The sequence below is a fragment of the Python bivittatus genome, unplaced genomic scaffold (assembly GCF_059951505.1).
Source record: "Python bivittatus isolate LINGU-HERP-01145 unplaced genomic scaffold, Pbiv_v1 ctg000960_np1212, whole genome shotgun sequence".
In the NCBI taxonomy this organism is placed as follows: Eukaryota; Metazoa; Chordata; class Lepidosauria; order Squamata; family Pythonidae; genus Python; species Python bivittatus.
Genome location: NW_028277124.1, coordinates 5,117,185 through 5,234,698, shown reverse-complemented (window position 1 = coordinate 5,234,698; position 117,514 = coordinate 5,117,185). Strand labels below are relative to the sequence as shown.

Sequence of the window (117,514 nt, the reverse complement as noted above, 5' to 3'; positions counted from 1 at the left end):
ACAGCTCGGTTGCAACAAAGGAGCGAAAGACAACTTACTGCAACCTTTTTCAATCTGACGACCTCAGATTTGTCAGAATACGAGACCCCAAATTCCTAGCCTGATTCCAACACATCTGGAAGGCCGCAGTTTGGGGAAGGCTAGTTTGCTGCAATTATTCCCCACAGACTCTCGCAGCCCAATTCCAGTGGTCCTCTAAATTGCACACAGCTGTTTGACCGAGAAATGGCCTTCTTTGCTTGCAAGGTTATCGTCCCTTTTCTGCAGCTGCGTCGGATTTCTTAGAATTTTTTTTTTTTTTTTAAATCTGCGCTCAGTCGTTACCGACTCTGCAGTGACTGCTTGGACGAGTCCTTGCAGTTTTCAAGGCCATTGTTTCGGAAGTGGTTTGCCAGAGCCTCCTTCCTAGGGCAGAGCCCAGCTGGCGAGCGCAGGAGGCAGGGTTTCCATTGCTTCGCGCCCTTCCGGGCGCGAGCGGTTTTTCGCGCTTACCGGCAACTGCTCCCAACTCCATTTCTTAGAATACGAACCAAAAAAAAAAAAAAGCTTGACTTAGGCAGGGGGCTTCTGCTAACCAGATAGTGATATTATTGTATTTACCATAAAGGGCATTAACCCTGAATGTAAGGCATCCACCTCCCACAAAAGGAGACACATATATACATGTAGACAAAAAATCCTGTGCAATACCCAGCTTCCCCAACTCCAGCTGAAACCAATCCTCAGAATTCTTCCCCCTCTATAAAATGTGTGCATGCAACATATTTATCCGTGTGTGCATCTAGTATTAAGTGAATAAGTATGGATTTCAATTAATCATCTGCAAATATTTATAAAACGAATTGATCCCGCATCTGAGTATACCAGTCACTCTTTCATATATACATAAAAACAAGTATGCATTTCCTATCCGTCCAGCCCAATAGATAAAAGTATAAATCCTTTCAAACTGAGCTCAACCCCTGATGATTTCGTGGAATGTTCACATGGTCTTCTTGGCAACAATACAGAACTGGATTTCCATTCCTTCTTCCAGGGCTGAGCTTTGTTCTTTATTTCCCTGTCATACAGCAGCAGCATTTCTGGATAGACGCCCATCTAAGTACCAAGCAGATCCAACCCTTCTTAGCTTTTCAAGATCAGCCAAGACCAGCTAAGTGCATATCATCAGCTCAACTGGAAAGAAGCTCTACTGCTCCCAAGAAAAGACAGCAAAAACAAAGCAAAACAAACAAACAAGAAAACAAGGGGGGAAAAAAGGACTATGGTAATACTGTAGGGAAGAAATCCCAGCTGCTGTACTTCAAAGCAGCCAATCCGAAGGGATGGGTTATTGTTTAAAGGCATTCCATTTTTCAGCTGTTACACCCATTCTGAGTTGGCTATGATTTCGTCTGTTATGGGTGAACATAAGAACCTCCCCCTCAAGTAGCAGATTTATTTGTGGAGGGAAAATTCTCTCTTTGGGGTTAATACATTAGTGAATAATTTGATGCCCGGGCCAAAGGCAGGCATTTTGCCTCAAGAAGCAAAGTACTACATGGCACGTTTTACTCCTACTCTACATACTTTTATTTCAACACTGCAGCAAGGCAGTGCTTAGACCCCACCACGTGATCTGATAGCAGGAGCTTGGCTTAGTCAGGGCTGGTTCTAGGCAAATTTAATCGGATGCCAATATTGAAAAGACTTCCAAAATACACAATATGAGTATGACATCTGATCATCTTTGTTCACGGTTTTAGAATTTTTTCTTTCTATGCTTTTTGAAAACACCCACAGAGTTGGTCAAGTGGTAGGGAATAGCAAACTAACCAGATGTTGCAAGTCACGAAAAAGAAATTATTATTATAGCTATGGACCTCAGGAAGCTGATAATATTACTGAAGCAAGACAAAGGTCTGACAGGAAGGTACTGAGTGAGTGAGTTGCATGACTATCAGCTTATTGAAGTTATAAGCGGTACTGGTGCACTCTGGGTGCTAGCACTCCCACTTGAGGGTTAAATATAATTTTGCAGAATTGTTGCCATATGACAACAATAGGTGCTGATGTAATTAAATGATTTACTGTGATTCACAGTAAATAGGATGAAATTAAAATGATTTACTGTGATTCACAGTAAATAGGATGAAAATGTCAGAGAAAAGAAGAAAAACGCCCAGGGCTGAAAATTATAAGTATAAAGCTCAGAAACTCAAACAAACAAAAAAAGAAACAAGAGGGTGCCTTTTTGAAACTCCTAACAGAATTGGAAGATGAGCTAAACCATAGGGGCTCCCAGAATATGACTTTGCCTAAGGCGTCAAAATGTCTAGAGCCAGCCCTGGTTTAGCATATACAAGTGTTTGAAGCTGTACAAAGATTTTAATGTCCAGGACTGTGCTGTGTCTTATAAGTTGGAGAGGTGAAGATTTGGGAAATATTAAAATTCAGGGGAAAAAAGGGGACTTTAGGGGTCTTTCACTCTGGCAGGCAGGATCAGAGTATTTTTGCTGCAGATGGCAGTAGAAAGTAATTCTAAACCACTCCTTCAGTCCCGTCTCTTGTAGTCAGCAAGTTCCTTTTTCTGTCCCCTCCCCCCTCCTTCTTTTTTTAACAGGACAGTCATGGTCTCTGAAGGCTCTGCATTTTGCCTAGACGCCTCAGGAGATTTTCAGAAGTTGGACCCCATTCTTAGGGCTTAGCCCTTTGAGCAGCAGCCTCACCAAGAGGCTAGGCAGCTTGACTGGGGAATTGCCTCCCATTTGCCCAAAGGACTATCATCACCTGCTGAGACCACCTGGGTTCTTCCTTTGGTCTTCTTTTGGTCTTCCATCCAAAGGATTCCTTAATGCATTGGCAAATAACAAACTCCTCTTCCCCGCTTATTGACAGGATCACTGCTCACCCAATCTTCCTTTGTCAGATCGGGCAGGCAGCCATCTCTGAGTTACACAAATCCAGATGACTGCTAGATGGCTGTCAAGAGTTTGAGTTCATAGTATTTGCTGCCATCTTCTGGTCTACTAGATTTTTGCAGCCCAAGTATGGCTAAGATTAGGCAAATGATCCTTGCTTTCTCTCTCTTATCCTAGCACTACTTTAATTCTCAGGGACTAGAAAGTCAACTCATCTTAGAAACTAGCTGTGTGGCTGCACAGATGGTGGCTGTTACTTTGGAAAGGCATAAGATAAGAAAGTACCACCTTGCCCAGCCCTGCAGAGCCACCTAGGGAGAGCCTAAGGAGAAGACCCCAGTACTCTCATTTGAGTTCTCATTCTGTTCTTTATTTCCAAGAACCCCCATCCCAAAAAGAAGGAAGCATCTGACACATGTGAGAAGGCATGTGTGTATCTTCTCAAGGTCATGGGTATAGTTTCTCACAGCTACACTACAGAATTTACAAACATATCTAGGAGCCATTGTATATTTTCCCTCAGTTTATGGCAGAAGAATTACTTTTACATGTTTCAAACATCTACCATCTTCTTGTTATGAAGGTCACAGAGCCAGTCCACAAGCTGAAAGATTCTCAGTGTGCTATATGGTCCCACTGCACAAAAATAACAGGGATTGGAGAGCCAACAGAGGTCAACAGAGTATAGTTTAGTTGTTCATTTCTTTGCAAAATATTTATAGCTTGTCCCAATCCAAATGGACTGTGTTTATAGTAAAACATGGTCAGAGACAAAAATATCCATAAAACTCAAGTCCAGATAATAAAAAAAAATAATCAATGAAAATTGAACACATCATGGGCACTGTTCAGTTAATCTAATCAAAGAGCCAAGTGCCCACTGGAACAACCAAGCTTTGGCTTGTTTGCAAAATGCCAGTAGAGCAGGGGCCATCTACAGTGGAACCTCGGGTTACGAACTTAATTCGTTCCGTGACTCTGGTCGCACCCCGAATTGGTCGCAACCCGAAGGAAATTTCCCCATAAGGTTCAATGTAATTACCGTTAATCCGTTCTGGCGTGGAGGACAGGGAGGTGGCTATTGCTTGGAGGGAGAGTCCCCCCCCTCCCTACGACCATGTGTCAGGGGCAGAAAATGGCCGTGGACCACGTGTCAGGGGTGTAAAAATGACCGCGGACCACGTGTCAGGGGCGGAAAAATGGCCGCAGACCACGTGTCAGGGGCGGAAAAATGGCCGCGGACCACGTGTCAGGGGAGGAAAATGGCCGCGGACCATGTGTCAGGGGCGGGAAAATGGCCGCGGACCGTGTCACGGGAGGGAAAATGGCTGTGCATCCTGCTCGTACCCCGAGGCGGAGTTCGCAAACCGAGGTAAATTTTTGCGGCTGGAGCTGGTCGTAACCCGAAAAGTTTGTTAACAGAGGCGTTCGTAACCCGAGGTACCACTGTATAACCTCTTAGGGAAGAGAATTCCATAAAATGGGGACCTGTTGCCAAGCCTATCCCCCATGTACCCAGCAAGGAGGGGAAACCTGCAACAGCCCCTCTTTTGATGAACAGACCAGATAGGCATATTCAATTTTGGCAAGGTGTTGCTTGATGTATCTTGGTGCTGCACCATCAGGGACTTAAAGGTAATAACCACTATTCTGAATTTGGCCCAGAAGCCTTCTAGCAATGGGTGCAGTGATTCCAAAATAGGCATTGTTTTAGCCAAATGGGTTTGTCATTTCCAAAGGCAGCCCCATATAGAGTGTGTTGCAGTATTGGTTAAGTGGTGATCAAAGCATGAGTTACTGCTCCTGGAGCAACTTGGCCCTAGTAGGGTAATAACTGATGCACCAGCCAAGTGGGTAAGGCTATCTTAGCCATGACTTCTACCTTCTGTTTAAACAGGAGCTGAGAATCCAGAAGAACCCTAGGTCACAAGCCAATTGCTCTGGGGAGGGTATAACCCTATCCAGAGCAACTATCAGAGCCAATGTTACTAGATTGCCCTAGTATCTATTGATGACAGGCAATCCATCTTGATAGAATTTGAGCTTGTTTCATCCCATCCAGATCCTTATGGCTTCCAGACACCAGTTCAGGACTTCAACAGTATCTCTGGCTTAGCCTATGGTAACAATGTATAGGACTGGGGAGACACAAGTTCCAGCCTACCCTCAGCCATGAAAATTCGCTGGGTAACTTTGGGCCAGTCACTCTCCCTCAACCTAGCCTGCCTCATAGCCTACCCTACCTCAACCCCACCTATTGTGAAAGAAAAAGAAGAGAATTGCCTATGCAATCTATCCTTGACTCCTGGCAGAAAGATGGGCTTTATTTAACAAATAAATTATCTAGATACATATGGCAAATATTGTACAATATCACAAGTTTTGGATAAGACCATACAGTTTGTTCTAGATTGCCTTCACTCTGGGGACTGGTTAGTATCTCTGAATCTACAAGAATCTTATTTGCATGTACTTGTTCATCACTTCCACTATGGGCTCCTGTCATCGAAAGATCTGGGCTGCCATTTTCAGTATACTTTCTATCCTTTGGACTAGTATCAGCATCCAATGATCTTGGTAGTTCCCATGGCAGTCTTTCACAAAGGGGTTCACATTTACACCTATTAAGATAATCCAATCCATTCTTCCTCTTTTCAACATGGTGAGCATAACGTTTAGTCGGGAACTAGATGCATGTCACATCTATACTTCTACATCATGTGGGAAAAGAACCAGCTTGTTCTCTCCCAACCCCTCCCCAAAATGCCAAATATTTCACCTGTGAGAACTAGTGCAATGAAATGTCATGACATCACAACATTTTTAATGGAAATAGCAACATGTTTTGATATTTGACGATCTTGTGAGATACCTGCCATCTATTAAACAAGAGATTTTTTTTTAAATTACATATCTGCAGACCTAATCAAGGAATATTGTGGATGTCTGTAGGTTCCATGTTTCTGAACTCTGGGTTCCGATTTATACTGAACTGTTTTTATTGATTGCTTTGAATAATTTATAATTAATTGCTTACAAATAGGGCTATAATTGTATTGTTAATAACACCATCTATTTATCAGAGTGGAAAAGACAGGTATTATTTCATGAATGAGTGGTAAGTCAAAAAAAGTTGTAATAAAAGAAGCAATATTCCTTTGATGGCAAGAAACCACCATATTGTCATCTATGAAATTTACTACATGAAGACTTACATTTAAAATGTTTCTCTTGGTAGGTACAATTTTCCTATTAACCTTCAAACTGTAAAGTGAAATTTTAATGTTGAATTGAGTGGAAGGTGGGATTGATCTGAAATATAGAAAGATAATGCTTAATTAATGGCAATGGATTTTGTTGAAGAGGATGAAAATTACTTAAAGTATATTAAGTAATAAAAGTACATTAGAAAAAATAAAAATAATAGGTAAATTTCCTCCAGATAGGCATTTGCTACTTTTAATCTTGAAAGGCTACCTGCAATTCTGATAAAATTATTCTAAAAACTTTATCCTATTCCACATCTAGGGAAAATCAATGGCAATGGCAATTGATTTTAGAACTAGGATAAATTTCCATAATGTCAAATTAAATGAGACTTGGAGTTACATGAGAACAATAGAATCAGGAAAAGAACAAGAACAGGAAGTTTTCTGAAGTTAGCAAGGCCATTTCTAATAAGTTTTGTAAATTATATATACTGTACTGCAAATAATTTGTAATATACTACATATCCTATTATCATAGCTTGAGTTTGGATTCATAATCCAAATTAGATGGGAAGGGTTTTTTTTAATCTTCCAAATTTTAGAAAGTCCTGCAATAGGCTTAGTGGTATTTTTTCTGCTTATTAAAAAACTGGAATGTGATCATTTTTTTAGCTTTGCATTTTTAAATGCTTTCTATTCAGTTTAAACTGTAATTATGCAATAATTAGATTCAAAGAGGGTGTTAACCATGCTCATTGAAAGCTAGCTAACATTTCCGACTGGGATTAAGTTAGTACGCTAAATCTTACCACAAAATGACTTAGTCCTTTCCACACAAATGTTTTCAAGCACTATCCAGCCCTTGATGTAGCAGAATAAAAAGCACATGCTTTAGGGAATATTGTTCTGTACAGCTGTAAAGTTCCTAAGCTGTGTCCCGCTGTATTTTGTCTAGACCGGTGGGCACATTCCAGCAAAGCTTAGGTCTTGATTGGTCCAAAACTGACCAATTCATGAAAACATTTGTCCTCTGCCCCAAGTGAAGCTTGCTATCTCAGCCAAGTGATTAGTGTATATTTGCATAGCTAGTTCATTGCAAAAAGAAAAAGAAAAAAACTTGAGAAGCATGGAAAAAGTATGTAACTACACAGCCACCCCAACCGCAGAAAGGAAATACAAACTAGTGGTTTTCCCTCCACCCCACTCCAAAGTTCCAGGCTACTATAATTGCAATCTGTTATAATTACAGCAACCAGAGGAGAGAACGCACAGCAGACTTTGACATTTTGCTCAGTTAAACTTTGAAAGGGGTTGAAAGGGGAAGGAGAGTGAGTGTGTGTGGGGGTGGGGAGAAGTTAAAATAAATTAAAGGGGTTTCTGGGAGAGCACTTACCATTGTACATGCCTGTGCATTAATGCCAGGTGGAAAGGAAAGGAAGGAATTATAATGCACTCTAAAAAATGAGCTTATTGGATCTGACCCAAGAAATACTGCCTTCTAAGAAAGGAGAAGCATTTTTAAATCACTGGGCCTTTGAACGATGCTATAGATGTGTGATTTTCTAGGAAAATCAAATTTTTCAACTTCGGGAAAAGCAGATGGAAAAGCCAGTTTAGGAACAGATGAAGCCCTGCATCATGTGAATGGCATGCAAATAGGGTGGAGCGCAGGGTAGGCAAGGAAGCCCTGAAGGGCTGCTACATATCATTCATGCAGAAAGCCTATTAATATAATGTGCAAACCAGGTCAGAAAGTGGGGCTAGGAGCATTTTTTGAATTAATTAGAGAAAGGAAGTGTTTACTGAAGAGGTTCGGGTAGCAAAAAAGAGCAATCCTTGTGTTTCTTCCACTGCCTTAACAGCTGGGAACCATATCCCAAAGCAGTAAAACAGAAACTATCTGTTTCATATGAATATGGTATTGTGCACCACAACTACACCTCCCTCCCTCCCTCCCTCCCTCCCTTTTTCTATTTAAGAAAAAAGAAAATAGTGTTAGGTTAGGTAAGTAGATAACCCCCTCCCTAAATCTGCTTTCCCAGGGAAAATAAACTCTCAGCCAGCTGTAGAAGATAATGATTTATTAAACTTGTATGCTGCCCAACTCCAAGGACTCTGGGAGACTCACAACAATCAAACAAGCAATTACAATAAAACCAATAAAAAATGGCAAGAACAACAAACCAGATGGAATGAAGCAAGTGGTCTCACTTTCCCTCACCAAAGGCCTGGGAGAAGAGCCAGGTCTTCATAGCTCTTCTAAACAACAGCAGAGTGGGGGCCATCTGGACCTCAGGGGGGACTTCATTCCAGAGGGCAGGTACTGCTACAGAGAAAGCATGCTTGCGAGGTCCTGATAGATGACATTGTTTAATTGAAGGAAGCAAGGGTGCACCAACCCTGCAGGATTGAATTGGCTGGTGAGACACTATGGTAGACAAGCAGTCCCTCAAGTAACCAGGCCCTATGTCATGTAGGGGCTTTATAGGTAATGGCCAGCACCTTAGATCGTACCTGGAAACAAACTGGCAACCAGCACAGCTCACGAAGCAGAGGTCTTACATGGGCATAATGAGGCATGCCCATTACTGCTTGCACTGTTGCATTCTGGACCAGTTGAAGCTTCTGGGTGGTCTTCAAGGGCAGCACCATGTAGAGAGCATTGTAGGAGTCAAACTGTGAGGTCATTAGAGCATGAGTGACTGTCTGAAGGGCCCCCTGATCTAGGAAAGGGCACAATTGGCACACCACATGGAGTTGTGCAAAGGCCCTCCTAGCCACAGCTGACACCTGTTTTTTAAGCAGGAGCTGCAAATCCAGGAAGACCCCCAGATTGTGTACCCACCTTGAAGGGGGAAGTGCTACCCTATCCAAGGTCAGATATGGAATATCCCACAAATCTGGGCAGTGTAAACACCCACAGCCACTCAGTCTTGGTAGGATTGAGTCAGAGATGTCTTCTTTAAGATGGTGTTGCAAAATCGCAGAAGTCTGGATTTACTGATGGTGGTCCAAGAAACAGTATGTTTCGTATTAGAAGAGCAGTTGTTTTTTATGTAGAGAAAACTGGAAGCATAAAACAGAATGCACTAATTTTAAACAGTGCTATTAAATTTTTCCAGGAAGCAGCTACCACCATTTTTAATGGATTATGGGATTGGGACTGTCTCACATCCCTGTTTCCTAATTTAGGTGCCTGGGGAAAAAGAATTCTACAGGAGGTTGTAGCAATAATCTTTGAATTATTCTGTATCTTCTTGGGTGTTCCATGTGGGAGATACATACAGAAAACCTGCTGCAAGGAAATATACCCAAACTATACAGTAGTATTCCAAGAGAGGAGTTTTGGGTATTATGTAATCAAATGGGGGGACAAGTGATAGAGTCATAACTATTCCAATAAAATATATAAATTCCACAATAGTGGAACTTACAAAGATCCTAACTCACTTCATAGCTCCAAAGGGGAGAATTTGAAGAGGAAACATGTTAGGTAAATCAAGTAGATTATCCCCTCTCTAAACCTGCTTTCCCAGACAAAATAAATAGTTCAGCCATAGAAACATTTAGAGACAAGCATGTTGATCAGGAATGGAAATAGCACTGGGCCACTAGAAGATACCACCTAGAAAAAGTATCACACTGATAGTAACTTTTATTCAAAGAACATGGCTTTTGTCTAATTCAGTGTTTCTCAACCTTGGGAAATTTATGATGTGTGGACTTCAACTTGCAGAATTCTCCAGCCAGCCATGCTGGGTGGGGAATTCTGGGAGTTGAAGTCCACACATCTCGAAGTTCCCAAGGTTGAGAAACACTGGTCTAATTCAATGTGTTTGCAGTACAAACCTCATTAACCCACTAACCTTACCTCAGCATTTTGCATACGCACCTATACCCAATGAATTATTCTGCTGCACTGATTATATGGATATTCTAATTTGCATAACTCGAGAGGTTTTGTCTCTGCCCCTTTAAGGATTTGTTTGGCTGCCTCCAATGCTGCAATAAAGAATCCATGCTTTGTGTGCTGGTCTCCGATTTAAATGAACCTTGGGGAAGTTTTGAAATTTCTCCTACAATATATACCAAAAAAAAAAAAAAACTCGTACAATACCAAAAAAAAAAAAAGAAAAAGAAACCCTTAGAAACAAAATGTGAGTTCCTAAATAAAAGACTAACACATTTATCATGGCATAAGTATTTATGGGCTGGTCTGTTCCATAAAAGCTTGTGCCACAATAAACATTAGTCTTTAACTTACCAGAAGAATCTTGTTTAGTCTTGTTGATGTTTTTACTGCAATAGACTAACATGGACTCTGTCTGGAAAATATGAGTTTAAAAATATTGTATCTGTGTGAAAACTTCTCATCTACACTTACATTCAGAAATAATTTGACACTCTTTCTATAATTTGTTCCATGCCTTTGAGTCAGTTTTTGACTCCTGGTGACTGCCTGGATTAGTCCCTGCTGTTTTCTTGGCAACATTTTTGGAAGTGGTTTGCTATGACCTTCTTCCTAGTGCTGAGACAGATCGACTGGCCCAAGACCACCCAGATGGCTTTGTGCCTAAGGCGGGACTACAACTCAGTCTTCTGATTCCTAGCCTGGTGCCTTAGCCACTACACCAAACTAGCTCTCAAAGTTCTTTTATGCACCAGCTGGCAGCAAGTCCAGGTTTACTTTTTATATGTGTGCGTGTGTGCATGTACGTGTGTGCACCTTTTGACTCCTGGTGACTGCCTGGACACATCCCTGCAGTTTTCTTGGCAAAACTTCAGAAGTGGTTTGCCATTGCCTCCTTCCTAGGGCTGAGAGTGTATTTCTGGCCCATGGTTACCCAGCTGGTATTGTGCCTAAGGCAGGACTAGAATGCAGAGTCTCTTGGTTTCTAGCCCGGTGCCTTAACCACTATACCAGCTGGCTCTCCCCTATAATAATTTATTGTAAATCATACGGGATTTAGATTTGGGGTAAATACCACTGCACATAGTGGCTTCTTCTCTTGAACTTTTCCTGCTGATCCCTATTTTTCTCTTAAATAACTGGGAAGTGCTTCAAATCCTTCAGCTATTGCTGACTTTATTCCCAGAATTACTTTGGGCTTTATGTGAATTTCAAACCTTGTTAGGAAATAAAGATGTTGGGCCAGTACAAGTCAGCATTCCACCTACAACTCTGAAAAGAACAAAGTGACTGATTCCAGTGCTCTGCCTGCAAGGGAATACTAGCAGGAAAAGGGTTGCAAATACACCAGAAAATAACTGAAGCCAGTCCAATGTTACAAGGGAAAAAAAATAAGGAATCCAAGTCGGACAAGCACAACATAATATGGTGAAACGCAGCAGCTGAAAAAACTGGGGATACAGAGGATTGAACTTGAGAGCAATGGGAGAGGTTAAGAAGGTTACAAGGGGACATGGGGGGGTGAGATAAAAGTGTGTTCTGTGAGCATTTGAATAAGGGAAAAGTGTTTGTGTATACACATGGTTACACGTGCTCTTGGAGAGAAGGGAAAAAGCTGAAAGAAAAAGTTGTGGGTTTGTATTTTGAGGCTTAAACCTCTATCTTATATGCAGGTTCTTAGACAGTTCGTTTGCCTTTTAGTCTTAGTTTGCCTTTCTGAAAAACAGGCATTTCGTAATTGGCCGCACCCCACGGCAGCCACTTTGTGATGGTTTACATGAAATATCTAAACTCCAAATGTACGTGCTATTCCTAGACTGTGATCATTTAAATGAATGTAGCAAAATCATCCATATTATATTTCAATATTCCATTCATAGTTGAACAATAATGTTCTTAACACTTCTGTTGAGTCTCACAGTATGCTAAATTACCTTTATAATTTCAATATCAAATTATTATCCATTGTGCTTTAAATAGCATTGCTTCCATACTTCTACAGATTCTTTTAAAAAATATTCTAAAACAGAAGATATTTGTGCTATAATAGAAAAGTAGCAACAAACACAAGACACTTAAAGCAGCATAAAAAACATCTGTCATTCATGTCCATGAAAATATGCTGGTTTTAGAATATCATTTAACTTTTCAATACATTTGTCAAGCTTTCCTCAGGTGTCAATGCAAAAGCGCCCTCCAGGAATAGATTTCAAAGCACACAGACATTTAGATAACTAGGTATATTGTGAAAAGTTATAGCGCCATTATAAAAGAACTCCAGTGATTGTTTTGTATCAAATATGAGCCCTATTTATAGTGAAATCAAGATTTAATTCTTGTGCCTCTTTTCCCCTACCAAGTGATGCACTTGGCTAGATACTCTTTTCGCTGGGAGGCATCTGTCTCCTATTTTAGTAAACCTGGTATCAGGTTGTTTAGTTCTGACTGTGTGAAACAAGCACCACATATCTCTCTGGGTTAATCAGAAGTAAAGTTTTACTGGAAGCGTTTGCAAAGGCTGGTGGACTTCGTTGCAAATAAGAAGCCACCCTTCTTACAGATTTCAGCACTTTTTATACAACCCTAGGCCGACGCTCAAACTTCATTTCCCCCATTGGCCAAGGTACTCTGAGGTCACAATCTTTCCGGCCACTCTAGGATTTCTTCCTGGTCCCTCCCACCTCATCTATAGTAATTGTTCAAGGTTTCAGCTAATTGCATTATACTGATAAAGGTTGCTCCAAATTAATTTGTATTTACATTGTCCCACACAAGGAGACAACTTCCTCTCCATCTGCCACTATTTGATAACCATAACACTTAACACTACTTCCTTATCTCTCACACACCTGCACTCTTAGCATGCTCAAGTTACTATTTCTTTGTCAATAATAAGAGATATTTTATCTATCTCTCACATGACCCAGGAGGACAAGTTTTTGTAACAGTGATCATAAACATACAGTAAATACTGCAGAATATATTGTCTTGGCTGGACAAGAACTATTATCAAATTAAGATGCTATGATCAATACACAATCAAACAGTTTGCCTGATACTTATACCATAAGCGTTTATAGAAATGCTGCTCTTACATCCTCATAATCAGAATTGCAGCTTTACCTGATTTCAACAACTTGGCCTTAAACATCATGGTATAATTTCTGAAATAGACTGGTACCTTTTGTGATACTTGGCTTGGCGGCATTTTGCCAACGGAATATTAAAAGTGATTAGCAATATTGATTCACTTAAGAGTGAAGACACACTGGGGTTTTTTTAGTACTTCTGAGATGCTGCTCTGTTACGGCAAGCTAGAAGTGATATTATAAGTTTGGTTCCATACGACACAGCATTCCCGACAAAAAAAATCTGTAAGACTTAATTGTCTACATTGGCAAGATTCTAAACATGTTCACTGAAAAATAAAATTATTTGGTTTTAGAAATCAGAAATTTCTTATTTTAAATCACTCTTATAATCCATTATTTCCCTCCCGGGGAAGCTGACAAATAAGAAATATCTGTCATCCTATATATTTCAGGTTTATGGATGAACTTTTTATAAACTTAATTCTTCAGAAATTAATTCATTCACTTTTTATTATTGTACTTTTTCTCTTTTTCCAATGTTCCACTTGATGACAAAATTGTTGTATAAATGTATATATAGGTATATATCTTTCAGGGAAACCTCAAATAAAAATAGGATTGTGCAGTCATGACAAAAGCATATATGTAAATGCACTATCCTTTTGGCTACAGTTTCATGCTTATCTTCCAGATCTCTGATCGATAAATGACAATATTTTATTTCATGTGTTTTATTAAAAAAATAATCTCTCACATAAAGGGTGGGGCTTGCTCCCTCGTTTACATTTTTTCCTGGCACCCTTTTTGAATGCAACCTTCATCACACTGTATAAAAGTGACTCTTGGCCTGAAGGAAGAATATTTATTAATGATACGCAAAACATTCAAAATTTACCAATATGCTCTTTAGCTTTGACCTGAACTCAGGACAAACAAGGTACCGGAGTTTTGTTTTATATTCATTGTTATTTTGAGAGTTTTGATGTCCCATAATTGGCTTTTTAAAAAACAAAACCCCAAGCCATGGAGACTTGGAGAATGCATTCGTTAATAAAACAACACTTGTGTTTCAGCTGAAGTTAATTAAGAGAAGGAGAGCAGAAAGATACCATTTAGTATACATTACTTACCTTCCCTTATAGGAAAATTGATTCTTTCCTTATAGGAAATTTAAAGTTTATGGGTTGTATGGAATGCTGTTATCCATATGCGTTTGGTGTGCTCTCAACTGGTTAGACTGCTAAATGCAAAAATATGTATTGTAGAGATCATTACAGATAATATTGTGCTATGATCTTTTGCTTACAGGTTGTTCAATGTAAAAACTGGGTTGCGTTGCTGAATTTTCCAGGCAGGTTACCAAATTCAAGAAGCATGGTACAGTATGCATTCATTATTAGCTATATGCAAAACATTATTATTATTGTTGGTCGCACAGTCAGTCAGATGTTTAGAGTGGATTTGGCATTGTTATCCACCTATCGAGTCCTTCCCAAGGACCTGGGATAGGCAGATGTTATTGTTTCATGGTGTTAAAGGTATCATTGCAGGATGTAAGCTGTTCCAAGTAAAGCTGCCTTTTGCAATTGACTAATGGTGATTTTGTCAATGCTGATGGTCTTCAAGTGGTGCTCCAGATGTTTTGGGATTGCACCCAAGGTGCCTATTAGTATTGGTGCTATCTTTGCTTTCTTTTGCCACAGTTGTTCTATTTCTATTTGCAGGTCTTTGTTTTGTGATTTTCTCCAGCTCTTTTTCTTCTATTCTGCTGTCTCCAGGTATTGCAATGTCTATTATCCAGACTTTTTTGTCTTTCTTATCAACAATAGTTAAGTCTGGGGTGTTATGTGGCAGGTGCTTGTCTGTTTGAATTCTAAAGTCCCAGAGCACTTAACTTCTTCATTTTCAATTACTTTATCTGTTTTGTGGTCTCACCAGTTCTTCCTTGCAGGCAAATAGTATTTCTTGCAGATATTCCAATGCACGATTGTTGCTACTTTGTCACACCATTGTTTTTAGTCAGTCTGTGTGTTCTTCTGTACTAGCTTCAGCGCATCTTCTTCAGTATCCTTCAGATATTCTTCCAATGCCCTCTTTTCTTCTTCAACTGTCTGATGAACTTGCAACATTCCACACCCACCTGTGCTCCTTGGTAAGTAGAGTCTGTCAACATCATTGCATGGATGAAGGGCATGATTCATTGTCATTATTTTTCTGGTCTTCCTGTCCAGAGCTTCTAGTTCTGCTTGAGTCCAGTCCACTATTCCAGCTGTGTATCTAATGACTGGAATTGCCCATGTGTTAATTGCCTTGATGGTATTTCCTCCACTGAGTTTGGACTTTAAGATCTTCTTCACTGTCTTAATGTATTCACTACTAACCTTCTTCTTGACTTCAGTGTGCTTAATGTTGTCAGCTTGAAGGATGTCCAGGTATTTGTAGTGACCTTCTTCATCCAGATTCTTGATATTATTTCCATAGGGGATCTTGATTCCTCAGTTTTCACTATTTTCCCCCTGTTGATGGTAAGGGTGGCACATTTGTCCAGTCCAAGCTCCATTGCAATGGACTTCCGGTGGAGGAATTATGGCGGAAGGTTCTTCCGGCTGAAGTTCCGCTGAAGCTGGACTGTTAAACATGGTAAATTCGGTGTCTCGGGAATTTTTTCCGAGACATGAAGCATTCTCTGGGCAAGGAGAAGCCATCAAACTGTGCCTTGCATCTTCCGGACAGCTATAGCTTATCAATCGAACACGGATCGCGAATGAATGGTGAGCAGTCGGCTGGGAAGCAGGCGGATCAGCTTGTCGCTGCCACGTTTAAAGCCTCTTCAAAGAGACATTACTTCCGGCCATCCCACCTCTAAAATCACTTTTGCTGTATGTTACTTAAAGAATTTAAAGAGGCTATCCCCACTACAGAAATATTTCTTCTCTTGGTTGGATTTTCATTATTTTTGAGGACTTTTAAAGTGCATTGTACTGGATTTGAAGGATTGAAATAAGAACATGCAATCTGGAAGTTTTAATGTTTTGTAGGAAGTTTTCTACACTTTTAGGAGACTATTTTTATCTACATTTTACTTTTGCTTTTAAAAAGGAAGATTTTTATATAAGTGTTTTCTCGTGGAATTGAAAGTGATCTATTTGTAGATGCTGTGGGAAAGTTTTGGTTTGGCGATTTTCTCAAGTTATGATTGGTTGCAGATTTGACCTTCCCTTGCTTTGTTGCTAGCTGTGAGAAAGTTTTGGTCTGCTCGTTTTTCTAAGCTGTGATTGGTTGCTGATTTGGCCCCCCCTCATCTTGCTGTTTGTTGTGGCTATCCAGTTACGTTTGCATTTGAGAAATATTATTTTTGGCCACAAGTGTCAGGTTTAGCCAGCACGGCACTGCTAGGAACTTGCCCAGCCGCACTGAGTCAGCTCTACCACCCGCTCGCAAGCTGGGGGAAAAAAGAGGAAGTGAAAGGCGCGGCTGATTACAAGCCACCTGCGCCCACTTAACAGGAAAACCGCAGAGCGGAAGTTTTGTATCCACTCTGATTAACTGTGAGCGCCGAGACAAAGGACTAAGCCACGGCCCGCGGGAAGAAAGGACCCAGAGGAAACACGATGACGCCAGCAGGGCAGAGTGATTAAGGGACAATGGGAACTGGCTGAACCTGCTATTGGAGTAGCAGGGGGGGATTACCGGGGCAGTTGGTAATCTGCAATCTGCAATATGTAACTTAGCAACGGGGCAAAGTGCGGGAAGGGGAGAACTATAAACTGTATCATGAGATGTGCCAAGCCAGTCCTGGCTTTGTTTATAACTGCTGCGTTACACTTGAGTAAGCTTCTTTGTTGAACACGTGTCACAAGAGTTTCTCTAGACAAACGGGGTAAACCTTACAACAAGAGGGAGCAAAAGTATTAAATCAGAAATTATCGAAAGGAAGAAACATTTTTTCTCCTTTTTTAAATTTTTAAGTAAGGGGAAAAAGAAAAAGAAATAAATAGCCACCAGAAAGCATATAAGTGGTGGGTCTGGTGAACTTAACTGGATGAAAGGCATGTTTGAAGAATATACTCTTAAAATCACACAAACCATTATCCAAAGTGTTAACCAAATATTTGACTTCAGATTTGCTGATCTTGACAAAAGGCTTGACCAAAAATTCGACAAAATTGAAAAGGAACTGGAAGAAGGAAACAAAAAAGTTAATGATTCGTTAGAAAGTAAAAGGGACAGAGAGTTGGATAAAGCTGCATTACTGGAACTGAGACATATAGAATTTTGTTTAAGATCCAGGGAAATTCCTGAGATTAAAGAAGAAAACTTAATAAATATGATGGATAAAATAGAGAACATTCTTTGTATAAATTCTAAGCATGAAATTGTATATGGTAAGCCAAGAGATGTGTTGGTCTTCCAAGTACACTTTGATTCTAAACTTAACACCGAAAATATGGATATAACTGTGCCTAAAGAAATACTAGTAAGGATTTTAAGGAAGGGAAAGAATTATGCTGTTTTGACAGATGTTTTGAAAAAGAATAAAATTCTCTTTCGTTGGGAAAAATTAGAAGGGATAGGGTGAACTAAATTTTAAAATAAAAGAATAGTTAGAGTTAGAAGGCTTTATATGTTATTGGTTTACTTATATGCAACTGTTTGAACGTTTTAAGTTGGATAAAAAGAATTATAGATTTGCTAATGAAATAATTTACTTTGAGATGCAACTTTGTATAAATGATGAATATATTATTGTTAAAATGTATAAGATGTCGTTATAGAATCTGGAAGATGAACAAGTCAAGAAAGATGGAAGGATCCACAAATACCTACAGCGGAAGAATGGACTATTAAACTAATGGACTTGGCTCAAATGACAAAATTAACAGCATTAATAAGAGATAATATCATTTCTAAATTTGTCTCCTCATGGGAACCCTTCTTAGATTACATGCTTGTATGGGAAAAAAATGAAAGTTTTTTGATTGTGGGTTTTAATATTTAGGTGGTTTGTGTTGATAGAAATAATGTGAATTTGGATTAATTAGTGGTAAGAGATTTAACTTTTTCTTAATTTGTATTTATATCTGTATGGGAGATAATTGGAAGTCACTTTCCATTTTATCTTTCTATCTATCTTCACTATTTTAGTTTTCGTCATTAGGAGTTGATCTTTTGTTCCTCTGCTGTTTAGGTGGTTTCCTTTCTGCTTAGATGGAAAAAGCTTGTTTTCACCTAGATGCTCTTGGACTGTATCAGCTACCACGCCAATTAGCAATTTGAAAGTTTTTGGTAAGTGGGTATCTGGCCTGTAGTTGCCTGGTACTGCCCCTTTTTTTGGATCCTTCATTATCAGGTAGGTTTTGCCAGATGTTAACCAATCTTCAATTTCACCTCCTTGCAGTATGTTTTTAAACTGCTTGACAATGAGTGGGTGCAGACCAGTCAGATGTTTCAACCAAAAACCATACAGTTCATCTTCACCTGGTGCTGACCAATTCTTGATCTTCCTTGGCCTTTTCTCCATAATTTCTGTTCTGTTTCAAGGTAGCAAACACAGTTGCCAGAAGCAGATAACAGAAGATGAGTTGTAAACCAAGACTTAACAAAGTACCGTTTACAGTCCAAGAAGTTAAAGAGTAGTCTAGTTACATTGCCAAAAGTCAGAAAGCCAAATTGGGTAGTCAGCCAGTCCAGAAGTCAGGAATTCAAGAACAAGTCGCCCTCAAGAACTCACAAGACATGAGCTAGGTTTTCAAATGGTTGTTTCCAACAAAGAGTGAAGGCAAAGCAAGCTACAATTGCTCTGGCTGCAATTATTCAGGCCTCACCCTTTGCCTTGCAAGGATTCTCCTTGATTGACACTGCTCTGCTCGCCTCTGCATGGATCTGGATCTGGGGCTTGGGGGTCGTGCCTCATCATATGATTGCTGATTTTTTATTCTTGTCCACCTCCTTTATCCAAGCTGCATTATTGTTGTATTTTTTGGGTTGTGCCATAGCTATGCCCAGAACTGCACTATTTCTTCTTTGTCAGGTGATAATTGGTTCATTGCAGTCTCTCCAGTGATGGTTTGGTAGAAACGTTTTTGATTCAACTGAAATTGGAGATTCTGCCTACAGTGTGCAATTCAAGCTTTGTATCTGCTGATCTTTTTGGCTACAGCTGTTATAGGCTGTTTTATTATTTCCAGTGCTTCTTTGATCTTCCTTGTTTCTAGGTGATATTTCTTGATCAGGTATTCTTTGGTCTTCTTGTTCTTCAGCTTATTTTCTTTCATCTGTTCTAGCTTGCTTGCATCTGATCTTAGCCTGCTGATCTTATTTTCCAACCTGATCTTCCATTTTGGTGGTGCACTGTTTGGCTTTTTTTCTTGTTTTTTGATTTTGCATCCAGTGTATTTAGTTATAACTGCAGCCATGCTGTACATTAGTTGGTTTGTTTCTTGCAGTGAGCTGGTGCTTGTATTTGATATTACAGTATTGCCATCTTTTAACACTTGTACTAGCTGTTTCTTTGTAACAAGCTTCAATGCAGGCAACCTTAATCTGTTGTTTTTGTGCTGTTCTAGATGCTCAGTTATTCTTTCTTTCAATTCTTCTTGTTTTTTAGTTAGAGGGCTTTGTTCTTTATGAAGAGAAGGAAAAGGAGAGGGTGCCTGGTTTGGGAATGAAAATGATTCAGTAGCTATGCTGGCTTCCTCTACTGTCAACTCCCCCTGGTTTGCTTCTACAGTCTGAGCTACTTCTGGCAAGGCTTCAGTTTCTTTGCCCTGGGCAGACCTTTGTAGTTCTTCCAATTCTATTTCTGTGAACACTTTATTTCATATTATAAATCAACTTTGATCTGGTAGCCTCTGTTCTGTTCTATTTGATTCTGGATGTTGTTCTTTCCAGAAGTGGTGCATTCTTTTCAGATATCCTCTTACTGTTGGACTTGATTTGTAATAGCAGATCATTATTTCTTTGTTTTCAGTCTTTGTATATTTGCGACAGGTAAACAACTTTTCTTCCAGTAGTCCTGTAGCTGCTAGTCCTGGTTGCTCAGCCAACAGTCCTGAGTCCTGTAGCCCACTTGTCACCAGATGCCCAGGAACTAGAACACCTAACACGGTCCTTGCTGACCTGGGTATAGGTTTCGATAAATTACATCTCACCATATTGTTTATGGGAGAGACACTCTTCGTCTGGCTCCTCTGATGAGACCTGCCCAGTATGGTTGAACCTCTGGCATAGCTCTCATCCTCCTTGTAGCACGCAAGTTCCACAACCACATCAAGGTAGATGATGATGATTATTTAAATTTAATATAGCCACCCACTCCAGTGGACAATCTATCTTCAGATCTATGTTCTGGGATCAGATATGCCTTTCTAAATCATGTTTATAATAGCATGAGCCCTCTCTGCTTATGCTATCAAAATTCAGTAACTAATTACTAATAATCAACACCAGAGTTTTCTGTTGCTTTTAGATTTATTTCAATACGAAAAAAACAGAATTAATCATTGTCTCATCATTCGATCATATTAGCACTGAGATAAATTTCCCTAGAAGTACCTATAAAAGCCCTTTTAGCTAACCTTTTCCCCCCAAATTGTAGTACATTATTCAAAATTCAGAGTTTGACAGAGAGTTCAGAACACAAATGGAATTACAATTTTCCTGGAACGTGGATAGTCTTCAAACTTGTTGAGATACCATCTGAAGAAGAAAAAAAAGTAAGTGAACACATGGTTTGACCCAGACATATCAAAATGTTAAGAAATGTAAATAAGTGTATTTTTTTCACATTATGTGTGTGACTTTATGACAGAATGTTTCTTACCAGTAACTAACATCAGCATCAAAAACTTAGCACATAGTTCTTTAAAAGCAAATTAAATGGTACCAACTTATTTAAGAACCTGAAATTATGATGATTTTCAATTTACGTTGTTCCTTTCTACCTACAGTATATGACATTCAAAAGGGCTAACAGTCAAACAAAATACAAGCAAGCAAAAACCAGTATAAACCACTAAAATCATCCTTTTAAAAAGACCTGACTGACAAGAAAGGTTACTTCTGAAGGTAGGAAAAGTTGGGTCTTACAGATCTAGCATGATACACTATGGACTAACTAAGCAGGCAGAGCCAGGAGTGACTAATCTCAATCAGGTCTTTGTGATACACACCAGGTCATCATTTTCAATCGAGATAACAGGTACTTTGCAAGTAGCGGCCTTAGCATTATAACCTACAATCTTGAGGCTGAAAAAGCTACATTCAGTCTTATTATGACAACCTTGTTTAGGGTGGAACCTGAAAAGAGGGACGCAATCTATGCCCTCCTTTGTCTGCAGTTACAAGACTGAATTTCCCTGCTGTAGCTACTCTAGTCACTCATGCAAAATACATCCAAACGTTGTAAAGAAATCAGTTTATAAGCATCTTGAAAACACATGTTGGGCTGAGAGAATTTGCATTAAATGTGTAAATGACAAAAAATGGAAAGAATGCCAAATGTCTCCAAAGACAGGAATACAAGCTAAAGTGGCTTTCATAAAATGGAATATTAAGCCCAAACTAAAGAAATGAAATCTAAGAAATTTCAAATATTTCGATTAAGCTTGCCAAAATATAAGATATGTAACATAAGGATACTTGACCTGACAATAAAGTATGTGAAAAGAATATATTTACCTAACAGAAAGCTGAAGTGTTTCTCCCAAATAATTACATAAGTGGGGAGGGATTATACCTAATTTGCTGAGATGAGAAGATTCTGTTAACTGTTGAAAACAGTAGTTTGAGTATGTATGAGAAAATGAGTAATATAGGTAGATGCAGGATCAATTAATTTTGTAAATGGGGGTATCTCATTTTACAGACAAGTTTATTTTAATAAAAAGATTAATTCAATTAATTATTTTAATTTGTCCTGGTCTATCCTTCGGGAGTGTGGCTTCTGCACATCTATGAGGAGGGGAGAATTTCCAGGTTTCCTTTTCTTTAGCGTTGGCATTCCTTATTTGACAATATGCAGGGAAGGGAGGTTAGATTGACTTAAAGTCAGATCTGAGGGAATGCAGTAGGACTATAATTAAGTTATAAGACAGCAATGTGATGACTTGTATTAATTTGCCATATATTTTTCAATTCTCAATTGGAGTGTTGTAAAAGTTCTAGGTGTTATGGTTATGAAAAATGGTTTCAGAATTTGTTAACCAAGTGAACTTATGTGTAAAGACTGAAGGAACTGGATATATTTAACTCAAAGTAGAGAAAGCAAGGGATAGACATAACAAAACCTCAGAGGGAAAAATTCGATCCGGTGGGCCTAACCCACAGTTTTTGCTAAACATAAGGAAAAATATATTTGAGAAATTTTACAACAGAACATCCAGAAGCTTTAGAAAAGCTGGTATAAAATGTGGCAGCTAGGGTACTATGAGAGCCAGTTTGGTATAGCGATTAAAGGAGCTGGGTTTGACACCAGAAGATTGAGAGTTTTAATCCTACCTTAGGCACAAAGCTAGCTAGATGTCTTTGGGGCAGGCACACTCACACAGCCTTAGGAACAAGGCAATGGCAAACTACTTCTGAAAATGTTGCCCAGAAAACTGTAGGGACTTGTCCAGGCAGTCGCTGGGAGTCAATATTGACTTGAAGACACAAAGAAAAAAAAAGCTACTGATCAATACACAATATCAGAGAGCTGGAGAACAGTCTCTTTGAGGTATGGACATATCCAGTTATTAAAACTGGCAGCGGAGATTCTCTTAATAACGCCAATGTTTTCCAAGACCCCTCTATTGGGCCTATGGAAGATGGCCTTCTCCATATTGCTCCCAAACTATGGAATGCACTGTTTGGACATTCCGTTTAGCTCCTCAAGTGTTTCCACTTTGAAGAAAGAAATTGACATTCAGGAGTTAAGAAGCGGTACTAATAATAATTTTAGCTGCTTTATTTGGCTTTAATTGTTTACCCTTTGAGTGTTTGCTACTTTCAGTGTCCTTTAAATAGAAAGATTATAGATAAACCAGAATAAATAAGAAAAACTAAACAATGAAGTTGAGTGCCTAATTGGACATCAGTTCGCTTTAGCTCTAAATTTCCTACATTTCAAGCAGGGAATTTGATTAGAAGATTTAAAAGCCACCTTCAAACTCTGCAACCTAATTCACAAATTGCACTAAGCCAAATTGGGGGAGAGGGGGGTATTGTTGGGTTTTTTTACTTTGGTTTAGCATGTTATGTACTGTATACTGTATCTATGATTGTAATTCATAAACCCCAGTTTCCAGTATAACATATTATAGGAATTTAATCAATTGTGATTTATTCAATAAACTATAGTTAAATAAACTGTGGATCAGTGATACCTATGAAGTTATGACAGAAAGCATCCTGTGTTAAGATGGTACCTTATAAATAAAATATAAATACATTGTAATTTTACATAAAACTTGTTTTTAATAAACCTATGCCAGAAAATTTATTTAGTTAACAGATATTGTTCTAGAGTTATAGACTGTACTCTCTCAGCAGCTGTATATAGCTTTCACTTTTTCCATCTTCACAAAGGAATCAAGATCAGTCAAGCTTTTCAAACTGAATTAATACATTAATTGCTTTTATTGGATTTTGACCCTTTCTATTGTATTCTTTACTGCTAGTTGCCTTGAGTACTATATTGGTAGAAAACATATATGAATTAAATTATTATTATTATTATTATTATTATTATTATTATTATTATTAAATTTTTATCCCACTTTTTTTGGAAAAATAATTAAATGGAGTTGTACAAGCTTAGAAAATATTTCAGAAAAAGTGCTTCAGAACTTGTATGAGTATGTACCCCCGCTATTTATTAAAATATCCCTGCACCCTTGAAAAAAAGATGTGACTTCTTTAATGAGTTGAAACATGAAAGCAGCCCAACATCAATGGAACTCTGAAAAGCAGAAGCATCTTTTTTCCAGCTCTTGTGAAAGCCTGAAAAGAAGAATAACTGCTTTAAAGAATAGCAGAAAGGTACTAGTCTAGCATGAGATCCAAAGTGCTTCTTCCAAATCATTTTGAAGCTTATACAGCCCTGATAAACTGGAAGTGTCATTTAAAAACCTGCTTATTTTGTAGCAGGAAAAACATTATAAGAAGCCTCAAAAGCTCAGATATTAAAAAAGTAAATAAACCTGGGGTGAATGGATGAATCTTTATTACCGCCAAAGGCCAGAGATAGAAGGTATAACTGAAAACAACTAAAAAAAATAATTAAATAAAAGTAGAATAATACAATAATAGTGGATATAAAAATATGTTACAACTGGTGTATTATATGATACTTGCAAAGATGTGTATTTTTGGTGTTAGCCAGGAGATGATTGCTCAGTTCTCAAACATCTAAAATTATAGAATATACTCCAATAGAGAGAGCTGGAAAATCGATTTAAATTAGATCCTTCTGAAATTTTAGAAGATGGATGGCAAATCATTCTAAATCTGGTTCACATTTCTTTCATATGTTTCTGAAGAAATCCATTTTTCCCACATTAAATGCACAGATGAAAAAAAAAAAACTAACAAATTTCACAAGGTAATTTAATGCCTGTCTTTTGATTATTTTAAAAATATCTACAGGGAAAACTTAAAGTCTGGTTGCTTGGCAAGCTTGTTTCTATACGTTGAAAATGGGGCCACATACGTATATCTGACAATCAGTGAAACATGATTTACGCTCCTACTCCTTGAAGGGACTTTTTATGGATAAAAGATTACTTATTTTCCATACAATATCCATGGAAGGGGCAGCACATCATCCCTGTCTCACCGTTTCTAGGGACATGTTGTGAGCCTATTTACAATCTATCTCAAAGATTCATTCAAGTGTATGGATTCTGAAAGAGAATTACATTCCTACTGGTATATATGGACGAATCAGGCAAGTTCACCTTGAAATGTTAGGAGAGAACTTCCTTGCAGATGAACTAAATTACATGGTATTTTTAAGATAATTAATGTTCTTTATTAAGAAATACTTTTAATAAAAAATGTAATTTTCAAAACTAAGCAACATACTTATATGAATCAATGTTTAAAATTGGACAGTAAATATAATGTCTACAAGAAAAACAACTTCAGGATATATATGCACCAAATATTTATGACAACCATCATATAAACTCAAATGAACATTCAAGAGAAATTAAGATTTTGGAAAACTCACTGATGATGCGTATATGCTCGGCTTCCTAATACTAATAATGTGTTGATGGCAAAAGCTTTACTTTCTAGCGTCCTGCAGGCAAGAGCAAATCCACACCACTCAACAATCTCCCCAAAGTAGTTAGCTCCAGTTATGTATTCAAACATTCCTCCTACAGAAAAAAGAAAAAGTAGAATGATTGACTTAACAAGTAAAGTTCAATATGTTTCAACAAATATAAACTTGGAAGTGTCTTGAATATTTTCCAACCACATCTGTAATAATGAATGTGCTATATTGATATCAAATAAATCAAGGAAATTATTCAACACCACCCTTTTCAAGCATTAGATCCTTGAAAGAAGGGAACCATTCCTTCAAAACAAAAGAAATAATCATAAGATTATTGTTTTGATGTTAGAAGTTCAAGACAAAATCTCAATTCCTAGTTTTGGGGTACTGCCCTTTTAAAATGGAATAGATTAATTCTGTTGGCAGCTAGTTTTGCCAGTTGGAACTGTATTTTAGTGTTGGGAAGAGGATTTTTCCCCCTTTTTTGGCTTTATCCTCTGTCTTAGGAAACATAACCCTTCACTGTTTTAACGGGTTACCAACCAAACCCTCAGACAAAAGAGCAACTATTAGATGTAGTTAGGAGATGTATTTCAACATTTTGCGTTTGTTGTCTCTGCTTTTTTCCCATCTGCTGCATCATTCTTCACCAATCCCGCTCCAATAAAACCCTGAACTCCAGAATGGTATAAATGAGTGGAAAACTAGGCAGTTTGTCACTAGTTCCTAGGTAATAAAATCCTCCTTGTGCCTACCATTTAACCTTCTACCTGCAAAGCGATGAAGGAAAAACCTAACTAAAATCATCTTGGTCAAACCAGGAGTGAGCTGTTGTTTTTTCACAGCTAAACCAGGGAAACACAAGGCCTCATTATATTCTAGACTAGTCTTTCAAGGAGCCAATAGCAGGCAGGGCCACTGAAGCCTTGAATTTGTCAGATACGTTCCAGGTTTTCTTCACTGACTGCCATGAAAAATACCATGAAATATACTGGCCAAAAACTTTTCTGATAGAACAAATAAAGCAGGACACAAACATTGAGATTTTCAGGGGAAAATATGGCAACGAGAAAAAATTCTCACTAAATTGTGGGATTCAACATCTGAATAGCCTCTTCTCTACTAACAGATAAAGGCTATCTTGTTTAGAAGGTTGATGAATATCCCTCACGGTTTGTTGGGGGAAGTATTTTAATATATCCCTATTTTACCTGCATTTTTTGCAACTCCATCTTTAGTTTATGTGGATTGTCGCTTTTATTGTACTACAGCAATATATATTGTTTTGAGAGCATTTTCTGATAAAAATTGCATTTTAATATGGATAAAACAAACAAGTTTTCTCTTAGTTAACAGTACCTTTAAGAAATGACGTATTAGTTCACGCATCTTATAATGCAGATTGATTTTGGCTTGCCACCTAAGCCAATCCAATTACTGTGATTTGTATGCCTTAGTTTATAACAAATTACGTGGATCTAGTCAATTATTGCTTATTCAGCAAACCATGGTGTAGTGTTATGTGTGAATCCAGCCATACTGAACATACTCTGAATACACCCATCTCTTTAATAACATCCAAATAAGTTTGCATCATACATTTTGGAAGGAACTGGAGTTACAGGACAAGGATTATCCAATATTCCACCTATTTGTGTTATGGGTAATTCTTGGAAAATGTGTAGCCTCATCTATTAAACCTGCATTATATTGAAAATATTGGTGTGAATATAATGAGCTCAAGAGAGATTTCAACTCTTTTTTCAGCGCCAGACTGTGAATTTGCTATCTTATGTGACAAGGTAGCCAGGAACAAGGAAACTGTATTTTGCCTGTACCTCTCTATAGCCATTAACTGGAGTTGAAAAAACATTCCAGAAGATGGCAATGGAAAACAAGTTCTGTACTGTTTCCAAGAAAATTTACATGGAAGTTCAATAAGTTTATGGTGATCTCAGTCAGCATGTTCTAAAAAAGGGTTGGTTGCACTCAGCTGACCATAGCTGATCTAGAAAGCTAAGCAGAGTTCTGGTTAGCACTTGGATCAAGGATCATCTGGGAAATCCAAGTCTGTATGATAGATTGGGACACTGAAATATCATGCCAGAAGGCGGCAATGGCAAACCATTTTCATATCATGCCAGGAAAACAACACAGATGTATCTATCTAGGTCACAAAGAATTAAGATTAAATCAAAGGTGATTCTACTTAGCAAACATAATAACATTTTCCATTTATTTAATCAACTCCTGTAATAATCACAGTTAAAAAGAAAACTCTGGTTCAAGGTTTGAGGCTCTGGCAAGCAATAATTAGAATATTTCAAAGCAAATTTTAAATTTAACATTTGCAGCACTTACCTCTTGGGATTTTATATCCAGTCTCCCCTGGTTTTCTTAGGTTTCTCAAAATATGATCAGAATGCACGTTAATCAGGAGACCACCTAACCAGCCTGCAATCCCTGGAATAATCATATTAAAACACTGGCTTGAAAATTAAAGCTTTAAAAAAAAACATAGGTAGTCAATAAGTAACACGTGCATATGCTGAAGAAAGTGGTTCATTGCTCTGTATTGGCTTTATTCAATCTGGAGAGATTTCTCTGTACAGAGCTACTATGCAGTTACGAAATTAACTCTGTTCTGATTAATAATCAAAACTGATTATGGGTAACTCAGAATGGATGACATGCCTGCAAACTTCATCCAATAGTACCAGATATTGATGAGATTAGAGCCATTTGCTTGTTTTCCCATGCCAGTTTGGCAGAGATATAAAAAACCAGAGATTTCTGTAGTGAGGTTTTTTCAGAACCAGCACTCCAGGCACACAGAAATCAATACAGATTGCCATCTAAGTAGCATGAAAAATGGTAGTTACTCTGAGAATATGGATGAGAATTCATGGAGAATTTTTTTTAATGAAATAAGATGAGCAAATAGTTTGTAAGCAAATTTGTTATGACTTAGGCTTTGCAGACTAAGGCCATTTCATAAGAAGCATAAAATTGCAGGATACAGGACAAATCCACACAGCTTCCTTGCCCCAAAGCAAGAATAGACCACTAACTATTTTCCAAGCAAGCTTCCACCTGTATCTCAGAATCCCCCTGCAGCTGAGACAGCCTTAAGGTACTACAAGCTGGAAATGGGAACACTATGTGACTGAGATTTGGGCACTTTGCAACCCGCAGGTGTTTATGACTGCTGCAGCATCCTGTGGTCACACAATCACCATTTGTGCACTTCACAGCCGGCTTCCAACAAGCAAATTCAAAGGAGAAGCTTCCGTAAAATTGCGAATTGCAGTTGTGTGATCTTTCGCTTAATTATCAAGTCACTTAGCGACAGAGTTGTCAGTCCCAGCTGTGGTCATTAAGCAAGGACTACCCATAGTTTAGAGTTCCCACATTGTTCCCCACAATTAAACCCCTTTTTCAAACTCCAGCATTTCAGCAGGACTTATTTACTGGCTACATCTTTTTTTTTTTTTTATCCTGCCTTTATTATTTTTATAAATAACTCAAAGTGGCGAACATACCTAATACTCCTTCCTCCTCCTATTTTCCCCATAACAATCCTGTGAAATGGGCTGGGCTGAGAGAGAGTGATTGGCCCAAAGTCACCCAGCTGGCTTTCATGCCTAAGGCAGGCCTAGAACTCAGTCTCCTAGTTTCTAGGCCAGCACCTTCACCACTAAACCAAACTGGCTCTCTTAAAATAAAATTTAATTTTACAATAAAATCTTGGCTAAACAATGCTGACTACCATTAGATGGTAGCTAAGAGATACAACCCCCCTGCCCCCCACAACTCTTTGCTCACTGGGTGACTTAGACTGCTTATTCTCTTTCAACAAAGCCAACTTCAGAGGGTTGTTGTAGGGCCAAAATTAGGGTAGACTGCCATGTAAGCCATCTTGAGTGGGTCAGAAATATAAAAATGAAGAAATAACGTTGGGAAAAAGTATGTTTTTGCTACATGTTCTGACCATTCAAATAGCTAACAAAAATATGAATCGCTTCTTTCTCTAGGACTTCTTTTTCACTAGTAAGTGGGATGCAGCACTCAAGAAGGTACCATTTCAGCTTGAACAAAAGAAAAAACACAGCTTAACACAGAGAGAGAATTTAAACTCTTCAGGGTAAGAAACAAAGATCAATTGTTAACAATCTGACATATACGTGCTATTTAAACTGACTCACCAAGAATGAAATGTGGTTCTGTTAACCAGTTGGAAGAGAATTCTGCATAATTACTTAAACTCCGGCCTTGTAAATACCCATTATATAAACAGAATACAAATGCTAACACAAATGTAGGAAATGGTGTTGGCTTTCCTCCACGAATTAAGAAAGGAAAGATGAATGATCTGGAATATGAAAAATAAAATTTTGATTTAATTTTGAACACTACAGAAATATACAATAATTCACAGACATTTGCACATGTATATTTTCAATAGCAAAACTCTATCCTTAGATCGTTTTTCCATTACAAAAAGCTCAAGAGGGAATACTAATAGTAAATACACATGCATGCACGCACACACATATCTTGTACTAATATTTAAGTGTTTAAAGTTTGTAGGGCATATTGCTCACAATAGCAAGGATTAGGCATTATAAATCATTCTGTTTCAGTTGTTTAATGAGTACTGTGTTAAAAAGATAAACACAGCAAAAAGTTATTGCAGGATCAAAGTGAGAAAGGGAAAAGTTACTTGTCATTTGCAGGCTCATGACTAAATATATTCTTTTTGGATGAAAAAAATCCCTCATCTCAGCCCCCCAGGCGCGTTTAATAACTTGTCAGCAGTAGCTACAGTAGTAGTAATACTGTCGAAGTGTTGATACACCTAGCCAAATTTGAATGGAAGAAAATGAGGACAGGAGGGAACACAAGGCTGTTAGTATCACATTGCCTACAAGGATCAAGCAATGCACATTGATGCTAGGGATTTTGAACAAACGATGCAATATCCTTAGGGTTACCGCTTCATATACTCAACTGCTGTTTCTCAGCAACAGTGAGTTCAGAACTAAGGACTCTATGATATAAATTATTTAGGGGCATTGAAAAACAAATTTGCAGTTTGTCTAGGTTAACTTTGGATGGCCTATACTATTTCACAAGTAAATTAATATATCCCTTTATAGTTCCTGAAAGTACTGGTGCTATACAATGGGTGGGCAATATGTTGGTACTCAGAAGCAGCACTTAGCTTTTTTTTTTTTTTTTTTAGGAGGGCTAAGTTATAGTAGCTGGTGTAATGATGTAAAATGGGCAGTCCTGCTCTAGGAAGGAGGCAATGGCAAACCACTTCCGAAACACCTTGCCTTGAAAACTGCAGGGACTCGTCCAGGCAGTCGCCGCAGAATCGGTCACGATTGAGTGCGGATAAAAAAAAAACGTTTAGAACAAGGAACAATACAAAAAACACAATCAATGCAAAACAAAGGAACAAAGATGGCAGAGAAAACAAACCCAGATGGGAACAAGGAAAAGGAAGAAAAGGGGAGTCAATCATCCTCACCCTATGTCTTCAGGGCCCTTCAAAATGCCAGTAGGGCGGGGGCCATTCAAATCTCAGGGGAACCTCATTCCAGAGGGCAGATGCTGCTACAAAGAAGGTGCACTTCCGGGAGATGGCATTGTTCAATCAATGAAACCCAGAACACACCAACCTTGCCAGATTGAACTGGCCAGGCAGATACTATGCGGAGACAGGCAACATCCACGTAAATAGAGGCGAGACTTCCTATCTTTTCCTAGACTTGTGGGGTATTTAAAACTACGTTAAATCAATTTTAAGACTTACCTTAGAGTTTTTGTGTGTCCTGCCTCAAGATGGTGGGCAATTAGCATTGAGGGAAGAGACTTAGGGACTGCCAAAAAGAGCTCTGAGAGCCAAAAGGCCTCAGAATATTCACCGTTAAGTATACTTACAAATAGATTTATTGGAATTCATTGCAAAGTACTTTCTCTGGTCTTCTGATTGGTAATCAAATATATAAAAAACTGATGATGTTCTGCTGGACTGCATATATAGCACAGTCAAGCAGAACAAAAATGTGATTTTGTTACTGATTGTTAGCCTGCTAAAATTGTTCCATGCATTTTAGAGATATATTAAAATATAAGAATCCAACTCTGGCAGTAAGATATATCATGAAAATTATCTTTCTTCCCAGTGATTGTTTTTCTTTACATTGGGTACTTTACCCTATTTATTTACTATATACTTATTATATTTTTATAATAAAATATATAAAAGTATATTTACTATATACTTATTATTTTTCCCTTTCATTTTTTAAAAACCTGCTAACTGGAAACAATGCAGTAGTCAGCAACCTCTTTCAAATCTATCAGACACATTTAAGTTGAATTCACAAAACATTCCAAGTCAAAGGGTGATTTGCTTTTTCACAGCTTAGCTTGTATTGAACCCTGCTCCTGTCATTTATAAACGACTTAAGACACAAAATATTGTGTGGATCCAGCTAATTGCAACTTATTCAATAAAATATGGTTAAAACATGGCTTAAAATTTGGCATTAGTGTAATTTATTTCTCTTTAGTATCTCTCTTTTCTTTTTAGTAAATAAAGTTTGTTAGCTATTTCAGACTTCTAGTCCAAAATTATAGCCCAGTTTTAGGTCAAATATTTTTACATTATCTCCAAATATTGATCCTCAAAATGTCACGGACACAGGTCAGTTTGTTGTTCCCTGCTATGTTCTTGTTTTCACAGAACATTCTTTCAGGAAATTAAAGGTTCCAGGCACACAGTGCTAGTAGAGATTTCATTCACTTTGTAATAACATCACTAGTGGTTTATAAATATTAATAATTATCATGCTTACTATACAAACACTCCATTAGGCACTTGTGTTATTTCTTTAGGGAGACAGCAAACATCTTAAGACAATTACAAGAAGTCAAACTCCCCTCTCTATGTAGCTATGTTTTGCCTTATAGGATAGATCATATTTTATTTCCTTTATAAATAACTAATTTATAATCAATTTAACAATAATACAGAGTATTAGACACCACCTAATAGCTACAGTATCTTCAAAACATTATTATCTAATATTCAATTAAGTAAAACAATGAACCATTAATTTAGAGATGCATAAATTTGTACATTGCCTACTCAGGAGTAAATCTAATTAAATTCAGTCGTTTACATTCTCCGAAAACTTTTTATACGATTGCAATCAGTCCCAAAACTGATTTCAGATTTTTCTACCATTTCTACCTGTGGGACTGGGTGTGGATGATAGAGATTGCAATCTAAAAGAGATGGAGGATATTAAGTTTGGAAGGTTGCCTTAATATTTGGATGTTTCATATATTTCATAAATACAACTTTCCTTATTTATTGTAAGCTTTCTAAAATAAAATACAACTGATTAAGAATTTTAGTTTCCTTTTCTTTCTTTGTATTTGTATGATTTTTTTAGCTGAAAATATTGGACAAAAGTGAAAGGAATGATACAAAGGTTCCAAGACAGTAAAATGGATTGTGACCTACAAGAATTAGGCGATATTTATTAAGTTTGGGGTACCACAAGTTCTTTTACTACTGGTACAAAAGATTAACATAGCTACCTCTCCTGAAAATGAGTTACCATATTTTTCCGACTATAAGACGATACTTTTTTCTAAAATCCTTACGCTAAAAATTGAAGGGTGTCTTATTCAAGGAAGTAAGCCGAGGAGAGAACCACGCAGTTGCAAAACTGCCCATACTTTGTCTCTGCAAACAGGCTTCTTCCTATTGCTAGCCTCCAATCATGAGTGAAATAGCTTGACTCTGCAAAGAGACTTCCTCCAGTCACAAGCTTTATGTAACTGACATCAGCTGATGCTGAACAAATCAATTGGAGGAAGTCTGTTTGCAGAGACAAGCTATCAGCAGTTTCACTCGTGATTGAACGTAATCAGTTATGCAAAAGAGCATGGAAATAGAGCTGCAGAGAGATGGTTTGGATCTCCTCCCACTGAGTGTATCAGGTAAATGTTTTTTTTGTTTTTGTTTTTTATCTGCACTCAGTCGTTACCGACTCTGCAGTGACTGCTTTTGGACAAGTCCTTTGCAGTTTTCAAGGCAAGGTGTTTCGGAAGTGGTTTGCCAGTGCCTCCTTCCTGGAGCAGAGCCCAGCTGGCGAGCGCAGGAGGCAGGGTTTCCGTTGCTTCGTGCCTTTTTTGGGCGAGCGCGGCTTCCGCGCTACCAGCAACTGCTCATGATTCCTTTTGCAAGGCGCCGCCAGCATTTTTCCTCCCACCGGAGTGAGAGTACCCATTTATCTACTCACGTAAGTTTTCGAACTGTTGGGATGACAGGAACTGGGGGAGGAAGCAGGAGCTCACTCTGCTACGCGAAGGCTGGGCTTGAACCACTGAAGTGACCATTTCTGGCCAGCAACTTTCAGCGTCATAAAGCCGCTGCGCCACTGCATCCCCTCAGGTAAATGTTATCTAATTACTAAATAAAAATGTGTTCTGCACTATCTTTAAAATATTGATTTCTTAATTTTGGGTTGGAAAAGTGGGGGTCAGCTTGTACATGGGGGCATCTTATTGATGGAAAAATATGGTACTTTCACACTGTGGTATCAACAACAAATAATGCAAGAAATACAAATCAGAATGAGAGCAAGGAAGAAGGAATGGAAATGTTTACTTATTCAAGCTAAATTAATCCAGAATACATAATTCTTTGTTCCATATCACCACCGTGGATATGGATTATTCTCAAGTTTCAACAAGTTTTCTTGTTATCCAACTTCATTTTGAGTTGGGAGAGCAAATCACCTCCCTAATAGATACAGTATTAGGATTTGTGCAACTGGTTTATTCTAACTTCTGTAATCATAGATACCACTGATCATTAATATTGTGCCTTTATACAATTATAGATCAATCTATTGATAATTTCTAGTTCCATCTAAATTCAATATAAACATTTTAGAGCATTAACAGAGGAGAAATGGGAAAATTTATAAGAGGCAGAAGAATGTTGTCATAAAATTACAAATAGAGGAACTGTGTACAGAAATGGATCAAAGCAAAACAAACAAGAAAATTCTTGGCTGCCAAAAAGGAGATGATGGGGTCACTGAGGTTTCTAAGGGTATGACTTGTTCTCTATAATCCAGAGAATTTACATTACAAAAAAGACAATGTAAGAGAGAACTGGACAAACCTGGGAAAACTAAGCTTAGCAACATTAGGAAAGATGTTTGTGATTGTGGATATACTACCCAAGTCCTGACAACTGAGAAATCCACCATACCTTGAAGAAAGGCCTTCTCTTATATATGAGCAATCGGATATGAGCATCAATAGTGAAAATTATTAATTATATATTTAGTTTAGTTGCACAAAACTTAGGTATTGGTCTTATGCCTGGGTTGTTCCATATCCCTCTCTACTGTACTCACTATGCAGCACAATCAGGGAAGCCTCTATAGGAGGATAAATTCAGACAAACTCTGTGCATAACAATTTTGATTACAATGGTATGCGTTCTTAACACTGTAATTATTCAGAAGTAAAATTACTTCCTGGAATGTTTTTCTATATCACTGTGTCAAGAATACCGTTTTCTGCTCTTGAATAACTCTGAAGAATGCAGGAGAATTGGCATGGTATTTTTTTTTTTTTTTTTTACTATGTGCCATCTTTAAAGGGTCTTGTAGGGAAATAAATGATCTTGTAGGCAGCTATTGTAGAATTTCATTCAATTGTGCTGATGGAAAACATTACAGTTGGCATTCCTTTCTGTAACTGCTTTACCCTAGTTCAAAAGCTGAACCTCATAAATTGTGTGCTCAGAACCATAAATGACAGGGAGAGCTTTATCATAGGTATGAAAAAGGAATTAGGAGATCCTGGTTCAGACACAGCAAACTATGATGGTGATAACGGAAAGGTTTTTCCAAATGCATGATTAATAGGATGAGCAGATTTTAAAAAGGGGGGGGGCTTTTCTAATTAAGAACATTTTGATGCTTGAGACAAGAAATACAAAAATATCATTCTTCATATGTGCAATACTGAGAATGAACTGAAATGTAAAATTTTATCAGAGAGCCAGCTATATGGTTGCCATAACTCTTATAAACTGCACCTGGTGCTTAGAGTACTATGGTTTCAAATTATGCCACTGCATTGAGGATATCATTCCTTTTAGTACAGAGCCGTATCAATTCCTGTGGTACAAAACTGTTTATGGTCAATTACAGATAAAAGCTATGTCTCTGTTGATGATTAAGTTCATCTCTGGACTTTACGTTTTTTTAGTTTTGAAGAATAAACTGACAATGACAAAGAAAAAGTACATGGACAGTAAATTTAATCAAGAGGAAAGGCATGATCCTATTCCACTCAACTAAGAGTGATTTAGCTCCTGGTGTTTAGCCTGACACTTTCAGCCCTGCCCAAACCTACCTCTGAAAAATATGCTGTCAAAACTACTGTTTTGAAATTTTGTCTAATTGGCCAGAGCCCTACTGGTAGCTCCTCAGAAGTGAGACCCACTGACTTCAACAAATCAATGCATAATATGCTGCTATAGCCATACTATCTGGTCCTTTTATGTGAAAGTGATCTCTACAAACTTAATTAACCAGTCCTGTTCCGGGTTAAACCTCATTCAAAGGTAACCTCTAAAAAAAGCAGGAATTCCTTTGAAAAATAGGTTTCTTCAGGTTGTATGCCCCAGAACTCAAGCGTTCAAGGAGAGGCTAAGAGAAAAAAATAAAGTTCACTCCAACACAGCCAATTTTCTCAAGTAAACTCTGACTCTTGATCATTTTTTTAAAAAAATTAACAGGTTTTGCAGCCTAAAAATTTTTGGAAACCTCTCCCTTAAAGAATATCCCAATCATAGCAATGGCACAATTCTTTTTGGGAGAAGTAACTGAAAGTTATAAAGAGCAATCTCTTGCCTTTTTGCAGACGATTGGCAAAAGGGGGAGAAAACAAAAAGAAAACATGCTGCTGATATTACTACAGCTGCAACTATATTCAAGTATTAGTGAGGATTAAAAGAAAGGAAAAGCAAGTTAGTTTCTAATGAATAAAAATCTGTAAGCATGAATACTTGCAAGACCTGAAGGGGGAAGGGGGAAGGGGGAACATCTCTTTCTCCCCGTTTTGTTCCTGAACAGAACAGAGCCTGAGGACAGACTCGGTAAAACTCAAAAGCTAACCCCGCTGTAGATGGGCCGCCCCAATCAGCCCAGATCGCGTCTGAATGTGTTAAGAGATGCCACCTGCGAAGACACCAGGGCTCTTTCCCTTTGCACCTGCTCAGCCAGTCACCCGCCTCTTCGAGTGCAAGGCAGGAGGCTGGCGTCCCCCGCTCCCCAGTCCCGCCAACCTGTAAAAGTAGTGGACGAGGAAGAGTCCCAGCAGAATCCGGTTGGGCCAGAAGCTGAGGCGGGCACCGCCGCTACAGAGCACGAGCAGCAAAGGGAAGAGAAAGGAAGGCGCTTCTTGCACCATCCAGGCCAAGGTGGCAGGAACCGGGCGGCCGCGAGAGGCTGAATAGTAGCGGCCATACGGTGCCGCGGCTCGGTGGAGGACAAGCGCCACAGCCACAATTAGGAAGACCACAATCCCGTAGCTCATAAGCTTCAGCAGCCGCTCCTCCTGCGGGCCGGAGACGCGCTGCCAGAAAGCTCTCGAGCACAGCAAGTTGCTCGCGAGCACCGCCGCCGACTCCATCGCCCCGAAGAGAAACCGCGTTGAAGAAAGCGCTGTCGCCGTCCGGCTTTTTACTCGGCACACCGGCCGCGCTGGAAGATAAGGACCAGCCGTCTCCGCCTCGACCTGTCCACGCAGGTCTAGCAAAGGCGTTCCGGGCGTGACTTAAGGACCGGCGGCGATCAGGAAGAGAGAGCCGGGGCGGGAGGGGGCGACCAGTAGCAGCGTCATAAAGGGAGCAAGACGTCGGGAAAACCCGGCTCACGGGGCGGAACGTATCTTCGGAACGTGACAAAGATAACGATCCAATCGGGGTCGGCCCAGGCCGTAAGAGTTTGATGCCCGCTTTCTTCCCGTTCCACTGGCAGAATCCCGCCGATGAATTGCTCGTGCCTCTTCCTCTGAGTTCTGCCGCATCTACAGAAAAGCAAGACCTCAACACCTCGCATTACCTTCTTGCTGTTGCTCAGGCTCTGTAAGAAGGGAAGATTTAGCCCACGGTGCTACCTAGAGGCAAACCTTGAGCAGCTGTCTCTTTCTGCTTGCTAATATTCTACATTATGAATACTGAATATTATCTAATATTCAGTAGTGCAGCCACTCACTGAAATCGCACCCACCTCACTCCCACTTTTCTTCGTCTGATAGGAAAGTAGTGCGGATTGCGTCCATCGATTGTCCCTACTACACAGCGGGAAAAGGGTCCCCTTTTATCCGGATGACCCTGCTAAATCCAGTCCTCCGGGCTTGTGTTGTCCAAAGGAAGAGGATGAGTGAGCAGGTAGCGTTTTGCAGAAGCAAAGAAAATGTTAGAACCTGAAGCCATTTGCACCTATCACTTGCTTAGTACTGCCTGGAGAGCAAAACAGGATAGGTGAGTGTGCAACATTAGCTTGCGGTTGCTTACTTGCTCACCATTTCTCTTTAAGATAGGAGATAGGTCTATACTTTCTACTTGGCTCATCACCTATGGTAAACCACACACTGCTTCCTTCCCACACTGCTTGTTTTCCTCACCCACCCATGTTTTTCAGCTTTGATTCAAAACTGTTGCTTTCCAACCTGAGCTGTCTTAAGCCTTCAATGGAGGTGGTCTCCACTGCTTCATTGTGATGTAGTGCAGCCACAGCTCTGATGGCTGCGGTGCCTGACGTGCCCCTCCTTGCCAATGGCCGGGTCACTGCCCTGTGTATCTTTCTTGGCTTCAGGGCTGCTATGTTTGCCACATTTATTTTATAATCTTGTAGTAATGATGGCACATTAAGTCAATGAGCTATCCTGACCCCAGGAGTTCGTGCTCCACTCCACCTTTACATGTCCTGGTGGGTACCCTTTTGGTTTCTGCCAAGGTGGGTGAAGCATTATTCCCAGCTCACAGTACTGCAAAGCTTCTCCTTCCCTCTGTAGTGCGAGATCCACAAGATAATGTCCCACAAAAATCAGCTAATGATCAGGGTGGTGTAATTTATGATTAAAGGTTCGCCTAAAAGTCAATCTCGATCCCATCATTGGAGGGGGAAATGACTAATTCCAGGATGATTGGAAGCAAACTATTTACATCTCCAGCACAAACAATGCATGACTATCACAGAATCTACATGTGTTAACCAATTATGTCTTGTAAATAGAGATAGTAAGCAAGTAGCACAATTCTGGGTCATGTCCTTTTTTTTTTTTTTTAATGCGTTCAAGTCAGTTTTTGACTCTGAGTGACTGCCTGCACAAGTCCCTGCAGCTTTCTTGGCACTGTTTTCGGAAGTGCTTTGCCATTGCCTCCTTCCTAGGGTTGAGAGAGGGTAACTGGCTCAAGGTCACCCAGCTGGCTTTGTGCAAGGCAGAACTAGAGCCCATGGTCTCCTTGTTTCTAGGCTGATGCCTTAACCACTACACCAAATTTGGTCTACATTTAATAACACTTTTTATTATTAACCTATAAAATCCTACTTCAATGAGCACAACGTTGGGACTCATCCAAGGGCACCGTAATGGATTATAAACTCTAATCATGAATTAAATTCTGCTGTTGAATGAATAATGGAGGAAAGGACTGCGGTCTCTCGATAAGAACAGGGAGAAGCTTAACAATACAGTTAAAAGTTTCTCATGAGAAAAGAATAAATCATCTTGAAAATTATGATATTGAATGCACCAAACATTCAGAGGTCTGCTGAAAAGGAATAACAATACCTACAGGGTTCTTCATAAAGGAACAATCTATGTTTTCTGAATATTCCGTACTATGCAGAGCTGGATCAATGTTTGAGGCAATATCGGAAAACATTTCTGTTAGATTTTCACATCAGCCAGAATATAAGTTAGAGATAGAAACTGCATATAATGTTGAATTCTAATTCCATTCACCACACAGACCCATCCCAGTAGTGACTCTATTCCTTAAAATCACTACTTATGATAATAAGTATGGTACACATGTATTATACCTTTAAGGAGAATTGTTAGTCAGCAGAGTCCTGTTAGAAAACTACCCTTTAATAAGTGTAATTCATTATACACTAATGGCATCCCTTTCAAGGATGGCCCTCACGGTTGTTATATTATGGGCCACAGTGGTAGGTTCATGTTACACCACTACAATGTGAGTTGCACTGGTTACCAGTGGGCTTCCAGGTGCTGATGCCAGGTCATCCATAAATCCCCATATGGCACAGGAATTGGACATTTGTGGGACCATGTGAGATACGTTATGGGCCACAATGGTATGCCCGTGTGGCATCATTATGATATGAACTGCACTGGTTACCAGTGGACTTCCAGGTGCAGTTGAAGATGCTAGTGCCAGGTCATCTATAAAGACTTAGCTGGCACAGGGCTTGGATATTTTTGGAACTGTCTGCTATCTAGGTCAATCCTACAAGTTCCAACAGGGTTGGCATGCTCTGGGTACCATCAAGTAATCAATGTCATTTGATGTGACTCTGGAGGCTATAGGGCAACCTATCAGGGAAATAGCACCCATAGATTGGAAAGGTGTTCAGACCCTTTTAGGAATGCTACAGGATCTAGCAAAAGAAATATCCAATAGGTGAATGCTGACAGGACCTCTTAGAAGTCTGCTTAAAAAAGATGCAGCTTGGTATTGGGAATCCCCACAGTAAAAGGCATTAGATATCTTAAAATTTAGCATAACTGCCATCCCAGTGCTGCATTATTTTGATAACATTGTACAGTTAGAAATATAAGATAATGCTTCCAAAGAGGGATAGTCCAATTTGACCATAAACCACTAGAACCCATTGATATAAAGCCAAGAGTGTTGGCTTTGTCAAGAATGTTGCTATGTTGATATGAAAGAGTAAGAGATTATTGTAGCAGGTATACTATCTAGAACAGCACCAAAGTCATATTTAGGAAAAGGAATGTACCATCAGATGAAGAGGTTATTCATAGTTATAACTACTGATTCAATACCAGAACATCAATTAAAGTGCCAGCAGTAATGTATTAGAGATGACCCAGTTTTGCAAGATTAAAACCTGTATCATCCTATAGGCTGGCCTAGATGCTGTAAGTTAATTAAATGTCTAAGCTTCAGCCATATTGGTGATTTGAAAATTAGTTGTGTATGGATAATGGGCTAGTATTTATGAGTTCTAAAATAATAGTCTCTTTAGATGCAAGGAAGGAAATGTTACAATTTCACCTGGTACTTCCAGGTATTCATCACTCAAAGGTATGTGCCAGATGTACTGGGCAGAAACGAACAAGCAGATTGAGCAATTTATAGTAAGTTCTCCACAGTGACAGTTGTTTCAGGATAGCAACGTGAGATATGTTCCTTCCTGAGATTCCTGGGATACCTTGGATGAAATAACTGCAGTTATTTTTGAGATAAAATGAGAGTGCTCATTTCTTCTTTTGATTAGTTATTATTCTAAGTATCAAGAAGTCCTGGACTGAGGGATAAATCTGTTGCCACAATTTGTTGTTATTCAGTCGTTAAGTCATGTCCGACTCTTCGTGACCCCATGAACCATATTGCGCCAGGCCTTCCTGTCCTTCACTGCCTCCCTGAGTTTGCTCAGTTTCATGCTCATTGCTTCAGTGATGCTATCTAACCATCTCATCCTCTGCCGTCCTCTTCTCCTTTTGCCTTCAATCTTTCCCAGCATCAGGGTCTTTTCCAAAGAGTCCTCTCTTCGCATTAGATGACCAAAGTATCTGAGCTTGAGCTTCATTATCAATCCTTCCAATGAGCAATCAGGGTTGATTTCCTTTAAGATTGACTGGTTTGACCTCCTAGCAGTCCAGTGGACTCTCAAGAGTCTTCTCCAGCACCATAGTTCAAAGGCATCAATTCTTTGGCGCTCAGCCTTCTTTATGGTCCAGCTCTCACAGCCATACATTACTACTGGAAAAACCATAGCTTTGACTATGCGGATCTTTGTCGGCAAGGTGATGTCTCTGCTTTTTAATATGCTATCTAGGTTTGCCATAGCTTTCCTCCCAAGGAGCAAGCGTCTTTTAATTTTATGGCTGCAGTCTCCATCTGCAGTGATCTTGGAGCCCAAATAAATGAAGTCTGTTACTGCTTTCATTTCTACCCCTTCTATTTGCCAGGAATTGATGGGTCCAGATGCCATGATCTTAGTTTTTTTAATGTTGAGTTTCAAGCCAGCTTTCGCACTCTCCTCTTTCACCCTCATCAAGAGGCTCTTCAGTAGTTCTTCACTTTCTGGCATTAGGGTGGTATCATTTGCATATCTGAGGTTGTTGATGTTTCTCCCTGCAATCTTAATTCTGGCTTGTGATTCTTCCAGCCTGGCATTTCTCATGATGTACTCTGCATATAGGTTAAATAAGCAGGGTGACAGTATACAGCCTTGTCATACTCCTTTCCCTATTTTGAACCAATCGGTCACAATTGGGCACAATTACTGCCAAGTTAAAATCTTTATTTGCATAAAATGGGAGTTCAGTTGTTTGTGTGCATGTCCTTTTGCAAGCTGAGCAATGCAGGAATTTACTTACAAGTGGGGCATAAAGATAATACATTCTAGCATCCACCAAGGTGGTGAAAAAAAAGTCAAGATGGCAGCTGGAACCATGCAATCAAATGTAGCAAATGTAAAAAAGGGGTGGCACTATGATCATGCAGTCACAGGTGCCATCTTAATTTTTTTTTACTTCCCATCTGGGTATCCCTGATTCTAGCCCTATATATTCATAGTCCAATGGTCAAGTAGATGGATGGTTCAGATAGTGAAATTGATACTGAAAAAGCTCTTCTAGAAGCCACGTTACTTTACTTGAGGAATACACCAATGAAAGTTCTCCCTTTTGCTGCTCCACAGCTGTTAATGGGAAGATTATTGAGAACTACTCTTCCCACAGTGACATTGTTACTGAAAATATGATCGTAGCCGCATTTGCAGTTCAAGAGCATGAACAGGTTCTGAGATAGGAGCAGGAAAGACTCATGAGAAGCGAGTTAACAGTAATGAAGTCCAGTTTTTGATGTTAGTGTAAGACAATATGGGGCATATTATCTCTAAACATAGAGTTCAGAAGTTGCTATAGGACAACCTATCAAGGAAATGTCAGCACCCATGGACTGGAAAAGTATTCAGACCGTTTTGGGAATGCTACAAGATCTAGCAAAGTACATAACCATTAGCTCAGTGCTAACAGGACCTCTTAGAAGTTTGTTTTAAAAGGATGCAGCTTGGTACTGTGATTCCTCACAGCAAGAGGCATTAGATATCTTACCCCCCTTCTTTACCATCGTCCCAGTCTTGCATTATTTTGATCACATTTGTTTTCTTACATTCTTGTATTACCAGCTAATTTAGAATTTGCAGGACAGATACCAAAGCAGGAGGACATTAAAAGGGGTACCAGGACCAAACAGCATCATGTTTATTTAAATTGTCTCCATTAATTATTTACAACACCAGAGCCTCTTCCACCATCCATCATGGTGAGCCCAAAGGGTGAGGACAATCTCCAGAATTTGGCTCACAAAGAAGTTGCTTTCGTTGGGCAGGTTTTATAGTCCTGCAGCCTCTCTTTCCCCCTCCACCCCCAGAGGTGCTTAGTTTAGACATCAGGAAGGAAAGGTTGCATATTAATAAGGATTAAGTGTCTAGCAAGCCCTTGTTATGAAAAAGAGGGAAATAATTATCTGATTGGGGTTAGAGCAAAAGTTTATCTCAAACTTGCAAGAGTAAATAGGAAGAGCTAGCTTGTCTAAGCAGCCTGTCTTCCAGGTGAAAATTGAAAAATGCAGGTCAATCACAGGACAACATTATACAATTAGAAATATAAGAAATATAAGAGAGGGACTGGGTCCATGTTTATTTCAGACCAAAAGACCTATTGCTTATGCCTCTAGAGCATTGCCAGTAACAGGACAGAACTATGCTTAGACTATGAAGGAGCTTTTAGCCATTTTTTTGCTTTTAATAAACTTCATCAATATGTCTTTGGCAGGAATGGTAACAGTCCATTTTGACCAGAAGCCATCAGAAGCCATTGGTATAAAGCCAATGGAGCAAGCATCTTCTCCCTTGCCAAGAATGTTGCTACAACTTCAGAAATATGACTTTAAGGTAGTTGGTATAAAAAGGTGAGATATTTGTAGCAAGTACACTATATAGAGCAGCACCAAAGTCATCTTTAGGAAAGGGGATGTACCATCAGATGAAAAGTTTGTTCATCGTTTATATCTACAGAACATCAATTAAAGTACCAGCAGTAATGTATTAGAGATTATCCAGTTTTGCAAGATTTGAACCTGTATCATCTTATAGGCTGGGCTAGATGCTGTAAGTTAGTTAAATGTCTGAGCTTCAGCCATATTGGTGATTTGAAAATTAGTTGTGTATGGATAATGGGCTAGTATTTATGAATTCTAAAATAAGTCTCTTTAGGTGTGAGGAAGGAATTGTTGCAATTTCACCTGGTACTTCCAGGTATTCATCGCTCAAAGACATATACTTGATGTACTGGCTAGGAATGCATAAACAAACTGAGCAATTTATAGCAATTTCCTCAAAGTGGCAATTGCTTCAACGTAGCAATGTGAAAGGACATATTTTCATTCTTGAGATTCTTGATATACCTTGGCTAAAAAGCTGCAGACTTGGAGGATAAATCTTCTGCCATGATTTTTGCTAAGGTAAAATATTTAAGCAATCAGATTTGTTGGTGAGAGGTCTGTATCACACTTTTGGCATGCCTTTTCTGGGATGATGGTTTGTGTCTTTGTTTTCAAAATGCTTACATTATACTCTCTTTTTTGTGAAATTTTAGTACATCTCATACGTTATTTCCTCTTTCTTCTTTTTTCTTTTGGTCTAAGGAAGAAGCAGTCCCCTTATCCTTTTATTTGCTCATCTTAATTCTTCTGAAAGAGAACACAGTACAAATACAAATACAAAATACTTTAATGACCAAGTATAAAATATATACAAGGAATTTGTCTTTGGTGACAAACAGCAAGATCAATGGTGTGTTTGGATAACAACAGAAAATTAATAAACAGTAACAATAACACTGCCCAGTAAAATAACTTTTCCAAAAGAAGAAGCCACTGTCCAATACATAGTCAAACTTCTGAGCAGTGAACTAAGGGCAATTCCAAATTGTCTCCCATCCTGCTTCCAGCTGTTGGTCAAGCCAACTTCTAAAATTCCAGTCTGGCTTGTAGTGGATTAGCAACGAATTGGACTGATGCTCAGCCTGGACTATGGTCATTCCCCTGCTTCTCACCCTTTCCCATAGCGGGGAAGCAAGCTTTGCTGGCTGGCCCTTGGCTAGACTGGTCTATCAGTGCCTGCCCTTATCTTTCAGGGATTGTTCCGTTTTCTCTAGTCCTTCTAACTTTCCCTTGCTTTCCCAGATTTTTACACAGAGGGATGCCTTCAAATAACCTTCCTACCTTGTGATGGAAAATGCCTTGGAATCATGATTTCTAGGAAAACCTGTTTGTCAATTTAAACATTGCAAACTTTTCTAACTCAGGTTCATTTTCATAGATAGTTGAAAATTCTGAACAGCTTATGGAGAAATATGAAGGTAGTTAAGATAAATATAGCATCTAGACCGATATACTGTATACTGTATATGAAAATGAATCTGTATTTTAATTCCTCCTAGGTATTGCAAACAAACTGGGAAGATGCTAGGAAGGGAAAAAAATCACTGTAATTAACTTTATATGGGGCTATCCTTGAAGACCACCCAGAAATGTCAGCTGTTCCAGAACACAGCAGTACATGTGTTCAGCGGCCAGTCACAGTACTGCTGTGTCACATCTCTGCTGTGCGAGCTTCACTGGTTACCAGGAGGTGTCTGAGTGCAATTCATGGTGCTGGTCACTACCTACAAAGCCTTATATAACTTGGGATATATAACTCTGGATATTTTAGAGACCATCTTTGTCCAACAGTTTCTGCCCATCCTACCTGAACAATTAGGGAGCTCCTGCTAAGAGTCTCACCTGCCAAGTAGTATGGGAAGAGGGGGATGATTTATAGGAGTGGCACCATATTCAATACATTCAACTATTACTTTCAACATCAAAACTTAATTGGATTACTCATCTAATGTTGCCTTGTATTCTGTTTATATGTAAATTCTGTTTCAGATGGTAGAAAAATCTGAATAAATAAGTAAGAAGTGCTCCGGACCTCATGCAAGCTTAGCACCTCTTTGCTACTACTTTAAAAAGTGGTGACTTTTTTCAAGCTTCCATACTAGTCTGGAAAAAAAAGTGGCTGCTTGAAGGAGTTGATTCACAAAACAGCTTTTAAAGTAGCTGCTTTGTTGTTATTTGAGAGGTGAAAACTGGGAGGTAGCAGAAAGGCGTTTACTCATGTGAAGTCCAAAGCCCTTTCTCTGGATCTTTTTTGAAGTTAACATTGCTCTGGTAACTCTTGCTGCTTCTTGAAGGTCCTGTTTTTCCTCTGAAGTAGAGTGAGAAATGAAAGTGTAAAAACAGTAGTTCAAAAGGACTAGGAGATCTACATTTTCCAGGTATTGCATGTACTTAGGTTTCTATCGTCCTTTCCATGGATAATGTGTATATATAATAAGTAGAATAAAATATAACCCTTTTATGCCTAGGTGATCTTTGAAAGGATGAGCATTTGTCCAGAGAGAATACCATTCATGTTTCACTTGTCACATAATTCTCAATGCTACAGTCAGGTCCAGAAATATTGGGACATCGACACAATTCTAACATCTTTGGCTCTATACACCACCACAATGGATTTGGAATGAAACAAACACAATGTGCTTTAACTGCAGACTGTCAGCTTTAATTTGAGGGTATGTACATCCAACTCAGGTGAACGGTGTAGGAATTACAACAGTTTGCATATGTGCCTCCCACTTGTTAAGGGACCAAAAGTAATGGGACAGAATAATAATCATAAATCAAACTTTCCCTTTTTAATACGTACTTGGTTGCAAATCCGTTGCAGTCAATCACAGCCTGAAGCCTGGAATGCATAGACATCACCAGACGCTGGGTTTCATCCCTGGTGATGCTCTGCCAGGCCTCTACTGCAACTGTCTTCAGTTCCTGCTTGTTCTTGGGGCATTTTCCCTTCAGTTTTGTCTTCAGCAAGTGAAATGCATGCTCAATGGGATTCAGGTCAGGTGATTGACTTGGCCATTGCATAACATTCCACTTCTGTCCCTTCAAAAACTCTTTGGTTGCTTTTGCGGTATGCTTTGGGTCATTGTCCATCTGTACTGTGAAGCGCCATCCAATGAGTTCTGCAACATTTGGCTGAATGTGAGCAGATAATATTGCCCGAAGTACTGCAGAATTCATCCTGCTGCTTTTGTCAGCAGTCACATCATCAATAAATACAAGAGAACCAGTTCCAATGGCAGCCATACATGCCCACGCCATGACACTACCACCACCATGCTTCACTGATGAGGTGGTATGCTTAGGATCATGAGCAGTTCCTTTCCTTCTCCATACTCTTCTCTTCCCATCACTCTGGTACAAGTTGATCTTGGTCTCATCTGTCCATAGGATGTTGTTCCAGAACTGTGAAGGCTTTTTTAGATGTCGTTTGGCAAACTCTAATCTGGCCTTCCTGTTTTTGAGGCTCACCAATGGTTTACATCTTGTGGTGAACCCTCTGTATTCACTCTGGTGAAGTCTTCTTTTGATTGTTGACTTTGACACACATATACCTACCTCCTGGAGAGTGTTCTTGATCTGGCCAACTGTTGTGAAGAGTGTTTTCTTCACCAGGGAAAGGATTCTTCGGTCATCCACCACAGTTGTTTTCCATTGTCTCCCGGGTCTTTTGGTGTTGCTGAGCTCACCGGTGCGTTCCTTCTTTTTGAGAAAGTTCCAAACAGTTGTTTTGGCCACGCCTAATGTTCTTGCTATCTCTCTGATGGGTTTGTTTTGTTTCTTCAGCCTAATGATGGCTTGCTTCACTGATAGTGACAGCTCTTTGGATCTCATCTTGAGAGTTGACAGCAACAGATTCCAAATGGAAATAGCACACTTGAAATGAACTCTGGGCCTTTTATCTGCACATTGTAATTGGGGTACTGAGGGAATATCACACACCTGGCCATGGAACAGCTGAGAAGCCAATTGTCCCATTACTTTTGGTCCCTTAACAAGTGGGAGGCACATAATGTTGTAATTCCTACACAGTTCACCTGAGTTGGATGTACATACCTTCAAATTAAAGCTGACAGTCTGCAGTTAAGGCACATTGTATTTGTTTCATTCCAAATCCATTGTGGTGGTGTATAGAGCCAAAGATGTTAGAATTGTGTCGATGTCCCAATATTTCTGGACCTGACTGTACAACAGGCACTAGCATATTTACCTCTTAAAACTTCAGAATTGTCAGAAAGTGGTAATTTGTTATGCACCTTCAATTCATGCTTTTAATAAGTAAAATTAGGCACTGAAAAAATGATTAACATTATCAAGTCCTTAAAATTTTTATACTGATTTCATAATATTTTATAACCTACTCTGTGAAAACTGTTTTGAAGGAAGTTATCACTTAAAAAAAAAAGTTATAATAAATAATTGTAAATTATTTGACATACATCCTCCCTCTCTTCTCCGGTGAGTATTCAAAGAAATTTTAAAAAATAAACAAATTTGGCATTAATAGAAGAAAAATGATGCATATGTTGTTTTTTTAATTTCTAAATTCATCTGGCAAGGGAAGAAACCATGAATTAGATACAAACTACTGGAGAACGCTAAGGAAAGAGGAGGGTTGGGACTACCGGACTTAAAATTATATTATGAAGCATACTCCCTTATCTGGATGAGGGACTGGATAACATTAGAAAATCAAAAATTGTTATATTTAGAAGGCCACGAATTGAGATATGGGTGGCATGCATATATATGGTATGATAAAGTTAAAATAAATAAAGAATTTAAGAATCATTCAATTAGAAGAGCTATATTAAAGACTTGGGAAAGATATACAGTAAAGTAAAATTGGCACCCAACCTTCCTCTAGGGATTGTACCACAAGAGGCATTTGCAAGAAAGCAGACTGTAGGAAGAGTAAAATGGGCAAGATACAGGGACTTATTAGAGTTTGAAGAAGATAAATTTGTAATGAAATCAAGAGAGAAATTAGAAGCAGAAGGGTTCACATGTCATTGGTTTACGTACATACAATTAAAGGAACGATTTAAATTAGACCAAAAGAATTATAAGATTGTAAATGAAGCAACATGTTTCGAAAACCAGTTATGTATGAACAATGATTATCTTATTACGAAAATATGTAAAATGCTACTACAAATAAAACAGGAAGACAAACAAAGACTGCATGACTATGTGGGCAAAGAATATTGGATATAATATACTGATAGAGCAATGGGAAAAGATGTGGTCAAAGGGTCTAAAATTTACATTGAGTTATAAATTGAAAGAAAACTTTTACAAAATGATGTACCGATGGTATCTAACCCCGGATAAATTGTCAAAAATGTTTAAAAATGTGACAAATGCTGGAAATGTCTGCAAGAGGTAGGAACGTTTTACCATATTAGGTGGACCTGCAAAAAAGCCAAGACTTTTTGGAACCAGATACATAAGACTTTACAAAATATCTTAAAAATGACTATAACAAAAAAGCCAGAATTATTCTTATTGGGAATGATAGATGAAGAGTTAGAGAAGAGACATGGACAATTATTACTATATATGGTCACGGCAGCAAGATTACTGTATGCAAAATATTGGAAGGAGGAAAGGATACCAACGATAGAAGAATGGACAGTTAAAATAATGGATTTAGCACAAATGGCCAAATTAACATTTGTTTGATGTTAATGAAAGATTTGATGAAAGATAAAAATATGGCGGACTTTAAGAAGATATGGCAACCATTTCTTGATTATCTGATGTTAGTGGGAAAAAATGACGTATTGATTACTGGTTTTATATATTAAAGAATTGTTTTAATAGAAATAATAGTAAAATAGATAAAACAAAGATAAGAAGTTAAAAGTAATATAATTACTGGTATATTTACAATGTTTGGTAGTCAGAAACCACATTTTAAATGGTTTTTTTCCCCTTCTTTTTTGTTTTTTCTTCTTCTCTTTTTTTCCTCTTCTTCCTTCTTTCTTTTTTCTTTCTTTCTTTCTTATATATGTCCTTGTCATATGAAAGAAATCAGTTGAAATTGTATGGTGATATTAAGATTAGCCATGGCACTAAAAGATTTAATTAATTTCAGTAGGATTAAAACATAACTTTGATGCATATGCCAGGGAATACACCTTCATACTATAAGATCAGGAATTAGTTCTCAGAACTGAGCCAAGCAGCCTAGCTGAGTCATTACTAAATTAGACAGAAGGTAGAAGAGTTGAACTACATTATACAGTTCCCAGGAACCAGGCTGAAACCTAAGAGTTTATGATGTTTAACATCACCTGGGATATGGTACAGGGCAGGGGAGTTCCTGATACAAGTTTGGGAATTTGCCAAACAGGAGCAGAGAAGAAATCCCATGGGCGACCCTGACACCTAAACAAAAGGATGATGCCTGGCAGGTATGCTAGAAATATGCTCAGCTATTCACAGCACAACCTGGAGTTACAAATCTCACCACCCACACTCTAAACATGGGACTGAGTAAGCCTGTATGTCAAAGGTGTCACTCAACAGTCCCCGGCAATGTAATGCCATTGAAAAGGAGATTGAGGAAGTGCAGGCAATGTGTATATTGGACCTTTCCAGTAATCCTGATTCCCATGGTTGGGGGAAAATATGTTTTCTGCATGGACTTTAGAGAACATCATAAAAAATAAAAACAGACTCATTTCCTATGCCTTGCATTAATGACCTAGGAGAATCAGGAATGTTTTCATATTGGACTTGACTAAAGGATATTGAGAGATGCCTTCAGTAGACAGTGATAAGGAGAAGTCAGCTTTCATCACACACTTTAATTTGTTTGAAGTTAACATGTTCCCATTGGGTCTTTGGAATGCTCTCATGAGCTTCCAAAGGCTGGCCAATGAATTCCTCAGGGCTTTAAATAATTTTGTCACGGTATATCTAAGTGGACAGCACTTGGGTATAATGTTTAAAGCACCAGGCTAGAGACTGTGAGTTCTGATCCTATCTTAGACATAAAGCCAATTGGGTGACTTGGGGTCAGTAACACTCTCTCATTCCTAGAAAGAATGCAATGGCAAACCACTTCTGAAGATATTGCCAAAAATTTGCATGGAATGTCCAAGTAGTTGTCAGGAATCAAGACTGACTTGAAGGTACAATGTTGTTGTTGTTGTTATTATTGTAATATATGGATAGCTTGTATTATTATGCTCACGTGACACCACTGTTCCACAAGCTGCACTGGTTTGCAGGTAAGCTTCCAGGTGCAATTCAAGGTGCTGGTTATTATAAAGCCTTTCATGGTATACGCCAGGTTATCTGAGGGACTGCCTACCTCCATGCTTTCTGCATGACTGGTAAGATCAGGGAGAGTTGGTGTGCTTCAGGTCTCCTTGATTAAACAATGCCATCTATCAGGACCCAAGAGACATGCCTTCTCTGTCACAGTGCCTACCCTCTGGAATGATATTCTCCCTCCAACCTACAGATCCATTTAGTCCCACCCTACTGATATTCTGAAAATCTTTAAAAAGTTGGCTTTTAAAAGTTTTCCCATGCTTTGGGGTAGGGTGTTTGTGGAGCCCTGGGTGGTTGTTTGATGTGTGGTTTGTCCTTTTTTTATTGTTTTTTTACTATTTTAAGTGTAAGCTGCCCAGGATCATTCTGAAGTTGAGTGGCTTCTAAACTGAATGAATGAATGGATGGATGGATGGATGGATGAATGACATGGCCTTTTTTTTTGTCAGGCACAGTGTACACTCTACATAGTGGTGCTCTTTGAGTGAGACAAAATAAACAGTCCACAGTCCAATGTAGAAAACTTGCACACAGGCGTTTACTGTACAATATATACAGAATGTACACCACCAACCTGCAAATCCCTAATTACTTCCCAGAACTCCAACACCAGCCACAACTCCTAGCACCAGCCGCACTATAACCCATGGTGCACTTTGCTATATACAGTGGTTTGTGCTGTGTCATGCTCCCACACCCTACGGGTGTGTGCTCTGGGCGGGTTGCGGGGATTGCAAACATAGTCAAGCTGTGCTCTGTCAAGTCCATATTCTCATTGAGAAATTCTTTACTCCAGGGTAATACCCTGACACCTGAGAGCAGCACCTGGAATATCTGGAATTGGGTTTCAATACATCTGGGATGCTGGACTCACTATCAGGACCAAAAAATCCTAAATTGGCCTGAATCAGGTAGTTTATCTGCAACATTAGGTGGGCCACACAACTATTACCTTTAGAAGGCAAGCTACATCCTTGTCCAAGTATGGCCAAACTGCAGCATCTTTGTCAGATCTAATTTGGATGAACAAATCCATTGTGGTGGTGTGAACGGAGTAGCGCCACAGTGCATTTGAGCAACTGAAAGCAGCCCTTAACAGTTGTCTACTGTTACAAGCTCTTTGAAGAAGTATATTTGTTCAGGTTACTGATGTCTCAGAGAGGGGCACTGGGGCAGATTTAACAGAAGTGGCATCAACCAAGGTGGTGGTCCTGATCAAGCGTGTGTGTGCCGTTGAGTCAGTTTTGACCTGACCAAGAAGCTATATTATTATCTGTGGGGTTACCAATATAAACTCAGAATTGACTATGCAGTGTTGAAGTGACTACAGGAAGCCCAATACAAATTTGTGTGCTGGAGTCTTGCCCTCCAGGAATATAACATTGAATACATTCAAGGCAGGATGACTACAGTGGCAGATACATTCTCCAAAGGTCATTTGATCACTGAGAACCATGGGAGGGGAAGATCCAATAAGGGAAGGATATGATATCCATAGCATTTTTTCCATTGCATGTTCTATTTCCAAACTGATTATTTGCTCATGGATGATGAGATTCATTCCAGAACAAAGTTCCTAAAAGAACTATATCGCAATGTAACTAGTTGCAATTATATATTTAATGCATCTAGGTTGACGCGTATCAGACATACTGATTAATAGTGCCTTTAATTATGATTTAATATAATCGCAATACATAGATCCACATCATATTTTGGCAAATAATGAAGGAAAAAGTTTTATAATCATCATCAATAATCTCATTCATTCATTTTATCTTATGCTTTACATTTTCCAGATAACTTGAAGGATGTCACGCTAAATAAAGTTTTGTAACATCCCAGAGTTCAGGAGACAGAATTCTGTTTTTAAGTTACAAGAAGGAAAGTACTACTAAAATGATAGCAAAAACCCTTCCAACAGAAAGCTGGCAATGGAATGTACTACTCAAAAGATGATGCATTCATTTGTATTCCTTCACAAAGACCACAGTTCGCTTGGCCTATAATGGCAAGACATTATAATATACAATGTAATATTATATAAGATATAATATTATATACGATATTTAATCACCGTTTGCTTGGACAAGCCATATTGACATCGTATATACGTAAAACACACTGACATTAACATAACGTAAACCTCACTGTTTAGAAGAAATATCAGGCTAGTTAACGAATTTCATTACAGCCATTCTAATTTCTAATTTCTATTTAGAAATTAATTTCATTAGAGCCCCTCTATTTCTAATTTCTAATCTCATTAGAGCCATCTCAAAATCTCAGTTCCGTGACCACGATCTTTACTCTGTACGCTTACATAGAAACAGGCGGGGGGGGGGTACAGTGTTGAACGAGGAAAAGTAACCCACCCGTACACGCAAATCCGGACTGGATTGCCTTCCTTCCTTCCTTGGTCTCAGGATCACAAGAAGATTAACTAGAAAAGGAACTCGGAATCGAGAGGTGGTGCGTATGTAAAATTAACTTCTAAAAGGAACTCGGAACCTAGAGGTTGTGTATATGTTTGCACTAGTCTGAGGAACGGCAGCCCGCTAAGCGCCTGCGCGGAGATCCACACGCGCGACCTATCATTAAGTGGAGAGTTTGCCGTTTGAGCACGTTTGGCGTGTGGTGAAAATTTCCGGCTTGGGCCTGTTTCGGCTCCAAGCCTTGTGGCGCCAGGGTCCGTTGTGTGTGATGGGCCGCAGGCAACGCCGGAGGCAGCAGCAGAGCCGTGAGGGAGGATCCCAGGTGAGTGGGGCCTAATCGCGGTGGGCTCCTTTTGGCCGCGCCTGGCGGGGGAGAGGGCTATCCTGATGGGAAGGTTTTTCACGGAGCGGCTATTCCGATGTTCTCGCCAAGAGAGGCTGACTGAGCATCCGGCGTACTTGTTTTCTCCGTTACCGCGGAGCGGGGCTGATGCCTGTTTCTGTGGGCGTGTAACTGCTGTGTGCCGGGGTAGAATCCGGAGGCGCTTTGATCGTGAGACGGAGAATTGGATTCGAGTGAGGCTTTCCCTCCTTGGCTCGCTTCTCCCTAGGGCTGGCCCGAGAGTGGGTATCCGGACATCGTGAAGGAGAATGCGTCATTCGAGCACTACTATGGGAAACTTGGCATTGTGCCTCAGGAGGAGTGGGAGAGCTTCTTGGCGACTCTGCGGGAGCCTCTGCCAGCCACCCTGCGGATCACAGGCTATAAGAGGTGAGCAGCGCTTCTTTGTTCTCTCTTACTGGTAAGGATTCGCCAGTAAGTTCACTTTGGTTGAACTTGTAAAGCTAAGCTGGGTGGGACCTGGTTAGTGTCTGGGTGGGGCACCGTTAGAAAATATTAGGGCTGTAAGCTAGAGTAGGGAGTTGAAACCCCACTGGAGAAGCCAATGGCAAACTCCTTCCATATTGATTGATTGATTGATTAAGAGATGGGTGGCTATATCAGTCAAGTACATACATACATACATACTTCATTTCAACTTGAATTAGACTGTATCTTACCTTACAGATTTTAGGGGATGTGTCTGTGTGTGTGTGTATACATACATTTGCCTATAATTTTAAATATTTTGTTTAGGACATTTAAAGGGACTCAGACTGTAATTTTATACACGCTTACATGGTGGTAAGCCTTGCTGAATTTAAAATACTTTGTTCCAAGTTTAAAAAAAAAAAATATAAAAATAAAAAATGTATGTGTGTATATATAAGATCTCATTTATATTACACTGTACCCAGTATATCAACTTTATATGATAGCTTACTTCACTGAACATTAGGTGGGGAAATGAGGCTATATGGAAGTAGCTCATGCAAAGCATTCTATTCTGTTATGTTTGAAATGAGATTTGGCTTTTCATTTAAAAGCATAGTGTGTTAGTTTGTACCTCTATATACAGTATGCGGACTCAGAGGCAGAAGGAACTTCCAATCATATATGTACAGATATTTTTTTTTAAATTACATTTGAGTGTTTTGAAATTGAAAAGTAAATAAAAATATGGCTTTAAAAATAAATAAGATCTGTTTGTGTTTTTTGGCAGTGTAGGTACACAATTGTTTTGAATGATAAAAAATAAAGGGAATATATTATTTAAGGGCTTAAGCTTAACTGAAGTAAACTGCACATGACAATTTTGCTGGATCATGATCATCACAGGAAAGAGAACGTAGCTTAGTCTGAAAGAGCATATTCTTTGCGGGGAGTGGATCTCAAGTTCACTTCTTGCTACAGTATTCCCAAGTGGAGCTGGAAAGTATGACGGGATGATGGGGGAGGTTTTCTTTTGCACTATTGACTTGTGCAAAGAGCTTTTTTTTCAATTTCAGAAACCTGCAGAACTTTTTTTTTAATTGGAAATGTGCATTTAAAACTTACAGTATGTTATTGCTTTGTTATACTATTTGCAGCTCTTAGATTCAGTGCTGTCCAGTTGTGAACTGGCAATTTGTATTTTGTGAGGCTTATTTTTGCCCAGATAGTTCTGGACCAAACAAATACAAGGAAAGGCAATTACAGTGTTTCATTTCTGGGTATCTCTTGTGACTTGCTGCTATTGCTTGCATAAGAATTGGAGAAGTAAATATGTAGAATATAATACATTTTAATTTCTTTAAGCAAGCGTCTGCAAAATCACTCATATGCTGCCAGTGGTATTTTAAAATGTTAAGAAAATAGGATACTGCTGCTTTTTAAAAATCAAACTTGTTTCAGATGGTACATCTCTCACTTTAGTGCAGTTTATGCATATTCTCATAAACGTGGTTTTTATGCTGAAAATATCAGCTGTCAAAATATATAATGTTACTCCGAATTATTGGAATTTAGAGGCATAGTGGTCAAATATTGAAAAGAGAAGAGGTACCTTGATGTCAAAAGGTTTAGCTAAAATTTTCATTTTATAGCAAAATTTAGTTGTCAGGTTTGCTTCACATGCACAAATTACACTTTCACAATTTGATCTGCATGGTGGTTGATTACACATGCAATGAACACTTTTTATAGTGTTCAAAGGGTAAATGTATCTGCCATCCATGTCAATCACTAAGTAATTTTTTCTACAGCACTACAAAACTTGCCTAGCAGAGAAGCATGACAAATTTAAGAAATGTGGTGATTCATAAATGTTATGGTAAGTTAGAGGTCTAGTTCAATTTTGGGCAGTCACTGAAATGTATGATGATGTTTTCATACTTATTGTGGCTTAAACTAGATGAAATGTAGAATTTTGGGAACTTGAAAAGTAATTTGATTGGACAGTTAGATTGTGTTTCACCTTGCTCTGGTTTGGTTTCTTTTCATTCTCTAGCCACGCCAAAGAAATTCTCCATTGTTTAAAGGAGAAGTATTTTAAGGAGATAGAGAATCTGGTGGTAGATGGTCAGAAAATTGAAATGCCACAACCATTAAGCTGGTAAGTTTGTACATGTAGTTATCGACTGGTGTAATAATTGTTAGCAATATAGTTTGAATGTTAGCTTTGTATAGATTGTACACATTTGGAAGTAGTGATACATTAAAAATGCTGACAGTTCTGGCCAGTTCATGGGTAGAATGTTGGTTTATGCTTACTGATTTCTCTGGTAATGAACAATGAAAAGCTTTCCGTTATGTCCAAATTTCTGCTTTATTGTTTCCTAACAGAGAGAGACAGTCTTTTTGAGTTTATGGATAGATTTACAATTCTATAGGAGAAGGAAGGAAGAAAGGAAGAAAGAAAGAAAGAGTCTGATGATTATTCACAAGATAAAGAGTGTCCCAAATTTAGTCAGTTATTATTACAACCAAAAACAAATTACACAGAAAACCAGTCACTAACCAAAACATGTGCAATGTCAATTCCCATCCAAACAATATGCTAGAAAAATTGGGCTTTAATATACATACATGCAGACTCCTCATGCTATTCACTTCAGGTTAAACAACATTGTATAAAGTCTGAAAAAGAAATAGAAAGAATTAAAGGCAAGAATCAAGAAAAAAATGGACAGGGAATCTAACTAGATCTAGTTTTTATTATTTACTATATCTCTTGATACCTTTAATAGCCTTACAAACCATCCTTGCTCTCATCACATTTATAAACCCACTCATATGTTACCTTTTGTTCTTTAAACTTATCTCTCTTTGAAGATCTTATCAACTCCATCCTACCATTAATTTCTCAATCTTATCATCTTGACCCATTCACTTTTCCTTCATTTTTTTTTCTTTTCTGATTCAATTCTCATTCATTCTCTATACATTTGAATGTACTTCTTATCTACAAGTCACACATTTTGAATTCAGTCCACATTCATCCATCATCTATGTATTCTTGACCCTATTATTGTTTTACCATTGATCGATTATGTGCCATCAAGTTGGTGTGGACTCTTAGCAACCAGATAGATAGATTTTTCTCCATGATGATGTGTCCCTAATCTGATCTTTCAGGTGTTTCAACTGTGTACTCATCATGACTGTAACCGTGTCCATCCACTTTGTTACTGGTCATCCCCTTTTCTTTCCTTCCACCTTTCCCAGCATTAGAGCCTTCTCCAGAGAACTAGGTCTTTGTATAATGTGTCCAAAGTAGGATAATTTGAGCCTGGTCATTTGTGCCTCAAGCAAGAACTCTGGGTTGATTTTTTCAATGATCCATTTATTTGTTTTCTTGGCTGTCCACTGTATTCTCAGGAGTCTTCTCCAACACCAAAGTTCAAAGATGTCAATACTCTTTCTGTACTGCTCCTTCAAATTCCAACTTTTACTTCCATAGATTGTCACAGGGAATATTATTGCTCGCACTATTCTGATCTTTGTAGATATAGACACATCACAGCATCACAGTCTTTTTCAAGGATTTCATGCCTGCCTACCACGTGGTATTCTGTGGAGTATTTCTTGATTGCTTGTTCCTTTACTGTTGATGGTTGATCCTAAAAGGCAGAAGCTATCCATCACTTTGATATCTTCATTGTCAATTCTAAGGCTGGTTGTTCTACCTGTTGTCATTAGCTTGGTCTTCTTTATATTTAATTTTAGTCACATTTTTCACTGTGCTCCTTAACTTTTATTACTAGAGCTTTCAGATTCTGTGCATTTTTGGCTATCAGAGTAGTGTCATCAGTGTAGCGCAGGTTACTGATGTTTCTTCTTCAATTTTAAAGCCACATTCATCTTCCAATCTAGCTTCCTTTAATATATATTCAGCATGTAAGTTGAATAAATAAGGAGAGAGTATACAACTTGTCTCATTCCTTTCCCAACCTAGAGCCAGTCTGTTTTGCCATGTTCTGTCTGTACTATGGCTTTCTGACCTGTATATAAGTTTTGCATGAGGACAATGAAATGTTCTGGTATTCCCATTTTTCTAAGCACATTCCACAGCTTAATATGATTGACAGAATCAAAGACCTTTCTATATTCAATGAAGCACATAGTGACTTCTTTGTGGTATTCTTTGGTTTCTCACTTATCCAGCAGGCATCATCAATAATGTCTCATGTTCCTCGGCCTTTTCTAAAGCCAGCTTGAACATCTGGCATGTCTTTTTCCATGTAGGGCTCTGATCTGTGTTGGATGATCCTAAACATTATTTTGCTAGCATGTGAAATTAAGGATATTGTACAACAGTTTGCACACTCTTCATTTTGATATTGGAATGTGTATCCAGTCAATATCCAGATATTGACTTCTTTCTACTGTTGGCCACTGTGTTGTTCTCCAGATTTGCTGGCATAAAACCTTTACTGATTCTGCTTCTGTTGCTTGCCATGTTTCAACGGGTATTCCATCAGTTCCTGTAGCCTTCTAATTTGGTAATGACTGGAGTGCTGATCTAACTTTGTCTTTTAGTACTAGAGATTCCTATAAATAGGGAATATCTTCTATGGTGTTGGAATCTTGGATGTACTGTATGGTATTTCAGTATACTCTTTCCATCTTTATTTGATCTCCTTTGATTCAGTTATTATCTGTCCATTAGTACCCTTTAGCATACCAATTTGAGGTTGGAACCTCCTCCTAAGTTTAGAAATCTTTGAAAGTCTTCTGTGTCTGTTTCCATCTTCAGTGCGTTTACAGATATTGTAATACTGCTTCTTGTCTCTTCTAATAGCTCTCTGAAATGTTTTGTTAAGTTCCTTCTTGAGATTTCTGTCTTTCTTGACTTTGGCTTCTCTTGTCTTCTTGTCAATATTTGTTCTGACATCTAGTTTGCTTTATTCTGTTTCTTCATCTTTGGCAGTCTCTTTTCACAGTCTTACTTAACATCTTGTTTAAGTTCACTGCAAAGTTCCTTTGGTTCTCTATCAGTGAGGTTCAGGACTTCAAAGTGATTCCTGATGTTCTCCTTGAACATAGTGGATATATGTTCAAGATCATATTGTGGAAACTGACTGGCTTTCTTTTTCTTCTTTAGCTTAACTTGGAACTTGCACATGAGTAGTTAATGCTCTGTTCCACAGTTAACACCTGGCCATGTCTTTGATGCTATAATTAAGCTCCACCACCTCCTTTTGGCATTGTTTTGGTTGTTTGAAGACAGTGTTAGCTATGAAGAAGTCATTGGAGTATAGTCACTGATTGTGTTGTAAGCAACCATGGTTCTTGCTATACCCTTCCTAACTATAAAAGGAGTGCCATTCCTTCTTAGTTTTTCATGTCCTGAGTAATAAACAGTGAGATCTTCTGACTGAAAGTGTCCAATCTCTGCCTATCTCAATTTGCTGATGCCTAATATGTTAATCTGTAGTTGTTTCATTTCATCTTTCACTGTGTTAAGCTTTTCCATGTTCATGCTTCATATGTTCCATGTTTCCACTATAATTCTGTCTTTGCAGCTTTGGATTTTATTTTTCTACAACATCAGCAACTAGATGTTCCGAAAGGTTTAATCTAGCCACATCAGAAACACCATTAGTACTCTGAAAGGTCCTCAGCTTTTCCTCAGTAGTATGTCGAGTGCCATCCAATCTGAGCACTATATTGTTAATCATTTTATATTATATTATAAACATGTGGTTTTCTTGGTAAAAATACACCATTGTAATTTCTTTGTTTGATTGTTGTAAGCGACCCAAAATTGTTGGGAGACAGGTGGCCTACAAGTTTAATAAATTATTATTATTATTTATTGTCTTCTCCTGTGCAGTATGAACTGTTGCCTTTGGCATTGTCATTAAAGTGATTATCTGCCTCCACCAACTTCCTGTATCACTTGCTGCCCAATATAGATGCCTGCTTGCTTTAGCTGGGCAGCTGGAATGACCTTCAACCCATGGGTGACATTGCTGGGAATGTATACTCTTGGCATATACTCCTTCACTCATCCCTCCCATGAACGCATCCTCCTGCCGTGATTAGGCAGCACAGCAGGACTTGGGGGGGGGGGGGATGGGGTGGTGTACCATACACATTGTTTAAGTAACTTCTTCCACTGCATTCATCTTACTTTTATGCTTCTCCTGATATCACCCTCTCAGCCATATAATTAAGTGGATAGAATTATCATGTTAGCTTTTTTCAACAAATGTTTATCCTTGCAGCAATCTATGTGCTACCTTCTACCTTGCTACAAGCATTTGTATGCCTTAATTTTTTTTTCATCCATTTCCCCATCTTTAGTAAATATTCCACCAAAGTAAAATCCATCTACTTACGCTACATTTTTGCCATGTGTGTTATTGCAATTATTAACTTCATGTTCTATATCTAAAATAATTACGTAGGTCTTTGATACATTAGTTTTCAGATCCATATTCAGTGTTGCATTATGTAATTTAATAGTTTGTCCAAAACACTTGGATTGTCAACCGATAATAAAGTATTGTCTGCATACAAAAGTACAGATACATTCTTAACAGTAACCAAAGCAATCTATTGTCACTCTAAGTATTTCTTATACATTCTGCAGATAATCAGACAAAGAAGGGGGACAATCATCTTTCTTGTGTACCATTTGCTAAGCATTTCATTTACTCTTATACTGTATATGATATACTTCCATTGTGTACCTCATTTAATACACAATTTTCATATTTTTGTAAATGCTGCATGATTCAGTCTTACTGAATAAACATACAGTAAACATTCTTCCTTATATTTATACCATTTCTCAATTACTTAGTTAAGAGAAAAATGTGGTCTATACACCCTTTCTCAATATAAAGCTGTATTGCTCCATCAAAGTCCTTTCCATAAACAGAAAGAACCTTTACATGGATGGAAGGGCAACTTGGGATCCAAGCCCACTTTAAGCATTTACAGTTTTTTTTCCCTGCAACATATTTCTTTTAGCACATTATTCAACAGCATTATTCATAGGTACAGTGGTACCTCGGTTCACGAACTTAATTTGTTCTGCGACTCTGGTCGCGAACCGAATTGGTCATGAACCGAATCAAATTTTCCCATAAGGTTCAATGTAAATACGGTTAATCTGTTCTGACCCCTCCGAATTTGGTCGCCAACCGATTTTTGATCGCGTCCTGAATCAAATTTCCCCATAAGGTTCAATGTAATTACGGTTAATCCGTTCTGAACCATATTTTTTTTTTTTTAAACCGCAAAAATATGACACAAAGTACAGTACGAAGAGAGAGAAAGCTAACCTTGCTTGATGCGACTTCTGGCGTGGAGGGCAGGAAGGCGGGTGGGGAGGCGGATATTGCTTGGAGGGAGAGTCCCCCTCCCTACAGGAAGCCGCGACCACGTGTCACGGGAGGGAAAATGGCCGCAGATCCTGTACATAACCCGATCCGGCGTTCGCGAACGGAGGCAAAATTTTGCGAACGGAGCTGTTCGTGAACCGAATTGTTCGTGAACAGAAGCATCCATGAACCAAGGTACCACTATACATTGAAATGAATTCATGTGCATTCAGTTTAAAATGCAGTTGCATGTTCTCTTATGCCAGTTCAGAGATTCTATGGATATTATATTCAAAGGTGCTTTATTTTATTAGGTATCCAGAGGAGTTGGCATGGCATACAAATCTAAACCGAAAAGTCTTGCGGAAATCTCCACAGCTAGAAAAATTTCATCACTTTCTTGTTAGTGAAACTGAATGTGTAAGTATTAACTTGTTCATTGCTGTTTTTATTTTTCATTGTGGGCTTCATACGATCTCTTGCATTCAAGAAATTGTTTATTCAGAGTTTGAGGGCAAGTTACCTTCTTTCATGTTTCTGATCAGTTTGGGATAGGAACAGTGCTGAAGTATCTTTTCTTTAGAACCAGTGAAAAAGCATGCTGCATGTTATTTTTTGAATCTCAGCCCTGTGAACTGTAACTCTTAAAAAAAAGAGATTTTGTTGATATTAGTACTTAAACGTCTTAGATTTCTGGCTATCAGAATATGGCCTGTTCATAGTAGGAGATAGCCTTTTTGAGAATAACGCTTCATTAAATCTCTATTTTTGAGATGTCATGAAGTTTTGTTCTGGACAGATGTAATTATAAACAATAATTTGACTTTGAGAGAGGATTTCATATTGAGAACATCCATATTCTTTTGAACTACTATCTGTTACATGTAAATTGATGGCTGGGCAATGGAAATGAATTTTCCACATCCTTTCTATGTCCTTCAGCATTGGAAAAATAAATTTATGGCCCCGGTTACTCAGTGGATTGAAGACCTGATACTTGTGATTTATGAGTTGTTTACAGGGGTTTATTATATGTGGATATGACAATGAAATATGGTCATTTTGTATTGAAAATGTTGCATAAAACTTTATTTCTGCTCACTTTTATTTTGACATCTCTACAAGTTGAGCTCATCTCTTAGTCATTTCATGGATACATCTGTGTAGTTTTCTTGGCAGCAATATGGAAGTAGCTTGCTGTTAACTTAGAAGTACAGTAGCTTAGAGATTTCTTTTTAACTGATCAGTCTACTCTATAACTTTGGAATTTTCTGGAAGTGTCTCATTCAGGGGGATTATCTTAAATTTAAGTATATCGTTTGAGCAGATATGTTTTATGTTTTCTTTAATGTACATAAATATAAAATGAAGTTGGAATTGTTTACTGTATTTATTTTGTTTTAGGGGAATATTAGCCGTCAGGAAGCTGTCAGTATGATCCCTCCATTGCTTCTTAATATTCAGCCTCATCATAAGGTATTCTTATATTATGATATCTGAAATTATTTTGGAGGAAAAGCGTAAAGGAACATATATATTGATACTTAATACTGTACATTTGTATTGAATATTCTTTTTTTAATTTGGTTAATAAACATTCAGTGTAGAAGAATAGAATGTAATGTAGACATCTCTGTGGTTTAAATATCTAAACCTAAGAGTTTCCACTTGTCTTATCTTTTCCATGATTTAACCATTTACACATTAATATATTTCATTTTTATATTTGTATTATCCATGTGTTGAAACACATACCGTCTGTCTTTCCCCCTACCCTTAATATAAAGTACAATTTCATATTCAGATTCTTTAAAAAATGTAGTGCTCTAGGGGGCTGGAATTTTCCAGTATACCTGTTGCCACCTTCCTATCTTGTTTTATCCCCCTAAAAGACAGAAAAAAATGTACCCCAAACTTTTCCTTTTTTCCACTTCTTGCCTCCTTTCTCAATGTTGTCTTTTTCTGTGTTATGAGACGGTAGAGAGAAAGGCAGTTTTCCATACAATTTCTAAACCAGGAGACAACCTTTTCAGGTGTCAGACACTTATATAATAATATATTTGCTGAAATTTCACAGAATATTGGGTGATCTCACAATATTTTGGTCATTTTAAGCTTAAAAAAATAATATGTGGATTCTGCAAACATCATCTGAACAGGTGCCTTTCAAAACTTACTTGAATCCCTGTGATTCTCTTTCTTGGAGATACTTGTTTTCAGCTGTAATGGCTAAATCAGAATTAGAATGCGTGTACTTTAACTGAAAAATGTGTAATGTCTTTGAGAACTTAATACTATCCTGCTAGATGCAACATCCTTAATTCTGTTGATTTCATTCCCAAATCTCTCTACAAATAATAATATATTTAAGCAGATATGCTTTGAGTACATTAAATAATATTAATAACCCTCTCTTTCTGTTAAACAACTTAATCTTGGTAGATTCTAGATATGTGTGCTGCACCTGGGTCCAAGACCGCCCAGCTTATTGAGATGCTGCATGCAGACATGAGTGTTCCTTTTCCAGGTGAGTGAGAGAAAATATTAATTGAGTTATCCAGATTGAACAGCATAAAAGAATGTAATAAATGAATTTTAATTATGGTTTGTGCTGAGAAATACAATCAGATTTATTAAATTTAATGTTGACTTCCTCTCAGAATCCTTTCACATTTCAGCACTGATCTTGCACTAGAGCTTTTGGTCCCCAGTTTACTCCCCAACAGAGTATTACTAAAGCCAAGGGCATAAGTCATGCTTTTAAGGGGTTGTGTTAGGGAGATATAAAGGGAGCCTTAAAAACCACATGATACTAGATGATAAATGCTGTGGCTATCTTTTTTGCAATTAAAGACTTGCTTTTGATACCACCACCTGGTTGCTGTTTGTTTATGGAATTCACCTGCTATTCACACCTATCATATGGGGCATCCTGCCATATACATTTTAATAATAAAATGTGTGTGTGTGTGTGTGTGTTCATTATTTTCATCATTTTTGGTCATACTGGATCCAAATTGTCATTTGAGGGAATGTCTTCTCTTACAAGTGTTTTGTCCACATGAAAGGACGAGATTTAGAATTTTTGATTAATTTTTGGTTTCCTCCAGTTTTCTCTGTCACCATTTTCTCTGCATACTCATTTTTCTACAAATTGGATGTTAGCCTCTTCTTGTGATTTCCTGGTCCTATCCAGTTTTTTCTGTCCATATTACTATATTAATATTCTCATTTTATACCATTTGTGTATTGTCTGTTACACTTGGACTGAAGGCAATTTACAGAACAATAGAGAAAAATGGAAATATACTGTATACATATGCTAGAATCCAATTTGCTAACAAACAAAACAAAACAAAACCCCAATAACCAGAATTTAAAACCCTAACTGAATTGCAGCCCTATCACCACTAGCACTCATATGCCCTGTGGAATAAAATGATCCTAAGTGTTTGGATATGGACCGGAAGACAGTCTTTATTCTATGGCTACATTGCTCTTTTAGGTGTGCTTGGCCTCAACATGGCTGGCTTTCAGGAAAGCATTAGAAACCATACTTTTAAAATTAGCATTTGACACCCAGTTATGAATATTGGGTGACTATCAGTTGTGCTTTAAATTAATTTTATATAAGAAGTTGCCAGGTTTTGTTCTATACTAATTGTTTTGTACAATACCCTGAGTCCTGTGAGAAGGTAGCATAAAAATGTTATAAATAAAAGGTAACTCTATAAAATATTTTTTGAATTATATTTTCTTGACTACATTTAGTTAATATTTTGATCTTATCTGGACTAATTATTATTGAAAAAATAATCCTTCCAACCTCCCAAGTGATTTTTTGTTAACCGGAAGATTTTCTATTTTTTTTCCTAGAGGGATTTGTAATTGCAAATGATGTTGATAACAAACGTTGCTATCTGCTAGTTCATCAGGCAAAGCGGTTGAACAGTCCTTGCATCATGGTTATAAATCATGATGCCTCAAGTATCCCTAATATACAGATTAGTACAAATGGGAAAAAAGAGATCCTCTTCTATGACAGAATATTATGTGATGTTCCTTGCAGGTAGGTTAAACTATGTTAAGTTTTAAGCCAGTATTGCTATTTGTGGCATACTTTTCTAATGCTAGTTGTTACCAGCATTAAGACAGCAAATATGAACTGTATGATAAAATGGATGCAAAATTATAAAAAAAAACATTTGCGACACAACAATGGGAAGAATTATGGAGTAAATATAAGAACATTACACCAAGTTATAATTTAAAGGAAAATTGGTATAAAATGTTCTGCAGATGGTACAGGTGGTTCTCGTTTAGCAACCAGAATTGGAACCAGCAACTCGGTCACTACAAGTAGTGCTCACTTAATAACGGTAATTGGGTCCAAAATTTCCATTGCTAAGCGATGTCGTAAAGTGCGATGTCACATGACTGGATTGCTTAGCAACGGCAATCCTGGCAGTCCCCAGCTGCCATTGTTAAGCGAATCTCCATGGGTCATTAAGTGAGGACCACACTTAATGGGATCATGACTTCTGACTTCCCTATGATTTTGCTTGTGGGAAGCTGTCAGGGAAGGTCGGAAATCATGTGACATGAGGACACTATGGTGGTCGTAAATCCAGACCAGCTGCCAAGCGCCCAGTTTGTGATCATGAGACCATGGGGGTGCTGTGATAGTCATAAGTTCGAGGACTGATTGAAACTACCAGTTGTTCAGAACTGTCATAAGTTTGAACAGTTGCTGAATGGGTGGTCATTAAGCAAGGACTACCTGTAAGTGATGTGGTCGCTAAGTGGAAAATCATGTGACTGTAACTCTGCTTACGATTTTGCTTCAACTGTCCTTTTTTCCTGACTGCCCCACCGTTTGGAATGCTCACCCTGGTGCTCGGGTAATTAGCAAGAAGGGAATTAATGTTTATATTTACATTCATTAGAGAGGAAGGGTTTATAAGAGTGTAAGCAGGCAAACAGCTGATGCTAGCACATTCCTTTTGATGTGTATTCCCCATTGTATGTGTTTTATAATAACACAATAAAACAATATTAACTTTAAAAAAATACACTTATGATGAATTTAAAAATGCATTACTTTCAACCTGCTCAAATAAAAATGTAATATTGCAGCTAGCATAGAACATAACTTTCCATACTTCCTTGGAATTAATGCAGAAATGTCTCTTTCAGTGGAGATGGAACGCTGAGAAAAAACATTGATATATGGAAAAAGTGGACTACACATAACAGTTTGCAGCTACATGGGTAGGAAAACATTTTACTACATATTTGAACTTGTGGGATAAATTTAAGAATTTGACTAATATCTTGCCTTTTTTTTCTATATGCAGAAATAAAAACTTGGCTTTTTGATATTACCATTCTGTTCTCTTTGGAAAACTCCAACATGCAGATTGCATGTATTACACCCAATTCTCTCCATGTGTACGAATATTTAATGTTATGGACTCCATAACTAAACTGATATAAAAATACGCCTCATTCATATTAGTCGGTGATTCACATTCATATTCACAGGTCAGCCCCCTTTTAAAAAAATTTCCCAAGGTGGATACTTTGCATAGATTTCAGTTTGTTCTCATTTTCTGATTCCCCATCCCACCCGAAAAGCCAGACAGCTCATTCTGACACTTTTAAAGTGGGAAGTGGCCATTTAGGCAATTTAATCCAATCTGCTGCTCAGTGTAGCAGTCCAAATTAAAGCATCTTTGGCAGATCGCTGTCCAGCCTTTGCTTGAACGTCTCCAACAAAGGGAAGGCTGCCACCTCTTTGGTTAATTGCTTCCCCTCTCAAACTTCTCTTGCTGCTAGCAAGTTTTTTTTTTTAAATTTAAATCCAATGTTCAGCGTCCCATACTCTGGGTGATATAAAATGAGTCTTGACCATTTTCTGTATGACATGCTTTTAGGTACTTCAAGAGTGCTATCATTCCTTGGTCTTTTCTCAAGGCTAAACATGCCCACCTCCTTCAGTCTCTCTTTATAGGACTGTTTCTCACCCTTCGTACTCTTATTTCTTCCAGTTTGGCTGAACTCTTCTTAGCATGGTGCCAGGAACTGGACAGATTACTCTAGGTGGAGACTGACAAACATAGACTAAAGTGGAACATTTTACTTCTGATTATTTGTAAACCCTACTTCTGTTGATACAGTCTAAAACTGCATTTGTCTTGTTTTGCAGCCATATTACAATGCTGACTTAGATTCAGTTTGTAAAGAGCTGTTCCAAGATTTTTTTACATGTTTTACAGGTATTACCCATTTTTACTGTGCGTTTGATTTCTGTTTCCTAAGTGCATAATTTTATGTACAGTGGTACCTCGGGTTACGAACGCCTCTGCTTACGAACTTTTCGGGTTGCGACCAGCTCTGGCCGCAAAAATTTACCTCGGTTTGCGAACTCCGCCTCGGGGTATGAACCGGATCCGCGGCCATTTTCCGCCCGTGCCACATGGTCCGCGGCCATTTTTCCACCCATGCCACGTGGTCCGCGGCCATTTTTCCGCCCTGCCGCACGGTCCACGGCCGTTTTTCTGCCCTGCCGTGTGGTCCGCGGCCGTTTTTCCGCCCATGCCACGTGGTCTGCGGCCGTTTTTCCGCCCTGCCGCGCGGTCCGCGGCCGTTTTTCTGCCCTGCCGCGTGGTCCGTGGCCGTTTTTCCGCCCTTGACACGTGGTCCGCGGACACCGGAACGGATTAACGGTAATTACATTGAACCTTATGGGAAAATTTGCTTCGGGTTGCGAACAAATCGGGTTGCGACCAGTCACGGAATGGATTAAATTCATAACCCGAGGTACCACTGTATCTGTTATATTTCATATATTTCATTTTGATATTCTAACCCCATTGTCTAAGTGAGGGGTGGATATCCTTAATGGTTGTATGCGGCCCCTGAACTTCCTCATATTACACTGCAGAAAAGTGGTTTAATTTCAGCAGCAGTTTAACAAACTGGTTTAATTTTTAGTAGAGTGATTTGGAGTCACTGGTGGAATGAATTTTTAATTAAAATTTTTAAAAATACAAAGATAAAAAACTAATACAAACTAAGAAAAATAAAAAAAGTAAAAATAAAAAAAAGTGCAGAGAAAAAGAAAAGAAAAAAGATATAAAGAAAAAAGATATATAAAGAAATGACTTCCCCCTTCATCAACACAAGTACAAACAATTTCAGTAACTTATCACCTTCTCTAACCTTTCAACAAAAGATCTCTTCTTCCCATAACTCATCTCTTATCTATAAACAAATTATAAAGCCTCATCATTCAGTCCTAATCGGCAAAGGCCATTAAGAGTTACCAGAAATAATAACATATATTTTAATCTTAATCAAATAAATCAATTTCATATTCCTTTCATTTCCAATCCATCTGGCTCCTTAGTCCATTTATAATTTTCCAAAATCAACATTCTAATCACCTTTTGCTGTTTATTTTAGAATAATTTTTTTTGTTTAAGTTCTTAAACTTGCATGAAACTTCTTTCGCTGAGGACTGAAGGAGAATCATCCGGTGTAATAAAACTTGTCATTCTGAAGTTTCTTAATATCCAAAAAGCAGTTAACAAGCAATTTCTGGAAGTGATTAAGAAAGGAAGTGGGTGAACCCCTTGTTTGTTTGAAGGCTCCGAACCATGGCTTGGGCAAAGCTGACTTTCCCTCGGCTCCCAGAGCCTAAAACCCACCAGAGACCACTGTTTTATGGTCTCGTCGCAGGGAGCCTCTGTATGGAGCGCTTGTGGACAATCCCAGGTCCTCCCCTTTATCTGAAGAGGAATTTCAACATGCTGAATCTATGGCATTCCTACAATATATTAAGGAAGTCACCTAAATTTAAAAAATGAGATCACTTTAGCAAGAGTTGTTCTTGGTAACTCTGTTGTTTTCCGGTGCTTAGGACATTGTGTTCAGTGTACTTGCAGCCTGACTGCTCTTTGATCTGCTCTAAAATTTTCCAGGTATTGATTTCAGAGTAAATAACTTGGTTCAGTTCTTATCTGCCTTAGAAAATTAACAGGTCATCTGTTGCTCCAGGGATACAAACAATATTGTTAATTTCTTTTTTTTTGGTAATAGTTTATTAAAGTTTATATATATAAAAATGAATGCAAAACTAAAAGACCTACAGACAAAAAGAAAAAGAAAGAGAAAAAGAAATATAAAAGATGACTTCCCCCTCCCTCCAAACAAATACATTAACAGTAACTTAACACCTTCTCTAATATTACTGAAAAAAAGCCCTCTTCATCCCCTTCCCCTTCCCTAAACAATAACCAAATTATAAAAAATATTCAACAATCAATCTAATCAGCAAAAGCATTAAGAGTGCCAGTAATAATAAACTATATATTTTAAGCTTAAACAAATAGCTCTATTTTGCATTTTAACCTCTAATTTTTTTCTAAAAAGTAAAACCTAAAAGATCTCTCCCCTTAAGCATACAAAAGACCAATAATAATAACATACGTATTTTAAACTAAACTAAATAAATTGCTTTTACAGGTATAAATCATTGTCTTACAGTCCTGGTCAGAAAAAGAAAATTAAATACTAACAATCCAAGATCAAAACCCTGATCTGATAGATCTGCTTTGAATTTCTTTCTCTTCTTTTTGAAAGGCTCAATCTTCAGTCTCTTCTCCAAATAAAACCCCAGATAGTAATCTCTTATCATTCTCTCCCTGTCTATTTTCAGAAAAGGTTTCAGAGAGTTGGTGTTTCCCAGTTGTGAGTCCAAAATTGAATAGCTCTCAGAGATACTCTTCTGATCCATTACAGCTTCTTCCTCCATATCATTCTCATAATCAAGCTACATTGAGTCCATCTTCAGATCCACAGTATCTTTTTCCATATCTTCCATGTCTCTCTTATAATCTGGCATTTCTTTAAAGTCTTTATTCAAGTTGTCCTCAACTTCTGTTTTATCCAATGAAATCTTTTCTTCTTCTACAACCTCTGTTAATCCCAATTTTAGAAATAGTTCCTGGACACATTGATTCCAAACAGCTAATAGTTCTTCTTTGAAAGGATACTTCCCTATTGTGTTAAAAGATATCTTTTCCTTTAATTGCTCTGTGGTTCCCTCTAGTTAACCTTCAAAGCTCAGTCTTATCTGGTGTTTATTTTCAGAACCAAAACTTTTCCAGGACAGTTTTTCTTGAAGTTAAATCCAAAATCATTTACTGTATTTTCTTAGACATTTAAAACAATCCTTTAAAAAGCTGTTTCAAATCCATCTAGCCTCTTAACTGTTCCCAATCAGCATTCTTAATTCCCTTTCGCTGTTTCCAAACGTTAAAATATTTATTTTTGATTTTTAAACTTACTTTAGTCTTCTTTCTCCCAGGATAGTTGGAAATTCTCCCAGTGTACAGCAACTTGCATTTCAGGAGGTTTTTAATTGCCAAATAAATAGGCAGGTTCTAATATTAATTAAAAGAGGAAGTGAAAGCAAATCTAGTGTCCTTTTGAAGGCTCTGCACCATGGTTTGGGCTTGATGTTTTTCCCTTGACTCCCAGAGTGCTCCATCTGCCGGAGATTGCTAGATTGCGGTCTCTTCACAGGAGTGCCTGTGAGTGATCCTGTCATCTCCTTCATCTGGAGGTGATTCTGAAGAGCTGACGCAATTGCTAGCTCCTCTAATTACTGCAGGCATCAGCTCCACAAAAACGGAGCCATATTCAATCTGCCATTTCTCCCCCAGAAGTCCACAATATTGTTAATTTCTAATTTCAGATTTCATGCTCTGAAATTTTTGAACAATATTTCCTATGTAGACTACAACTAAGGATTGCAACTCGTGGAGTTGAGCAGCTGGCAGAAGGAGGTAGAATGGTGTACTCTACCTGTTCATTGAATCCTATTGAAAATGAAGCTGTCATTGGCTCTCTGCTGGAAAAAAGTGAAGGTGTGTATAGTGTAAAGGAAAAAAAAAAGAACTGGTATTTTTACTTTCAAAAAGAAAGTAAAGCTTACTCTTTTGCCTAAATTTGCAGGATAGTGTATTGATTGAAAATCTGGGTTTATTTGGTATCTGTTTAGTTGGAATCCTAATTTTAATCTGGCTGCTGCTATCTCATCCTTTCTAGAGATTACAGCTGAGTAAATCCAGGCAGCATTGTGCTTCTTTCCTGATTCTAGCCACAAATGAACCATACTGCCTCTGCAGGAACTGACTTGCTTGATGTTTTCATCCCAGATGTTTTTAAATGTCAGAATATAACATACCATTGTTAGTAGTGTCAGGTTCGGTCAGCACGGGGCTTCGGGGAAGCTCACAGCCAGACCACGCGAACTCCACCAGCGGCAGCTAGCAAGGGAAAGAGGAACTGAAAGCGCCGCTAATTAATGGGCCACCTGCGCCCAGCCAAACAGGAAAACCGCAGCGGAAGTTTTAACTATACACTGATAACGGCGCGAGCCAACAATGAACGGGGCCGCAGGCAGCGAAACAAGATCACCGCACAACACAGAACCCTCGGGCTTGCACGTAACCGGGGGGGACCAACCCAAGCCGGAGGGGGACTGCCAATCAAGGACAATGGACCCTGACCGAACCTGCCATCATGGACAATCAAGAGGGATTATTGGGGGGCCGATAATCCGCAGCGGTAACGCGATCGCGGGACGGAAAAAAGCGCGGGAAGGGGGGAATATAACGAGTGATGCAATTGTACCAAGCCAGTCCTGGCTTTGCTTGTGACTGCTACGTTACGCATGAGTAAACCTCTTTTGTGAACCACACGTGTCACGGGAGTTTCTCTGTTGAACGAGGCAAACCTTACAAGTAGCTGGTTTCACTGTTTGTATGCTATTCAAATGTGTTGTTAAAGAAGCCTCATAGATTTAGTGTGAAGATCTTATTTTATATCATGTTTACTTTCTGTCTCACCCCATTCTTGATGAGATATATACATACCAAGTACAGTTGCCAGTCCTCAGTATTTGTGTGTTTCATGGGTATGTTTAAGGAACCTTAATAATTTCAATATATATGTCCTGTTTCTTGACAATTTGGGTCAAAGCTTTAAACATTGCTCAGAACTGTTTAACTTTTCAAGACCTATTAAAGATTTGAACTGAATGTATGAACAGTCAAAAAGAAACAGGAAAAAGGGACAAAATAATAAAATACAAATGAATAAGCAAGGGATTTACAAATGCCATGGAGGTTTTAATTTTCCAATGTATCATTAATTAACTATGAGTAACTGAATGTATTATATTATTTTAAAAGACTAAAAATCACTGTAAAACTCTAAACAAAGCATGCATTTGAGTGACTAGGTTCAAAACAGTATGAATCGCTGAATGAGATAAGCTACAGTAAATTCTATCCATATTACTAAAGGTAGATTCTGATTTTAAAATTCTGTAAAATCGAATTATAGAATCTAAGCATAAAGAAATGCAAATTTTGTATGTGGTACAAATCTATGGGTATTTATTTGTGATCAAAGACCAATCATAAAAGCAAAGTACAGCAAATATGGTGAATTAAAAAACAAAAAAAAACATTAAAAACTCTGAAACAATAAAGTGAAGGAAGCACCAGGTGGTTTCTGAAAGCCATGGCTATCGATAGGAATTTTGCAGCATCAATTTCTGAGAATTAATCACATAAAAGAAGAGCAATAATCTCATATTCACAAGAGCAATTAAAATTACTGACAATTGGAGCTATGAAATTTGATCACCGTTGCATATATAATGGGCATTTTAACAGCATATGTGTTGCAGATTCATCCTCCGTATCTTTGCACAGGGAAGTGTGGCTTTCATACAGAGCGTTAGTGCCTCTGCTAATTGCCATCCTAATAGATAGTGCCCCAGTTTGTGTCAGAGTAAAGAGCCTCCTATGAGGAGCATGTCGGATATTAAAAGAATATTTACCAACAGTCGGGGTGGGGGGCACAATTACGCTGTAGAAAAGATGGGAAACCTTGACTCTGTCAGTTTGAATATTTAAGTCCCAAATTCTCTCCTTCAGTTCAGCCAGAGTTTTATCTAGCTAAGAGAGAAAGTGCCATTGAGGAAAGGCCGCAGTATGCTAAGTCATTGTTAACTTATCTCTTTAGGGTAGAAACAAACGTGTTTAGCAAGATGAAATGGACCAGGGAAGTTCCCCCAAAGACTTGCATCAGCCAGAAATTTGAGTCAGCAGAATCTTAATTGAGCCCCAAAGGAGATGTAGCCTAATTCCAGCTGTATTAAAGCATTCAGAAGTTGAGTGAGGGATATGTGTTATAATTTTTTAAAATTTTGATTGAATAACTTCTAAGCTTGGGATCTCTTTAAAGATGTGCAACATCGTAATCATAATCAGAACTTTAGCTTAAATAATATAATGGCTGCTGGGGCATAGTTATTTCTAAAATGACTTGCAAATTTAGCAATGACAAGAGTTGCTTTTTGGACTCTTATAAGCACCTCTCTACTTGAATTGACCAACCAGTAGGGTTAAGGCTAACCCTAAGTTCAATCCATGTATTAAATTGTAATCTAGGAATGATTTTCAATGCAAATTAAATTTGTATCAAATTTACTTTTGATATATGAAGTTATTGTAGACATTGAAACATACTCTCACAGCCTGGTTAATAATATGCATATAATGTTGATTGATCTGTTTTTTGAAGGTGCCTTAGAACTTGCTGATGTCTCTTCTGAGTTGCCAGGTTTGAAAAGATTGCCAGGCATTACACAATGGAAGGTAATTTTATAGAAATGTGTGCTGTAATTAGAGAGTTATATAAGATGTAAACAAACTAATTTTCCAAGCCTAAGTAGGTTCAATTTTATTTATCCAAAATGAAATCATTAGTCTGAACCTACCCTTTTCAAGTCTCAGCATGGTTTCTCTGGAATTCAAGCATGCTGCAAACAGTGATACATTTGTGAACTGTACCAAAAAAGGAGGTGGGGCAGGGAAGAACTTTGGTCATTTATATAAATGCTGTGGTAGGAGAGGGGAATGGTGAATTCAGTGACTGACAAGTTTGCTTTAAATCAGAGTGTCCTTAGTGTTTGTGTCATAGTTAAATCATTATTGCTCATCCTAATCACAGGATTTGGGTCGGATGGATTGGATAGATAGGAGGCAGAGATATTCACTATATGTCACTGCTGTCCAATCTCTCATCCTTAATCTTTTCTGAGCTCCATTAACTGGCTGAACTGGTTTTGTAGCAACTGATTTCTTTTACGGAGAAGATCAGTGAGTTCCTTCATTGTATTTCCCATGTATCCTCTGACCGTCAGCTCTTCTACATAAGAAAGAAAGAAAGATGTAGTGTTTATTAGAGGCATAATTTCCTTTTGCCCAAACTCCTCAGTGTACCTATCTGAAATTTGGGAAGGTTATGTCCCTCAGAAGAATCCTTGCTCCAATGTTTATAAAATCAGCACACTTTGTTCCCTCATAATGCTGTAACTTTCTTGAAAATCCCATCTTGTTTTGTATTATATATAATGTTTAGCAGATGAGGCTGTTTACGTCTTTGGTATTAACAGGGACTTTCTTTTTCCATTGATTCTGGGTAGGTAATTCATATTTTTGGGAAGCATCTCCTGGTTGGCAGAGAGATCTTTTAGCAATAACACCACAAAGAAGATATCTTTTCCCAAGATATTTTTTTCCCAAGCCAGGTTAACCATACTACAAAGCAACCAATTTCAGTATCATTTGAATTGATGAGCTTCAGGGTAGTCAGTTGTCCCTTGTTACATTTCAGCATTATGTCTCATGAGAGAAAGGGAACGTGCACTGCTTTGTTGAACAGATTAATTGTAGAATTTGAAATACATTTGTATTTTCCCACCTAGGTAATGACCAAAGATGGTCATTGGTTTGAAGACTGGAAAGAAGTACCTTCTAGCAGGCACACACAGATCCGCCCCACAATGTTCCCTTTAAAAGATGAACAAAAACTTAAAGCATTACATTTGGAACGCTGGTATGTAAAGTTTTCTCTTCAACATATTTGTAACCATGTGTTGAGTTCAAGTTCATTTAAACATTGCCAAGTATGTGCCCAACTGGGAGAGGTATATAGTTAAAAAATTAAGATCTAGAGATGTATTTTAAGGGTTTAATAAAGTCCAACAGCATTAAGAACATCTACTTCCCATCCTCCCTCAGAGATATGCATTGAGATGTTGCCCCAAAAAGGGTGCATAAAACTAGAGAATGGTTTTTACAAGTTGGGTGGGGTGGGCTGCAATATTTTATATGCTATCTTTCTCCAGCAAGTTCCAAATTCTTTAACAGTATTACAAACGATCCACATAAAACCATCTAAAAATATGATAGTCAAAGATACAATATTTGATGACTCATTTTAGCCATGGCAATACAGAACTTAGCTATAGTATTAGTAATGTTGAAACTGGAAAGTAGGAGCTTTGTATAATAATGAATACTGTCACAGAAGAGGCAAAATAAGGGAATGCTATATGTTCCAAGAGAAATTATAGTTGTACATATCAGTTGTTTCTATCTCCTTTGAACCACAAGGGCAAACTCATTCAGATCAGGGAATTTTGAGGTATTTTCTCAGTAGGAGAACTAATGGTAACCCATTATGCCATGCCCAGTAGTCCTCTCTCAGTTTGGGGAAGGTGAGAGAGGTTAAATATTTGGCCAGCACTCAGAGTGCCCTTGAAATCCAGGTTATGGTGTTCCAAGTTGTTGGCTAATAATGATAAGGAAATATAGATGCCATGCCTACTGAATGAGGCTGTTTTGGGAAGGGAGATGTCACAAAACAGCTGTAATAGCTAAGCTTCAGACTCTGAGTCCTCCTTAATAAGATACCTGACTAAGCAAGCAACTTTGTTGTAAAAAATCATGCAAAAATTAGATAATTTTTAATTTGACTAAAGTTTTTTTTAAAGAAATCAGATTTTCTGATCAGACTTAACTAGAGTTTAAGAATATGCATATTGATACAAAATACTTGCTGCTTATCTAGTTTTAGAATTTTACCACATCATCAGAATACTGGAGGTTTCTTCATTGCTGTATTAATTAAAAAATCTCCTATGCCATGGAACAAGCGTCAACCTAAGGTAATGTTTGGTATTATTGAAAACATTTTCCAGTATGTTTTAAAAGGGTAAGATTTTAGAAATACCATAAAATAATTGTGAATGTTTAACAGCATATTTCACAGGAAACTGCTTTTGAAACTAGATGGCAGCTGGATACTGAAGTTTGTGAACGAGAGGGATGGAGAAAGCATTTGCTGAAAATTCAACTAACTAAATGAAATCCACTGGGCATTCTGAGTCCTTGGATCTATTTTTAAGCAGAAATAGAAGACCAGATTTAATCCAGAACCATATATGATTCCGTTACCTAATCAGGCTAGATTATACAAGGAACAAGGCTTAAAAATGGGGGTTCTATTTCCAGAAAAGTAACCATTGCTTCCCACTGTCTTGTTTCTTCATGCAGAAGGAGAGCCATTGCCCCATATAGAGTACAGTGGAACCTTGGTTTACGAACTTAATTCATTCCGTGACTCTGGTCGCAGCCCGAATTGGTCGCACCCCAAGGAAATTTCCCCATAAGGTTCAATGTAATTACCATTAATCCATTCTGGCATGGAGGACAGGGAGGCGACTATTGCTTGGAGGGAGAGTCCCCCTCCCTAGGACCACATGTTAGGGGCGGAAAATGGCCGTGGACCACATGTCAGGGCGGAAAAATGGCTGCAGACCACAGGTCAGGGGTGGAAAAATGGCCGCAGGCCACGTGTCAGGGGCGGAAAATGGCTGCGGACCATGTGTCGGGTGGAAAAATGGCCGCGGGTCCGGTTTGTAACCCGAGGTGGAGTTCGCAAAGCGAGGTAAATTTTTGCGGCTGGAGCTGGTCGTAACCCGAAAAGTTTGTTAGCAGAGGCGTTCGTAACCCGAGGTACCACTGTATTTTTCTTCCTGCAGGGCATCCCTGCCTTATACTTTTCCTTTGTTGTAATTTATGTTTCGTGTTTTTTCTGGAATTGCTATTCCATAATTATTGTTTACCAAAACAATTTATCAAGGAGTTTCTTTTTTGGTTTGTGTTGCAGCCTACTGATTTTACATACATTCAACCATAATTAAATCATTGTTTACTGGGAAGACTTTGCTGTATATCAAAAGTGAAACCTACCCATGTTAGGGGGAGAAATGGTCTGGTCCTTGCAAATATGCTAAGTACTTTTTTGTTCTAGGTCAGAGTTGAGCTGATCTTAATAAACATAGTCAGGTCATCTCTTCTGGTGTTGGCTCCCCATAAATGAACAACACTTTGTGTTAGAAGTGAAGTTGAATTTCCATGCAGCCGTGATGGTGTGTTGGAGACCCAGATTTGGTCCAACAAAATAAAACTCTTCTGCTAGTTTATTAAAAGAAGAATATCTGAGTATTACTGCACAATCAAACCACAAATCAATTATAGTAATACTGAGCTACCATTAGAGAATAGTGCCCTCCTTGGTGTTAGCTGAGTGGTGACAGCTGCAGGGAGAGAAAGGCTGCTTTGAAACTTTCAACAGAACAGAAGCATACTGGCAATGTGGAAGGCCAAGGGCTATGCTTTCAACAAAGCATTTCTTTTGTGCTTGAGAGCAACTGGATACCATAAAAAGGGTAACGAACAGAAAAAGAAAAAAGAAAAAAAAAAGAACGCTCTTCCTGACAGCGGCTGGAGTAGGTGCCCTTGATGTGTATAATACATTTCTGTTTGTGGAAGGAAAAGAAAATAAATTTAAAACCCTATTGCAGAAATTTGTGGCCTATTGTGTGTTGTGAAAAACTATGAATAATTTGTCTTCAGATCACACATACAAAAAGAAACTTAGTTGAAAAATTTGTAACAGGTCTGAAACTAAAGAGTCAGTTCTTGTGACTTTGGTATGTTGACTGAATCTTTGCTCAAAAATCAAATTGCTTTGGGCATAAGAAACAAAAGAATGCAAGAATGCTTGTTCAGAGAATTGAACCTGTCCAGCAGAAGTCATCCAGAGTCTATGGGAGTGGGTGGTTATAGATAATAATAATAATAATAATAATAATAATAATAATAATAGAAAGTCACAAATACAAAGATCTGCAAATAGAAATAGAACAACTGTGGCAAAAGAAAGCAAAAATAGTACTAATAGTAATAGGTGACTTGGGTGCAATCCCAAAACATCTGGAGCAACACTTAAAGACTATCAGCATTGGCAAAATCACCATCAGTCAATTGCAAAAGGCAGCTTTACTTGGAACAGCTTACATGCTGTGATAATACCTTTAGCACCATCAAACAACAACATCTGCCTATCCCAGGTCCTTGGGAAGGACTCGATAGGTGGATAAAAAATCCAAATCCAATCTAAACATCTGGCTGACTGTGCAACCAGCAATATAATTGAATAATTGTTTTGGAACACAACAATGATAATACTCTGGTATTGGCCCATCGCCTGTGAGATCAACAGATTCTAGTCAGAATCATGGCTTTGGTTCTAACAAAGAATCAGTAGCAGGCAAAGAAGCTTGTAAATAGGGCAAACTGCGGCTGATGCAATATGAAGCAATGTCCAGCATAGGAGCAGCAATGTCCTAAATTTAACCACTGGCTAAAATGTGTAAAACTGAAAACAATTCAAGTAATATGCATGGAAAAGTGCCAAAGGAGTATGAATCTGAAGATTTTCTATTTTTTTTCTATTTGAATATTTGCCTGTTAGTTGCTTTCAAAGTGATGTAGCAGCAACCCCAACCAAATCAATTCTTCTGTCTCTTTTTAAAACATATATTTCATGGAATTGTGTAGCTGCTGAAACAACAAGGCTTCTTTGTGTCCTTCTAGTTCTAGCAGAACTTAGATATAAGAAGGAACAAAAGAATAGTTCATTTTGGTATGCCTCAGCAATGCTGACTGTGGAAAGCTAAGTGTGTCTTGGGAAATACAATTCCAACAAGAGAAATGAATGTTCCAGCTAGCTTGCCATGGCTGGCTGGCTGGCGGGCGGGCGGGCCGGCGGGCCAGCGGGCCGGCAGATTAGGTTTCTTAAGCTCAGCAAGAGCCTTATAGGTACTGTAAGAGTAGTTTCAGTTGCACCTTTTTATGCTATGTTGCAAATAAAAGCCGTAATGCGTTGGGTGAAGTGGAATGTAATCAGTGAAAGCTATTCCTATAATAATTCTTAAAGTCACCGTGAAATTTTTAACAGACTGTATACTAGGATTTACTGAGTTGCCATCAGCAATGTTGGAGAATAGACTATTTCACTAAGGATAGATGATTGAATAGGCTAGCAAACAAGACCCTGGAATATAGCACTAGTATAATAATTTTCAAGTTGTTCTTGTTATTCCTGCTTGAATGATCTTACCATTGAGGCAACAAGCGTTATTAAAATTATTTCATTCTTAGATGGGCAGAAGTTGATATCAATTTTCAAATGGATTTTGTTTTGTTTATAATTTTTATTAATGAAGTTTTCAACAGAATAAAAACAATGCATATTTTGAATTGAAGATAAGAAGAATAGGGAAAAGTAATAAGAAATTGAAAAAGGGAAAAAACAGGAAAAAAAGAAAAAGAAAAAAAAAGTCATAAAGAAGTGGCTTCCAGTCTTCTTAACAGCAGTTATAAGTGCACTTATATTTTACCCTCTCTCTTTAAAGGTTACATCAATTTTCAAATAGATTTTGGAGAAAAAATATTTGAGAATTTTTGCTGTACTCCATAACAAATAGAAATGATTTCTGGAATTGAGACACTGTTCTCTTTTGGAATAGGTTCAGAATAAGCTGCCTCAAAAGTCTGGAGATTTAATACCTGTAGATGCAAAACAAGATTCTTCAGAAAGTGAAGGCCATATAGTCCAAGATGCAAAAGATGGAGAGACCTCAGTAACCGAGAGTGTGGAGAACAAGAAGGATGGTGTTTGTGGGTAAGAAATTGGAAACGAAAGCTGTTGTTATTAACAGAAGTGCTCTGATTTGTATTAGTCCTCCATCCCTTGAGGAGTGGAAAATTGTTGGACATTTGAGACTTCTAAGGAAAAGCTCTGAGATCACAACAGACTTCATAGAATTATTAAGTTGATATGTTCTTAGTGTATAGCTTTTTGAAAAGAATTTGGTCTTCTGATAAAAAGATGAAGCATATTAAATTCCCTTGATGATGCAATGCATGCAATAGGCCTGACATAATGGCATTGAAATGGCAAGACCTGTGCACAACATACGTAATAACTGGAATGATTTGGGCAAACCAGGCAATGAATGTACTTTACTTATCACATTGAACCAGGATTTGTTTTATTTGGATGTCTGAACCCAGAATCTGATTGATTACTTATTTGTTAGTCTCTTGCCCAATCCAAAATAACGCAGAACAAGAGAAGTTAAGAAAGGCACTATTCTTCACGCTAAAATACCTTCTTCTCTTCAGTGGCCCTGGCAATCATCCTCTTTTCAACACCAGCTACTCCATAGCATAAGGCAAAGGTGGGGCTCTCTGAATCTCTAAGCATCAAACCTCATACCAAACAAGTCAACAGTTTGTCCAAGGAAACTAATTAATTTATAATATTCAAGAATAATTTTTATTATTATATAAATTTATAGTATCAGTATTATACATGCTGGCAAACATATAACCTGTGTTACAACCATATACATAAAATTCTGTTGCAAGAAACACAAACCCCTAACAAAAGCAGGCAAAACGTTTGGAAGACACAAGGCAAAACTCACACCCCATAAGCATAAAGAGATACTTCCCAAACAGATTAAACTCTCTCCATGAAATATACCCTGACATTCACCATCATCACCACCAACTAGAGACAGAGAGACATACATCACAAATACAGGTCAACCCTCAAAGCTGCCATAGATGCACACAGAGCTCCACCCTACAAAATCTGTGTTAATACACAGACAAAAATCATGTCATATGATAAATGGAAATGACTCCACAAACACATGCCAGAACTATCCTTCATCTATATCAGACTGCTTTGGACACTACTAGGTATTGTGAAAGAAATTGCGAGAACCAACCAAGAATTGGTCAATCAAGCCATGGTTCCAGCTTGTTCAAAAACCACAATTAATAATTCTGGCTTAGTGTTATACACTAAGTCCTCGTTTAGCAATTGCAATTGGGACTGGCAAGTTGGTCATTAAGTGAGGTGGTTGCTAAGTGAAAAAATCGTGACCACAGCTGTGCTTACAATTCTATTTCAGCTTTCCTTTCCTTTACAGCATCAGAAAGGTATGATCCCAAACAGTCAGGTGAGCCCAAACAGTGGGGAAGGTTTCCGGAACTTGACTTAAGAGGAAGCCGGGTAAAAAGGCAAATCTTAGACAGTAGCCCTTTTTCCCCACTCCCCTGCCCTTTGGCATGCTCACCCCGGTGCTGGAATAATTAACAAGAAGAAAATGTTTGTATTTACATTCATTGGAGAGGAAGGGATTACAAGAGAGTAAGCAGGCACACAGGGGGGACTACATATTGAAAGGAATGCACTAGCGTGGGCTGGTTGTCTAACACACTGGCTGCAAGCTACAAGCCGCTTAGGAGGCAAACAAAAGTCTTTAGTGTGAAACTGATTGGGGTCTTGTCAATTTCAGGCAGCTACTGTTAACTTGCTCTTAGCTCTTTATAGGGGGCACTGCTAAAAAAAGCAGCTCAGACCCCAGGTTAAGAACACCCCGTTTAAGGATGACCCATAGTTAACAAAAGAGCCTATTGGAGCAAATTCAAGTTTAATACACAATGGTTCAAGTTCATTACACAATACTACTTATACAGTATTATACAATAATACTGTTCCAGCTTACATACAAATTTGACTTAAGGACAGCCTTGAGAACGGAACTCGTTCTTAAACTGGGGTCTACCTGTACACTCAGGCTTTTATATGTATGTTTACCATGGAGAATATGGGCCATCTTCTATTGATTGAAATGAGTGACTAATGTTTTGAAATTGCAGAAGTGGGGAAAGGGAAGGAATTTAACAATACCAGAAAAAGTAGTAAGCTATGGAAATTTCTGTTTTTCTTGTAGACCTCCACCATCTAAAAAAATGAAGCTTTTTGGATATAAAGAAGATCCGTTTGTTTTTCTTCCTGAAGAAGAGCCTTTGTTTCCTCCTATTCAGTAAGATGTATTTTTTTATTTTCCATTTAATGGTTTCCTTGCTAAATTCGAGTATTTATCAATAAGATTTAACACCTTAAAGAAAATAAAATGGAACGGCACATGTAGTATTTTTATATGCAGTGTGTTAACTGGGTGATGTTGGGCCAGTCCAACTTACTTTCCAGGATGGTTGTTGCAAAAAGTAGGAAGGAGTATGTATATGCCTCCTTGAGCTCCTTGAAAGGCAGGATAAAAATCTAATAAATGAGTAAATAGGTAGTCTGGTGGAAACTGAAAGTAAATTCTGGAGATATATGCTGTGTGGATATGGTTGACATCTAAAGATGGCTTGTTTGTCTTTTAATATTTATTAAATCAAAATCTCCCCATAGTCCTACTATTTTTATTTATTTCATATAAAATGTTAACTGGGTGATTCCTAGGGGAATTTTTAAAAAAATAAACAGACCATCAACAAACATTGAAAGTAAAAAACATAATAAAGGGCAAATACGCAAACAAAACTACATAAACCAGTATTTTTAAAATGGATAAGTACATATTTGTGCATTTGAAATCCTAAGGAGTGATATGAAATTTTAAATATCTTGTCAGTATTTGTGGAAGGATATATTTTTTGGATCACAGCTTTGTATCCAAAGGTGCCTTTCTGCTAATAACAAAGTGTCATTTGTTCTGAGAAATAACATTTCTGATATAGCAGAATATGTGTCAGATAAGACCTTCTGTTTGGACAAACCTATTGTTAGATTTTTCTAGCCAGCAAAAGCACCCTTTCTCAACCTAGTGCCTTCCAGGTATGTTAGACTGCAACTTCTGTTATGCAGCTTTTATGATGATTTGGTCACCATATCTTTACGCTGCATTGTAACCTCACTTCTCCAATTTTTTGTAGTACTGCACTGTTAGTTTCACATAATAATATACTATACTTTCTCTTTGTGTTCATTGAATCCAAGTCATGTGATTTTGAGAAGAAAAAAAATGACTCCCAATAAAGTAAAATGTATATTGGAGCTTAACTTAAATATACTGTGTTTACTCATTCAATTACAGTTGGATAAGTTCCATTAAAATCAATAATTGTACAGCTTTTTAAAAAAAGAATATACAGAGCTGTTTATATTATGTAAAGTTGCAATAGGATGATTGTACTTAATACATGTAACTATTTTCAGGAGCTTTTATGCACTGGATCCTTCATTCCCTAAGATGAATTTGTTAACGCGTACTCAAGAAGGAAAGAAAAGGCAGGTGTATATGGTTTCCAAGGAGATACGGGATGTACTGTTAAACAACAGTGAAAAGCTAAAGGTTTGATTTGTACTTCTGTGTTCAGTAAGAATGCTTATTCAGAATGCTGTTAAGAGGAGTTGAGAATCTTCTCTTGAAAATTGTTGTCTTTTGTTATGATTTTCATTTGATTCAAAAGGTGCACTTCTACTTATCAATTTTAGCGCAGTTGTGAGATAACAGAAAAGCTTATCTTAATCAATCCATCAATTTTATTTTGGTCATAGACCAGCATATAACCAATGACATAGCTCTTACGCTACAGTAAGTATAAAAACAAAAATCATGTTAATAGCATAAAGTAGGATGAAGATAGAATTATTGAGGTAAAATTGCAGTGTGAAGATATTATAAACAATCCTTTGTAGTTACAGTTAATTTTACAACAAATAATCTAAATACTGTAATTAACTAAGGCAAATAACTATAAAATGTTATAAATAATAATAATTTGGAAAAGACTACAAGAGTAATACATTTTTATACTAACTTGTCATATCAAATCAATTATTATTTGGTTACGGGGTAGGAAGTTAGACATAAGATTCACACCTGATTAGGGATGTTACAGCATATTGTACAGATTGTAAAACAGAATTTAGCTGAGGACAGTGAAATAAAATCAGATTGGTCTGATAGGAGCAACCTGAGATAGAAGGAGTCCGAACAACCTGGGTGTTTATCAAAAAACCGAGATAATAGTTCCTGGCGAGAGGGCAATATAACATGACGTGTTCCATCGTTTCACTTATTCCCCTGCCACATGGGCATAGTCTTTGACTGAGGGGAATATTTCGATATCTGCCTTCAGTGATAGCTGTTGGAAGGGCGTTGAATCTGGCCAGGAATAAGGCCCTTCTAAATTGTGGAATCGTTATGGAGGTAAGATATCTAGCTGGTTGGAGAAGGTGTGCAGAATGACCCAAGAAAATGTTCTTAGGTAGAAGTGATAGATCTGATTGTAGCTCTAGATCAATGACCCATTGTTTAAGATTCTCTAGTGCTCATTCGTAGCCCAGCAGGATAATGGCTGCCCCTGAAAAGCCATATAGTTGCAGTTTAGCATGTATTGCCTGGCACCAAGAAGATCGAAAATTATCGGTCATAATCAGGGGGGCTAGGTCGTCTGGGAAGAAGGAGAGCTTAAGCCAGTAGGAGAAAATGTAAATCCAAGCAGAAGTTTCTATTTTTAGTAGGCCAGCTTCATGGCATAGCACCACGTTGGAGACACAGCAAGGAACTTGGAAAATAGATCTTAAAAACTTGGATTGGACTCTCTCAAGAGAAAGGAATGACCTATAAGGGCCCACCTGAGCTCCAAAAAGGAGCTGAGCTCGAATCTTAGCTGAAAAAACTTTTATCGCTGCTGGTATATATTGAGACCCTTTGAAGAAGTAGAAAGATTGTAGAGCTGCTGCTGTTTTTGTGCATTCAGACTGACATAATTGGTATGAAATTTGTGGTTACCTGAGGCATGAAAAACAATCCGCAGGTTTTTAAAAATCTTGACTTGCTCTATTGGATGATTGTTTAACTGCCAAATATGCATCTTAGGGTGCTTGGCAAAAACCACAGTCTTGGTTTTCAAGTAATTAATTTCTAGCCAGTCTTCTCAGCAGCGCTCATCAAGCATACGGAGTGCCCTCTTCAGGCCGCTTATCTTAAAACTAGGCATACCACTGACATATTTTTTCTTGTGTTCTCTGTACATTACTCATACGTTTTGTGTGTGTATGTCTGCAGGCATCCTCTAAATACTTTACAGCTAAGTTGCTTATTAATGGGCCCGGAGAATGCCCTTTCTGTTCTGCATGCCCAACAGAAGGCAGATCTTCTCAGTTAGTTCCTCCACCTTATAGAGAAGTATATGTAATATGTAATTAATAAGTTAATGAAGTGTATGTAAAATACCTTGCTGCAATTCCATAATCAGGTTAAAGCTGTTTTATCCCAACTTGTTTTCAGTCTCAGCTGACTGAATGTGGGCATTTATCTCCGCCTTTCTTTTATGGATAGTTTTTTTATTTTTTTTTTAATTTTTTATTTTTTACAACAAACACAAACAAACAATAACATAAAAAGCATAAAAAAAACCATCTTCCATTTTAAACCGTGTGTCAGCCAGTTACCAATCATTTGTGCCATCCTTTCATAATCTTCACTCATCATTTATATAGAATCTCATGTCATCTATCCAACACATATTTATATATTTATCAATTATCAATTATTATTCATTTGTTACTAGTCTATAACACCAGCTTTCATAATAGGATTTATATCATTTTTATCCATTGATTATATATATATATAAATATATATATATATATATAAATATAATAATTTATATCAGTTTGTCAAGTTTCTATTATATAATTTGCTGATCTATTACATTACTATATCTTTTCATCCAACCATTGATAAAACAAATCCCATATCATATAGAATTGTTTATCTTCTTGCTCTCTAATTTCAAATGTTAATTTACTCATCTCTGCACATTCCATAATTTTCTTAATGACTTCCTCCTGCATAGGTACTTTTTCATTTTTCCAATTTTTAGCAAATACAATTCTAGCCGCTGTCAGAACATTTACAATCAAATATTTCAGTTCTTTACTATATGTTTCAGGTATAATTCCTAACAGGAATGTCTCTGGTTTAAAGTCTATATGTTGTTTTATCATTTTTTCCAACCATGTGTGGATTTTAATCCAATATCTTTTAGCTTCTGGGCATGTCCACCACATATGGTAGTATGTACCGGGCTTCTGATGACACTTCCAACATTTATCAGACTTGTTCTTGTACATTCTCGCAATCCTTGCTGGAGGTAAATGCCACCTGTAAAACATCTTATACAAGTTTTCTTTATATGCAGTTGACATTGTCATTTTATAGTTTTGAGACCATAATTTTTGCCACTTCTCTAAATCAATTCCGTATCCAAAATTTTTCCCCCATGCGATCATTGTATCTTTAACCTGTTCTTCCTCCATCTTAAATTCTAGTAAATGTCCATAAAGTTTTTTAATCACCTTTTCATCAGTACCCATCAAAATTTTGTCTAAAACAGTCAGCTCATCATAAATACCTTCTGCTTTAAAATCTTTATCGAATCTAGATTGTATTTGCAAATATGAGAACCAGTTCATTTTTATACCTTGTTCTTCCAACGCTTGCATAGTTTTAAGTTCACCCTTTTCATTCAATATCTCAGTTTATCTAACTGTTTGTTCCTTTTTATATGTTATTGAATAAGAAAAGGCTTCAATAGTGGATATCCATCGTGGAACTTTTAAATAATATTGTCTTCTTGTCTTCTCCCAGTTTAAAAACAATGCCTCTCGAATATAGTGCCTTCTAAAGTAGCCCTGTGTTTTCGTTCCCTTATACCATAAGAAAGCATGCCAGCCCAACAACAGGTCATGTCCCTCTAAGGTCAATAGTCTATTATTTCTTAAAGTTATCCAGTCCTTTACCCACATCAGATTTGTCGCCTGGTAGTATAATTCCCAGTTAGGCAAGGCAAACCCACCTCTTACTCTTGCATCTTGTAGTAATTTAAGCTTTATTCTTGCCTTTTTACCCTGCCAGATGTATTTCAATACAATTTTATTTAAATCATCAAAAAACTCTTTCCCTAAACGAATTGGAATTGTCTGGAATAGATATAACATCCTAGGCAATATATTCATCTTAATAGTGGATATTCTCCCAATCATTGATAATTGTAAATTCTCCCATTTTGTCAGATCTATTGCAATCTGTCGTTTAAGTTTAACATAATTATCCTCCTTCAATGTACTACATCTTGGTGTAATATATATCCCTAGGTATTTAACCCTGTTTGTGACCTGTATTTCCAAGACTTCTTCCAATTCTTTCTTTTGCCTTGCTAGCATATTCTTTGTTAATATCTTTGTTTTATCTTTGTTTATTTTTAATCCTGCTACTTTTCCATATTCTTCTATCTTTTCAATTAATTTAGGTGCTGTTTCCAATGGGTCCTCTAGTATAAATACTAGGTCATCTGCGAAGGCTTGCAATTTGTACTCTTCCTTTTGATCTTCATTCCTTTTATTTCTTTCTCTTCTCTTATATTCCTGTTCAACACTTCTAATGTTAAGACAAACAACAAGGGCGATAGTGGACAACCTTGTCTCGTCCCTTTTGTTATATCTATCTGTTCTGTTAAATCTCCATTTATCATGATTTTTGCAGTCTGCTTATGATATATTGTTTCAATGGCTTGGGTAAATTTTCTACCAAAGCCCATTTGTTCCAATTGCAGTAGCATAAATCGCCAATTCACGTTGTCAAAGGCTTTTTGTGCGTCTAAGAATATCAAGGCCATTTGCTTTTCAGGGTGTGCCTCATAGTATTCCAATGTGTCGAGAATTACTCTCATGTTGTCTTTAATTTGTCTCTTTGGCAAAAATCCGTTTTGATCAGCATGGATAAAGTTATTCAAATATCTTTTTAGTCTTTCTGCCAATATTGAAGCAAAAATTTTATAATCTGAATTTAATAAGGATATAGGTCTATAATTTTTAACCTGTTGTGGGTCAGTGTCCTCCTTTGGTATAAGTGTAATATATGCTTCAGTCCATGTTTGGGGTATCCTCTTCTTTGTCATAACCTCATTCATAACTTCCAATAGTTGAAGGCTCAATATGTCCTGGAAGGTTTTGTAAAATTCCACTGGCAGTCCATCTGGACCCGGGGCTTTCCCGACATTCTGCTTTTTAGAGCTTCTGTTAATTCCATCATAGTTATATTCCCCTCTAACATTATTTCAATGTCTTTAGGTATCTGAGGCAATTTCGCTTTCTGTAAATATTGTCTTACTTCTTCTTCTTGTACATTCTCTTGATAATACAATTTTCCATAGTAGTCTTGTATAATTTTTTTCTTGTCCTCATTACCAAAGCAGATCTGTCCTTCTTCATTTATCAATTGATTAATCCTTTTTGATTCTCTCTCTTTTCTCAGTTTATAGGCTAGCCATCTACCTGGTTTATTTGCATCTTCAAAGTAATTCTGTTTAGCACTTCTAATTTTTTGTGCCAGTTCCTCCTTTTCCATTAATCCCATTTTATGTTTAATTAGATCCATTTTAGCTTTAATATCTTTTTTTGCGGGGATTTCTGTAACTCTTCTTCCAATTTTTTATGATCATCCTCCAGTAGTTTAAAAGTCTTTTTCTGCGTTATGTTTCTTTTCCTTGTATAATCTATTATTAAACCTCTTGTATAAGCCTTCATTGTATCCCAAAGATTCTGTAATGATGTATCCTCTTTTTTATTTTCATTAAAAAAGAAGGTAAGTTCTTTCTCTATTTTTTGTTTGAAATCTTTTTCTTTTAGTATCCTGTTATTTAAAGTCCATCTAAATCTCTTCCGTTGTCCTTTCCAAATAACTACCATTGGGTTGTGGTCGGCCCAAGTACTTGTTTGTATTTCAATTTCTCGAATGTTAGCAAATAAGTCCGCTGACATCCATATCATGTCAATTCTAGACCAAGATGTATGTCTGTCTGAATAAAAAGTATATTGTTTATTTGCCGGATTTCTTTCTCTCCATGCATCTTTCAAGTCTATTTCTTCTATCATTCGAAGGAAGGATTTTGGCAATGTCTTCCTAGTTCTCTTTGTCAATTTCTGTGTTTTATAGTCCAGTTGATCATTCATTATTCCATTAAAATCTCCCATCATACAGATGTTAACATAGTCCAATTCAGCTATTTTCATATGTAATTTCCTATAAAATTCTTCTTGATTGTCATTGGGAGCATAAATTGCAATTAAAAGAATTTTAACATTATTATCTATTATTTCAACCATCAAGATCCTTCCATCATCATCCGCATAGATTTGTTCTGCTGGCATTGTATCTCTAATATATAGGACCACTCCTCTTTTTTTACATTGTGTCAAGGAAGTAAATAATTTACCCAGGTTTTTTTGCTGCAACAAATATTCGTGTTGTTTTTTGATATGTACTTCTTGCAGACAAATTATATCAAACTTTAACTTCTCTAATTTATGAAATACTTTCCTTCTTTTAATAGCCAGATTAAGTCCATTTATATTGATCGTAATCAATTTTCTTTCCTCCATGTTAGGCTTTATACGAGGGTTTAATTGCTCTAGTAGATCTTACTTCTCGTTGTTCTCTGGGAACGCCATCTCCCCCACTTTCTTCTTTTTCTTTTCCAGTTGCTGCTGCACCTTCTTCTTGAAACTCAATTAACGATTCTTCCTTTTGTGTGTCTTCTTCTTTTCCTTTAAAGAATTCTGAATAGAATAGCTCTGCTTTTGGACTGTATCAACTCTTTGTCTTTGTTCCTGCCAAGTGAACTGAAGACCTTCTGGGATCAACCATCTGTAGTTTACTCCTCTTCTAAGTAGCTCTTTAGTCAGGAATGAATATTGCCTTCTTATATCTCTTACTTTTCTTGGCACCTGCTTCAGGACTACGATTTCTTTATCTTTGTACTTTAGTGTTTTCTCTCTTGCCACCTGGAGTATCTGTGCCTTAATAGTTTTTTTAGTAAATCTTATGTGTACTTCTCTTGGTAGTTTATTTCTCATTGCATATCTCGTATAGACACGAAAGATTTCATCCATCCCATCTGACATTTTCTCTGTGGTTATCTCCAATGCTTCTGCCAGTATTTCTGTCATTATTTCCGCAAGGTTTTCACCTTTTCCTTCCTCTATGTTTTGAAATCTCAAATAGTATTCTGATTTATCAATTTCCCATCCTAGCAAGTCACTCCTGGCTTTTTCGACTTCACTCAGTCGAGTATCGATATCTCCAATTTTCTTATCTCTTTGTATGTCTTCATCTTCAATTTTCTTAAATCTCTCCTCATATTTTGTCATCATCTGTTGTATACTTTCATCTGTCTTTTCAATTCTATGCTCAATATTCTCCGTCCTCTTTCCAGTCTTCTGAATTTCTTGCATAATTGCCTGTAATGTCACTTCCTTCTCTTTTTCATATTGTATCATTGTCTGAATTGAACATTGTCTCCCAGGAGGTGAAGAGGAAGCTACTGATGTTGATGGGATTGGGGCTGTTATTTTCTTGCTCATCTTGATGCCTAAAGCTGCAGAAAAAAGAAAAGAGGGAGAGAACAAGGCAAGAACCACAGATACTATTCCACAAAATGAGAATGAAAAACAATAGAAAGGAGATAAAAAAAACCCTGGAAATAAAAGGGAATGGAAAAGGAAAAACCTTCAGGCACTTGTCCGCCTTAATCCAATAGTATGCAGTTAAAAAAAATTAAAGGAAGAGGAAAAGAAAGCTAAATTTCTTTTTTTAAAAAAAAAAAAAAAAGAAAACCAGCTGAAGAGAAGGTAGAGAGGAAGAGAAAAAAAAAGGAGCAAAAAAAAAAAAAAACAAAAAGGAAAAAACAAAAAGAAAAAAAACCAAGGCTCTAGCAAGAAGTACGCTACTGCCACTAAATGTCCAAGGCTCTTGTGACTAAATCAGGCTTTCCACCTTAAACATTTTCAGAATCCACTCTCCGCTGTCTTGTTTATAGTTATTCAGGTGGCACCTATATAAACAGTTTGTGATACACTTCGCTATCTTTTTAAGAGTCCTTGAGTATGAGTAAAACAAGTCACAGTAGAAAAAACAATATATATATATATATCCAAGCCTCTAGGTGGCAGTGCTACTTTCTTTCATTAGCTTTCGCTTCGCTTTTCCTCTTTCCCAGCCGGGGAGAGAGGAGAGAAAAAGAATGAGAAAAGAAGAGAAAAAGAAATATGCTTCTTAAAACACTAAAAAAAAAATCTTAGTCCTAATGCTTGAAATCAGAAATTATTGAGTATCAAACAGAAAAGCCAGTCCAGTTGAGTTTAAAAATGAAATAAACCACGCTCTGCCAGATTCAAGTCCATAAAAAGGGAAAGTTAAATAACTAAAAAGAATTTTCCCAAAGGCTTAATCTCGCCGCTTAGTCCCACTTTTCTTCACTTTTAAAAATTCACTTTAGATTACTTAGGGTGTTCTCTAAGCAAAATTGAATAATAAAGGTCCATCTCACCCGGTTGACACACTTTCTTCTTCCGTTTGGAGCTGTCCCGGCTTTTGCAGTCTCAATGGCTGCCGCTCCGTCGCTGGTTTCAGGGACTTCTCCCGGATCAACCAGAGATTTTGCGATATCCCTGGGATCAACAGGACGTGCCCTATCTAGTCGCCGTCTCTACGGGACGGCTTAGGTCCTTCGGGACCGTCCAGCATCGGAGATATCAGCTGCGATCTTGGGAGCTCCAGATCGCACACCGTACCGCCGCGACGCCAGCTCCGCCTCTCTAGTTTTTTGATTTTGATATTGATTTGGATTTAGTTATTTATTATTGCATTTTTCTTTTTGTTTGCTCTTGTATGCTGCCAAGAGTCCTTTGGGATTGGGGTGGGTTGTAAGTATTGTAAATAAATAAATAGGACCTAATGCCATTAATCTTAAGTATTATTTTATCAATACAATGGCACAGCCTTCTCTGTCTGTTGAGATAGTCGGTATCTGAATGCATATTTTACTTCATTATTTTGTTTTATACTAGAGTTTACCTTAAAACTATTTTATCTGTTATCTTTGGCATGTTTTGGCATGCCTCTGGGCGTTTTATGATTTTGAAGGCTTCTTTTAGAAAATGTGTTAAATGCAGGAATAAACTTCCTCCTTGAATCAGACACTGACTATCTTTTGTGCTTCAGAGGAAGTTTCGCTGTTATTAAAATTTACAACATGGGTCCACTGCAACAATTGCTCTCAAGTCTGAACTCTGGTTTGGGAACAGGTTCTTCAAATGTCTCGTGTTGCAATTTCAATATCACTTAAGGCTGCCTGTAAGCACCTTCAGGTGGAGTACCTTAGACATTAACACTTCCCACAATTTTGATGTCCATTATGATAATGATAACTTCTGCCATTGAACCAATAGATTTGGATGAATCAATGCCACTGCTTGCTCTGGTACCAACAGTTTTGATCTTGAAGTACAGTTTGACCCACCCTACTGGTAATAGATCCTACATAAAGAGATATATCCCCAGAAGAAAATGTTGTCCTGTGTAAGAGTGAAAGGACCCAACATTGGTGCCATTACCACTTTCTGCCACCTTGCTAAGTCGTCTTTTGTTTACTCATTTCAAGCCATAATTGGCTTTCACGAAGTTGTTGCTTGCTCCCAGCAATCCACTTCCAGACAGGGCTTGCCTCAGTTTCAGTTTCCAAAAGAAGTTTCCAAAGCTCAGTTTCCAAAGAAGAAATAAGCAGCCTCTGGTAAAGATATTGTTCTCCATCAGGATTACCGCAAGTCATCTGTCTCTTCCTAACAATATGCTGTTTTTCTGGATTTTGATTGTTTCGTGTGCTTGGCATTCTCTCCTCACTGGAAAGGCTCATATTATTTAAGCAGGGATTGTTTCCAGTCCTGTCCATTCATATTACAGTGCTTGGCTGGACTATGATCAATATTGACATTATGTAGAGGCATATGGCGATAACCTTGATGAAGGAATGCAAAAACTGTTAAGATATTGACAGATAACTGACAGATATTGCAAAACTCTAACCTGGTCCTGGAAAAAGGGAATTGTTTAAATGTTAAAAAACAAAAACAAATTGATTCTATTTGGTTAAGAGGGACAAAGAAAAAACTCTGGCAGGCTTTCAAGATTCTTTTATGATACCCTACAGCAATAAAGAAGCATTCCCATAAGCCTTGTGATGCCTTGTTCCCTGACCTGGCCAACTTTGAAGAGCTGACACAGTTAATTTTTGTATTAGAGAATGATAGGTTCCAATTGTATATCATGTTATACCAGCAGCATTCAGAGAATCAAGGAGAATATGCAAAGCTTTTTCCTCATACGAAGCTGGTTACTTTCATATGAGAAGCTCTGTGATCCAATACAACTTTGTGCCTTTGGTTTCATTGTTTCTCCTCTTGCTGTCTCTGCTTTCTAGTTGCTGATTTCAGATGAAGTATATGAATTCAACTTAGGTCTTCAGTATGTCAGTAGTTCCTTTCCTCTCATCCCATTAGCAAGTATTATCAAGATAGCCACTAGTATATCTCTGTTTAAAGTCATTTATCACTACACTGAACAAATATTGTGGATGACCAGAGCCATAGGTTTGGAGGTGAAAAGACCAGTTTGAATTGACTAGGCAGTAAATCATGGAACTGACATTTCACAGTGTAGTTCAACTCCTCAGACTTGGCAGAAGACTAGCTAGATTAGAATGTTTATTACAGATAAGACTGAAACTATAGAAAACAAACCATTGCCAATGAGAAGATGGAAGTGACTTTTATATCCTCCAAAGTTTAATAATAAGCTGCCCAGAGCCGCTTGTGTGAGATGGGTGGCTATATAAATGTGATATATAAATAAATTAAATAAATAAAAATAACGCTTATTATACCCTGTGTCATACCTATCACTGATAAATCCTCAGATAAGAGGAGAGAGAACAACTGGGGTAAAGCCCAGGAGAACCAGCCAACACATATGTTCCAAATCAAGCTGAGGCTGGCCAAACAGTGCTGCTACAGATGAGGGAGTTAATCAGTAAGCTCTGCAAGACACTGCTTGCCCCTCCTAAGATGAATCAAAAAAGTTTGAGGGTACAGGAGACAGGAATCTATGCCTGAGTGAGATAGAGCTCTTACAGGATTAAAATTTCTGCAAAGTCTTAGATAAATAACATTTGGCTCAGAGGAGATTCCCCTATTATAATATTTAAGTTTGTACCTCACGATCTTTCATTGGTGACAGCAACTGATGGGTTCGTAACCATTCCTGGCCTTGAATTCATGCAACTACTGCAGCATTGCATCTGACATACAGTACTTTATTTCATTTATTTTACTGAGTTACTTTCCTTCTCCAACAGCTATGTTGGAATCATCCTTGCATTCATTAGCTGTTTGGCAAGTCTTGGCTTTTTTTATATCTAGGGCATAGTCTTTCTAACAGATATTACAACTGCCACTTTATATGCATTGTCAAAGAAAAATTTATGTCTAAGGAAGACTTAATAACCTCTCCATAAAGAATAGCACGTTGGATTACAGAATCATTCAACTAACAAAGCCCAAGCTTCCTCTGCTGCACACCGTGGGATCATTTCTTAAGGGCAGGTGTAATACCACCAGCAGTATATCACTCCCTGATATTTGTTGACAGACAGCTTGATCCCAACCAATGGCCTTTACGCAAAACTATTGAGTAGAACCAATACTAGGCTGGATACTGTTTTTGAAGAGGAGGTACTTTCTTCTTTATATAGTGACATATCTGCCCCACCTTTGATGAATACAGCTTGCAAACCATCTGTATGTGTGATGTACAGAGGCCACCATGAAAAAGAACAGGTGATTTATCTGTAATTGTGGTTCCTTGTATGAATGGGTAGATGATCACTCAATCTTCCCTTTATCCCAAACATTTGTATACTTTGTAGGATATCCTACAGTGCCTCAAGGAACTGAGATAAATGGCAATAGATCCTACAGGTAGGCAGAGTGAAGATAGCGCTCCATGGGGCTGCCAAAAAGCAGCTCAGTTCTAGAACATTCCAAAGGACACTGTAATTACAGGAGGACCCACATGCATGTCAATGCACACATGATTATTGGAAGAGTGAGAGTTTTATGTAAGCAGTCTGTTTATTCATCTTGGCCACCAAAGTGTGGTTTAGCCACAAATGCATGTAATGGTTCCTCTCCCAACTACTGGGCCTGCAAACCAGCCATGATCCCTACATGGTTTGTTTTCTAGCAGTCTTTTTAAGGGATCTTGGCACATTAACTGCTTTTGGTTGCAAGACGCCAGAGAGAGAATCCATGAACAAAGTGCATGCACACACTTAACTTCTATCAGAAGTATTAATTCTGGATTAATTAATTAATCCATAAGACAGGATCATGCAAAAAAAAAAAAGCTATATATGGATAATTTGCAGACATATTTCTTGCCAAGTCAAATTCCCAATATAGGGGGGGGAAAGAATAAGCTTAGAATATTTGAAAATGTCCATTTGCTCCTCCTCAGGAAAATGGAAGATGACAGCAGATTCTTCTCTTGGACTTACAGGCCTCTGCTCAAACTAACTAGAGTCGTCCCAGTAAACCTGAGATGTTTTTCTCCCAGCAGCCCTTTCTCCTGTTGGAACTTTAGATTTACTTCCACCGAGGGCAATGCCTTCACTGAGTCCTTTTTCCTCTGAGTGGTTTCCTAGATCTAGACCCTAAATGGATCCTTCATTCCAGTCCCCCGATGAGACCTTATGGTTACCTATGCTCATTTGGGGTTTGCTTTGAAGAATCATACCTTTCTCTGTGTATTTCAATATTTATGAAGAATATATATTGAATATAATCCTTATATGATTAATATAACTCTATTAAATGCCTGTACTACTGCATGTCTCACTTTATCAGTATATATTGTTGGTGCTGATTCCTGCGAAACTGTTTCAAATTACTGTTTAATATTATAATACTTAAATATGCTGAAATACTCTGCTTTTTAAAACCCCTTATAGGTTATTAATACAGGGATAAAAGTGTGGTGTCGCAATAATGATGGAGAACAATTCGCTTGTGCCTTCAGATTAGCACAAGAGGTGAGGATGAATGCATTGTCTTTGAATTATACTTTTTCTGTAATTCCTCCTGGAAATATTTAGATTTGTCCACAGATTTAGTGCTATTGCTGCATTAGTTTTTACATTCACTTCATCACATTGTGTTTGTTTTTACTATTACTTATTTTATTTGTACTTCGCCTTTTTGAAAAAGCCTTGGGCAGAGATAATGTGTGATAGATGGCAGATATCTTTCTTTCTCTCATATAAGAAAGAGCCATGGAATTCAATATAATACATCATGTGTCACAATTTAAAGTAAAACTTAAAAGTATTCAAAGTAAGTATAGTAGTCATTCATGGTGTCACAAATAAGTAACATAATCTTCTTTCTGTCACTCGGGACAGTGGTCTCACACCGGACTTGGTTTTCTTGTCAGAGCAGTGGCAAGATGATCTGAAGGGGGAGTTACATCTGTCCCAATTGTGGTCAGATCATGCCCTGGTGACCTTGAGATTCTCTCATTCTGCCCCCTCCACAGGGAGGCAGGACCTATTCAACTGGCCCGCCTCTGGCGACTGATGAACCCAGTTGGGTTCCAAAGGGAGCTGGGGGTTGTACCTAAGGATCTGCTGCATGGTCCAGTGGAGGCCTTGGCCGCCACCTGGAATAGGAAGGCTGATGAGGCCTTGGACAAGATCGTGCCCATATATCCTCTCTTGATCCATCAAGCCCGACACTCCCAATGGTTTATGGAGGAGTTGAGGGTCTTGAAAATGGTTAAGAGACGTCTAGAGTGCCGCTGGAAGAAAACAGGGACTGAACCCGACCGAACAGGCTAGAGCCACTATTAAGGCCTACTTTGGGGCAGTAAGAGCAGCGAAACATCAGTATTTCTCCACTCTTATTGCATCTGCAGAATGCCACCCCGCAGCCCTGTTTAAGATCACCTGATCCCTTTTGGGAAAGGAGGGCCCAGTGGCCCATTTACAGGGCCGCACAGAGGAGTTTGCTGAGCATCTGGAGGATAAAATCGCTCGGATCTGTTCCTAGTTGGATTCCAAGAGCGGGGCATGGCCTAGGGAGATGCCCAGCGTATGGACTTACCCTGTTATCTGGGAACAGTTTGATCCTGTTGGACCCGAGGAAGTGGACAGGGTCCTCTGGACTGTTAATGCCACCACTTGTCATCTAGACCCGTGCCCCTCCTGGCTGGTCAAGGCCACTCAGGAGGTGACTTGTGGGTGGGTCCAGCTGATGGTGAATTGATCCTTGAGGGAAAGGGTGTTTCCAGTCATCTTTAAAGAGGCATTGGTGCATCTCCTCAAGAAACCATCCCTGGATCCCCCCCGTACTGGACAATTATTGTCCAGTCTCCCACCCCCCTTTTTTAGGGAGGTGGTTGAGAAGGTGGTGGCATTGCAGCTCTAGAGGATACTGGATGAAACAGCTTATCTGGACCCTTTTCAGTCAAGTTTCATGCCCGGATATGGGACAGAAACAGCATGGACAATCTCTGGCGGGAGTGGGATGGGGATAGTGCATCCATCCTCACTCTTCTTGACCTCTCAGCGGCTTTTGATACCATCGACCATGGTATCCTTTTGGGTCAACTTAGGGAGTTGGGAGTGGGCGGTGCAGTTTTGTGCTGGTTCACTTCCTTCCTCCAAGGGCAGTACCAATCGGTGTTGATTGGGAGTGAGAAGTCTGGCCCTTGGCCCCTCTGTTATGGGGTATTGCAGGGTTCAGTACTCTCTCCGCTCCTTTTTAACATCTACAGAAATCATTGAGTGAGATTGTCTGCCACCATGGGATGAGGTATCATTAATACGCAGATGATACCCAATTATACATCTCCATCCTGGGTGACTTGAGTGACGCTGTGACTACCCTTTCGCAGTGCCTGGAGGCTGTAGGGGTCTGGCTGGGGAACAACAGGCTTCAGCTGAACCCTGGTAAGACGGAGTGGCAGTGGATTGGAGGCTCCTCTGTATCTGGAGATTTACCATCTTTGGTTCTCCGTGGGGTTGCACTGCCCCAGACAGACCCAGTGCATAATCTGGGGGTTCTCCTGGGCTCACGACTCCTGCTTGAGGAACAGATGGCAGTTGTGGCCAGGAGGGCCTTTGCACAACTTCGTGTTGTGCGCCAGTTGCATCCCTTCCTGGATCAGGAGTCACTCCGGTCTGTCACTCATGCCCTTATCATCTCTTGATTAGATTACTGCAATGTGCTCTACATGGGGCTACCCTTGAAGAGTATCTGAAAGCTATAGCTGGTTCAAAATGTGGCTGTGTGGGCAATCTTGGGTGCCCCAAGGATGACACATGTAACACCTTTGCTGCGGGAGATGCATTGGGTTCCAGTTTGTTTCCGGGTCCAATTCAAGGTGTTGGTTATCACCTTTAAAGCCCTACATGGCATGGATCCAGGTTACCTGAAGGACCATCTCACCCCCATTATATTGACCGGTCCCACCCAGTCTGGCAGAGAAGGCATGTTATAGTTCCCGTCAGTGAGAGAATGTCGACTGGCGGGTCCTAGGAGGAGACCCTTCTCTGCCGTTGCCCCCACCCTATGGAATACTCTCCCCCCAGAGGTGAGGCAGGCCCCTACCCTCCCAGTGTTTCAGAGGGAATTGAAGGCTTGGCTCTGCCAACTTGCATGGGGCAAGGAAAGATACAGTCGACCCTGGGGATGGCTGGCGCCTTGATGATGCTCCCTGAGTTTATTAACACCTAATTAATAGCAGCCTCTTGGAAGTATCATAAAGGAAAATAAAGGAAGTTTGTTTCTTAGTACATTTTAATTAATTAAATTAATATTTATTTATTTTAATTAATGTTTGTTCTGTTTTTAATGTAAACTGCCCAGAGTCACCCCACAATGAGATGGGCAATGACAAATTTTAAATATAAATAAATACAGGATCCTAAGGCATAGGATCACATTTGCTGATAAACTTTTGTTTAGCAGCTTCAAACTGGGGTGTTTTTTTTTTGAAGTTACCTTATAGTAAATTGATGGTTAAGACAAACGCACTTATCTGTAAACAAAAAAGAAAAATGGGCATATTTAAGACTTTAAAAATGGCAATGTTTATTCATTCATTATATTTATTATTACACCTCTCATCAAGGATATAAAACAACAATCCTGTAGGGTAACTTAGGTAACAGAACACTTAGGTATACAGCATCTTCCAACAAAATGGATATCCACGCAACTTTATCAAAAAGTGCCTGACCACTCAACCTACTACAACACAACCAACATAGGCTATGAAAAGGATAACACTGCCATACATCAGAAATGTAACACCAAGATTATCACCAGAAATATAATCAAGCGTAAACAATGCCCTAACCAAGGAACTACCGGGGGTGGGGACATACCCCCACCAACACTGGCAGGGCATGCCACTGTATATAAACAGAGAGCAAACCCCACTCCATTCTAGCACTGAAGATGTTACCTAGCTGGGTAGCGAAATGTCTGCAAGGAAACAACCAAACTCAGAGAACCCCAAGGGCTCCATAGTTCAACCTTGAGCTACATATATTCTCTTCTATTAATTAACGGTATATTTTATTTCATAATACTGAATTACTCACCCAGTAAGTGTTGGGATTCCCAATCTCTGTTATCATATTGCATTCAGATGCTGAACAGCTTTCTTTAAAAAGAGATTTCTGTTCTTGAATTTTGAAAGGAATGGCTGCATTTCAAAAATCATGTATTTCAATTCCAGGGTATATATACATTGTATCCTTTCATCAATGCCAGAACTATTAAGGCTGGCATAGAAGATATTAAAATTTTGTTAACAGAAGAAAACCCATTCTTAAGCAGATTCAGTGATGAAACACGCAGTCAATTGAATGGAATGGGTAAGTGATCACTCCTGATAACTAACAGTTATTTGAGATTCAAGATCTGGTTTACCTTTTTTATATCAATGCTGAAAGCTGATGGCAAATGAAAGCTGATGATAAATACCCATTTATCAGAAGGCAACTCTTTGACCTCTCAGGATGCTTTCTGTTACCTCAACTTTACTTTTAATTTTTTTGCTTGGTCTAAATGACCTGTGGGCTGTAGCCACCCATGATTTTTATTAATTAATTAATTAATTAAATAAATAAATATCAAATAATGAAATAAAAGTCAAATGGGGCATGGAACCTAGCAAATAGTGGAAGTAACTGTTGGCACATCAATGGTCACATCTGTTGTTGCCTGTTTCAGTTTTATATTATATTCCAAGGGAGGGTGTAATAATGAAGGGAATTCTGATAAATGCAATCTATAACAAACCAATTTTATGTGAATTGGGAAAACACTTTATTATATATATATATATATATATATATATATATATATATATATATGCAAATTTTATTGTTTTCCTATGCAAGGCTTCAGGACTCATCTTTGGATTATTAATTCTTCCTAATATCTATAAAATGATACATAAAATAAAATAATAAAATAAAATTCACTTGTTTTAAAGTGACTCTCTGCTTTTCAGTATCAAAAAAAGAGGTCTGTGTGCAGTTGCAATGCAATCCAGAGTGATGCTGACAGTAAATGGTATCACAGGCATGTCTTCAGCCATATGGGGAGATATTTTATTCGTATAGTGTACCTGGTAGGACAGAAAGAAAATGGGTGTGTTGGAATTTGGAGGCATGAAAGCCAGGCAGTGTTGGGTATGAAAGAGCGTGTTTCAGTGAGAGGAGAGAGATGACTATGGCAACGGGTGGGCTCAGGTTGGCTCACCTGTAATGGTATGTTGGAATGACCTTGGGAAACAGTGGGAAGAGCCGAAGCCAGAGGAAGAGTGGGATAAGAAGCAACTTAGCCCACAGCTGGAATGTGGACATGGCAAATGTCTCAGAAGGGACCCTCCCTAGTTTTTTGGGCTGTAAAGGCGATATGGGAGAAATACTTTCAGACTTGCAAGATTCTGTTAATGTAACCTTGCAGTAAAGTAGAATTAGTTCATCTGGGTGTGCTGCTTGTCTGGACTACCTTGCAGGGCTGATATTACCTTTGCTTTTCTCCATATGTTTTTCCCTTTCCTTCTCTTGTAAACACATAGGTGTAGAATTGCTGGCACAGAGGAAAGATTTATTTGTCCTTCTAGTATTTGTTTATTTATATCAATTTATATGGCCGCCCATCTTACTAATGTGACTGGGCAGCTAACAGGAATTAAAATACAAAATAAGTTCAATGTATATTAAAAAAAAATAAAAACACCATTCCCAGCTGACTAACACAGAATGGCTCCCAAACACACCATTCACCAGTACTGTGGGCTCAATTACTCTCCTGCCTGTGAAAGCAGCCAGGTCTTCAAGGCTTCCTGAATGGTAAGCAGAGTCAAGGCCAACTGAATCTCAGGCGGTATTGTGTTCCTGATAGCAGATGCAGCTACAGAAAAGACATGCTTCCTGAGTCCCACTAGATGACAATTCCTAGTAGATGAGACCCAGAGCATGCCCTCCTGCCCAGCCTAATGGGACAGGTAGAAATGGGAGTAAGGCAGTCCCTCAAATACCCTGATCCCATGTTATGTAGTAACTTAGTGCATGCAGATTCACAGTCATAGTTGTATTGGGATCATTGGGGTGTGAGAAGGTTAAAGCCTATCCCCAATTAAGCCCAGATCTATGCTCCTAATAACTAGGCTACATTAGGATTGCTGGTGGGAAGAAATTCAGGTCTCTGTCTCCTGTGATGAAGCCGAAGGAGACAGTAATCTTCCCAGTAATCAAGTTCACTGTGGGAATGAGTGGTAGTGAAATTTAAAGATTCCTCTTTTCTGGTGAAGATCACTATCCCGACGTTATTAATAGCAGCTCAAGAATATCAATAGTTCCCTGACAACTATCTGATGTCTGTTTTGATAAAAAATATGGTAGGGTTCAGCAACTGCATGGAGAATAACTGTGGGTCATGGGTTGGCCCTTTAAGGATTCATGTGATTTGTATTATAATAATTTTATTTTATAAATCTGTTGCTTTAAAACATTATACTCTCTTTCAGCTGTGGGGAGCATAGTCTTGAAATATGAACCAGACCCAAGGTAAGTGAACTCCGTGTTCAGTTAATGTGAATGGGTGTGTGTGTGTATGTACAGATCCCTTTTGAACATGAGATGTTCAAAAACATGAAAAGAAACTGATTTAATACTTTCAATTAAACACTTTCTAGGATCCTTTTCTAAAATGCTCTGTGTGCAGAATCTTGAGCACAATCCAGGAAAAGCAAAGCACCTTTTAAGTGATTATAAAAAATGTAAAAATAGAAAAAAGAATCTAGATTAAAGATAACACATATGGAACTACCTTATCCTGAATCAGGCCACTTGATAATCTGGTCCTGTACTGTCAACTCTTTGGTAGAAAGATTTTCTAGTCCAGCTCTTTAAGTTTCATTTTCAGCTGGATCTCGTAAGAAATGATCTGAAGCCTGTTTCTTGACATATGCTCTATTGCTGAGTTGGTGCAGCATCCCAGTTACAGTGTATTTAAAACAAGCCAATAGTATTGTTTAAAATTACTAATAAATCCCTCGAGGGAAGTAAAATTAAAGCAGCAACAGTGTATGTATTTGTGTATTTGTAGCAAACAGGATACCCATCAGTGCTCTATTTTGCTGTGTGGTTGGCTTGGCAAGACATCCCTTCGTGCCTTCGTGCCCAAAAATGAGAGATTGCATTACCTGAGGATGATGGGACTTGAAGTATTCAAAGCAAAGAGGAAAGAAGAAAATTTAGAAGGTCAATTGGAAGCAGCATCTATAGATACTTCGGGACAAGTGCTGGAAGAAATGGAATTTGAATGTAAAACCAAAAACATCAATCAGTTACCGACAATAATAGAAGATGAATTGAATGGACAACCTGAAAAAAAATTAATGGAAGCCAGCATAGTAGGAAACCCTTCTTCCATTGACAAAAATGAAAATACCAAAAATATGCAAAGCAAAAGTAACGTTGACATTACTGAAAAAAAAGACTAAAAAGTCAATTTGCGTTGACTATCCACATGCATTTTTTTATAATTATGTGCTGCAAAGCATCTAAAAATAATTTTAATAAAAAAGCTATTTCAGTTGTTGAGAAAAGTGGTACAAAATTATTTTACAAGAGTTTTTTTTCCCAAACTTTTTTTTATATAAATTGTTTTAATCAAATAAACACCATGATGCAATCACTTGGGTGAATCTGTTTCTACCAATGGATTTTGCATCACTAAAATGATATTAGTCAGTGTAGAAATTAAAATAGATTTATTGCTATATGAATGTAACTTGTAAATTTGATTATGATTTTCTTCTATAATTTGTAATAGATTTCTTTGAGAGAGAATTTTATCTTTCATACACTTTTAATAATTGTTGTTGTTCCTCTGAATTTGCACAATGAAAATGAACTATGTTGTCAGCATACAGTAGCTTAAATTTGAGCTGTGTAACTATGAATCCCAAAATTTGGTTTCCATTGAAAACCTATGTATTAGTTTTATACCATTTTCTTTCCGCCCAACCTGGCTTTTGTACCCTAATAATTGACTTCAGATTGGGATTTAGAGAAACATCTGAAAAATCAATGTTACTGTATTCACACAAAATCTGTACCAAAATTTTGTAATGGTTTGTTCCACTAACCTTGGGTTACCTTGGGTAACTGACACACCCCGTAGGGAACTACAGCTTATACTAAAATCACATGTTTCTGTTGACCCAAATTAATGCTCAGGTTGACTACCAGTTTTGTATCACTTCATTCCATAGCTGCCTGGATTTTGTACTACCATAATTAAGGGAGTACAGTATAGGCATTTGATATCTTGGTTCAGAGGAAATACCTAAAACCCTCAGTCTTGCTGTATTCCCCCAAAACCTATGCCAGAGTTTAACATTGGATTTGTCTCATCAAATACGGGTTTTGTATCCCCTCTTCCAAGAATCGGTATCTGATGGGGAATCTCTACCTTTGAAACACAAGTATAGGTTCATCAGAATTGATTGTGCTAGCTCTGTGAAACTCACCATTCTGTTTTTTGCCTTTGCATGTACTTCTAAAGATCAAGACATACCATTAGAAATTGTGCCAGCTCTTTGAGAGTCCTTAGGTGGTAATGGAACATGATTCTAACAACTCTGTCCCTGTCTCCAGAAAAAGAAAAGTTCTCTGATGTGGAATCATCCAATTGAACAGAGTGGGAATTTCTTCTGGATGAAAAACTTGGAGCCCCATTTTAACACACCATGCTTTTTAACCTATGATTTGATTAAGGGGCTGGCCTTGGAATGGGGAGACAAGGTTTAAGCCCACCCTCAACCACAGAAGCTCATGTGGCTGAGGGTGGGCATAAATGGGGAGGCAAGGTTTAAGCTCACTCCCTCAGCTCAACCTACCATATAGGGAGTGGTTTGGAAGGGAAATAACAGAGTATTTGTCAAGGCTATGTATGTTGCCTTGAGCCCCTGAATGAAAGGCAGGATATAAATCTAATAAATGAAATAAGTTCCTCATTAAATGGGCTTATCCTTTCTTACTAGAAACAAGGGGATGGTGATGAGGAATCTGACATTTGATTTTCAAGCTTATGCAGTTCAATAGGATTATTCTGTCCCCGCGGCTACATTGTAGATACTGTGCTTCTGGTGTTACTGCTAGTAACAATAACCAACAAAATTTAAGGATCAAAAGGTATTTTCTCTACACTCAAGAAAAATCATGCCATATATTTAAATGTCATCTTCAATAGCTTCTAAAACTGGGTTTGCCCCTCTTTAAAGAAAATGTCTGCATCTGGCCGTGCTCGAAGACCTAAAGTCAGGAAGAGTTAGATAGGAAGAGTTTTATTTGGAAGAAGACCTAGCCCTAAGTAATTCTGTTTCATCTTGATTATAATCCCCCTTATTTGAAACTGTTAAAGATTTCTGTTTTAGCTACAATAATTATTAATCTGATAGTACTTTCATCTCCCTCTGCATAAGCACTGGCTATACTACTTTTAATGTTCTTTTTATTTCTGGGATTCCAGTTTCTTCTAACTCTATCCATAAAACCCTATTATAAGCATTTTTTTTATTATTACAGTAAAACCATCAGCAAGGGCACTATTTTCTAGAAAATAAAGCATTTGAGGTAAACAATTACTGATTCTGGGTAAATTAATCACAATTGTACTTTCCTCCAAAGAAAAGTGTATAGCTCAGACAATTCTGGCAAGATGACCTTGGAGCAAAAATATATCATATATGAGCCTTCCTTAATCTAATGTTTGGCATGTCTGTATTCCCATGATTTTCATCCTCCCTCCCCCCTCCCCCCTCCAATATTTTATCATTGAGACTCAGCACACTTAAAAAAGAAACTACTCCAAGAAAGGCTATTTGTGGTTAATAAAACTGTATCTTATGTCCTGACTTTGTTAAAATATGCAGTCTAGATTTAAGGGTCCCTTCCCCCTCAACCCCACCTGCTTACAATATAACCTACCTCCAGATCTTGAATTGTATCTTCTCTTGAACAATTTTGTTTAGTTAATGAAGCAACATTACCAGCCATATTTATAAATCCATTCCTTCCAGATTGGACTTCTAGGATATTGAAGGCATTGGCTGTTTAAAGTACATTCCAAATAATATTTGACTTAATACTGATATTCTAGAGATTTAGGTTTCAGTGTCTGCTTGTTTATTTTGATAGTAATATCCATCAATTCCTTCCTTTATTTGAACGGAAGAACTATTACACATTTCTCCCCAACAACAGCAGAATTTCCAGAAAGTAAATGATAACAAATAACTGCCATTTACACTGCATCAAATTATTTCTAAGCTGATGCTAAGCATTTGTGGGAGTGTGATTGAATTAGACACAAAAGGGGTTTTGGTTAAAAAAATGCTACAAATGAAATGTAGGGGTTCATTTGGGGTCAAGCCATATTGGTTTTGAGGTACTCTATAGCTCACCATGGGGATTTGTCAGTTACACACTTTTGTGAGGGAAATACTAAAGTCAGGATTGGTGGGAAAAAAATAAGTACAGAACTGGTATAAAACTTCGGTGATAGGTGTATTGTAGAAATAAAATTTTTAGTTGATTACACTAAGGTGCCACCAAGATACCTCAGCATCCTCCCACACCATGTTAATCAGGAAACCATTTAGGAGAAGTGCTTTGTCTCTCTGGTTTGATTATTTTATGCCCTTGATTTTCACTGGCTATAGCAGTATTTCTCAGCCTTGGCTACTTTAAGATAGGTGGACTTCAACTCCCAGAATTCCCCAGCCAGCCATGAAACACTGGGCTATATAGATTCCAGGCAGTTTCCAATGTCATCTTGCCAGGCAAAAAAGGGACTTCTCCTTAGTCCCATAAACTCTGCTCCCCCAAAGGATTATCACTGAAACCAGACAGAGGTGGCTATACCCACAAAGCCAAAGAAACTCCATGTCTGAAAGCAAAGCCCCACTCCCTCCACTTCCCAAGGTGATGGTGATGCTTGGGGGTGGGGGAGCAAAAGACTATTTTTAACAGTGTTTGGATTGGCTGTAATGAAAATTAAGTAGAAGCACAACATGGTGGATGGTGGACAGATAAGAATCCCTCTTAGCTGTGCACCATGTGCAAGGCAGCTTTGACAAATAACAGGGAAACTGGCAAATAAAAGTCCAATTTGACATCTTTTTTACTTGCAGAATGCTGCAACAAGGAAAAGCTGTCTTCCACATGGTGGCAAGAGAGAATTCATATGCCCACCACCCACTGCTTTATGTTTCCAGGATGTCTAGCTGATCTTCCTCCACACCATCTGATTGTCACCAACCATCATTTTTCAAGTCTGCTATGCTCCCTCTCTGAATCTTCCAGTAAATTCCACCCATCTTTCCCCAATGTAGATCTCCAGGTCTTCTGAGTCTACAGAAAAATGTATTTCAAGCTTCCATCTAAGTATTTGCTGAGCTGAAATTCTGAAGCTCCCCAAAGTTCCTGTGGCTACCCTTCCAGAATACCCCAAACATCAAGAGACTGTCAACCTCTTAGCTGAGTTAATTCATTTTTTTCTTTATTCTTTCATGGGGCAGAGTGGGGAATTTCCCAGATTAGGCAGAAATTAGGCATGAGAAAAATGGAGAAGTCAGGAAAGGGGTGGGATTCACTAGTGGGTAAAAGCCAGTATCCTCCTGCAGTTGATAAAACCCATCAATATTTGTGCTAACTTGTTTAAAATTGGTATAGTAATTTAACATTATTGCATCAGCAAGGTATAATTTTTTCATAAAACTCTTTTCTTTCTATTTCCAGAAAGGGAGCCAAATTAATTGGCTGTAGCAAAACAAAGCAAGCAAAATAAATACAAAACGAAAAATAAGCTTGTGGGACTTCTTTTATGTCAGAAGCCTTGTTGGGCTACAGCCTATTTCATGGCATATGATTTCCTGTTGTGTGTAAAGAGGAGGCAGGGTAAAACAGTAAAAACTTAATCTATGTTTACTATTGCTAATCTGCCCAACAGCGTATAGGTGAATTAGAGGTTTGATGTAATTTAGGACCTTTGCGTAGTTTGCAATGATGATGGCTTTAAAAACGCTTCCTTGAATATAAGAGTGCTGACAAGCCAGTATCCTTGTAATTTAACCAAAATGGTTAAATGGTTTTTGTTACCTCTGACTTGCCCACCCCAGGAAATAATAATCATTTAAAAACCCTAGCTTGACCTGAAACTCTAATTCTAGCTAGCCTTTTTTCTGAAATGAAATGTTGCTCACATGCAGGGATTTTTCAAAAGGCTATTTCATCCATACAAACAACTGTAGAGGAGGTTTTGGGTTTGCTTGTTTTTTTTACCGTTCTTGATTTCAAGTATTATCGAGCGGCAGAGGGCAGCACAACGTAAGTCAGGAATGTCATTTCTTTTGCAACGTTTGTGAAGTATAAAGCTGGCTGCTGTTTCATAACTTTCAATCAGAATGAGCCTTCCTATAATTTAAGACCATTATTCCACGACTCTGGATATTAAAGAAGAGATGACTTGGCCTTTTTCTCTGGGACATCCCCTTCAGCTATTGGAATGCTATTATTGTTCCGCCTCTCAAACTCTCTTGTCACAAATTAATCCAGAGAATGGCACTGCCCTTCTCTGAATCCATTCCATTTTTTTTAATCCTTTGTAAAATATGGTAACTAGAACTGGAGATAGATTTGGATAAGTTTAGAACAGAATGGAACTATTACTTCCCATGATTTCAACACAATACTATTAAAGCAGCCTAAAATTGCATTTGCTTTTTTTTTGCAGCTGTATCATACCACTGATTCACCTTTGTCTTGTGTTTAACTACCATTCCAAAATATTTTTCCCAAGTCCTGTTGCCAGTCTAGGTTTCCCTCCCACCCATCATATACAGTACTTCTGCATTTTATTTATTTTTTTCTTAAGGGAATAATTTGAATGTTTCTCTTTTAAATTTCATTTTGCTCTTTTCATCTCATTCATCTATCAAAATCATTGTATGACTCCTGTCCAGTTAGGTATTCCATCTATTTTTACATCATCTGCAAATTAGACAAACTTTTCATCACTTCTTTGCTCAAACCATTAATAGAAATATTTTACAGTACTGGGTTTTAGGATCAAACATCATGGCACTTTATTTGCTACCTCACTTTAATCTGATAGAGAGCTGTTGAATGATTCTTTGAATATGGTTTACAAACTAGCTGGGGTTCCACATAATTATCTTCCCCTTCAGACTGCACCTAACTAGCTTGCTAATCAGTATGTCAGGAGATACTTTGTCAAATGCTTTGTTGAAAGACCTATATGATATCCACAGCATTCCTGTATTGTACTAAGGAAGGTTTTTTGAGGGTGGGGGTTGGTGCCTTTGAGTTGGTCTTGACTCCTGGCAACTGCTGGACAAGTGCCTGCAGTTTTCTTGGCAAGATTTTGGAAGTAGTTTGCCGTTGCCTCCTTCCTAGGGCTGAGAGAGGCTGACCAGCCCAAGGACACCCAGCTGGCTTTGTGCCTAATGCAGCACTAGAACTCACAGTCTTCTGTTTCAAGCCTGGTACCTTAACCACTACACCAAACTGGCTCCATTACCTGATCAAAAAAGCAAAGGTTGGTCTTACAGGCAGTCCTCCCACAATTGGGACAGGAATCTCTATCATTGAATGAAGCAGTTGTAAAGTGAAACACCCACAGGACTGCTTCGCTCAATGACCACAATCTGGGCACTTCCAGTTGCGGTTGTTAAGCAATCTCTCTGGGCGTCAAATGCATGGAGTGAAATAGCTGACTGCTGAAGGATTTCAGCTCTGCATGGAGCTGAAATCCTTCTGGCAGGCAGCTCTTTGAGAGTGAAAAGGCTGCCTGCCAGAGGGTTTCAGCTCCATGCAGAGCTGAAATCCTCCCACCAGGCAGTCCTTAAGCTCTCAAACATTCCTGCAGACCACCAAAGGGGTTTCCCCTATCCTCTGTGCACGGAGGGTAAACCCTTCGTGGGACTGCAGGAATGGAGCTCAAATCCTGGAGATTTCAGCTCCATTCCTGCAGCCCACAGGATTTCAGCTCCCCTCCATCCCCTCCCCTTGCAACCTTCCTTGCCGGCTTCCCCACTGACTTTCTGGGGAAGTTAGCAGAGAAGATTGCAAATGGCAATCACATGATTGCCAACCCACCAAATCCAATGAATGCATGTGCCCCATTACAATGACACATGTATATATCCTATGACAGATTCAATGTCATTTTAAGGAGACGAACTTGTATTTTCTTCTTCGTGTCTTATGACTTTGCATTTGAGTAAAGTATAACCACATGCATGCTTTCTCTCTAATACTCTATCTAGTGGTTAAGCAAGAAGAATTCTCTGGTTTGTTGTCCTGCAATAATCTAGCCATTTCACTCCCATTTCCAGCAACTAGAATCCCCATTTCTAGGCTTTGGACCAAGAACTAATGCCTTGGTGCTCCATCACAGGATGTACCAAGGAAAACTGCCTGTCTGCTCAGTTGTCCAGAACTTGCAAATAAATGAGCTTGAGAAGCATACCCAGGGAGTATGGGGGAGGATAAAAGGTTTAAAAGTGACATTCTAAGAGGTCTGTCCGTCTGTCCGTCCATCTGTCCGTCCATCTGTCCGTCCATCTGTCCGTCCATGCATCCATGCATCCATGCATCCATGCATCCATGCATCCATGCATCCATCTATCTATCTATCTATCTATCTATCTATCTATCTATCTATCTATCTATCTATCTATCTATCTATCTATCTATCTATCTATCTATCATTAAATTTCTCCCCCACCCATCTCCCCCCAATGGGGGACTCTGGGTGACTCACACAAAACATTAAAACCATAAATATATATAAATACATAAAACATCAAAATTTAAAAAACATTACTGAAAAAAAGGAAAAGGAGAGTCCAAGAAGATGAAGAATCTGGGGCTGAAGACAGCAGGCCTCTATGGGGCTAGCCATCCCCACACCTCCCCACCCCAGGCCAAGTCACAGAACCAGAAAAAACTATTTCTATTGTTTTGGTATGTATGTTTCTGTTTCTATGCTTTGTTACCCAGAATCCATATAAATCTGCACAATACAGTAGGTAAGTAAATAAGTAAGTGTGAATGGTCAGGAAGAATTCATTAAAAGCTTCCTCAAGTCCCTCAACTAATAATCAGTTCATTTCAATCTTTCTTGGAGGGCTTCAGCAATTTTTGTTAGTGACATGTTTTATTGCAAACAAACATTGTGTTAAATGTTCCACAGGGCTAAGCTGAAATTAAATAGCTAAACATGGTCTAGCATAGGGAAAATACCAGAAATCCTTGGAGAAGTAAAGCAAAATATACATTGCTGAGTAAATCATCACTTGGCCATTCTGAAAATTCTTCCTCTCAAAAATTCCTTGGCAGAGGATTAATATTTATATAATGAAGTAGCACACAGGCAATCTCTGAACATGGTGCTATATAAGCAAAAAAGAACCAAAGGTTTAAATATGCACTGGGGGGCTGAGATCATATTAGTAACCAGTGTTCATTTCAGGCCTGAGAGATTGCCTTCAATAGGAAATGTATGGCAGATTTTTAAACATTTGTGTATAATATCATAGAATTGGAATGGTCCATCAAACCCAGCCCTTACCTTCAGTGTACCTAATTCAAATTAGTGTGTCCCCAAGAATTGGTTATCTAAGTTCAAACTTGGCTTGAAGAGATGCCACATAGGAAAGCTCTCCATCTCACTTGGTTATTGGTTCCTCTGATGAACTGCTGTTACTAGTAAAGATAAATTCCTAACACTCTATAGGCATTTGCTTTGCTGGGTTTTTATTTCATTCTCTTCTACTGTATGGCTACCATTCTGTGAGAGGAAAAAGTCATCCATGCTCACTGGTCAGACAAAAAGTTCTCCAAACCTGTATCTTGACCATAGTCACATGATGTCACCATATCATAACTGTTCTACATTTCCTTCTCAGGTGTCTCACCTATTCTCAGGCTATAGAATGTCTGCTTCAGAGGTGCCTGGTAGGTTTTCCCTTCAAACTGTTCTCTCTTTCCATCTCCCATACCCTTAGATATTATTTGGAAGACTTCTTAAATGTCCTGAAAGAAATACATATGCTTAGGCTAATAGAATTTAGCTGGTTCTTTTAGGACATAGATGGACTAAGATTTCTTTATTTTTTTTAAAATGCGCATATTTGACCTGCACCCATATCATTTCTACATATAAGTATAGCCAACAATGTACATTCACCCTTGATGACCATCTTGCCCCTGGCCTCATTTATCTCTGAAATTGCAGTTCTTATGTTCTTACTCCATCTTTTCCCACCACCACCACCACCACCACCACCACAACTCCTCCTCCTCCTCCTCCTCCTCCTCCTCCTTTGAAGCAAAGGAATCCAAAAGAAACAACAGCACTTACAAAGAGTCAGTTGGTCAATAAAATGGTTGTGGTTTCACTGATTCCATCCATTTCGGTGCAGCCTTGGGTTTTGTTCATGAAGAAAAAGTTGAAGACAAGCTATAGGTGGATACTCTCGCATCCCAGATGCCTTGTATCAACTAAGATTATTGGTCTGTCTCCAAGGTTTCTAAAGGATACTTAGGGATTAACTCTACCGCTGAACTACAGTTCTGTTCCAAAGATGGTACTGTGCATTCACATAAAAAGGTGCATGAATGAAAAGATTTCACTACACCAACTTCCCCTTCAATTGCCTTAGCTGGAGAAGTCAATAGTGTATTGAGACTTAGAGTTAGGATCTGTACTTTGTCAGACAAGATCAAGCCAAAACTAGGGATCTAAACTGGGCTTTCTGGAAGCCTCTGTAGGGTGCCAAGTTCCCTTCCCTTAGAAAACTGAGGGAACAGTATCTTTTGGAATGCACACAAGATACAGAAATTCCCTGTTTCCAATGACCTTATTTGAAAAGATCCTGCAATTCATACCAATCAAATTCCATTGTTGAACTGCTGATGAGCAATTATTATGAGCAATGATGTTTCCTAATTATTCTTTAAATAAAAAAGCAGTACCCATTCATCCACCCTCATTGTTCTTATCAGTGTAAGATAGGTTATTGTGGAGAAAACAAATGCATCAGGCAAAAAAATGGAGTGGGGATGAAGATGGATTTTGAAGCTGCCGATAGAAAATTACCGATAGGATTGTCTAGGTTGCATATCAGGGCTGCAGTAATCCTGACCAACCCTAAGGGCCAGCAAAGGAAAACAGAAAATTGCAACTTGGGTTTTTGCCACTCTGATATGATAGTCCTAAGATTGACTAATAAAGACTAATTGACTATTCAGCATTTTTTCTACTCTAATTGAGCTTCCTCAAAATAAAGAAGAGCTTTCTAACTAAAATTTTGTGACATCTTTATTTCAGCTGTATGTGCCATATAGCCTGCCCCCTGCCCTGTATGTGGGCCTGGAGATCTCAGGAGTCTAGAGGAAATCATGTTTTCCTCTGCATTGAAATAAGATTTCACCCAGTGAATCTTGTATCACTGTGGAAAAGGAAGGAACCTGTCCTTCCTTTCAAACAGCAAAATATATTGAATAAGAGTTGCATATGTGTGGGTCCACACACAGGGGCATATACATGTACACATACAGAGCTAAATGTGCAAGCATCTCTCATCATTCTACTCTTTCAGATTCTAATGCTGCTAAGATACAGCATACAATTAATTGAGCTCAGCTGCTAGATTAAATTAATAAATTAATCAGCCAAAGTTGTCATCAATTAACCAGTAGGGGTCCAATTTTCAATGTGAGGATAGGTTTTAATTCAAGGGTATAAGGAAATAAGGCCATAACACTTCCCCTTTTGTTTTACTATATCATTGTAGTAGCTAAAGGAAGTATTAAAGTTTATCTTCCTGAATGTAGTTATACTTATCGATGATTTCCTTCATAATTTTTTAAAAAAACAAAACGATCTTTTGTATTTCCAATGCAAACACATTTATTTACATTTTTAAAATGTATACACTGTCACACACACACGCGCAAGGATGAAGTTCCTATATCAAACTCATCCTGAATTTAAGAGTTATCACCAGTTAGGTCTTATGAGAAATGCATAATTGTAGTGGCAATAAAAGAAGAAAAACAATTGAAAACCTGCAACAATGACACCCTTTTAGACTTGGGAAAGAGGGAACATCGTATCATTATAAAATGTTTTGCAATGTTAGCATAGAATTATACTAGGACAGATGACAGCATCAACAGAGGTTTAAAGAGCTTTCCCTGTTGTTTACTGCAAAGGTACTTATTTAGTAGTGCTATTTGTTTTCTGGTTGACTAATCATTCTGCGTTCTGTGTACATATGCATTATTTCTCTAATCTACAGCTTCCCTGCACATGTATAAAAGCAGCAGGATGAATATGTGTATGGAACCATCCCTCTGCTAAAGTGAATGAGGACACAAGGTTGTGTTCAGGAGATTCCCATGTGTGTATCTGACAACTGCCCCATGAAAAAATGGCTGGATTGGAGTTTATTAATTTAAACGCTTCAGATCTACAGAACTGATGTGAGGAATTGCAGTTCTAGATGGGTAATCCATTTATTCCATAACATTTGCCCTTTATCTGAACACAGCATCAGAATCAATCAATTGGGAGTGGGGGCGGGGAGGGGAGCTGATCAAGCTAAAAGAATCACAGCAGATGGACAATTGTTTTTAACCTAGAATTCATACTCATTTATGCTTTTTTTTTTTTGCTGCAAATCTTTTCCATTCTTTCTTCTCCTCCAGCTTTCTCCTCTAAAAATTCTAAAATTTGGTGATGCTGCTAGTATGACTAACTTTAATTTAGATACAATGCCCCTGAGGATCCTAAATAAAACAGAAAATAAGCACTTCAAATATCTCATATATCCACAATGCCTTCTCTGCTGTTGTCACAGATATGATTTCCAGTGAAGCAAGCAAAGCACTTTTGTGCAGCAAACCATTGCTTGACTCTAAATGTGAATTAGTTGCTGCTGAACTGTACCAGTTCCATTTAAACTGTTATGGAACAAAACAAATGTAAAAATGCAATTAAATCTCTTGAATTATTGATTTAACTGATATTATTTCTCCGTAGTTTTATTCCAGAGTTGTCTTAGAACTGTTTCCCAATAAGGAAAATGATTAAAAATCAAAGTTTTTCAAAATGTAAAATATGCATGTATGTGTGTATATTTCTGTGACGGTGCAACACATGATTGTTTATAATGCATGAATAATATAACTTGATATTTTGACAACCTCCAGCTCTTACGATTCACAGTAGTGGAGATAGTTACAAACTCTTTGGTATTTAGTGATAATAACGCTTGTGACTGATAATGCTTCTACTAGAGCTGTGCAGCACTTCAGATCTGAAGGGGGGAAAAGGGCTTTGGTTCAAGTGCCAGTGCGCTCGTTGCACCTGTATGCAATTGCTTAAATTTGCATGTCTTTTCCTGGGTGTGAAAGAATGTAGAGCTAACCTTGAGGATAGAGAAGGAATGAATGAGCCGTTCAGGGGGGATTTTAAGAAAAGATCACTCAGTCCTGAGAAAGAGGAGGGTGTGGGAAAGAAACTTAAAATAAGTCCACCTTGATTTTCTTTAGTATAAGATGGGACAGAAAGAAGCATGAGGAGGCTGTCAGGACTGATGACAGCCCTTCAAATTAGGCAGGGTCAAGAAATAGATAGTGCGGGGACTCCAGGAAGTGCTTTTTATTGTAGTAGAGTAGAATAAGGTTTCTCAACCTTGACAACTTCCAGATGTGCAGTCTTCAACTCCCAGAATTCTCCAGCCTGTATAGCCACTCCTGAGAATTCTGGGAGTCCACACATCTGGAAGTTGCCCAAGTTGAGAAATGCTAGAGTAGAATAACAATTCTCTTGCTTTCTTTGTTCTTTTTGTTTCTACGATACAGTGCACACAGATCATTCAGCTACTTTTGGCTGGAGGGGAGAAATCCAAGTGTCACCATCCCTTGTTTTATTCCTCTTCATGTGTTTGTTCTCTTAATGGGACTAATCCATTTAAACAGAACTCTTTGTATCAGAAGTGCAAAGGTATAGATGTTTTCCTGGAGGCAAGGGGAGTGTCTTTGATGTGGTCTTCAGACTTGTCCACATATATGCATTTAAGGTAAGACTATTGTTCCTCTGTGCCAGTATGGTGAGAGTGAAGAAAGGAGAGGCACCATTGTTCTCTAATTTCTGGCACATTAACTTTGGACATTCATGCCCTTATGAATTCTTGTTACTAAAAAAAATCATGGCAAATGATATCTTCTTTCACTGTTACAAGACACAGAAATAGCAATGTTATAATCAGCAGGAGATGGTGGATGAGCACAGAACTGTAGAATCCAAGGTTGTTTTTCCTTTTTTAAAGAACAGTTAGAAATACCTGCATGCAATGTTTCCTGAAGAGGGAAACAGGGAGTGACTGGAAGTTGGGCAGAGCTAATATATGGAAATCAGAGAACATCTCAATTGCTTTGCCAGTTAAGATGGCTGGTGTAGGGGGTTGATTTGAAATAAAATGCTTAAAAGGACAAAGAGTGTAGATGCAGCTCCACAAGTAATAAAAAAAGGGGAAGCAAAAAAGAACTGGTATCCAAACGCATCTATCATGTACAGCATATAGAGAAAAGCTTTTGCCACCACCATTTTTTTAAAACTAATTCCATCATCAGTCCTCTGCATGGTTAAAATTTACTCCTGATGATTACAGAGATTGTTGTTCTCTCCTTTTATTCTCTGTTCCAGCCCACTGAGATTTGCTGAAAACTTTTGGCTTAACACTTATAATCAGCAGTTCAAAATTAGCCTTGCCAGTATGCAAACTGGCAGGCGGAGCACCTCCTTCTCCAGCTGGGACTCCCCGTCAACTTCAACAGCAATTAGAATTGAAAAAAGTCCCCCACTGGCTCCAGTGGAAAGCTTTTCCCCCAAGTCTAAGTGCTGTGGGGGAGAAGGTAGTGGGATGGCAGTTTCTTGTTCCTGGCCTGATGCCTCAGTCGTCACTTGCATGCCTGTGGACCAGAAGCAAGTTCAGTCACTGCTTTCTGTAGCTGGATTTGACTTCAAGGGACGTAGGGACAAGGAAGGAGCACCATGAAGACTGTCACGCCTTCAACAATTCAAGCTGTCATTAATGCAGTAGAATAGAGAGCCAACCAGAGCATATGATAAATGAG

At 38.3% G+C, this 117,514-nt stretch overlaps 2 protein-coding genes across 2 annotated transcripts; one reads left to right on the top strand and one right to left on the bottom strand.

The window, feature by feature from the left end:
* Positions 1 to 20,569: 20,569 nt before the first annotated feature.
* On the bottom strand, positions 20,570 to 37,349 carry SRD5A1 (steroid 5 alpha-reductase 1). Its single transcript, XM_007434901.3, has 5 exons — positions 36,772 to 37,349; positions 29,579 to 29,745; positions 27,735 to 27,836; positions 25,323 to 25,473; positions 20,570 to 20,809 (listed from the first exon to the last, which is right to left on the bottom strand). Exons 1-5 carry the CDS (start codon positions 37,116 to 37,118, stop codon positions 20,743 to 20,745), a joined length of 834 nt encoding a protein of 277 aa, XP_007434963.1. The 5' UTR covers positions 37,119 to 37,349; the 3' UTR covers positions 20,570 to 20,742.
* Positions 37,350 to 53,503: 16,154 nt separating this feature from the next.
* NSUN2 (NOP2/Sun RNA methyltransferase 2) lies at positions 53,504 to 109,267 on the top strand. Its single transcript, XM_088131486.1, has 19 exons — positions 53,504 to 53,766; positions 54,056 to 54,216; positions 56,315 to 56,419; positions 61,955 to 62,060; positions 63,045 to 63,116; positions 64,083 to 64,167; positions 65,517 to 65,709; positions 66,837 to 66,911; positions 71,445 to 71,575; positions 74,307 to 74,380; positions 75,493 to 75,623; positions 76,641 to 76,737; positions 80,449 to 80,603; positions 82,732 to 82,824; positions 84,006 to 84,141; positions 96,704 to 96,784; positions 100,498 to 100,636; positions 102,802 to 102,841; positions 103,383 to 109,267. Exons 1-19 carry the CDS (start codon positions 53,713 to 53,715, stop codon positions 103,777 to 103,779), a joined length of 2,325 nt encoding a protein of 774 aa, XP_087987612.1. The 5' UTR covers positions 53,504 to 53,712; the 3' UTR covers positions 103,780 to 109,267.
* The last annotated feature ends 8,247 nt before the right edge of the window (positions 109,268 to 117,514 follow it).

What these genes read in the sequence shown, in the direction of transcription:
- NSUN2 (XM_088131486.1), top strand. Translation starts at nt 53,713, where the DNA reads ATGGGCCGCAGGCAACGCCGGAGGCAGCAGCAGAGCCGTGAGGGAGGA. An exon ending in AACAGTTTGCAGCTACATGG is followed by an intron (nt 66,912 to 71,444) that starts GTAGGAAAACAT and finishes TTTCCTATGTAG; the next exon opens with ACTACAACTAAGGATTGCAA. An exon ending in GCATTACATTTGGAACGCTG is followed by an intron (nt 75,624 to 76,640) that starts GTATGTAAAGTT and finishes CTGCTTATCTAG; the next exon opens with TTTTAGAATTTTACCACATC.
- SRD5A1 (XM_007434901.3), bottom strand. Translation starts at nt 37,118, where the DNA reads ATGGAGTCGGCGGCGGTGCTCGCGAGCAACTTGCTGTGCTCGAGAGCT. An exon ending in CTCGTCCACTACTTTTACAG is followed by an intron (nt 29,746 to 36,771) that starts GTTGGCGGGACT and finishes TTCATATTCCAG; the next exon opens with ATCATTCATCTTTCCTTTCT. An exon ending in TGGATATAAAATCCCAAGAG is followed by an intron (nt 25,474 to 27,734) that starts GTAAGTGCTGCA and finishes TTTTTTCTGTAG; the next exon opens with GAGGAATGTTTGAATACATA.